Raw genomic sequence first — 144,179 nt, 5'->3', positions numbered from 1 at the left:
TTTTTGAGAATTCTTTATCGTGTGTCATTTTTGGAGGAAGTGGCTTCTTTCCCTTATAGGAACAAAAGGCTGCAGGGGTGGGGAAATAGCACGGAGAGGGGTATTGAGCCTATGATGGAGGATTGGATATTCAGACCTCTTTGAGACTTTGAATCAGTGAAGCATGGGTATGAGGACAGTTACAAGTTGACAAAATGTTACTGCTGCAAGACCTTCGCAGCAGTAACAACGTGCTTCCCGACCATCGAGAGCAACTTGCTTCCTGACCCTGGAGATCAACTTGGTTCCTATTCTTTGTCCAAGTTGGGGGACCCAGCTTTCCAGGAATTCTCTAAGCTCTTCCAATAAATTCCATTTTGCCAGAGTTGCTTTTTGTTGTTTGCAAGAAAAAAAAAAATCCAGATTCTATTGCCCAAAATGCTCCAGGGTACCAACTCCACAGTGCTCTCTGAAGTGGCCGAGTGGATCATGAGTCACTCTGGATACTTCAGGGACATGTTTAATATTTCTAAATGACTTTCTATATTTAAAGTGAAAATTTAGAAAATTCAGAAAAAAATTTAGAAAGAATAAAAAAAGTTCTCACCAGCTAAATGAAACTACTGAAAATTATTTGCAAAGTTATCTCAAAATCAGGGACTTCCTTGGTGGTCCAGTGGCTAAGACTCTGCGCTCCCAATGCAGGGGGCCAGGGTTTGATCCCTGGTCAGGAAACTAGATCCCACATGCCGCAACTAAGAGTTTGAATGCCACAACTAAAAGATTCCGCGTGCTGCCACTAAGACCCAGCACAGCTAAATAAATAAATAAATTTAAAAAAATAATAAAAGTTATCTAAAAATCAGAAAAGCATTAAGCACATACTTCTATTTATCTATGTATTTAAATATGAATCAGGTAGAAATTCTTTCACTTTTCTTCTTTGCTATTTGGCCTTTCTCTATCTGTAGTCAGTTGTGTACACAACAGATCTTCATCAACGTTGGAGTCTTGTCATTCAACCACAGAAATTTCTATGACATTTCTGCTAAAGACTGGTATTTTGTCTGGTTTGTTCAGTTTGCAGGAAAATAAAGTTATGAATACGTTCAGGCCATATTGTCTTTTACGTCTCATTCACAATGGATAATAAACACCTAAATGGCCCAGTGTGATATGAGGACTTTGAAGCTAAACAGTCCTGGGTTCACACACATGCCTTGCATTTACTAGCTGTGTGATCTGAGGCATATTATGGGATCTTTATGCTTCTTAGTTTTGCTACTGAAAGCTCAGCCTCTCTGCACACGGGTGCAGAGTCAAATCTCGGAGACAGGGTTTGGCGTGAAGCAGAAAGGAACAGCTTTATTACTTTGCCAGGATTTGATGAGGGTCTTTGTAACCATGACTCAGGGTGGGAAGTGTGCAGGGCGTGCGCTCCCTTGACCTCATCTCAGGTGGACGAGCTTCTCTGGCCCCTTCAGTCTTGCCTCAGGTGGTTTCCTGGCTGCTCCCCCCTGATTAGCAACTGTTCCATAATCTGCCCTTTGGAACTCAGGGGAGGTCATGGAGGCTGGAGTCTTGCCTACAAGAAACGGGGGGCATTGGGTCTCGGTGCCTGGGAACCTCACAGGGCCCCGCTCAGCTTCAGTTTCCCTATTTGCACAAAGGGGATGAGAATATCTGCCTTCGAGGTGAATGTGAAGATTAAAGGTAGCATATGAAAAATGCCTGGTGTAACAACTAGCCATCCACTGTGCGTGGAACCTCTACTGTCCATGTGTCTTCTACCCTAAGTAGGCAGTAAACTGTAGGCAGTATTAAATTTAAAAGAAAGGATAGCAGCCAATTCCACAGTTTTCTCCCCTTACCTATTGCCTTAAATCAGTAATTCTTTACTTTTTTTTGAGCACCCCTTTGAGACCAAAGAAAGAGATGGATCCTCTTCCTAGGAAAATAAACATCACAACACAAGTCCAGATTTTTGTGTAAAATCTCATGGGACTCTCAGACCCCTTAAAGCCATTCCATGGACTTGATATTAAGAATCCTGGCTTTAAATCAAGTAGCTTCCTTGTAAGTTGCTTGTTGTGAGAGAGTGTTGTAAGTACCTGTGTTCCCCTGCAGCTGGGATGGGGCTACAGAAACAGTGCTGGCCAAGGACTCTGGGGGGAGGACACATGACTCTTTCAGTCCAGAACCATTATGGGCAGGTGTGAGTTCTCCGTCTTCTCTTTCCCATCAGTAGAGCTGGAAGTAAAGGACTTTAAGACGGCAGAGTTGTGAAATGTAAGCACCCCACGTCCCAGAATTGTAGGAGAGCCGCCAAAGAGGCCCTCCTGACTCGCACTGGATTAGGATGATGGAGGAGTACATCTGTGTTGTGCTAATTCCCTGAGAGGTCACAGCGCCTGCGAAGGCAGCTAGTATGGCTTAACCCAACTGATACATCCCCTCGGTTGGCACATGAAGCCTCAGAGAACTTGGATCAATCTGGACCATAACCATGTTAAATCAAATCTGTATACTAATCGTAACAGGCTTATAAAACGCTTGTTCAACAGTCTTTCACACATCTAGGAGGGCAGGGATTATCATATCTCTTTTATAGATAGAGCGAACTAAAACTCAAAAACTTAAGTGCCTTGTCCAAACACACTAGTGGAGACCAATGCTCTTTTACTATGCTATCTATTTTTACAGAAATATGTCTTAGAATGCTCCTGGAACTTTAAAAAATCTAATCTAGCCACTCATTCATTCTAGGTTTGTTCTACTAAAGACGTGAGGTGGTTATCTTTCAACTACATCCTATTTATTAAAGGGTTTGGCTAAAGTGGATGTTATATAGAGAAAGTCTGATAATTTTCTGGGATTATCCTTAGTTAAACTACTGGATGGTTTCAATGAAGATACCCCACATATTTGATAAAAATTGTTAATCAAAGCAATACATTTTTATTGGGAAATTTGCTGACAATAATATGAATTTTATATTTTACATTTTTGCGTCAAAAACAAAGTATTTGTGGGACTTCCCTGGTGGCCCAGTGGCTAAGACTCTGTGCTTCCAATGCAGGGGCCCCAGGTTCAATCCCTGGTCAGGGAACTAGATCCCACATGCAGGCTGCAACCAAGAGTTCTTATGCGACAACTAAAAAGATCCTGTGTGCCACAGCTAAGACGCGGTGTGGCCAAAACAAATATTAAACAAAACAAAACACTTGCTTCAAAACGAGTGAAAGGTGCATTTTTAAAAGGAATCACAAAATTCACGTCTTTCATCCTTTATTATTATGAAATATATAACACAGAACAGTACATAAACATAGGTACAGTTTAATGGACAAATATAAAGCAAATATGTAAGCAGCCACCATCTAGGTCGAGAAATAAGTTAGCAGCACTCTAGAGGCAACCATCCTCAGTGCAGAATGCACTTACTATTAATTTAACATTAATCTTTTGAATTCATTGGAACATACATTTTCCACAATTGCTTTAGACACAGGAATTGAAAACGAATAGTTTGTTTTTTAGCAGATTTAAAGTAGCAAGGTATTTGCTTTAGATAACCAACTTCCACTTGTCAGAACATGTTATTCTTTCAAAGGAAGTGAACATCACAGTGAAGGTACTGACACCCTCAGAGAGAGAAATCAAAGTGAGCTTGTATTGTTATTAATTTTTTTTACTACGGGGACATCATTCAGATTTGAATTCCTTCATCAAATGGAGACGCCGCCATCAGCCTCAATTAAACAACTTAGAGCACATGATGCTAGATTCTCAAAAGAAGATCATTTCTTTCCATATTCGAGAGCTGAGTTAGACGTAGCTATGAGCAACAAGGAACCCAAAATTACAGTGGCTTACCAAAATAGCAGAGTACGTTCTCTCCCGTGTGGAAATCCGGCGGTAGTCTCTCCTGGGCTGACATGCCTGTCCACGGTGCCAAAGAACCAGGCTGCTGCCTTTTGCTCTGTCGTCCGTAGCACGTGGCTTCCACTTCGTAGTTCAAGAGGGCTAGTCAAGCTCCGGCCACCACACTCACGTTGCGCCAGAGGAAGGAGAGAGGGAGAAGAGCCCCCTCTCTTTAAGGACTTCCGGTAAGTTCCGTGCACGGCTTCTGCTTATTTCCTATTGGACAGACCTTGGTCACATGACCACATCAAGCTACAGGGAAGTGAGGAAATACAGTCTCCTGGACAGAGATGGGTCCCACTACAAACCAAGGGTTCTACTAAGAAAGAAAAGGAGAAAAGATACTGGCAGAAAGCCTCTTTGCCACAGAGGGCTATTGTATTTGTAGGGTTCCATAGGTAAATCTATTCACTATAGAAACAGGTCAATATTCCTTCGAACAGGAAAGTAGCTTTCATGTAGAAAACATCCAAAATCTGTTTTAGAATTTTGCAAACAAAATTTAATCTTTTTAGATGTTGATTTAAGGCGGCCTGTCTTTTTTGATATAGCTGATGAATATTCCTTTTTCTAGAAGTATACTTTTGTGATGCAAGAAAGGATGAAAGCCAGATGGGAAAACAACACTCTAAAAGGAGAGAATTTGGTGCCATACCACCTGGCAAGCAGTCAACCCTGATACAAGTTTGGAGCCGTGCTGATGGAGTCATATGTCCCTCCCGGGCTGGGCTGCAAGGACAGAGACCCGCTCGTGTGTGCCAAGGGTGCTCCCTGCTGCCGTGTGTTTACTGCGGTGGCCTAAATGCACATAACACAGGTCCACGGTGAGCTTAAAAGGATATTCCTACAGAAGTCATACAGCCATGAAATGAAGCTTGATTCATTAGGAAATACTGGACATTGACATGAGTGATATCATCATAACATTTCCTTAAACACTGCATGAAAAGCTGGGTACCATGTTAACTCTATCCTAAATTGGATTACACTGTATGCCTGTGACTCCCTTAATCTAGCAATATCCCAGGAATTCAAATTCTGAACAAAATACCTGTATATGCATATTTGGAAGGTTTTGCAGAAGGTTTTGCAGAAGTGATGTCCTGTCGGGAGAGTGTTGACAGGGGTGGTGCTTGCTAGCTGCAGGATCTGGAGAAACCCTACTTTAACAAGAAATCATTGCAAAATCTATCAGAGGCCTCTAGAGTTCACCAGTGTCTTATAAGCAAATCTTGCTTTACTAAAGACCTCGAAATGGTGTAATCGCTCTAAAATTTAAGAGACTAAAAGGGCCCCAAGAAACCACTTTTAGACTTTCCCTCTGCTTTGTTTCAAAGGCAGGTAATAACTGAAGGACAAAACAGAAGCCTTAGGGGCAGTGATAAGCTCTTTTTTTGGAGAAATGTTGCTAGTTTATGTAGTTCCTAACATTAAAAAAAAATAAAAAATAAATACCATTTGTTCATAAGAAAAGAGTAACTGGTAAAAAATAGATAAAATGATGAACATTTTTCAAAATATGAATCAGCTCTCTCTTAAGGTTTTATATTGTTTTGCAAAAAGAAGCTGGCGAAGTTTGCACTGCAAAACGATCTGGATAAACCAGGGATCTGAACAGGTAAGGCCTGAGCACTGTCACCACCGTACTTTCACTCCCTCACCAAGAGGTGTTGCCGCATATACTGGTTGGATAACTAACTGTTTGCTTCCGTGTTGGGGTAACTCCCCGGTAAGGAGTGCTTCCTTTTTGGATCCAGCCTGCTTTACTGTAATCTTACCAGGGCTGCGGAAGAAAAGTAAAGTCTAAAATGTGAACCCAGAAGCAATGTTCCGTCAGACTCCAACTTTAGTCTGTGAGTAAATGGGCTTACATACGAGTAGACGATGCCATGCAAATTACATTGAATATTGTGGTTTTGTGAGCAGGGATCGGTTGGTATCTTGGGGGTCACCTGTGCCATATGTCTGATTATCCATTTCACATGAGATGTATAGTATTATGATTCAGATTGTACTTTAAGTTCTGTGGGTAATAATTCCTCACATTGTGTTTTTTAAAGATTGTGGTGAAATAAGCATAGCATAAATTTTCCCGTTCAAACCATTTTAAAGTGTACAATTCTGTGGCATTAAGTAAATTCACGTTGTTGCACAAGCAGCACCACCATCCACCTCCAGAAGTTTTTCATCGTCCCCTACTGAAAGTCGGTACCCATAAAAACACAGCTCTCCCTTACCCCCTCTCCTCAGCACAGGTATCCTCTATTCTACCTTCTGTCACTATGAATTTGACTACAATAGCTGTCTCATCTAACTGGAATCATACAACATTTGTCCTTTTGTGACTGCCTTATTTCCCTTAGCATAATGTCTTCAAGGTCCATCCATGTTGTAGTGTGTCAGAAGTGCCTTCCTTTTTAAGTGCCTTCCTGTGTGTATGTGTGTGTATACTTTTTAAAAATCCATATATATGAATAGACACTGGGTTGCTTCCATCTTTTGCCTTTGCAGACATTGTTTCTGTGAATATTGGTGAACAAATATCTGTCTGAGTTCCTGCTTTCGTTGGGGCATAAACCCAGAAGTGGAACGGCTGGATCATATGGTAATTCTATTTTTAATTTTTTGCAGAATCTCCATAGTGGCTGCACGATTTTACATTCCCACAAGCAGGGCATAAGGGCTCCAGTTTCTCCATATCCTCATCAATGCTTTTGATTTTCTGCTTTTTTGTTGTTTTATAATTTTTTAATAATAGACATCCTGCAGGGTGTGAGATAGTATCTTGCTGTTGTTTTGACTTGCATTTCCTAATGCTTAGTCATGCTGCGTACCTTTTCATGTGCTTATTGGCAGTGTGTGTATTTCCTTCAAGTCCTTAATCCATTTTAAAATCAGATTTCTTTGCTGTTGAGTTGTAGAAAACTCCCTATATATTCTGGATATCAATCCTTATCAGATATGATATCACGTGGCGCTTTAAGGGGTAATTAAGTCTGCACCATGGCTGAGTAGCGTAGACTCAGGGGAGGAACACAAGCTTTGTGTAAGTGAAAGAAACATACTGATAAGCAGGTGTCGTTGGGGGAAGGAATAACTAGAGGCTAGAAATCCCCCACAAACGCCAAAGTAAAGGGCTTTGATCTTTCACTCTTAGCGCAGAGCTCTCCTCCTTCTGTATCTCCCCTAGAGTGCGGGTGTGAAGGTACCTCAAGTCTTGCCCTATTTTGCTCAGATCCCAACAACCATCTAAAGACCCACTCCAGACAGATCAGTGATTCGTTTTAGACCAGCGTTTCTCAAACTTCCCTCACTTAACAAATTTTGCCATATTCACAGAATATCTAATTTTTCTTTACTGTCACATTCACATAATGTATGACATTTTTTCTAACACTTTTCTTTAAATCAACTCAGTTTTTAAACTTAAGTTGATCTCAAAAGGAAACTTTAAAACTCAGTATTGTAAACGGAGACGCAGAGTCAGGTGCCTTTCTGGCCACAGCAGATTACAAACGGCAGTTACCCCCTTGTCACCCTGGGCTTGCCCCGTGGCGCACGGGCCCTAGAGCAGCGTGCGCTCTGCCTACGGGCCTCACCTGCTAGCACCCTGGGGGCTAGTTATTGAACAGAGGGGGCCGTACAGATTCGTGCCCAGGGAGTAGAAATGGGCTGACGGTGGGATAGTAGCACCTCAAGTAACTTTCTGTGCGTGCATGTCGGAAAACACTGCTCTAGTCTAGAAAAGAGTTCTCAAGATTTTAGTCTTGAGGGAGAAGCCACAGATTCCCCCACGGAATCTCTTCTGTTTAAGTGAGGAACACAGAAAGGGGGATGGAGGCCCAAGTGATATGACTGTCTCTTGTCTGAAAGTAATTCTTTTTAATTAATTAATTTTTATTTATCTATTTAATTTTTGGCTGCGTTGGGTCTTTGTTGCTGCACGTGGGCTTTCTCTAGTTGCGGCGAGCGGGGGCTACTCTTCGTTGCAGTGTGCAGGCTTCTCATTGTGGTGGCTTCTCTTGCTGTGGAGCACGAGCTCTAGGCATGCGGGTTTCAGTAGTTGTGGCATGTGGGCTCAGTGGTTGTGGCTCGTGGGCTTAGTTGCTCTGTGGCATGTGGGATCTTCCCAGACCAGGGCTTGAACCTGTGTCCGTCCCCTGCATTGGCAGGCGGGTTCTTAACCACTGCACCACCAGGGAAGTCCCTGAAAGTAATTCTTTAATTTGGTAGTTCTCAAACTTTGTGGTCTCAGGACTCCTTTACATCCTTAAAAATTATTGAGGACTCCAAAGAACTTTCGTTTATGTGGGTTTTATCTCCTGATATTTACCAGGTTAGAAATTAAAACTAAGAACATTCTAAAATGTTTATTAATTCATTTAAAATAATAAACTACATCTTAACATAAATATTTTTAGGAAAATAACTATTTTTCAAAACACAGAGTGGCTTTGTCTACATCTTTGTGAGTCTCATTAATATCTGCCTTCGTGGAACTCAGCTGTATTCTCACATCTGCTTTGCACTCAGTCTTTTGCAATAACACTTGTCATGTAGCCTCAGGAAAACCGTGCTGTACACTCAGAAAAGAGAGTGAAAAAGTCAAATAATGCTTTATTAGTATGAAAAGTTTTGACTTCAGAGATTTTTTGAAAGGGTCTTGACTACTCCCAGCTCACACTTGAAAATTCTGCCTTAATTCATTTAGAGGTGGCATGGTGTAGTGGATGAGAGGGTATTTTCTAGGGCCCAAATGCCACAGTCCTCCTGCTTTTATTATCTCTGTGACTTTAGCCAACTATTTGCCCTAGATTTCTTTCTTTCTTTTTTTTAAATAAATTTATTTATTTTATTTATTTTTGGTCGCGTTGGGTCTTCATTGCTGCACATGGGCTTTCTCTAGTTGCAGTGAATGGGGGCTACTCTTCGTTGCAGTGTGCGGGCTTCTCACTGTGGTGGCTTCTCTTGTTGTGGAGCACGGGCTCTAGGCATGCGGGCTTCAGTAGTTGTGGCTCACGGGCTCAATAGTTGTGGCTCACGGGCTCTAGAGCGCAGGCTCAGTAGTTGTGGCGCACGGACTTAGTTGCTCCGAGGCATGTGGGATCTCCCTGGACCAGGGCTCGAACTCGTGTCCCCTGCATTGGCAGGCGGATTCTTAACCACTGTGCCACCAGGGAAGTCCCTGTACTTTAATTTTTAATATTTAGAGATGTAATACACTAAGAATTCATTTTGGAGCATGATACCAAGAGAGGAGCTAATTTTCTTTCTTTCAGAATGGGTAACTAATCGTCTCAACATTTCTTGAATATTCCATCACTTTACAACTGACTTCCAATTTCTCCTTTATAATACAGTGATTTGTTATAACCACATGGATCTATTTTTGGCCATTTCATTCCGTTTGTATTTGTCTCTTCCAGTATCCATAACATGCAATCTAAATTACTTTTGCTTTATAGTCAATTTTAATGTATGGTATGAAAAGCTCCCCCTCGTCATTCTCCTTTCTCCTAATTTTGAATTTTTAATGAGTTCATTTCTCAAGATAAATTTTGGTATGAATTTGCCAAAACAACATTCACTTCCCCCAAGTTGTGATTGTGATTGGAACTGCATTACATCTATGCATTTATTTGGAAGCACTGTCCACCTATGCAATATTAAGTTATCCCACCTAGGAAATTAAATGGCTTTCAATTTACTCAAATTGTTTTACATCCTTCTGTAAATCCTTAAGATGTTCTCAATATAGGTCTTGGTACTTCCTTTAAACTTATTCTTAGGTACTAAATAAACTAAATAAACAGGATATTAAATAAACAGGTACTAAATAAACAGGATATTCTATGAGGATCTGACTGTGATTACCAACCTCAATCAGGATAATAACCTCTAAGACAGATGTAAGCCTATGATTGTGAATCTTCTTCTGTACAATATTTTTATCTTGCCTCATCTTAACAAACAGAAGGTACTCAAAGTTTACATGCATGAAGAATTAAAGGTATTTTGTATTGGTTAACATAGATGATAAACTTAGCTGATCCATTAAATCTGTCTCCCTAAGCAAGACAAAGTATTTGAGTCAAAAGTAGACTCTATTCCTCTTCCTGGATCTGGGAAGGAGACAAGCCAGTAAGAAATAAATTCCCTGATTCTAATATATTGAACCTCAGTCATGTGCATCAGAATCACCTGGAGGCTTATTAGAACAGAATCTGCCTTCTGACAAGTTCCCAGTGGTGCTGGTGCTTTGGCCCAATGATTGCGCTTTGAGAACCGCTGTTCTAATGCAGTAACCTTGGGAGAGGAAGTCCAGTAGCTAGGCTGAGATGGATATAACAGGTGAGGGTAGACAGCCCAAGTCGGATCTCTGATCACAGTAAGAATTTGTATATTTGGCATTATATTCCTTTAAAGCTACGATTTTTTCCTCTGTGTTTAAGTTTTATTCGTATCTCATGTATTTTCGTATAAACTGTTCTAGTTTTTCCATTTGTATAAGATTTGTAATTGCAGCTATGATTTAATAATTGTGTAGTAGATTGTTTGGAGAGTTAGTAAGTTAAGTTTTTTTAAAACTTTGTTTGTTCATTTATTCATCGAATGTTTATTGAGCATCAGCTATGAGCTATATGCTTGGGACACATCAGTGAGCAACAGAGACAAAGACTCCGGAGGTTACATTAGTGGGCAGGAGGTAGGCAATAAACAATAAACATAGTAAGTAAATTACACAGCATGCTAGGGCATGGTAGACGCTACAGGTGAAAAAAACAGAGCAGAGAAAGGTGAATCATAAGGGCAGGAAGGGGGCTGCAATTTCAAATATGTTGATCAAATTAGGCCTCTTTGAGAAGGCAAAATTAGAGCAAGAACTTAAAGGAGGCAAAGGAGTTACCCAGGTGCACATACCGCAGAAGGATGCAAGCAGCTTGTGCAAAAGCCCTTACGCAGCAGGACTCCAGAGTACTTGAAGACTAAGGAGGCCACTGGAGCAGGTAAGGGCACAGAACTGGGGATGAGGGCAGAGAGGCAAGAGGGACCAGTTTACGTAGGGCCTTTGGAGGCCATTGTTACGACTTTAGGTCTCAGTATTGATGAAATGAGGAACTATGGCAGAATCCTGAGCAGATGAGTGCCACAATAAGATTTATATTTCTAAAGCATCACTGGCTGTTATATGGTGCACAAACTATGGAGCAAGGGTAGAAACAGAGAGATCATGGAGTAGGCAGCTGAGCAGTGACCCAGCGAGGGACGACAGCAGCTTGGATCAGGGTGGTGGCAGTGGAGGAACAGAGAAGGAATTAGACTCTGGTTCTAGCCCAAAGGCAAAGCCAACAGAATTTCCTGATGGAATGGATGTGTGGTGTAAAACAGGGAAATCAAGAATGACTCTAAAGTTTTTAGCCTCAAAAACATGAAGGATAGAATTTAGCATCAGTGAAACGAGGATGACTACTAAATAGGTTTAGCGTTGAAGATCAGGCCATTGGTTCTGCATGTTAAGTTTTAGATGTTCGTTTGACTTGCAAATGGAGATGTTGAGTAGGCAGTTAGATACAGGAAACTAGATTTCAGAAGTCAAGGCTACTTTTAAATTTGGGAGTTGCCAGCAAATAGGTGGTTTTGAAAGCCATGAAATGAGATGTACAGATGGAGAATGGACTGAGCCCTCAGTCCCTCTAATGTGAGACCAGGGAGAAGCACCAGACCAGTAAAGGAGACACCAGTACTGTAGGGAGAAAGCAGAGCATGGTGTTCTGGGAATCAAGCGAAGAAAGTGTATCAAGCAGGAGGAAGTGAACCACTTTGTCAGATGTTGCTGTTAGGTCAACTAATATTAGGATTGAAGATTAACCATTGGAATTAGCATATGGCGGGTATTAGTGACCTTGACAGGAGCAGTTTTGGTGATAGTGAAAGCTTAGTTGGGAGTAGATTCGAGTGAGAATTAGAAGGAAGAAATGTGAGACAAGTTACAGACTGTTATTGCAAGACGCTGTGTTGCAGAGGGGAGCAAAGAAATGGGACAGTAACAAGTGAGGGAAGGGAGATCAAGTTTTGTACTTTTTTTAAATGAGAGGAATAACAGAATGCTTGAACGATGGTGGAAATAATCCAGTATGGAGGCAAACACTTGTTAATGTAAGGGAGAAAAGGGAGAATTGTTGAATCAAGATCATTGGGTAGGTGAGTGAGGATGGGATTTAGTATAGGAACCAGAAAACTTTTTCTGTAAAGAGCTAGACAGTAAATAATTTAGGGCCACTCATGGTCTCTGTTGTATAGTCTTTTTTCCCCCCAACCATCAAAAAATGTAAAAACCATTCTTGCTTCATGGGCTGTATAAAAACAAAGACCAGTGTTTGGCCTACAGGCTGCAGTTTGCTGATCCCCGATCTAGTACACAAGCAGAGATGCTGATTTTAGATAAGAACATGGAGAACAGGGATGGTTTTCATACGGTAATGGGCCGGAACGCAGAGTCCATGAGTTCAAACGCTGATAGGCAGATAGATATAGTGGCAGGAGCCCTCCTCTGATTGTTTCATTTTTCTCCAGGAAGTATGAAAAGTTATCACTGAGGGTAAGACTGGGAGTAGAAAGTAGTAAATATTTGAAGAACTGTATCAAATAGTTGTGTAAGAAAAGGGGAGAGGGATTGCCTGGCAGCACTTTGAGATCAGTTGAGGTTTGTGTTCATAAATTTAAAGTGAGACCTCTTACCATGCTTTCATTTTTCTTCCAGTCATGTTCAGTTACCTGGGAGCCAGGTATGAGTTATGGTTTTGCCAGGAGAGTATGAGGAATCAAGAGAAGAAATCAAGGGCATATCTAAGGGAGTGATCAATGATTGACTATGGAATTTAAACAGGGTAAAGAGGGAACTAAGGGTAAGGGGCAGTGAAACACTGATAGGATCGATAACTGGAATTCTCAGTGACTTTGAAGAATTGTCGAGACCAGATACCTAGAGGGGTGAGCTGGAAAACAGGAGGCTGGTCAGAGAAGGGGATGCATGAAATGGAGAACATGGAGGGCTTGCAGTTACTGCTATAAGAAGCTCCAACTAGAGAGTGATCAAGGGAATGACTCAGGCAGAGTGAAAAGGAGAGCTGTTCAAGCAGATGGGAGCCAAGGTATCAGAGCATTGATATGCACACTAAAATCACCAACAAGGAAGGCGGGAGTGTTGGAGATACTGACGATGAACCAGAAGTTAAAAATCAAGAAATAGGGGACTTCCCTTGCGGTCCAGTGGTTAAGACTTTGCCTTCCAGTGCAGGGGGTGAGGGTTCGATCCCTGGTCGGGGAACTAAGATCCCACATACCTTGTGGCCAGAAAACCAAAACCAAAACATAAAACAGAAACAATGTTGTAACAAATTCAATAAAGGCTTAAAAAAAACGAAGGTCCATGTCAAAAAAAAAAAAAATCTAAAAAAAAAATCAAGAAATAAAGGTAAACTTTGTTGACTTCAAGTTTTACTGCACTGAGATCTTAAGAGTAGCTTTTAAGATTACTAGCTTTTGAAATTCAGTAAGGATTTCTATGTGGCCAAATTTGATTAATATTTGTAAATGCTCCATGGGCATAAGACAATATGAATTCCCTACTTGGAAGATACAAAATTGTAATTATTTTTCATTAGGTTGTTCTCACTAGACATGGAGTGGTCAGTTAGGAAGCCACTGTATAGACAAAAGATAGTGGTTTGGATGAGGCTGGTGGTAGTAGAGATAAAAGGAACTGGATAGAGTGAGAGATATTTAGGCAATCAAGTCAATAGGACCTAATGATGAATTGGCTATGGCGTGTAAAGGAGAGAAATGACAAGGATGACTTGTAGGTTTCTATAAAAAGGTAGATGATGGTCCAGCAATATTAAGAACATAGACTTTGAGAAGCCAGGATGGGACTTCCCTGGTGGAGCAGTGGTTAAGAATCTGCCTGCCAATGCAGGGGACACAGGTTCAATCCCCGGTCCTGGAAGATCCCACATGCCACAGAGCAACTAAGCTTGTGCGCCACGCTACTGAGCCTATGCTCTAGAGCCTGCAAGCCACAACTACTGAGCCCGCGTGCCACAACTACTGAAGCCTGAGTGCCTAGAGCCCGAGCTCCATGACGAGAAGCCACCGCAATGAGAAGCCCGTGCACCACAACGAAAAATAGCCCCCGCTCGCCACAACTAGAGAAAGGCCGCATGCAGCAGTGAAAACCCAACACGGCAAAAAAAAAAAAAAAAAAAAAAAAAAAAAAATTAATTAAAAAGAGAAGTCAGGATGCCTTTGCTCAAAGTTAGCTTTACTTGCATGGTGTGTTATATCCTCAAGTTATTTGACCTCTCAATTTTCTCTGTGCGAAAAGCAGATAATATATGAGGTTCTTATGAGGACTGAATGAACTGATGGATGTAAAGCACTTATTTCAGCCCTAACACGAGGTGAACCCTCAATGAGTGTGAACTATTTTTAACCTTAACTGATAGGGAACATTCAAAGATGACCCAGTTTGAAAGGCCAGGGAATGATCTCGGTTTTCTACATTTCAAAGATGCATTTGAAGCTTTCATGTGGCGGTGTTAGGTAAGTAAGTAGTTGGATATTCAGGCCTGGAACTTAGAAAAAAGATCTGAGCTAGTGATTCAAATTAGTGAGCCATCTGTGTATAGGTGGTAACTGTACACAGAGGCCATGGGAGTAGACAGGGTGCTTGGAAGCAAATAGAGAGGGGAGGCACTGATGCTTTGCTTTTTCCTTGTAAATTGAGGTAAAATTTACAACACAAAGTTCACCATTGTAACGTACAATTCAGTGACTTCCAGTACATTCACATCTGAAACCATCAGCACTGTCTAAATTTGGACATTTCATCACTCAACAAAGAAACTCCACATCAAGCAGTCACTCCCCAGTCCTATGTCTCCCTAGTCCCTGGCGACCACTCATCTATCTCCATGGATTTGCTTATTCTAGACATTTCACACCAATGGAATCAGAATCTTACGTGTTTTTTTGTGTGTGTCTGGCTTCTTTCACTTGGCAGGTTTTTCAAGGTTGATCCATGTTGTACCCTGTATCAGTACATCACTCCTACTTATGGCTGAATAATATTCCGTTGTGTGTATATACCACAATGTATCCATTCATATGTTGTGGACACTTTGGATGTTTCCACTTTTGGTCATTATTTGGCTACATTCAGGTACAAGCTTTTGTTTGAATACCTGTTTTCATTTCTCTGGAGTATATATTTATGAGTAGAAACTGCTGAGTCATAAAGTAATCCTATGTTTAAACTTCTGAAGAACCACCAAACAGTTTTCCATAGTGGCTGCACCATTTTACTTTCCCACTAGCAATTTATGAGGGTTCCAATTTCTCCACATCCTTGTCAACACCGGTTTGATTTTTAATTACAGTCATTCTAGTGGGTGTGATGTGGTATCTCATTGTGGTTTTTTTTTTAATTAATTATTTATTTAGGGCTGTGTTGGGTCTTCGTTTCTGTGCGAGGGCTTTCTCTAGTTGTGGCAAGTGGGGGCCACTCTTCATCGCGGTGCGCAGGCCTCTCACTATCGCGGCCTCTCTTGTTGCGGAGCACAGGCTCCAGACGTGCAGGCTCAGTAGTTGTGGCTCATGGGCCTAGTTGCTCCGCGGCATGTGGGATCTTCCCAGACCAGGGCTCGAACCCGTGTCCCCTGCATTAGCAGGCAGATTCTCAACCACTGTGCCACCAGGGAAGGCCTCATTGTGGTTTTGATTTGTATTAATATTTCCTTAATGGCATGATATTGAGCATCTTTTCATGTGCTGTTGGCCATTAAAATATCTTCCTTGGAGAAATGTCTATTCAAGTGCTTTGACCATTTTAAAGTTGGGTTGTTTTTTATTGATGAATTTATGAGAGTTATTTATATATTTAGGATAATAGACTCTCATCACGTGTATGACTTGCAAATATTTCTCCCACTCAGTGGGCTTTTTCTTGATAGTGTCATTTGATGCACAGAAGTTTTAAATTTTGATGAAATCCATTTATCTACTTTTCATTTTGTTATTCGTGCTTCTGATGTCATATCTAAGAATAACATTGCCAAATCCAAAGTCATGTAGATTTACCCCCAATATATTAAGACTTGTATAGTTGCCCTCTTACATTTTGAGTTAGTGTTTTTATATGGTGTGCGGTAAGGGTTCAAACGAATTAATTTGCATGTGGATATACAATTTTCTTAGCAGCATTTACTGAAAATACTAGTCTTCCACCAGTGATGTTTTGATATCTTTGTCAAATATCAATTTAACATACATGTATTGGTTTAGTTCTGGGCTCTCAATTCTATTATACTGACTTATCAATCTAACCTTCCGCCAATACCACACTATGCTGATGACTGTAGCTTTGTAGTAAGCTTTGAAATCAGAAAGTATGAGTCCTCCAACTTTCTTCTTTTTGAAGATTGTTTTGGGGTCCCTTGTAACTCTATACAAATTTTAGGATCAACTTGTCAATTTCTGCAAAAAAACATAGTTGGAATTTTGATAGGGACTGCAATGAATCTATAGATCAGTTTGCCATCCAAACAATATTAAGTCTTCCAAAATATGAACAGGGAATGTCTTTCCATTAATTAGGTCTTTAGTATTTTGTAAATAGTTTTCAATGTTATGTAGCTTTCAATGTAGTTTATGTCTCATTTAAACTTATTTCATAGTATTTTATTCGATGCTATTGTAAATGGAATTGTGTTCTTATTTTTTGGAATGTTCATTGCAAGTGTATAGAAAGAAAACTGGTTTTTGTTGATCCTGTACCTTGTGACTTTGCTAAATTTATTAGCACTAATAATTTTGTGGATTCCAGTCGGTCATGGTATGTAATCATTTAAACATGCTGCTGGGTTACTTTTGTTGAGGATTTTTGTATTTATATCTATTAGGGACACTTTGTATCTATATTCATTAGGGACTATGTTGGTAGTTTTATTTTCTTGTGATGTCTTCATCTGGCTTTGTTATCAGGGTAATGCTGGCCTAGAGGAAGAGGTCCTCTCTTCCTCTATTTTTTGTAAGAGTTTGAGGACTGGTGGTGTTTTTTCAAATGTTTGATAGAAGTCACCAGTGAAGCCGTATGATTCTGGGCTTTTCTTTGTTGGAAGTTTTTTGATTACTCAATCAATATTCTTACTTGTAACGTTAAGTCTGTTCTATTTCTTCTTGAGTCAGTTTTGGTACTTTGTTTCTGGGAATCTGTACACTTCATCTAGGTCATCAAATTGGTTGGCATACAAATGTTAATAGTATTTTCTTGTAATTCTTTTTATTTCTATATGGTTGGTAATAATATCCCCATTTTCCCCTAATTTTAGTAATTTGGATCTTTTTTTCTTGGTCATTCTATTTAAAGGTTTGTTAATTTTACTGATCTTTTCAAAGAACCAACTTCTGGTTTCATTGATTGTACTATTTTCTATTGTCTATATAATTTCTCTCTCCTCTAACCTTCATTGTTTCCTTCCTTCTGCTATCACTGGATTTACTTTTCTCTTCTTGTTCTAGTTCCTTAAAGTGGAAGGCTGGAAAGCATATGTGAAGGAAATGGCCTTAGAGATGAGGCTTAACTCCTGTTTTGAAACAGTGTCCTTTGGACAATGCAGTAGCATCCTAACTAGTTTCTCTGCATACTTTCTTGTCATAAAGACTATTCTCAACACAGTAGCCAGTGTCACTTCTCTGCTCAACTCCCCAATGGCTTCTCATCTGTCTCAGAATAAAAGCCAGCCTTCTTATAATGGCTTTTTGATCCTTCATCACCTACTCCCCCATCCCTTCCTTTAAACTATTTGACCTCATTTCCTCATACTTTCCCCCTCCGTCAATACGTTTTACCTACACAACTTTCCTTATTTCTCTTGAACACGCCAGACACACTCCTGCCTCAGGACATTTGCTCACACCATTCCCTTTTCCAGGAACACTCCTCTCTCTCATCACCTTTAAGTCTTTGCTTAAATGTCACCTCAATGACCACTCTGTTTAAAATATTATTCCTAATCTAGTTCTCCCTATCATTCTCCACTCTTCTCCATAGCACTTACTATTATCCAAATTACCATATCAGTTATTTATGTTTGTTTTTTCCCACTCGAATATAAGCCCCAGGAGAGTAGAGATTTTTGTCTGTATTGTTCATTGATGTATTCCCAGCACTAGTGGGTTCTCAGTAAATTGTTGAGTAAGTAGAAGGAAGGATAAGATGCGTGTAGGTAAATTTGGCTATTTTGAGGCAGGAAGAAATTTCCATTTGGGGGCTTTGGTTTAGGAGGAAGGAGGTGCTATCTTCTGAAAGTGAAGGGGAGGCAGCACAGTGAGAGGAGAGTGGAAGTTAGAGGAACTTTTTGGAGTAGATGAGGGGGTTGAAGAGAGAAATGTCTAAGACTGCCTGGCTGTACTGAGGGTCCGTCTATTTGGTGATCATGAGACTTTAGAGGAATCAGTCTATTCAGAAGTTCACTCAACAGCCTTCAGCAGCATGCAACTGCTTTCAGGTACTGAGAAAGTGAACAGTTGGGTTAATCGAGGCTGAAGTTTTCCCAGAGGCAAAGGGTGTAGGTATAGTTCTCAATCTTGGCTGCACTTTGTTATCTATCACTGGGAGAAACTTTAAAAAACCGGCAAGTTGTAAATCCAGCACTTAGCTCAACTGTGAATACATGAGTCAACAAGGATCCTGGGGGTGTGTGGGGAGGGTGGGAATCCCAGGACCTGCTGATTCCATTATTTACACTATTACCCCAGCTTAGAAGGATATACCATATACTGATATGATGCTGTCCTGGAAGTTTTTACTCCCCTTTTCTAAATCATAATTTTTGTTGCGTTTTTGCTAATTTTCAACATAGTTGAATGAAAGCCTCACATCACAAACCTAAGAACACAAAGGGTCTCCTCTTAGTTATGTACTGCACTTAGTTAAAACATAAACTCCATAGGAGCAGAGACCAAGTGAATTTGCTTAATACTATGTTCCCAAGACGTGATACACAGAAACTCAGTAACGCTTTTTTTTGAATGAATGAATGATATCCACCAGCAGTGGAGTTATGTATGTGCCACGTGCTGCTAAATTATTTACGGAAGTTCATTAACTTTTTACAAACAGCCCTATACCCTATCAAGTCAATTTTAGGGATAAGGAAGCATAACCTCTGGGACTCTGGCAATTTGCCCAACGTTACACTGCTCGTCCGTCAATAATGTAGCCAGAGCTCCACATTATGTCACTCTGATTCCAAAACCCATGCTCTTAAACACTAAACTGTGCCAAGTTGAGAGAAGGGCAAGGACAGAGAAAAAAGATAGAAAGGAAAAGTGCTTGGTAAAAATTTCAGAGGATGTATCCTTATTTTGTGACCCTTTAAAAATTTGAGCAAACCTTTTAAAGTCTCTTTTACAACTAGAGGCCTGATGACGTGACTTTCTGATTCTTCCTCCACCAATAGGGCCACACTAACGTCAGGGTCACCCATGGCCTTTTGGCTGATAGATCTCCCCCATAATGGTTGATATGTGTTCATTTATTGGCTGAAATATGGATCTCTGCTCATTCACAAACTTGAGATCTCTCATTCACAAATTTGAGATCTCTCATTCAACAGAAACGCAAGTGGTCTGCATAAGATTTGCTACATATGCAAATTCATATAAATTTTCAAATGTTACCTTTTACAATATTTTATGAGTATTAGGAATAATCCAGCTTTACTCCCATTTAATGTGACAGCAGGACTCAATTTATAATTCTGTTCTTTAAGAAAGCAAGCAGAAATAAACCCATGTTATCTTTTTCTTCGTGAGAATTATAATATTTTGCTGTTTTCTTTGTATATATTTTTGTAGGTAAATATTCTTTCACTCACCAAATATTTATCTGATTATGTCACACAGAACCTTCATTCTAGTGGGAGACAACCAATAAACAAAATACACAACATATTACGTGGCAAGAGGCACAGGAAAAACAGAGCAAGGTAAGGGAGAGAGATGGTGGTGGGGTGCTGCTTACATAGTTCTCAGAGTTCAGCTCTTTCTGATGAGAGATTTGAGCAGAGACCTGAAGAAGTGACAGTGTGAGCAAGTGGGTACCAAGGAGAAGAGCACTCAGGCAGGAGGATACTAGTGCAGAGGCCCTGAGACAGACATGCTCGGTATAGTGGAGGAAAGTGGAGGATGGAGTGGTGGGAAAAGACTGAGCACGCAGAAATGTCATATTGGATGTGAAACCAGAGGTAATGTGGGCGGGAGCGGTTTACGCAGGGCCCTGCAGACCACGGTAAGAATGGAAGACCACGGCTTTTGTTCTGAGTGAGATGGGAAGCCATCAGTGGGCTTTAAGATAGGAATGTTGTTGACTTTCAAAGGGATCACACTGACAGCTGCCGTGAGTGAGTAGATGACGTGGAAGCAAGTGTAGAAGTGGGAGACCAGCCCGGTGGCCTTTGCTATTGTCCAGGTGTAAGAAGACGGCGGCTTGGATCAGAGTGGCTGTGATGGAGGTGGTGAGCTGAGATCAGATTCTGGGTATATTTTTAAGATAGCGCTGGTGGGATTTGCTGATGGAGTGGATGTGAGGTGTGGAAGAATCAAGGATGACTCCAAAGTTTTTAGTCTGGAAGAATGGAGTTGCCATTTCATGAAATAGGGAACACTAAATCACAGTTCTTTGGTGGGGTGGGAGGGGGGTTAACAGTCTGGTTTAGACTATATTAAGTCTACCACACCTATCAGACATTCAAGCAGTGCTGTAAAGTAGGCAGTTAAGTGCGAGTCTAGTGTTTAGGGGAAAGGCGTGGGCTGGAGATTCAAACGTGGGTTTCATTTGGCCAGAGATCTGGATGGGGCTGCTGAGGGAGAAAGAACAGAGAGGAGAAGCAGTCCAAGTTGTGAGATCTGAATCCTGGGCTACTCCAGCATTTAGAGGCTGGAAAAAGAGGGCAACCAGCAAGGGGACTAAGTAACAGTCATTTAGGAAGCAAGAGAGAAATACAAAATGGAATTCTGGCAGGCAAGCAAAGGGGCTTCAGGAGGAAGAGAGTAAGTCATCAGCTGTGTCAAATGCTGCTGACAGGTGGAGTGACATGAAGACTGAGAAACGAAAGTGGGATTTGAGAGCGTGGAGGCTCCCAGGATCCGGAGCCTTAGTTTCAGTGGAGTCTGGGGGTCAAGTCTGACTTGTGGGTTCGAGAGAGAGTAGCAGATGCGCAAATGAAGTCCTTCTGTATAGGAGACCAGGTCAGAGCAATGGGGTAGTATTTGCAGGGAGATATGATCAATATTTTAGCTATTAAAATCTTTACAAGTTGACAAAAACAATCAAGTTGAGCGGGGAAAATCTGCTAAGGAAAGAGGACAATTCCAAGAGTAAAATGGAACTCAATGCAAAAGTGGCAGTTTGGGTCTTGGACAGGAATTTGGACCATCCATCCAGTTATGGAGGCTAGCAGTGTATTCAGATGGAGGAAGGCTGGTAGATGCAAGGTGGGCGTGGGCCAAAGCTGTTACAGATTTCTGATTCCATCTATCATCTCAAGAAGCAACACAGCAAGGACTGGGGATGTACCGTCAGGTTTAGAAGAGGTGAAACAGCTGTTGAAGAGGGCAGGGTAGACAGATCAGGGAAGTTAGTGGGAGGGGGGTGAGGAACCCAGGGAGCTCTTTTCAGAGTTAGTAAGGTGTTATGTTTTCCTCACGCATGCAGGGAATTGAGCAGGGCTGTGGGTTAGATATGTAAAGTGGAGGGAGAAGGCAAGGATGGAAGGTATTTCCAAAGGAGGACTCACAACAACAGATAATGGAATCTAAAGTAGGCGACGAGATGAGATTTTTAAAAATGCGGGTAACATTTGGACGTGTCCTTTAGTAACAGTCGATTCTCATTATCTGAGAGAGCTGTGTTCTATAAAGTCACCGGGAACGCTAAACTTCTCCTGGAGGAGCAAAGGGTTAGGTTCCTAAGATCCTGCGGTCACATTTCGTCAACTGACTGGTACCTAACTTTGTTTATGTGAGTTCCTGTTTAGACATCTTATTTAATGTACTGTTGATTTACCAGCACTGACCTCATCATGGCCAAGAGCACTAATGATAACCCTAAACGAACAGGATGCAGGACACACGTTTTCTCCACAAAGAACACAGCCTTCTTCTGCTTAGGAATACTAGATAGCAGCTCAGCACTACGCCTGGGGTGGGGGTGTGGAGGCACTTAAAACACGAAAGCCACCAGTAAAAAGCACAAAAAATTTGCTAAAAACATGACACCGTATGTACTGTGAAAAGCACATCTGTTTACAGCGCAAGAGCTGATGTAACAAGGCTGAGTGTCGTCTCCTTTAACCTCAGTAGTGCCTGTCAGGCAAGTCACATTTTTCACTGTGCACGTCCACGAAACCTTGGATACTGATTCGGGGATTACAAATACATTGCAGTGAGCAGGTGAATTCGCAGACATGGAATGTGCGAATAACGAGAACCGACTGTACACTGCCTAGAGCTGTTTGCTGCGTGTCTCAGCCCGGTTTGCTGCTTTTGATCAAACGGTATATAACAAGTTCAGCAGACGTCTAATCATCAAACAAGAAATTAGTAATAAATTTTGCTGCCAGCTTTCAAAAAGTTTCTGCATGAGATTTATGTATTACTTTCTGTACTCTTCCAATCTGACGTCTTTCGTCTTCAGAGCAGTTGTCACAAAAGTGTTTAGAAACCACACTTAAAAGACTCCGGTTTTTCTTTTCTTTTTTTCCTCATTTCAGTCACTGGCAGTTTTGTTCTTAGTTACTGACACCTTCGGTGGGCCTTAAGTGGACTTTACTAATCCTCCCAAACAGCAATAATCTTGGCTTTTGGCAGGTAGATGTGACAAATAAGGCTACGTAATTATTTTTTTTTTCTTTTTCCATCAGCTGTGATTTCTGGGCCTTCTTCCCCGCATCATTCCACCTCTTCATTAGGTCAGCCATAATTAACTGGTTGGATACCAATTAAATCAGTTCTTCGGAAGGACCTTGTTTCTTCTGATTTGTTTCCTACCTCACCTCTTTCTTCCATGTAATCTGTTGTATGTTTAGTGTATGTTTATTACACTTCATTCAGTGTTGCCTTACAAGATGTTTAGAACAGAAGGAGAAATAAAACCACCTGGATACCACCGCCGTCCAGGAAAGCCTAGCTGGGGTGACAGAGTTGATTTTCTCCCTCCCAACGTGCCAACGCCGCTACTGTGCCTGGAGCGCGCTAACAAATTCCCTTGACAGCAATTTCCTTAGCACTCCCCAGGCCTCCATTCACATGCAGAACCTCCAAACGACCGCACGTGAGCAAAGAGGAACCAGAAGAGAGAAAAATGGGAAACGAAGAAAGGAGACGGAGGGGAGGGCGCGGCTAGGGGTGGAAAACAGGAAACACCACTTTTTCCAAGGTCCCCCCCTCCCCCACGCGTGCAGGCGCATCGCGCGTTTCCAATCAGCGGCCCAGGCGGCGCTCGCTCTTCCCCCACGGACCGCCCCCCCCACCCGGGGGGCGCAGGCCCACGGGCTCCGGGCGCTCCGCGCAGTGACCCGGAACGCACGCCGCCCTCGCCCCGCGCTTCCGGCGGTGACTTACTTCTAAGACGCCGACGGCCCAGGGGCGCGCCCTGCCCACCCCAGGCCGCCGCGCGGGCCTCCGGGGCAGCTCGCGTCCCCGCGCGCGGAGCGGGCGCCTGGGCCAGCGTCCGCCCGCCGCCCAACCAGGGGCTTCCCGGTCGGAGCCCGCAGGGGCGGGGGCGGCGGCCCGCGCGCTCCTGCGGGACGCCTCCCCGCCCCGCGCCGCCGGGCGCACGCGCAGCAGCGCAGCCGCCCTTATTAAGTCCGCGATGGCTCCTCGCGCGCCCCACCGGCCTCCTCCCGAAGGCGCCGCCAGCCCCGCGCGCCCCGGGGCCCCCGGGACCAGCCTCGGGCGGCTCCCCGAGCCGGACTACCCCTAAAGTGGAAGGGCGGCGGCCGGACGCGCGTGTGCGAGCCCGCAGCGGCGACCGGAAAGAGCGGACGGGTCGCGAGGAGGCGAGCCAGGCCGCGGAGGAAGAGGAGGGCCGCGGCGAGCCGAGGTTTGCCGAAGGCGGCGTTCCGGAGCGCGCGAGGGTGGGAGAGGAGGAGCGCGGCGGAAAGTGCCGAGGGTTTCCGAAGGCCGCAGCGGCCGAGTTGCCCGGATGTAGTTGGTGGAGCGGCAGCGGCGGCACCAGCGGCGGCGGCGGCAGGAGGAGGAGGCGGCGGCGGAGGAGGAGGACCCGGCGGCGGCGGCGGCGGGGGGAGGAGGGGTAGCGGCGGCGGAGCGGGAGGAGGCAAAGGCGGAGGAGGCAGTCGCTGCGCGCGGGGCCGAGCCGGACGCATCTTGGTGCCCCCTCCCCCGGTTCGCCGCTGCCCGGCCTGAGCCGATCCGAGCTGAGCGTGAGCGTGGTGCGGACGGAGGGGATGGCCCGGGAGCGCCGGCGCCAGTGACGGGGAGGTGCTGAGCGTCGCCGAGGGCGCGCCGGGCCCTGCGCCGCCCGCCGCCTGCGCGCCCGCCCGCCGCCCGGTCCGCGGCCGCTCCCCGTCCCCGACACACGCTCACAGGCCGGGCATTGATGGTAATGTATGCGAGGAAACAGCAGAGACTCAGTGATGGGTAAATCGTCTTTTCGTTTCGGGGCAGCGGGGCGGGCGGCGGGGGGGCGGCTGCTCCTTATCTGGGCCGGCCTCGCCGCCATTTTTGTTGTTAACCCTGATCCGGAGCAGCCGGGAGGGGGAGCGGCCGCGCGGGCGGCGGGCGGCGGCGGGCGCGAGTGTGCGTGTGCGCGCGGGCGGGCTCCGGGGGCTCCGCGGGGGGGGCGCCGGGGCCCCGGCCTCAGGCCGCTTCTCTTCCTGTTTTCCAGCTGTCACGACCGGCGGGGGGACGCGCAGCCTTACCAGGTACCCGCGGGCCGGGCGCGGGCCGGAGGGGCCGGCGGGGCCGGCGGGGCGGCGGGGCCGGCGGGGAGGGAGGAGCCGCTACTCGAGCGCAGGCTTCGCGAGCCGCTGCAGGCCCTTCGGGGCCACGGCTCCGCGGCGCCCGCAGCCTGCGCTCGGCCCCCGCGGCGCTCGCCGTCGAGGTGTGGGCGCTCATCTTGACAGGTGACTGGAGGAAGCGCAGCTCCGCGTGGCGAGCGGAGCCCTTCTCGGCCGGGCGGGGCCGGACTCGGGCCTCTGGGCGGGAGGGACTCGGTGGGGCGAGGCGCGGGGGCCTCTGGAGCCACGCTCCTTTGTAGCGGGGCGACGAGAAGTTGCCGGAAAGGTGTCCAGAGTAGACGCGAGGCTGGGGCGAGGCTGCCGACGGGTTTGCGACTCCTGGGCGCGCGGTGGAGCGCTCTCCCTTCGCAGTTTGTTTTCGGGGCGGCTAAGTGCATTGCTAGTGGAAGATGGCGCTTTTGTTCCTGCCGGAGTTGAGGTCTTTGGGTGCTGGGGCAGCCGCTCTAAGTAAGGAAGGTGCTTCTAGTGTGTGCCTGCGGCGGCTGCACGTAAACCTGTAATTTAAAAAAAAAAAAGTCCTGGTAGAAGTGGCCCCTGGTTCCGGCGGTGGGGCGGGTCTCAGACATGGTTGGCAGCGCTCAGATGACACCAGAACGAAATACTTTCTGCGTCTGATCCCTTACCGGGGAGGAGAGCAGGTTTCTAAGCTGACGGTAGTGTTACTGGCCAGCATGATTTGTTAAAAGCCCAAGTTAAAAACCCTAGGCCCCCTGATGTGCAAAACAGTGTTCATTAGTTTGCATAAGTCAGAGGTCAAACCCTGTTGAGCCGGGCCCTCCAAAGCATAATTGATGATGCGGTTTGAAAGACTGCCATGTCGTGGTTGTCTCAGATACGTTATTGCGAGGGAGTTCCATTAAGTTCCGCCGTGATAGGTCAGAAGTATCAGCCAGCGTTTCTTTCTGCCTCTTAAAATTATTTCCCGCACCTGCAAGAGCAGTGAAGTCAGGTCCCAAATGCTTTACATGGGTGAGTCCAAGCATTGGAGAAAGTGACGCTTTTGTGTTGTTGGATTGCAGAAACCTGTGCATGCTTGCTTATATCTTGTGTCTAGCGTAGCAGTTGCAGAGCAAAAACGGGATGACGGTAGTACTCTCCTTTAGATTAAACTTTCTAATTCCCAGAAAAATTTATTGAGGAGTTAATTTACCAAAGTGTCTGATTTCTTGTATTTACAAGATAATTAGTGGAGTGGATCTTTTTTTTTTTGAATGTGGTATTTTGATTTGTATGAGGAGCCTTACAGTAACTTAGTCATTTAGGTCTTGTTTGAATAACTTAAAAACAGACTTGGAAAAGGAAATTTTAATTTTCTTGATACAAATTCATAAAACTGAATGAAGTTAATATGCCAAGTTTTACAGTAGAACTAACCCAGAAAGTTGAGTTCAATGTTTTAATTCTCTTATTTTTGGGGGGGTGATGTTTTACAGGCACTTAAGTATTCATCGAAGAGTCACCCCAGTAGCGGTGATCACAGACATGAAAAAATGCGAGACGCCGCAGATCCTTCACCACCAAATAAAATGTTGCGGAGATCTGATAGTCCTGAAAACAAATATAGTGACAGCACAGGTCACAGTAAGGCCAAAAATGTGCATATTCACAGAGTTAGAGAGAGGGATGGTGGTGAGTAGCTTTTTGGTTGAAACTTTCACATGTTGGTTTTTCATGATAATTCTGTATAAAACAAAAGGTGTCAGTCATGTTTCCAGCTTGCAGACGTTACTGTATGGTTATGTCATCAGAATATTTTATTTTTATTTATGTGATTCCCAAACAAGTGATGTAGAGATAACAGATGCTGACCTGAGGATGCAAAACTGGACTCCAGTAGCTGATAGAGAATGCATTTATGAATGTAGCCTACCAGTACTTTATTAATGGTGAGGGAAAAATGCAGGACGTTTTTCCAAGAAAGGAACTTTCACCTCTTCAAGTAAAGATTTCAGTTTATTTGGCTTGGTTTATTTTGAGATCCTTGTTTCTGCTTGAATTTTTTTTTTTAAGGAGTTCAGCCGTGTCTCCTAATGGTGAAGTGCGAATTTAAAAATTTAGTAGGTATTTTGAGACAGTTCACAGGTTAAAAAAATCATTTGTGATTCAGAAAATTTTTCTTAACTTTTTGCTGTGAACATTTAAATGAGATTTTTCCTGTTCCCTAGGATCTTATTAATGTAACTTGTATATTTCTTCACATATTCACCTTGTTAAAAGCCTCAGTGGTATAAGGGTAACTTCAGCTGTTCCTTTGCCTCAAGTTCTTTGTGGTAGGTGGAAGGCCAAGAAAAAAAGTTAAACTCTTAACTGTTTTCAGACTTAATGTGGCCAAAATTTACCAAAATAATCAGATTTCATGTCTAAAGAATGCATTGAGGGATAAACCAATTTCCCTGAGGCAATTAATCTCTATTTTTCCCTGTTATAAGATCTTAAATTGCTTAATAGATAACGTGTTCGAAATAAATATACCCTATTGATTGTGCCTTTATAAACTTCTAAGGAAACTCGGTAGTCTCACATGGTTTTCTGTCTGATTTTCAACTAGCTTCTCAATATTTTGCTTTTACTTCAAAAAAAAAAAAAAATCCTGCATCTTCTGGTTCTCTTTTTTGCCTCCTAGGGTAGAAGTCAGCTATACTCAGTATGATGAGATATTGAGAAACATCGGTCTCCTCTGTATATAATTACTGGGTTGAGGAAATTAATAATGATCAGAAGATTGCATTGAGATGGAACATTTGGATGGTTATTGAATGGGAGGGGAATATAGTTCTCCATTAAATATAGTATAGTTTTGTGCTACTTACACAGATAATCTGTATATTTGTTTGTAAGTAACAGCAGATGGGTTTGGTTATTTAGCGTTACAAGTTCTTGGACAGAATTACTTAAACTATTAACGTTTTTAATTTTGTAGGTAAGTTTTCATAGTGTATGTGTAGTCAAGATGATTCTATTACCAACCACTCTTCTGTAGTGGATTTCATTTCAAATGTTAGCTCTTAGAAAGCAGTATTGTTTGCACTGTATTTTGCTTTATCTTTAAAATTTTGGTGACTGTGACTAAATAGGATGTGGCACCTCATCTCCTTATGGATAAGTATCCCAGGTTCTCTTTTAGTGATTCTGATCTGGTTAATCTATCATGTATCCCCAAATCCAGGAAGGAGGTCATTTTAAGTACTCTAGGAAACTTCTGTAAATGCTTTCATACATTTACAGTGAATCACGCCTGGTAAATTCTTTTACAGGTGAAATAATCCCAAGAACATTTTGTTGCTCATTCATTCAGCAAACATTGGGCATCTGCTATGTGTCAGCAGTTGTGTGGTATTCCTGGAAGTAATGCTAAGATGTGATCCTGGCCTTGAAGCTATTCTTAAAGGCGCTGACTCTGGAGAGTCACCACCACTCTGGTGGTGGTCGAGCTGCTTGCTTTTTCTCTGTACTTTTTCTTTCTTCATTTTGATTTTAGTTTTCCTTTCTATGTGTAGTCCAGATATTTCTTGTTTGCTTTTAGTTTCCTTTTTATTTGCATCTGCTTGCTGATGGTTCTTTAGCTCCATTTGTAAAGAAACTTATTTTTCTGATCTAGTCCCTTGCTCAGTTAAAACCCCACTTTCTGATTTGCTTTTTTAGCTGTTTGCTTTTCTTTCTCTGGAGCCTTTTAACTAATACTAACTTCATCCCTGACTGTATCGTCTCTCATATACCTGGCTACCATATTACTTTACACTAGGTAGGAATAATAATGAATACCATAAAATCAAATCTACATTCTTGAGCTCAGAGTGCATCTTTGATGTTAATTCTGTGTTTTAAAGATGTGAAGTGGTGATTCTTCCCTCAGTTAATACTGATATATTTAGTCATTATACTTTGACTCCAGGTATTTTTTTGTTTTTTCCTTGCTAATGAGAGTTTGAAACAGATTTAAAGGGAATATGTAATTTTATTACAGGCATTTTTATTCCCTGAGATTTTTATCTTTAAATAAATATGAATTCAGGGCTTCCCTGGTGGCGCAGTGGTTAAGAGTCCGCCTGCCGATGCAGGGGACGCGGGTTCGTGCCCCGGTCCAGGAGGATCTCACGTGCCGCGGAGCGGCTGGGCCGTGAGCCATGGCCACTGAGCCTGTGCGTCCGGAGCCTGTGCTCCGCAGTGGGAGAGGCCACAACAGTGAGAGGCCCCCGTATCGCAAAAAAAAACAAAGAAAAAAAATATATATACATATTTTAGATAAATGTCCACATAACAGTCAAAACCATTATCCAAAGTGAAGTGCAAGTGAGTTGGATTATCTGTGCACTCAGCATTTGTAAGTAACAATTTAATGTAAGAACAGGTTACTATATTTATTGAACTAATTTCAAATTGATATTTAGGATTTAAAAAAAATCTCATAATTTTAATAAGTACCTAATTTAAGGATGTGTGTACACCCCCCCACCCCCCCACCCCCCGCCAAATGGGGCTTTACTGGCATCTGTCCACATCACAGCATATTTTTTTTCAGTAATTCACTAGATTTCTTCCATGGCACCTTGGATTTCCTTGAAAAGTGCCAATTCAGAGTAATATATAAAATGACTTTAAGGTATATCATAAGTCAGAAAGCAGGGATTGAGGAGGATCGTCACTCGCAGAAATCTGCAGCTAAAAAGGATTTATTCCAGCTTTGTATGTGCAGTTAAAAGAATTGGAGGTTTTTATCCTGTAGGATTTATGAAAGGGAATGTAGATTATCTGTCGTAATTAAGGGAAATTATGTGACATTACAGCTTACCTAGAAGGTTGTTTAACTTGGTGGAATAAGTTATTTTTATATATTTCCTGATCTATCTGCAAAATATCTTTTGTTTAAAAATAACCAAAAACAAGAATCTTAAGGTACACTGGATTTGGTTTTGTAGCTTAGACATGTTTTTAAAGGTGCAGCTTACATCCCCCCACTTCAGAAGTATGACAGTACAATACTGGTTGAACTTGTACTTCTGTGGAATTTTAAAACTCTTTCCATTTCGTTAAAGTATGTTTTTCTTTAACGAAAGTAGTCCTGAGGATAATTTTACCAAGTAACTTTAAGAATGTTGATAGTACAAATGAGTTGAGGAACGAGGGATGTCTTTACAAGGGTTCTGTAAAGCTGTCCCACAGAACTTCAGCCTCTTGGGGGTTGTCCCATTTTTCTCATCATCCTTCTAAGAATTAACTGGCAGAAACATACTTGTTAGAAACATCTTTTGGGGGGAGATAGCTCCATTGGTTAATTGAAAAATATTCTGTATCGGCTCCCTGATTGGTGGGACTTAACAGTGATTTTGCATAGCTTTTGAGTTAGCATTCATATACCTTTGAGTACAAAGGAAAAATTCCCCTTAGTGGTTACATTTCTAAAGATGTTAAAGTTTGTAGCTGCATAATGAAAGCTTTTATTTTTTTTGTCATTTAGCTATATCTGGAGAAATTTGGAAATGTATTTAATACAGTTGTCAAATGACAGTTACTGTAACATTTGAAGGAATTGTTCAGTAGGGAGTATTTGGGGATAATTGGTGTTTTTACAGTTTTTAAAGTATGATTTAGTAATGTTTTAGTATTTTCACATTAAATAATAGACTGATAATTGCACAGTATGGTCTTACGGTTATTCATATAACTTTACATTTGGAATAAAACGAAATATGCTGTGCATTTGTAATGTTAGAAAGTACTATAAAAATGAACAGTCTCATTTGATCCTCATTGACCTTGGAAGGTAGATAGTACAGATAGTATCCCTGTATTACAGTTTATAGATGAGGGAATATTTACTTTTATGAAAGGAACCCATAGTGACAGATTAGTCTAGAAATTAGTCCTCTCTACTCTGGTAACTTGTGTACACTGTTGGAGATGAAACATTCAGGCATATTTGAACTTTATTTGGTGGGTGTTTACTATATTACAAATTAGTATAAAGATGACTTGATTTGTATCTTAATGCTCCGGATACATCTTAATGAATTATAGTAGGTGTGCGTGTGTGTGTGTGTGTGTGTGTGTGTGTGTGTGTGTGTGTGTGGTTGTGGTTGTGTGGTGTGTGTGTGTAGTTCTAGACCAGATAATCATGTTAGTGTACTTTTAAAAATAAGTTTTAATGGGAAAGCTTGCCAATTTTACTAGGAAGAAGCCATTTTTCTCAAGTTAAGCCCTCGTATACAGAGGCTTGTTTTCAAAGCAACTTGGAAATTTCATACAGAATCTAAAATTCACTGATACTTGAATTAAGTGTTTTCTTGTCTAGTGAAAATAGATAAGTATTACCTATTTTTATTGGTCCAGTGTATATATAGTAAGGTAATAAACTAGGCAGATAGGTTTGCATTGGGTTTCCATAGGAAATAGGTATTCCATTTCAAGAGGAACAGAATAAGGTTGGTGGATAAACAGTTTTAATCTTTCAACTCTTCAGTATTCCTTAATTTTAGGAAATACTTGCTCTAAAGATTTGTGCGTGTGTTTGAACACATACCATGTCATTTGTCTTGTAGTCATCACATTTTAACCTATTTGTTATTCTTAAAAAGGTGGTTATTATGTATTTATGATACAATGGATTTCAATTTCACAATCAAAAATATTTTGGAATGGTTTAAGGCAGTCTCAGTTGAACTTTGATCTTTTAAGGCAGTCTCAGTTGAACTGTTTTAGTTGTGCAAGATGTATTTAAAGTTCTTGGTGTAACATACTTAGAATTTCTGGTCCATAATTCACAGAAAATTTATATATTCTAGGTTGTCTTCCTGGTGAGGCTCTGTTTGTCTTATTTTGTTGTGCAGAATGGTTTTGATTTATGTAGGGAACCATTTTGTTGATGCTGGAAAGAGTGGAGCTAGCAGTGAGCTGGGGTATCTTGGTAGAGACTCTGTACCTGGGACCACATCTGTACCTGGACTCTGCTTCTGCGACCCTGTGCTAAGAACTGGAGATACTGTTCGTCAGTCATTTCAAAACCAGGTATTTAGGGCTTGAAAATATATCCTATGAAGACTCTCCTTTTTATGATTTATATGATGCTTCATAATCTCGAAAGCCCTTTTACATTGTTTTTCACCTGGTCCCATAACCCATTGAATTAGGCTGTTCAGGATTATTCCTGTTTTACTGATGAACATATAATCTAATTATTTAGCCTACTATTGTTGAAAGTAGAAAGCAAGTTTTTTTGCTACACATAAAACCTTATCTCTACCTTAAAGTTGTATTCCAGCTGTAACCACTTAGTACACATCTTCCTGGACTTACAGTGGGGTTACTTCTCGATAAACCCATCAAAAGTTGAAAATATCGTAAGCTGGAAATGCATTTAATACATGTAACCTACCTTAAATGTGCTCAGAACACTTACACGAGCAAAAGCATTTTGGGTAAAATCATCTAACACAAAGCCTGCTTTACAGTAAAGTGTTGAACGTCGCGTGTAACTTACTGACTGCTGTACTGAGGGTGAAAAGTAGAATGGCTGTAAGTGTAGGGGTGGTTCGCCTTCTGGTCACGTGGTTGACTGGGAGCTCCGATCCTGAGGGCGTATCCTACTGCATATCCCTCGCCTGGGAGAAGAGCAGAATTCAAAATTACAAGTATGGTTCCCACCGCCTGCCTGTTGGCTTCCACATCATTGTAAGGTCAACAAATCCTAAGTCGAACCGTGGTAAGTCTGGGACCGTGTGTACTTAAAGTAAAACTGTTGTCCCCTCCTCCTCTTGCCTGGACTCTGCAGGAGCCTCTTGAATGGTGTCTCACATCTTTTATGCTTCACACAGCACGTAGCCAGAGTAGTCCAGTTAAAATGACAGCTTACATCGCTGTCATGCTCGAGACCCTCCCTTGACTGTGTTACTTACCGAGGCCTGTAATGAGCCCTGTGTAACCTGCTGTCTGGGTACTTCTGTGGCCTATTCTCCTTGTTGGTGCCGCTCTGTCCGCACTGGCCCCGCAGCAGGTTTGTTCATCTTTCTGTATGTCCCCCTGGTGCCGTCTCTCCAGTAGGGTGTCCGCTGAAGTACCACCCTCTCCCAGAGGCCTTACCTGCCGTTGCAGGCACTCAGCCGTCCTGTCATCGCCTGTCCTTCCCACTGCTTTGTTCCTTCTTTGTACTTAGGTGACCTGATGTTACCGCTTTCTTGTCATTGTGTTACAGCACGTGTTCCTGGAAGTTGCCGTGCACAGTGCACCCCAGGGTTTATGGGGGGGGATGTGGGTGGGGCACAGGACTCCAAGAACACTGTTGGCGGCATGTTAGGAAGGGGGCGGCCTTGCGAAGAGCTTGCACAACTTTGTTAAACGGTCAAGGAGTACACTAACGACACAGTAGATGCGGCATTTTACCTTGACGAAGGCCTGAAGTTAGTAGCTTGTGGAAGGGCTGCAGTTTGTGAGTTACTGTCAAGTGATGGAAGGAGGGTTATCTGAAATAACCCTTTGAAAATCGTCACCGACTGTGGATGGATGTGACCCGTAACTCGGACGCTGAGCTGGGGTAGCTGGCAGGTATTAGAGGCGTATGTCTCTGTGCCATGAATCCCCGTGTAGCTTGGTCCAGCTGGGTGCAGCTCGTGTTTCTCCCGGGTGAAATTGCTTGTAGGTAAGTGGGGAAATCTGTGTCATGCTCAGGTAGTTTCCTGGTAAATCAGTAGTGCTCAAACAAATTTGCATTTTTCGCAAAGTGTTATAGCGGGACTGACAGTTTTGCTTGTCCTCTGGAATATACTCCACCAGAACAGGGAGTAAATTTGTTGATGATTTTATCCCCTTGTATCCCTGTTGCCTGGAACAGTGCCTAACACCTTGGCAGATTTTAGTAAATGGGTAGATGAAAGACTATTGGGATTGTCAGGATTGAAAGGGAAATGAAACTGGTTTTCTGGAATAGTGTTTCTCAGACATGCGTGTGTATGCTGAACATCTGGGGATCTTGCTAAAATGCATTTTCTAGCTCAGCAGTTCTGGGGTAGGGCCCAAGGGTCTGCCTTTTTAACAAGATCCCAGATGTTGCCATGTTGTTGGCTGCACGTGAGTGACAAGGTCTTAGAGCAGCACTGCCCAGCAGAAGCAAAGTGAGCCACAAAGGCGAGTTTTCTAGTGGCGCCGTTGCAGTAGAAGTGAGCTTTAGTGTATTTTATATGACCTGGCGTATCCAAAATATTCTCACTTCTGCATGCACTGAATGTTTTAAAAACTATTAAGATTTTTTTGGTAATCCTTTTTTTGTGCAAAGTCTTTGAAATCTGGTATTTTACGCTTACAGCATATTTCAGTTGGGACTGGCCACATTTCCTGTGCCTACTTGCCACATGTGGTTAGTGGCTACTGAATTGGACAGCACAGTTCTGGAGAATATGATCACCCTGTTGACCTATTTAGCTTAACACGTTTTCCTATTTTTCTAAAGAAATTTTTTATCCGCTTGATTTCTGAAACAGCATCTTTATGCCAGGCAGGGTTGGAGTTAATGGGCCCTTGAACTGTATAGTGCTACTTGTACTACAATTTCTGTTTGTTAGTATGAATTTATTATAGAAAAACTAGAAAATGCAGAGAAGGGGGAAAATGAAATCGCCTCAGATCCTGTCGGTAGTTTTCATAGGACTCATTCTTGTGCCATAACATATGAGAAGGATCCTATACATAGCCTTTACAGATTTTATTAAAAATGGTTTTGTATTATGGGGTTATTTGGCTCGTCATCAGTGTATTTTCACAGTGATTCAGTAGACATTTGGTGTCAGCAGTATCAGTGTGAGAGGACTGACCACACATACTTTTAGTTAGTGCTCAGAGAATGTGAGCACTTCTCTCTTACCCTTAACCAATGGGTGGAGCCATCTTTCAGTTAGATTTGTGTTTTAGTCCAGTCGCTGATAACGTGTAGCTGGGCGACTTCAGGCATGTCACTCGCTCTGTGTTTTTGTGTCCACTCCCTAGGATTGCGGTGGGGTTGAATGAAAATGACAAACCTTGGAACACTTGTGAAGCATCTAGCCAAGTGCTCAGACTGTGACATAGTACATTATGATGTTTGTTCTTATTCCTGTGACTGAGGAGGAGTTGGTGTCAGACCAGCAGCCCCAGTCTCAAGCTACCGCTTCTTTCTTCTTTCTTCCTTCTTCCTTAGGAAGGACCATCCTGGGTATTATTTTCACTTGCCAGGTGAGGGGTCTGATCGGTGAGAGTTACGTACGTGAAGGGGCTACAGGGCCATGCTAGCTTGTTACCTGCTCATCCAGAGCTCTGCAGTTGAGAGATGTTTAGGATTGTTGGAAGGGTAAACCAAAACACAAATTTAGGGTAATTACCCCAAATTTGGCTGTCTATTCAAATCACCTAGGAAGCTTTTAGAGCTACAAGTTCCTGACTCCATCTGAATTATCATCAATCAGAGCATTGGGGGGCGGGTGCGGAGGGGAGACTAGAAAACTGAATTTTTAAATAAACACTGGTTTAATTTAGATACATGCAGACTGTAGACCTAGGCAGAGTGCGCACAAGAGGAGGAACGCTGAGATGGACATGAAGGAAGGTGAATTTTCTCGTTAGGAGTCTAGAAGTCAGAGTGGTCGTTTGCCAGATCATACTGTGTGCTTTCTGGAGTTTCAGAGAACTTTGTTCTCCGTCACCTTCTTTTCTGATGCACAGATAATAGTATAATTTGTATACAGTTACGCATTAAATAGCTCAGTTAGCATCCTGTGGCATTTAATGTAATGGCCATTGCTCCAGAGTAGAACTAATGCTGGGAAGCAGAGACGTTTTTAACCGGTATCGGCAGCTGGCCAGGCCTGCAGGATATGTTTGGGTTGTATCTGAAGCTGCCGCTCTTACTTAGACCCAGTGTTTCTGGCCCCCCCCCCCCCCGTGCAGTCAGGCTTTCCTGAGACAGCCCGGTGCTACGCTTCATCTGGTCTTTGTTTCTCTGGAACACAGAGCCTTGACCCGAGTTGGCGTGCTCAGGCCGACCTCAGGTGCTAGCAGACCGTCTTCCTGCAGTTGGTCCTGAGGAGTAGAGCGGGCCGTCGAACGATGTGGGGTTAGGGTGGCAGCCAGCCCCCTCCCCCGTAGCCGTTCTGTGTATGACTTTACAGTCGAGCGTCCTTACCCGCCGTTCTGCGCTTCAGATTCAACTAACTTCAGCTCGTGTAGTGCTGTGAAATGTGTATATTGGGGAAGAAATCTGCCTGTAAGTGGACCAATGCAGTTCAAACCTGTGTTGGTCAAGGGTCAACTGTAATTGCATTTTGAAGGAAACTTAGGATGAGCGTGTTTGATGTATTTAGATAGTGCTAGTCTTTTGGTTTAATCTCTGATTACTTCTGAATTGTATGACGGTGCGCCTGAAGAGCATGGCATCGTGTTGGCATCTTCTGAAGGGTTTTGACCTGTACTGTACCCATAAAACTAGTCCTTTGTGGTAGCTAAAAAGCAATACGAGAAAAAGATGTTATTTTGGAATATTTTGGCTCAGATGAGAAGATCATGGTAAATATTTCTGCATTTAATAATGCATTTGTGAAGAATAAGTTTCCAGACTCTTCCAACTTCATAAAAGTATGTGCTGGTGGTTTATGAAAATTGAAGCCCTGGGGAAGACATGGGAGTTGGAACACAGTAAGATAGGCTGTTAGAAGTGGTGGTGTCTACTGTCCCACAGCCTTTTCTGTGACGATGTGTTCCTGCTGCCTGTTGGCTCCTTATCAGGGTTTTAAAGTATTCGTATTTAATACTCTATGCATAGAGATGAGTCTCGTTTATCATGGGACATTTAAGTTATAAAGAATATTCTTAAGGGTTAAGTCACAAGGCTGTACTGTCTAAAGCTGTAGACCAACCTCAGTTTTGTATTTTCGTGTAATTATGGTAGTTCCTTTGTAATGTAACTTATATGTCAGTGTTGATTATTTTGCAAAAGTCGACCCAAGGCACTTGGGCCCTCCAGATTTCCTTGTCAGTTTGATTTGGGATAGATTTATTTATTATTACCTTGACAAGGAGTTGGGTGAGTCCCTGATGCTGACTCTCATAATTTAGGGGTGTTCTTGATTCTTGGGAAGAACAGGTTTTAAAATGTAGCACTCATTTTAGTATTTAAATGTCAAACTTATTTTTAGTGCAGAGATAGGGAATTACTGTTTAGTGTATGTATCAGTTGATTTTCACGTTCACTAAGTAAGGTCTCCTTAGAGCAGAACTACCGGTGGGCTTCCTGCTCGCCGTTGAACCGGACTTTTGTCAGCACCATGTCGTGATTAGCCCAGGGGATGACACGCTCTTCAGGACTTCCCCTTGGGTCCTTGCACATGGGCACACTGTACAGTTAGGCTTTCAGGTTGTCCTTCTGTGTGCTGATGCGGGGCACGTTAGCCAGCCTTTGATTATATAAAGCCGTGTATCGTTAGCACTGCTTCTTGTGCTGTAGATTTGAGGTGGTGAGGGTTTGGATTCAGATGGTAGAAGTAGAATTTAAGAGGATTGCAGTTGATATGCGTATTTTGAGGGAAAAACTGATTTCTGGTGTCAAGTCTAGATAGATAGGTTTGGACGTGTATTTGTCATTGGGTGACCTCTTTGTTGCTCTTACAATCTTGTTTGGGAACCGTATCAAAATTTCACTAATAGAGAAACTTCTGGTTCCTACTTTGATAATGTAGAACGGGTTGACATGTAAATTTTCTGAACTTTGCTGCTTTGTTCATATTACATAGATTTTAATGTAGAGTTATAGAGTGATTTCATTTTGATTCAGGCCTAAAGGTGATTTCAGTTTTGATTTTTCCTTTTTTTTTTGTAAGTCCAGGAGTATTTAGAAGTGTGCCTTCAAATTTCTAAATGAATGTTGTAAATAGGTATTTTAAAAATTATTATTTGGCTTTTAGTTATTCTCATTTTATTGGCCTTTTGGAATTAAGATTTTTTTCTCGTTATCTCAGAATACTTTAATTACAGCAGATATTTTTGAGGTGTTTGAAAATAATGTATTTTTCTCTTCGATACAAAGAACTGTTTAGATCAAGTTCTTTAATTCTGTCGTACATTACTGTGTAATAGAAATCCTTTTATTCTTAATGTTTACTTGATCTGTTTTCTGACAGGTGAGAAAGTTTTCCAGTATGATAGTTGATTTCACTTCTTATTTTTTAAAAGCATTTTTTCCTTTATGTGTTCTACTTTTATGTTTACATAAAGATTCATAACTATTATTTTTTAATGGGTGGTAATCTGAGGCTTTGCTATGCCCAAACATGTCTTCATTTTGTTTCTGTACATGGAGAATGATCTTTTGGCTAGATTAAAATCATTTTTCCTTGAATCTTTTAAAATTTTATTTAATTTTTTTGAAGCTACTTCTAAATTGATTACTATTCGTAGTTGCAAATGAGAAGTCCACGTCAAACCTAATTCTTTTTTATAGGTAGCTTAACCCACTACGATGCGTATGTCTCACTTTCCTCTACTCTCCCACCCCCAGCTTGAGAGTCTTTAGGATTTCTCCTTCACCAGTCTCTCCTTAAGTGTGGTCCTTTTTTTTTTTGTACTTCTGCTTAGGGCTGTTTTAGCCGGAGGATAACCCTTAGAAAGGGTCATTCGCTCTCTCCTCCTCCTGCCACCCTCCCCCCCCCCTTTTTTTTTTTTTTTTGGCGGTACGCGGGCCTCTCACTGTTGTGGCCTCTCCCATTGTGGCTCTGGATGCGCAGGCTTAGCGGCCATGGCTCACGGGCCCAGCCGCTCCGCGGCATGTGGGATCTTCCCGGACCGGGGCACGAACCCGTGTCCCCTGCATCGGCAGGCAGACTCTCAACCACTGCGCCACCAGGGAAGCCCTCCCCCTCTTTTTTAAAAATCGTTTCTGACTCTTCTCCTTTTGGGGTTTGTGTTAGATGTGTTTTGGTTCTGTTCTTATCTCTTGCTTAGTAAAAAGGTGTTTGGATACTTTTTGAATGTGTGTACATTGTACTCTGGGGAGAGGAATCCCATGGCAGGTTCTCCTGGTGCCAGAATTATAGTGAAGGCTGTGTTCATTGTGTCCACCTGTTGAAAGTTTTATTTTGGATGATTTAATTTTTAAATAACTTATTGTAATTTGATGACTGATTCAGTAGAAATACAGTTGAGATTTTATATTCTAGTTTTTCCTGTGTCAAATATGTGTCCTCAGAAAGTTTTCTGTCTGGGTTTGGTTTATCTCTTCCATGTTACTGGTTTCCTCATACGTTTGCTGTTTGAAGTTGTCCGTTCATATTTGGGAAAGAGAGTAGGTTAGTTAGCCACTGTCCAAAAGAACGTTTGTGTAGTTGAAAAGGTTCAGTATCTGAGCTCTCCAGTATGGTAGCCACTAGCCACATGTGCCTATTGAATACTTGAAATGTGGCTAATGCAACTAAGAAGTTTTAGTGTTTTAAAATTTAAATTTAGGGCTTCCCTGGTGGCTCAGTGGTTGAGAGTCCGCCTTCCGAGGCAGGGGATGTGGGTTCGTGCCCCGGTCCGGGAAGATCCCACATGCCGTGGAGCGGCTGGGCCCGTGAGCCATGGCCGCTGAGCCTGCGCGTCCGGAGCCTGTGCTCCGCAACGGGAGAGGCCACAGCAGTGAGAGGCCCACGTACCGCAAAAAAAAACCCAAAAAACTAAAAACTTAAATTTAGCCCATTGCTGTTATGGCGTCTTCTTTCTGTAATATTGAGATTTCTCTTTTCGCGGTTGCTAAGAATCTCTTGGTTGCCAAGTCCACTGAAAACCTTCCAGTCATTCTTTTACTTGAGTCCTTTGAAGTGATTTCTCCTTCCTTATTGGTAGTTTTTTGATTTTTTCATTATGCTGTCTTTCCTTTCCATGCTGCTGTTACAAACTCTTCCTGAGCTCTGAGTCTCATTTATCTGTACTGACATGTTAGTGTTTTCTGCGTCGTTCTGTCCTTGCTGTGCACCCTCTCCTTGGATTTCTAGGTTTGCATACCTTTTTGCTCATTAGGCATGTTTCATGTGACGTTCCTAACTTGAGTATTCTCTGTCTTGGTTAATACTTGGGCAGTTATCCTTGATTCCTTTTCCTTTCCTTTCCTCCTGTGTTTAGGAGGAATCCTAGACCTTGTGGAGGCTTTAAATCTAAGCACATCACATACGAGCAACATGACTGTGCAGATGTGGGAGTTTTCCTCCCTGCTTCCTCATATGCCTACCTGGGTGGTCTTCCTGCCTGGTATACGTAGGGGACACTGAGGTGAAAAGAAACTGCTGTTATGTTCACGGTGGAAAGTTGGCATCTCAGAACATAGCTAGAAGGCTTCCCTGGTGGTGCAGTGGTTGAGAGACCGCCTGCCGATGCGGGGGACGTGGGTTCGTGCCCCAGTCCGGGAGGATCCCACATGCCGCGGAGCGGCTGGGCCCGTAAGCCATGGCCGCTGAGCCTGCGCGTCCGGAGCCTGTGCTCCGCAACAGGAGAGGCCACAACAGTGAGAGGCCCGCGTACCGCAACAACAAACCAAAAAAAACACCAAAGCTAGAAAATTTGAAGAACTGAAAATCTTCTGAGTCACCGTGGCCAAGAGTCCAAACTTTTCTCAGCTCCCCCCTCTTTTCTCTCTACACAGTCACGTAGAAACTACTTGCCCGGTCCTAGAACATTAGATACTTTTGTCCCCCTTGTATGTGTTTTTCACAACCAAAACTGTCTTCTCACTACCCCTACCCCACCTTGTTTTTCTTGGCAAACCTCTTAATCCTTCAGGATCCCAGTTCTTTTATTGTATGAAGCCTTCCTTGAACCTATTTCTCTTACAGTTCCTGTCCAGTGAATTGTAATTGTTCACATATGTGGTTTGCTTACTCTAAGCTCCTAGAAGGCAGAGGCTGTGTTTTAATTTTAATTGTATCAGGGCCTGGCATATAAATGTAGGTGCTCAGTACCGTTAAACTTAATGCCATTTTACATATCTAGTACATGTGAGAAACGGGTGAGTGGTAGTAAACCTCAGAGAGTTTGTTTTCACGTGCATTTACTATTCTAGAATTCTTAGGTTGGATTGAAGTTGCTTTTTTACTGTTTGTGAAGGAAGCAAGCAGTTATTCACATTTTCAGGAAACTATCTAAATAAACTTTTTAAAAAAATTATGTATAGTAATTGGTATGTTAATTCCAACACATTATTACCAGTTCTTTTTTTTTTTGCGGTACGTGGGCCTCTCACTGTTGTGGCCTCTCCCGTTACAGAGCACAGGCTCTGGATACGCCGGCTCAGTGGCCATGGCTCAACGGGCCCAGCCGCTCCGCGGCATGTGGGATCTTCCTGGACCGGGGCACGAACCCGCATCCCCTGCATTGGCAGGCAGACTCTCAACCACTGCGCCACCAGGGAAGCCCTACCAGTTCTTTTAAGTCACCTTGATAGTTAGACTGCTATCAGTTGCCATATGATAAACTATAATATACTATATTTAATTTGAATAATGACATTTAAAACTTCAGACTCTTTACTAATTTTTTTACTGTTCCTTTTGTAAATTGTTTCTCACATCCTTTTAAATTCATGCACCACCCACTATTTAAGGAGATCTTACGGTTGTACTTTCTATGATATATTTAGGCAGGACAATAAGGTGAGTTTTTGTTGTTTTGTAGGGCTTTTTTTTTTTGGTTGTTGGTCTTTTTTTCCCCAAATTTCCTTATATTTGAATATTCAATAAGGTTTTTCAAGCTTACTGAAATTAAGAATTTCCCAGAAATTCTCACATGTGGTGCTCCATTTCTTTCACCCTTGAGAATTACTGCTCTAATTATTTTTAATTAGTGATTCATTGTGTTGTGATTTTATTCCTAAAAGTGACTAAAATGTTAACTGAAGATCATTTTTCATCAGCAAAAAAGAGAATACAACTATAACGTGGCATACTTTGGCTCTTGACAGTAAAATTTTGACAGTAAAATTATGACTTTTAAAAGTAAACTCATTTTTAAAAAAAAAAAGAGCTACTTAGGGCTTCCCTGGTGGCGCAGTGGTTGACAGTCCGCCTGCCGATGCAGGGGACACGGGTTCGTGCCCCGGTCTGGGAAGACCCCACATGGCGCGGAGCAGCTGGGCCCGTGAGTCATGGCCGCTGAGCCTGCATGTCCGGAGCCTGTGCTCCCCAACGGAAGAGGCCACAGCAGTGAGAGGCCCGCGTACCGCAAAAAAAAAAAAAAAAAAGTAAACTCATTTAAAGAACATAGACTATTTCAGTCCAGCAGTGGCTCAGTTGAAATCTTCTGGGGTTGAATTCACATCTTGTTGAAAATCAAGAGCCATAGTAACAGATCGATCTTAATTTCTCTTAAGTCCCATTTTGTTTTTGAGCTGAAACAATATTAACCAAACAATATTAGCCAACTTTTCTCCTACCTCAGTTACCAGTATTTTCACTGAATTATTAGTTATTTTTAATAGTCAAACACATCTTCAGTGATTAAAGAATTGGCCTCAGATATTTGAGTGAATATACTCTAGACTCTCAATGGAGGAGTACTTAAGTGTGTGTAAGAGTTTTCATCATTGGAGACTCCTTAAGGTGAATGCTTTAAAGGTTCCTATCTACTTTTCTGTATGTGTGTATTCTAATGTTATCTTTTTAAAGATCATCACATAATTTATCACCTTTCCAATTTTTCTCTCAATGTTTATTCTTAAGGATATGTGTGGTTTTTAAAAAGCTGTCTTCTGGCTTAAAAGCACTAATTTATTTTTGTGATGTTGGAATAGTGTATCATCATGCTTTCTCCTCTGTCAGGTGGAGAAAATCAGGCTTGTTGGTCAGAGTGGTGCCTAAGTTGGGTTTGTTAGCCGTCTCTTCTTGGACATACTAGATATTCCCTCTCTGTAACCTTTCAGTATCACTAAGACCGCTGTCAGTGGAGGAAGGCCAGGAAGCATATGGGGACCTTCTGTGTTGTGTTCTGCAGTGTTATTTCAGAAGACGCTTATTGGGTGGCATTTGGGTTTTTAATACACATGTCAAAGCATCGTGTTAAAGAACTACTACCAAGTAAAATTTGAAACCTAAAAAAAAGAAAATGTTGAATCATAGAAGCCAGAGCTCTCTGAATATTGACTGGATTCTAGTTGTAAGAAGTTCCTTTTTTTGTGTTTGGATATACGTATCTTTTAGGATGGCATGCTGTTAAGAGAGAGAGCATTGTCAGCTTGGTGCTTTCAGATATTTGCTGGGTGTCTGTCTACCATTGCATGGTAACCAAAACTCTGTCCCTGCCAGAAGTGTAGTATGTATGGCTTCTTTTGTGTGGGGACCTTTGGAATATTTCTCTCCAGTGTTCATGTAGTATTCTCATCACTGTATATAGAGAAGGATAGAACAGCATGGTAGTTTCCTCTGCCTTCATTAAGTTTAAGTTGAGAAATAAGGCTGAGACTTTTCAAGACTCTTATAAACAGAAGCCCTGAAGTTTTCACTGTATGGTATATACTTCAAAAATCATTTTTGTTTATGTAAAAAAGTGATTTAGTTTGTGACCGTGTCAATACAGCTTCCAATTTAAGTCTTAAGTTGCCCACTAAATATAGTATTCATTTTTTTTGCTTTGTCGGGAAGTAATCATTTTGACTCAAGATGCCGAGTATTAAATATTTTAAACTTACTCTGTTGGTCAAATACCATTTTCTGGTGGATTTACTTTTAAAAAGGGAAGAAATCCTAATTTCATATTTCAGAAATTCTTGTGTATTCTTTATTCTTTGTATTTTTTGTTCTGTGTATTCTAGTGTATGTTCTTTTGAACATACAGCCTTTTCTGGTTTTTACTTAACAGATGAGATACTTACAAAGTTATAAAACAAAGGTGTCATGAAATTATATAGAGGGCCATTTAAGGTTAAGGGAAGAGTCATTACTGGTCTTTTAAGTTTAAAGTATGTAGGTAGAGTGTACATGTTAATACCTAAATTTGGCGATTTGTGTTTGGTGAAAATGAATTTTTCAAAATGAAAATAATCTAGCACGGGTATGTATGTTTTTGTAATGCTGTGTTAGGTTAACTGTGTAATGCAATAAGCATTGAGGTGTGGGTGCAATATCCTGGTTGTCCATTTAACTGCATCTTGGTTTCCTTTCCTTTGCTTCGCTCTTGACTTTCTTAATGCTGTTATCCTCCCTTTCTTACTCATTTTTTTCTAGCTGGGGTCGTGATCCCCTCTTGCCTAAATCAGAGCAGTGGTCTACTGTCCCCTCCTCTCCCCAGTTTATTATCCACACTGCAGCCAGAATCGCCTTCTAAGAAAAGCACATTTGCTCATTCTTTATGAAAAAATCTTTTGTCTCCCCAGTGCCCTCCAGGTAAAGCACAAATGTTTCAATGAACGCCTTGCTGCATCTCTCTGTGTCTAGCCCTCTTGTAGTTCTCTGAAGCTAATTGAGCTCTGTCACACATGGGTAACTTACACGTGCTGTTTCTTTCTAGAATACTGTCTCTCCTCCACTCCCCTTTGCCTCATTAATTCCTTCCTGTTTCTCAGGCTTCAATTTAGAGGTCGCTTCTCTAACCTCCCAATCTCCAGTCTAGGTTAGTTAGCACATCTGTTATCCCAGGAAGCACTTTATTAGTGTCCAACACTGAGCTGCTCATTTTCCCCCCTCAAACCTGCTTTTCCCAGTCGTCCGCATTTTGATAAGCAGAAACTATAGCCTCTCAGTTGCTCAGACCAATAATCTTGAGCCTCCGAACCGGTTTTTCTGCTTTCCTACCTTCTGACTCCAGTTTATTCTCAGGGCAGCAGACCCTCTCGAATGTCCTTGACAATGGCCCGCAGGTCCCGTGTGTGATTTGTGACTGCAGCATTGTTACCTCTCTGACATTCTGTCTCTAGACCCTCCTCTCGACTTGCTGAGCTTACAGCACTGACTTCCTTGACTCTCCTCGAGCATGTTAGGTACCTTCCTGCCTCACGGTCTGTCTGCCTTCCTACTGGGTGTCTCGGATAGCTTCACTCAACCACTTAGCTAGTTTGAAAATGATATCTAAAAATGTGCCGTTCAGAATAATTGCTAAGGAGTAATAACATTGAGTGAATTGAAATGGGACAGTCGAAAGGATGACAGTGACATCTGTGGTTCTCAGCCAGGGCAGCAACAGACTGTTCAAATGCTTGATTTCTCAGGAATCTTCTCCCCTCAGAGGACTAAATATCTAATCTTAGACTAAATCCAGTGCATTTATTTAGGTGTACAGAGGATTTTTTGAACAAAAAGTGAACATATACTATGAAATATACTGCCAGTAATTTTAAGTCTTGTCAGTTTTTCTGTGTTCTTCAGAATATACTTCAGTATGTTTCAGAGAAATTTATGTTTATCATATTTTAGAGAAGCGTTTTTGTTTTTTCTTTTTTTTCTTCCATGGTCAGAAACATGTACCATTGTTTTTCAGAGTGTGGTCCAGGGACCATTTGCCCCAGAATCACTTGGGGTGTTTAAAATGCCACTCAGTTCCACCTGAGTCAGAACCTCTGGGTGCTGAGACCTGAATGTCGGCAAATTTAACCTGCAGGTTGGTGCACATAAAAGTTGGACAGCCACTGCTCTGTGCTGTGTGAATGATGAAGCCCGATGGTGAATCCCACAGCATGCTAGTGGCAGAAGTCTGGGAGAAGCCTTAACGTGAAATCTTTGAGTACTTAAAAATGTTTTAATTTAAATATATTTAAAACTTCAAAGAACTATAAGTTGAAACTCTGATACTAAGCGAACATGAGCCCTTTAAGTCTGCGGAAGTATCTTTCATTTTCTCCTGGAAGCAAGTGTGACACACTTTGGGGCTGAATAGGATCCCGTTGGAGTCGTCAGCACTCACACGCCTTCTAATTCTTAATGACATTTTGTCTCTAGTGCTCACACTAGAGAACTTTGGAATAACCTGTGATTCAAACAGTGTGTTTGAGTCATATGTACAGTGTGTAAAGATTTTTATAAACCTCTGCTTTCTAGGCAAACGTCTCCTATCTTAGTGCTTTCGTTGCATCAGAAAACTTCAGGTATTTGTTACAGTACTTGTGGGCTGTTTGACACTAGCACTCAGCTTCGGCCTGGATGTGAGTGGGTTATTTCGGATTGTAGAAGACTGTGTTTCCTGCATGCCAGCAGTAGATTCCTTGAATGAAAACTTTGCATTTTTGTCATTAAATGTGTAACAGTTTTAAGATGGAGATTGTCCTAAACATATGAGACTGGTAATTGCATAAGTCAAGATTATTTAACTTGAAACAGTCTATTTCTAATAAAAACAGGTGGTTATCTATACCCTGAGGTGTTCAGAAATTAACTTGAGTACCTGTGTTATCAGTTAATAAACTGTTGGGTAGCGGTCCTCAACCTTTGTGGCACAGAGACTGGTTTCACGGAAGACAGTTTTTCCACGGGGCAGGGGAGTGGGGTGATGGGGAGGGCAGATGAGGCTGTGCTCCCTCACCAGCCGCCCACCTCCTGCTGTGCGGCCCGGTTCCTAACAGCAGCCCACAGACCGGTACCGGTCCATGGCCTGGGGGTTGGGGACCCCGCTCTGAGGCATAATTTAATGCATTTTCACTGCCAGTAAAAATCACATATTGAGGCAATGTAACAACAGTATTATAAAACTGTATTAATGTTATCATTATCATTACCTATATTAAGGATATGAGATTTAGCAAGCTCAGGTTTTTAGAGATGAAACTTTACTTCTGTGAAATTATTTTTCCTGCTGCCGCTTACTTTGTTCTCCAGTGTTACGCACAACAAACTACCTTGATAAATATTTATTTATTTGGCTGTGTCGGATCTTAGTTGCGGCACGTGGGATCTTCATTGCTGCACACGGGGTCTTTAGTTGTGGCATGCAGACTCTTAGTTGCAGCATGCATGTGGGATCTAGTTCCCTGACCAGGGTTCAAACCCGGGCCCCCTGCATTGGGAGTGCAGAGCCTTAGCCACTGGACCACCAGGGAAGTCCCTATAAATATAAATTGTAAGAAGTTTTATGTAAGTGAACCAGCCTAGGTAAGTTCACAGTTTTTCATTTTTCTTGGCTCATGTTACTGCACTTTACTGTGTCAAGGACTGCAGTTGCTGATAATTAGTGAAGGCAAGTAAATGAGCTTGCTTCAGAATCAGTAAAGTCTGGTGCACTCAGGGAGTTCAGGGAATCCCACGGTGGGGCTGTCCTGGGGAATAAAGACACTCTTCAAAGAGTAGAACGTAATTTTCATACACTGTAGGCTTTTTAGTTGATATAATAGGCAGGCACCTAGAAGTCAAAGGTTGATTACAAGTGAAAGGTGAGAAGATAACAGAAAACTGTAGAGTGAAGAATGTATAGTAGTACAGATCCACCAAGGTGAATTTATTGATATAACAGGTGGAATGTGTAAGGTAGAAAACCGTTGGGGGAGCATGGTATTTCCCTGAGACACTGGTAGAGTACACGGAAATTATATGAGCGCCTCCTGTGTGCCAGGCACTGTGCATATTGCAGGTAGCTAAATCTGCCCTCACGAAGCTCACGCTCTCTTGGGAGAGAGAGATAATAAACTGATCGTATATGAGTTAGAGAAAAGCGCTGCCGTGCAGAAAAATAGAGCTGAATAAGAGGAAATAAAATAATCTTGGGAAGTTGGGGCTGCTCGATGGAAATGTTGGAAGTAGGGGAGGTGGGCATATGAATATAGGATGAAGGAAGTACATTCTAGAAGGGTAAGTGTCAAGGCCTTGTGGTGAGAGCATGTTTGATGTGTTGGAAAAACAAGAGAACTGCCAGCGGATGAGAGTGGGAGGTGGCAGGAGATGGGGATGGAGGGGGCATGTCGGCTTGTGCCCTGAATAAGGTGAAGAGCCATTGGAGGACGTGGAGTCGCGTAGTCCATGCGAATTAAGAGAAGCGGGATCACTTGGAGTGCAAAGTAGAGGGTGGCCTTAGGTTGGGCATTAACAGTCCATTGGTAGTGAGTAGGGGTGTATGTATACATACTACTCTAATGTATACAGATTATTATTTACCAGTTAATTATAGCTGGAGAGAGCACTGCGGTACCATTTTTTAAGTTAAACATGGGAAGGATTAGTTTCATATAATTGTCCTCATTTTGATGTTTGTTATTCCCATGAATTTGACTGTTTTGCTTTGATTTTAATTTAATTTTTATTTGAATAAATAAAATTTAATTTTTTTGAATTTTTATTTATTTTTATACAGCAGGTTCTTATTAGTGATCTATTTTATACATATTAGTGTCTACATGTCAATCCCAATTGCCCAATTCATCATCCCCCACCACACCCCCCTGCACCCTGCTTTCCCCCCGCTGGTGTCCATACGTTTGTTCTCTACATCTTTGTCTCTGTTTCTGCCTTGTAAACCAGTTCATCTGTACCATTTTTCTAGATTCCACATATATGCATTAATATACGATATTTGCTTTTCTCTTTCTGACTGACTTCACTCTGTATGACAGTCTTTAGGTCCATCCATGTCTGTACAAATGACCCAATTTTGTTCCTTTTATGGCTGATATTCCATTGTAGATATGTGCTACATCTTCTGTATCCATTCCTCTGTGGATGGACATTTAGGTTGCTTCCATGTCCTGGCTGTTGTAAATAGAGCTGCAATGAACATTGGGGTGCATGTGTTTTTTTGAACTATGGTTTTCTCTGGGTATATGCCCAGGAGTGGGATTGCTGGGTCATGTGGTAGTTCTTAAAGTCACCTTTGTAGATTTTCCTTTGACAGAAACTACCAGAGAAGTTCACTTTTAACTGGTGTTTTTAAAAAGAATAGTTTAAAACAGTTTACATTAGGGTATGTGGACGTGTGTGTGTTTTAATGGGCTTTGACCCTAAGGGGGGGAACAGGGATCACAGAACTTTTAAAGGTTTTTCATTAGGCGGGATGGTGGGTGAGATACTATGGTTTCAGTGGAGTAAGGGTGGGCGTTAAGGGTGAGAGGGTAGGAGGGCAGAAAACCGGGAGCTGGGAACTGACTGCGATACATGATACGCTGCAGACATTTCAGATGAATTCTGTTTTCTCATAGGTTTTCTAAATGTTTTTTCCCCCAATTCCTTAAGGGCAGTGACATTAATTGAAAATCTGATGCAAATAGAGTGATCTGACCATTTCCAGCGTGCTTTTTGGTCTGTTACATGTTCTCCTTGAACACAGTAGTTGCTGAATGATAATGGTGATTTAATGAGCAGATAGTTATGGTTAATAGTTGTTTCTGAATTTGAATATAATTTAAGAATATACTTTTAGGAGATCAGAAAGGTGAGAAAAATTAATAAAATTAACAGCATTTGGGCATTTCATTCTATCCCTTATTTGAAGTGGTTAAACTAATTTAGTATCGGCTCTCCTGTACCAGCTGTCACTTCTGTAGATAGTGGAGCATGGGCGGCACTGCGAAGAAAATACTGTAAAAGGAGCATCAGGGCCAGGGGTCTGTTTGTCTTCCATGCAGTAACTCTGTAGCCTGGGGCTCATTGTTTAAAACTTCTCTCTTTTTTGAATTGTAACACAGGCATTTTTACTATCCTCTCAAAGATTTGCTTGAGGATTAAATAGAATAATATGCTTGAAATCTGTAACAATTCCTACAAAAAATGGTAATCAAAAAATGTTACTTTGTTTTTCTGTTTTATGATACTGTTTAGGCACAAAGAACCATATTCTTTCAGCATTACTCTTTTCAAGTAATCCGATTCTTCTGCCCTATGTAGGATGTTTAGTAATGCCTAATATTTCTGACGTTCCTTCATTTTGGCTTATAGCCAAACCATAGTGATTGTGCTCTAGGAGATAGGACAAGTGAGATTTTGGAGTTGAAGGAAGGGCGAAGGGTGACACTTCTTCTTTTATTGAAAGTGTTTCTTAAAGTGCTGTATTTTATAGCACTAAACAGGTTTGGGAATTTTTCAGACCTATGGCAATTTAATGATAGCAACACAAGACTTGTTTTGTTTTGTTTTGCGGTACGCGGGCCTCTCACTGCTGTGGCCTCTCCCGTTGCGGAGCACAGGCTCCGGACGCGCAGGCTCAGCGGCCATGGCTCACGGGCCCAGCCGCTCCGTGGCATGTGGGATCTTCCCGGACCGGGGCACGAACCCGTGTCCCCTGCATCGGCAGGCGGACTCCCAACCACTGCGCCACCAGGGAAGCCCAAGACTTGTATTTTTAAGGAGAATTATAGTAAAACATTATTTGAATAGAGATTTTCTTTCTGAAATGGCATCAAATCTAGAAGTGTTTAAAAAGAAAAAACTTGACAGAAAAATTAAGGAACAAGAACAGTGGGAAAGTGTTGTGTGGAGTTCATTGACATGATTGGCTGAAACTGGGGCTTCTCTAGAAGGCGAGTGATGTATCCGGAGGATGTTTTGATGTGCATGGATTCCATGGCAGTGAAATGAGACAAAAGCCATGGAGGTTAGATGAGCGAACGGGAGTGATTAAACACGCGTCGGTGGAGGTTAGGGAGTCCAGTGGGGAGAGTGCAGAGCAGTGATGGAAGGGCACCTCCAGCAAGAATGACTCTTGGGCTTCCCTGGTGGCGCAGTGGTTGAGAGTCCGCCTGCCGATGCAGGGGAAGCGGGTTCGTGCCCCTGTCCGGGAAGATCCCACATGCTGTGGAGCGGCTGGGCCTGTGAGCCATGGCCGCTAGGCCTGCGCGTCTGGAGCTTGTGCTCCGCAACGGGAGAGACCGCAACAGTGAGAGGCTGCGTACTGCAAAAACAAAAACTAAATTTAAAAAAACAAACAAAACAAGAATGACTCTTATTCCGGGCGATGAGAGCAGAACCACAGCACCTGTACTTGTTAGCAGGCAGGAGAATAGGAGCCTTCACACTTGGGTTCGCACCCCAGCTGTTTGGCTTTGGCTGTGGCTACTAAAAAAAACACAAAACTTTGCATAACTGTAGTATACTGTCATAGCCAGGAAACTGATGTTGACACCATCACTAACTGTTCAGATTTTACCAGTTTTACACGCGCTGTGTGTGTGTGTGTGCGCGCACGCATGCATGTGTGTGCATATTCCATGCAGTTGTATCACATGAGTAGATTAACGTGACTCCCGCCCAGGTCTGGATATAGAACAGTTCAGCACCGTTTCTTGTGCTATTCTTTTTGTAGCCACAGTTACCTCCTTCCTTCCATGCTTCCCTAAGCCCCAGCAACCACTAATCTGTTCTCAATCTGTATAGTTTTGTCATTTCAAGAATGTTATATAAATGGAATCACAGTAGGTAACTCTTGGGATTGAGTTCTTTTTCACTCGGCATGATTCCCTTTGAGAACCAAGGGACTGTGTGTCAATGCGTGTTTCTCTTTTATTACTGAGTAGTGTTCTGTGGTATAATGTACTTCAGTTTGTTTAACCACTCACTGTTGAAGGACATTTAGGTTGTTGCCAGTTTTTGGCTATTACCGATATAGCTGTGCATTCACGTACAGATTTTTTTTTTTTTTTTTTTGTGGGTAGGAGTTTATTAATGAATTAATTTATTTTTGCTGTGTTGCGTCTTCATTTCTGTGCGAGGGCTTTCTCTAGTTGTGGCAAGCGGGGGCCACTCTTCATCGCGGTGCGCGGGCCTCTCACTATCGCAGCCTCTCTTGTTGTGGAGCACAGGCTCCAGACACGCAGGCTCAGTAGTTGTGGCTCACGGGCCTAGTTGCTCCGCGGCATGTGGGATCTTCCCGGACCAGGGCTCGAACCCGTGTCCCCTGCATTAGCAGGCGGATTCTCAACCACTGCGCCACCAGGGAAGCCCTCACATACAGATTTTTGTGTGAAGTAACTTTTCATCTCTCTGTTACGAATGCCGGAGTATAATTGCTGCTTAACTGTTTAGTCACAGTTGCAAGTAGGAAAATCTTCACTCATTGTCATCAATTATCAAACTGTTACTGTTGCCAGAATTTAATCTTCATCTGTTGTCGTCTCTCTAATCACATTCTTCTGTAAGTCATTACACAAATAGCTGATTTTTTTTAAAGGAAAGGTGCTAATTAATGTTTAATATTTGTATCTAACACGGAGTGATAGTAAGTGTACCAGATTTGCTTTTCATTTTGCTCAGGTCATACTATAGGCAACTCTTCTGGATAACCTGTACTTTGATATTTGGTCAGTGTGTTCTGTGAAACAAATATACTTTGTTCACATTTAATTTGTTTATATTGTGTTTATTTATACTTAAGTATGTATTTAAGGTAATTTATTTTTAACTTATCAAACTCTTGAGCTGTTACATATTTTCACAGAAGTCAGTTTTGCTGTCACTGTTTTTAAGACATTTAAAAACTGTTCAAGAAGCAGTGACACAATCTAGACTCTGACATTTATAGCAAAGTATATCATGACTGTACTGCTGTTGTCAAAAAACTTAGAATAAAATACTGTCAACAGTAAGATTACTGGATGTTATTTAATCTGCCTTTGAAGATTCAGGAGACCTGGAGAGGTCGCAGTACATTTGATCCTTGAACAGCACGGGGGTTAAGTGTGACTTAGAGGTGTCCCTCCGTAGCCTCGGTTCCTCCAAGTCCTTGGACTCAACCGAACACAGACCCTGTAGGACCGTAGTATTGACTACTGAAAAATACCTGAGCATAAGTGGACCTGTGCAGTTCAAACCCGCCTTGTTCAAGGGTCAACTGTATATGTTGTAACTGTGGCAGACGTGTAGCTCCTCAACCTGGCTATCAGAGTCACCCAAGAAGTTCAAACAAACCTAAAAATCCTCAAATTATGAAAAGTGGTGAAGGGGACGAGGAATTTTAACTGTTTAAAAAGCACCTCAGTTTCTTTCAATACGTAGTTAAGTTTGGGAAGCTATGCTAAGCTTCAGGGAGGAATGGCTTCGGTCCTATTCTCTTAGTGTCTTGCATTGTCTTTGGCATATAGTAAAATATTCAGTAAATGAAACATTTGTTAAATGAGTGCTCTGTGTGTGTGTGTGTGTGTGTGTGTGTGTGTGTGTGTGTGTGTGTAATGTCATTGACGGCTTTTATAAAATTGTAACAAAGGAAAAGTTTAAAGAGTATATTTTGACAATGATTTGCTGTATAATGTCAGTCGTTTGGCACAAGGCAGGTATCAGAATACATGCTTGGTAATAATGCGTGGCTGTTGAACCCAGCTGTTAAGGAGATGCGTTTAGCTTCATTCAGTGCATGCTGCCTGTCCTGAAAGCACAGCTTCTCCACTGGCGAATGGCTGGTTTGATTTTTCTTAGGATTATCTACTAACCCCATCACCTCCCAAAATATGAGTACTTTAAGTTTTGAGTTCTTGAGTATTTGAGAATGTCCTCTTTCTGTTGTTACTCATGAATGACATCCTAGTTGGAAAAATAATTCTCTGGGTCACATCCATTTTTTTTCTCTTAGCAGAAGACATTACTTCATTGTCTTTTGGCATTTAGTGTTTTCTGTGGAGAGGTCTGCGGTGAACCCTTCTTTGTTTCATAAGTGACATGCTTCTGCTGCCTGGATGCTTTAAGAATTCTGTCTTTATGCTTACAATTCAGCAGCTTCACCAGAATGTGAGGATATGTGTCAGTTTTTATTGGTTCTCTGTTACTTTTCCCTGCTACATGGCGAGCCCCTTCGGTCTCCAGATGGAGATCTTCCTTTATTTCAGGGAAGCTTTCTTTTCTCTTGGGTGCCCTCCCTGTTTTCTCTCCTCCTTTTCAGGACCTCCAGTTCTAGATATGTTGGCTTCATCCTTCACATCTGGCATCTTACCTCTAAATGCTGTCATCTCTGTCCTTCTGTCCCATGTATTTTGTGATATTTCTCAGGTCTGTTTTCCTTGTGGTTGACATTGCTTGCAGCAGTATTGATTCTTTCATTACTTCTAAGGTGGTTTTTGTTTCTTGGATTTCATCTTTTCACTGAGTTCCTCCTCTTATTTATTCCACCCCCCTCCTTTGTATCCTTTTATCTCTTGCTTTGTTTCGTAGAATTCATGTTCTCTTTATTTCTTGAGATAAAAGAGAATTTGTTTTAAGAAGTTACTGGTTTCCTGAGATTTCTTTTGAAGTATTCTTCTGTTTAGGTTATTATATACTGCCACTTTGGTCTCTGCACAGGCTCTGTGTGGAATGGTTTCTGTGTACTTGAGTGAAGTCATTCTGTTGGGTTTTAAATATATATAGGTAAAGTGTGATTAGATTCTCTTTGTTTCTTACTCTTCTGGACACTGTCTTAATTGTAGCCTTAGAAGTTGGTGGTTCCTAAAATGAGTCCAGATAAAGGGAAGAAGGTGAGGGAGGTGTCTTTTAGGAGGAGAGTGATCATGTGGGAAAGTAGCGGTTCATACTGTTTTCTCCGAACTTCTGCCTTTTTTAAAAAATAAATAAATAATTTTATTGGTTGATGGATTTGATTTTTGGCTGTGTTGGGTCTTCGTTGCTGTGCGTGGGCTTTCTCTAGTTGCGGCGAGCGGGGGCTACTCTTCGTTACGGTGCGCGGGCTTCTCATTGTGGTGGCTTCTCTTGTTGTGGAGCACAGGCTCTAGGCATGTGGGCTTCAGTAGTTGTGGCACGTGGGCTCAGTAGTTGTGGCACGTGGGCTCAGTAGTTGTGGCATGCGAGCTCTAGAGTGCAGGCTCGGTAGTTGTGGCGCACGGGCTTAGTTGCTCTGCGGCCTTGGGATCTTCCCGGACCAGGGCTCAGTGGATTCTTAACCACTGCGCCACCAGGGAAGCCCTGAACTTCCACTGTCTTTAATTCTCTTTCCAAGAGTCAACGTCTGTGGATCCAGGCAGGGTTTTAGAGTGGCAGGGCTCTCCTCTGATTCAGGTAGTTCTCTACTCAGTTGGGCCGAGTGACCCTCTCTTCCCCCTCTTCTGTCTGCCATTTAAGTAGAAAAATACACATGTAAAGTAGTGTGATTCTGTCTTTGGGTATTAGATGTATGTGCAGAAAAAAAGCCTGTGAGGATACAGTTATCCTTCCTCATGTTTTTCTGTAGCTTCCAATTATAATATTAATACCTGTTCTTTATTTTAGAAAATCAAATAATAGTTATTGCAATTAAAAAACAGTAAAAGACTCAATCGCGGGTGTGGTTCTTGGTATTAAAAAGGTATTGCCTGGTGATAAGATGATCATTATGTAAAGATCATTCCTCATTAGACACTTTTTCATATTAAGGAGACATCCAGCTATTTCTACAGTTAGTTGTTTAATGCTTTGAAATTTATCAAATGCTCTTCATTATCTGTTGACAGCATATTTTAAGAAGTTAACATTCAATGTGTATATTCATGCAAGACTTTGAATATTCAACTGTTGCTCTGCTATTGCTCTGCAATTCTTGTTAATGTTTGCCAGGATTTTCCAGTTGGTTAATTTTATGATTGAGTCTGATTCTGGAACAGATTATATACTTTTTCCTTGAAAGTTTGAAACAGCTCCTCAATAAATCTATATAATCTAAGTCTGGCTAGAGCTGTGATTGGACAGGGAGGGGGGTGAGGAACCGGAAGATTGGGACTGAAGGGAGAGCGAAGAGATAATGAAATAATATTCTTTGTGCAAAGCGTGTTGTCATCAAATCAGTATGTAGGTTAAACATTATCAGCAAATGTCATCTATCTGTTGCAGCTTCTCTTCCCCCTTATTCTGAGCTTCTGTTTTTATTTTTAAAATACTTCATAGTGTTTTGCATATGTCACTTAAATGTTTATAAAACTGGTTTAGGTGGTATGGCAGTGTTGACTCTCCCCTTTAACAGACACCATTTCACAGTTGGAGCACACCTAGGTACACAGTGTCCAGTGTTCGTTCACCAGTACCTTATCCCAAACTGCAGGCCTGTCTTGATCCAAAGCAGGATGACTACCCAGCAAAAACAGATGGAGTAAATGCTGTTTGTTTGCATATGTCTCTGTTAAGGGACACACAAGAGCAGTATTCAAAGTGTCTTATCTGTAAGAGGAAACTTACTGTTTTCCTTGAGGTAACTCTGCTGGAATATGCTGCCTTTTTTCTTTCATATACCTTAAAATTTTGGGAAAAGCGCTTTTCCAGTTTATATTATGTTGTACAGGTAATAGAATGGAGGGTAAGTTTTTTTTTTTTTTTTAAGCCTAAGGCTCTGTTTCAGTGATCTTAGTTTATTTTTTTGGCTGCATTGAGTCTTCGTTGCTGTGCTTTCTCTAGTTGCGGTGAGCGGGGGCTACTCCTCGTTGCGGGGTGCGGGCTTCTCGTTGCGGTGGCTCCTCTTGTTGCAGAACATGGGCTCTAGGCGCGCAGGCTTCAGTAGTTGTGGCTCACGGGCTCAGTAGTTGTGGCTCGTGGGCTCTAGAGCGCAGGCTCAGTAGCTGTGGCACACGGGCTTAGCTGCTCCGTGGCATGTGGGATCTTCCCAGACCAGGGCTCGAACTGGTGTCCCCTGCATTGGCAGGCGGGTTCTTAACCACTGTGCCACCAGGGAAGTCGAGAGTAATTTTCAATTTCAGTGGGTGTTTCAGGTCATGAGTGTCTTGTTAGAACTCTTTGCTGTGTCATGTTATTTATATTTAACAGGTGAAGTTTATATACCTGCTTATGATACATAGAACTTGTTACTACTACCTAGCCTTTCGACAGCTAATCTCTGGAGATTATCTATGTCATTTCTTTTTTCTTTTCTTTTTTTTTTTTTTGCGGTACGCGGGCCCCTTACTGTTGTGGCCTCTCCTGATGCAGAGCACAGGCTCCGGACGCACAGGCTCAGCGGCCATGGCTCACGGGCCCAGCCGCTCCGCGGCATGTGGGATCTTCCCAGACCGGGGCACGAACCCGTGTCCCCTGCATCGGCAGGCGGACTCTCAACCCCTGCGCCACCAGGGAAGCCCTGTTATTTCTTTTTAAATGATACTGTATGGAGCCCAGAGGTTCCAAGAATGTGACTGGGCTAATTATTGTCCTTAATCCCCCACTACCACCATTGCAGGAAGAGCGGCTCCTGTTGTGGTATTGGGCTTCCATTCATGTGTCTATTTTAGAGTCTGTTGAGAAACTCAAGCACCGTTGTAACTACATGCAGGGTTTATAGCGTGGCATGACAGGCAAGGTTCCCTGTGCTCGGGGAGCTTCCCTCCTAGGGGAAGAGACATGATCTAAGGTAGATGAACAGGATGATCTCATACTGAGATGTGTGCTGTAAAGGAAATGAATTACGATTTGAAAATGGTAGTGTCAGGAGAGAGGGAGGCAGGTGTAGGAGGTGGTCAGGGAAGGGCTTTTTTAGGGGCAGCTTGTGAATTGACACCTGAAGGATGAGCAGCCAGCCATGTAAGCAAGAAATTTTGTGGCTTGAAGTTGGGGGGAGAATATTAGATAACCATTTCTCTAGAAAGAATCCTCTTAAACCTCTTTTTTAGTCTTTTATGTTACCCTTAGAGATGCCTACTTTTAATCTGCTTTTTTCATGATGCACCCAGTACTGTTCAAAAGCACCCAAAAAAAAAAGAACCTCAAAAGCAAAAAATAGGTTTTTAATTATTTATTTTGACAGTCCTTTGTCCAGAAGATAAAAATCTGTTTGTTTTCTTTTTTTTTTTCCCTTACTTTGATTTCCAAGGCCCTTGATGTCTTTAGCTTAAGTTAGCTTTATTCCCTTTTATCTCATTTGGGAACCGCATGTTCCTGTCAAACTAGTTTTACTCATTGCCCTCTGAACCCTTGCCATTCTGTGTTTACCTCTTTTTATGCCAGTTGCTCCTATTGTTTTCCGTGACTGAAGTTTATTCTCCATTTCATTGTACCCAGTTAAATCTCTTAGATCTGTGTAGTTTCTCACTATCTTAGTGTAACTGAGAGTTTTAAGTGTATGAAACATTTAGGACATGGCACATACTTGAAGATTCCTTTGGTCATTTTTCATCCTTTCATAGATGGAGTGAGGGGTTACCATGACCATGAGGTTTCCAAGGTTGAACTCTGCCACTTCTTGCTCAGTTGATTAGTCAGGAGGTGAAAATACTTGGAGAGAGACCTTGAGGCATGCCAGCACCTGCGCCTCTTTCTCTGTCTCTAAAGGCATCAGCTTGGGAGGATGCTTAGTTTTTCAGTTGCAGTTTCCTACTCTCCCTTTTAGAATCTTAGGATAATTTCATAAATTAACTAAAAGTGCTCGTTTTCCATACTAACTTATGTTTTTCTCTCAAAGGAATGCATTCTGTCCTTAGGCTAGCCAGTCAGCTAATTAAAAAATGAGAAAACATAGGGAGCAATGTGAGATGTAGTCTTGATTACACTGCATAAGAATAGCTGTTAAGGACAGTGTGTGCTGTGATGGGGGCTTGTTTTTAGATTGAGGGATCAGGGAGGGCTTTTCTAAGGATTTGGCATTTAAGATGAAACCTAAGGATGACCTGAAGAAATAGGCAGACGGAGTGGGAGGTAAGCAGTGAGGGGGTAGAATGTATGAAGGATCTAGGGTAGGAAAGAACTGGGCATATATTCAAAGAACTGAAAGAGGCCAGTGTAGCCAGAGTGTAGTGAATGGCTTCCTTCTGTACTCATGAAAATTCAAAACACATGTCATGATCTGAGGTACATGTTTAAAAGATTACTTTGACTATTCTGTAGAGAGTGTTTTGAAATGGAGATAAGAATGATAGTGGGAGAGCAGTTAGAATATTATGGTGAGCCCAGCGAATTTCTGCTGGAGTCAGTAAAGAGGAGGAGATCGCTAGTCCAGGATTAAGTCTGCATAGCCCTGTGGTGCTCACTGCCTGTGTGCTGTGTGTGTTAGCAAAGCAAGTGCCTGAGATCGCTGAAGAGTTGAGAGTTGATAATTTTTTTAGGCAAGTAGAAGTATAAGGCGCTGAATCTTAAGGGCATAGGCAGTTTGAAGGCTGTAGACTTTTATTGTTACTTTGTTAATACAGCCCTCCTGAAGAGCTAACAGAAAGGAGGATAAAAATCTTACTCTAAAATCTTCATTAATCCCATAGTGAAAAGTCAGATGGCGGAGGTCAAAAGAGGTTGTTAATGTTGCTAAGTATGGCATTTCAGATTTAGTTGTGACTTTTTTGCAGCCCTGCACACTGTAAACCAGTACCTTATTTGACAAGTGGAGGTAACTGTAGAAGTTCGATGACCTCTTCAGTTTTTAGTAAAGTAGAGGCAAAATCTTGACTGAAGCCCAGGTTGCCTGATTGCGGCCTGATTGAGTACCCTTCACTAAATGAGTGGTTCTCAACTTGGTTAGACCCAACCTCCCCATCCTGTAAAAAAGCAAAATATTTTAAACGTTATTTTTAAAAATTAAAATATAATTCACATACCATGCAATTAATCCCTGCCACCCCTCCCCCCCCAGAAAAAACCTCCTGTACCTGTTAGCGGACATTCTCCATTTTCTTCCCCTCCCTGCCCGCGCCCAGACCACTCGTCTACTTTCTGTCTTGATAGATTGTCCTGTTATGGACATTTCATAGAAATGGATTCTATGCGGTCTTCTGTGATTGGCTTTTTTCACCTAGCATGGTGTTTTTGAGGTTTGTTCACGTTGTATCATGTACTTAATTCCCTCCCCCCTCCCCCAGGTTAAAGTTTATTCACTAACGATAATTCTCAGAGCCTTTAAAGCACATTTAAGTTTTCCGTAAAACAGGACCATATACGGCTTTTTCCAGGTTCGCGTGACCATGCAAGATTGTTTATTGAAAACATCTCATAGGATTAGAATTTGAGAAATGATGACGGACTTCTGTATAAGCTAGACAAGTAGAAGTCACATGTAAGGTACGGTGGACTTTTTTGGTAACATTTTATTGGTGTGTAATTCGCGTCCCGTGCAGTTGGCCCATTACAGCGGACTGTGCGGGAGCTCAGTTGTGCAGCCACCACCACAGCCACTTTTGGAACGTTTTTGTCATCCAAACAGAAACCCTGTGGCTCTTGCTGTTCCCGTCTCCCACGCGCCCGCGGCCCTAGGCGACCATTCATCTCCCTTCTGTCTCTGTAGTTGGCCTATTTTTTTTTTTTTGGCGGTACGCGGGCCTCTCACTGTTGTGGCCTCTCCCGTTGCGGAGCACAGGCTCCGGACGCGCAGGCGTCTTGTTGTAGTCTTGTTACTGGCTTATTTCACTTAGCGTACTATTTTCAAGGTTCATCATGTTATAACATGCAGCAGTACTTGTTCCTTTTTGTTGAATAATACTCCATAGTATAGATATACCATGTTTTATTCATTTGTTAATCATTTGTGGGACACTTGGTTTGTTTCCGTGTCTTGGCTGTTTCGAATAGTGTGCAATGAACATTTGTGGACACATGCTTTCATTTCTGTTAGACATGTACCTAGAGGTAGAATTGCTGGGTTATATGATAACTCTATGTATAACCTTTTCAGGAACTGCCAGACTGTTTTCCAAAGCAGCTGAGTGCTTAGATTCACAGCAGCAGTGTGTAGGAGGGTTCCAGTTTCTCTACATCCTCATCAACACTTGTTAAGCCTGTCTGTTTCTGGTTTTTTTTTTTTTTTTGGGGGGGGATGCGGGCCTCTCACTGCTGCGGCCTCTCCCATTGCGGAGCACAGGCTCTGGACGCTCAGGCTCAGCGGCCACGGCTCACGGGCCCAGCCTATCCGCGGCACGTGGGATTCTCCCGGACCAGGGCATGAACCCGCGTCCCCTGCATCGGCAGGCGGACTCTCAACCACTGCGTCACCAGGGAAGCCCAAGTCTGTCTTTTTGATGGTAGCTATCCTGATGGTGTGAAGTTGTATCTCATTGCAGGTTTAATTTGCATTTCCCCAACGGCTAATGTTGTTGAGCATTTTTTCATGTGCCTTTTGGCCATTTGTGCGTCTTTGGGGAAAGTTGGGATGTTTCACTCTTTTTTTTTGGCTGCACCATGTGGCATGTGGAACTCCCCTGACCAGGGATCGAACCTGCGCCACCTGCGTGTGGAAGCGCGAGGTCTTACCCACTGGACCACCAAGAAAGCCTGTTTCACTCTTCTGAAGTCTGGTTTTTCTTTTTTATTGAGTTGTGAGAGTTCCTACTGGTAGAACCAGATAAAAGCCCTTTGCATAAGATTTGCAAGTGGGTTCTCCCATTCTGTGGATTGTCTTCTTATTGACACAGAGTTTGAAGCACAGAGTTGTTAATTTTGACAAAGTCTAATTTGTTTTTCTTTTCGCTTGTTTTTTTGGCAGTATTTTACACCTGTATTTTAAGAGTTTTACAGTTTTTGCTCTTACATTAATTTCTGTGATTCATTTTGAATATTTGTGTATGATGTGAGGAAGGGAGCCAACTCAGTGTTCTTTGTTGCATGTGCACCTTCTCAAGTATTTTGTAAGTGTCCCGTTTCTAGCCTGTAGACAAGCATGAATAATACATGCTACCTGCACATGTAAGAATAGGAAAGATATGGGCAGCTTCAAAGGAAATAATGTTAAATGTAGTTTTCACAAAGTAGTTTGTATCACCTTGCTGAAAATATTTAGCATGTTCATTTGGGATAAACATACAGGATAGCAGTACTATTTTTTTAAATAAATTTATTTATTTTATTTATCTTTGGCTGCGTTGGGTCTTCGTTGCTGCGCGCGGGCTTTCTCTAGCTGCGGTGAGCGGGGGCTACTCCTCGTTGCAGTGCGTGGGCTTCTCATTGAGGCGGCTTCTCTTGTTGTGGAGCACGGGCTCTAGGCAGGTGGGCTCAGTAGTTGTGGCGCACGGGCTTAGTTGCTCCACGGCATGTGGGATCTTCCTGGACCACGACTCGAACCCGTGTCCCCTGCGTTGGCAGGTGGATTCTTAACCACTGCGTCACCAGGGAAGCCCAGCAGTACTATTTTTAAAATAGTCTTTATTAATGAAAGTCATTGAGAGCTGTTATCTTTCATTTATCTCTACTAGTTTAATTATTTTTGGTCCTAACGCTCTTAACAAGGGTGTCTTCTTGATACCATTTCTTTGTAATAAATACCAGTGCAGGTGTATTGTATGGCATTATTGGTGATGAAATTTTTCTGAGTGGTGAACATTTTGGTAAAAGTTCAAAACAAAACTAAGTATAATACAATTTGTGCAACAGTTACATTCCTACAAAATTCAGCAGGTTGTATTAAGCAGAATCAGGCTCTGGGCTCAGCTGATTAGAAACTGATTTTTCAGATATGCAACAGTTCTTTGAGAAATGTCCTGTGCACAGTAGTCATCCCTGGCCGCCTCTCACTAAGTGTCAGTGGGCATCTTCGTCTAGAGCAGTGCTGTCCAGCAAGCCACGCATGCAATTTTAAATTTTCTAGTAGCCAATGTCTGGAATTAATTTTACTAATACACTATTTAACCCAATATATTACGTAATATAAAAGTATTAATGTGCTATTTTACACTTTTTTGGTACTAAGTCTCTGAATCCATTGTGTATTTACACATAACGGCAAATCTCAGTTTAGAGGAGCTGCACGTCATGTGCTCACTAGCTGTGTGTCGGCCAGTGGCTGTCATTTGGATGGTGCAGGTCTGTAGGGAGTAACTCACCTACCGGGGACTGTCAGGTTGCCAGCCCATTGTTGACACGTCATCTTATCTGTTTCCCCTCTCCCCAGGAGAAAGTCTGGTTAGCTACAACTTTTGCTTTTCACCACCAGTTAGCTCATATGCAGTTGGTGAATGGCATCAGTGTAAACTGAAGTTGTGTGTTGGTTCATACATGAAATTTTTTTTTTCTAGGCAGTGCAAATCAAAATAGTAGGAGTTAAGGTTATAACCTTCAAATAGAAAGAAAAAGCCCTCAACTAGCTGTACAGGCAGGACCCCTAAAGAACATTTCAAGTCTGCTCCCCTCGTCTTGCATGGCTCCCTCTCTGTGGCAAGTTGCACTTTTCTTCTGTATTTGGATTGTAGCCTCAATGCTCAGAATTTCATTTCCATGTTCTCAACCCCAGCAATTTAATATCCCCTGAAGCAGTCTGCAACCATGCTGAGCTGCTTGCCTGTGCTGTTCAGGTTTTTGTTAGTGCTCTGGTTGTGGTAAAGTTACATAGTTTCGAGTGATTTGCTTCTACCCTATTTTTCCCATAAAACTTTTAGTGTGCAATTTTGCAGAGTTTAAGGTTTTTCAGGAAAACATTTATTATGTTATGGCAGAAATACCCATTACAGATACATGACATCCTTTGTGAAATCCCTTTATTTTTAAATATTTGTGGTCTCTGGTTTGAAGTGATGAGAGGAGGACACTTGGAATAAAGTGCAGTCTGCATACGGACCACCAAAACCATTTTGACAGAGGGAGTGCCTATTACTAATTCAGGTCTTGAGGTCCCGTCTCATATAGTGTGAATCACAATCTCTGTGAAATTCAACTTTGAATTCGACATTTTTTAATAGACTGAAGTTGGAGGTCCACTACTGAACCTTAGTCATGCCTGCTACCTGCTTGTGTTAGTTTGAATAGCAGTTCGGGGTGGTGGATGTACTTGAAATCTTTCATTATCATTATAGGTGTACCTTACGTGTTCTTTCCAGTTTCTTGGAGAAGGCATTAAGACTTAATTTCTAAGTCTGAGGATGTAGTAGGGAATTCCAGTGGTTGTCTTGTTCTGAATAAGGACACAAATGCCATAGTGTTTTGCCCCTGAGTAGAGTGGAAACTAGTTTCACCTTTAAAAAAGCTGCTTGCATTTCCCAGCCTTGTTTGTTTATATAGAATTGTATATACTTCCCACTTGCCACCTAATATCCAACTTCCCTTTTTCTAAATGCGAGGGCAATCTAATTGCTTAACACCCATTTCTTGCTGAGTTAGGTGAGTTTTGCTACATTTTTTGGGTCCATTTCCCATAGTACTCTCTTAGGGCTCCATCTTTCTCAGACTGTAGGTTATATCCTTCTCACCCTTAAGATCTACCTTCTGAAGTTTAGAGAGTGACAAGTAGGAGGGATTATTCTGCCTTTTAAATAGTGAAAATTCTGTCAGGGAAGAAGTCAGCATCTTACATTGTTATGTTAACTATCTGTCTTAGATGAATATTGTCCAGTCCAGGAGTCAGCAAACTTCTTTTATTTTTATTTATTTATTTATTTTTTGTTAGTTTCTGCTTTATAACAAAGTGTATCAGTTATACATATACATATGTTCCCATATCTCTTCCCTCTTGCGTCTCCCTCCCTCCCACCCTCCCTATCCCACCCCTCCAGGTGGTCACAAAGCACCGAGCTGATCTCCCTGTGCTATGCGGCTGCTTCCCACTAGCTATCTACCTTACGTTTGGTAGTGTATATATGTCCATGCCACTCTCTCACTTTGTCCCAGCTTACCCTTCCGCCTCCCCATATCCTCAAATCCATTCTCTAGTAGGTCTGTGTCTTTATTCCTGTCTTACCCCTATGTTCTTCATGACATTTTTTTTCTTAAATTCCATATATATGTGTTAGCATACGGTATTTGTCTTTCTCTTTCTGACCTACTTCACTCTGTATGACAGACGCTAGGTCTATCCACCTCATTACAAATAGCTCAATTTCGTTTCCTTTTATGGCTGAGTAATAGTCCATTGCATATATGTGCCACATCTTCTTTATCCATTCATCCGATGATGGACACTTAGGTTGTTTCCATCTCCAGGCTATTGTAAATAGAGCTGCAATGAACATTTTGGTACATGACTCTTTTTGAATTATGGTTTTCTCAGGGTATATGCCCAGTAGTGGGATTGCTGGGTCGTATGGTAGTTCTATTTGTAGTTTTTTAAGGAACCTCCCTACTGTTCTCCATAGTGGCTGTACGAATTCACATTCCCACCAGCAGTGCAAGAGGGTTCCCTTTTCTCCACACCCTCTCCAGCATTTATTGTTTCTAGATTTTTTGATGATGGCTATTCTGACTGGTGTGAGATGATATCTCATTGTAGTTTTGATCTGCATTTCTCTGATGATTAGTGAAGTGAGCGTTCTTTCACGTGAGCAAACTCTTTCTTAAAGGGCTGGATAGTAAAAATTCTAGTCTTCCAGTCCACATAGTCATTGCCACAGTGAAAAGAGCAAAAGTAGCCGTAGACAGTACTTAAGTGGCTGTGGCTGCACCACACACCCAGCAGGTTGGATCCTTGTGTTCTCGTGTGATACTAGCATCCAGTCATGTTGCCACCTCTCCTTTTCACGTCTGCCTTGGGTTGGAGCTCGGGACAGGAGAACTTTGCCCACTCCTGTAGGTCGATCAAGTTGCAAGGATAAACATAAAACGCCCCCCCGCCCCGCCTTTTGCCCCCCTCCCAAAAGCAAGACCCCAAGTAACTCTCAGTAGTATCCCTTTCTTAGAAGTCTTGAATACTTGCTCTATCAGTCTTAACTTTAATTTTTTAAGGTTGGTTTAAATGTGTATTGCTTAAAACCAATTTTATCCCACTTAGCCACAATTTCTACTTTTCTCAAGGAGATAATTTCTGTTTCTTTCAAGTAGCAAGCCTTTTTCTTGGTAATGTAAAGAAAGCATAATTTTTTTTAGGGCACCAGACATACAAACAGTTTTTGCTTCCATTACTTTGTTGGGCCAAACAGCATCTATGAGATGATCTCTCACCAGCATGTATGTATGTAAATCTCTGGATTTAGCATTGAAAATCTGAGTTCCGGTTTTATGCATGGCTCTGCTTTTCTTTGGATATGTTACCATCCTCAAATCACTTATTCTTTCTCTCAGCTTTAGACTCTACATTCTACTACTACTACTACTACTACTACTACTACTTAAAAAAAAAAAAACCCTTCTGTTCTTATCCTGAAACATACAAATCCATCCATCATGGGATAGGATATAACAGTTTGTGTGAGTTTTTAAGATAAAATAGGAGTTTTCAAAGAAACACTGTTCTGTAGCACTTTAAGGTACGGCTGTAGGAAACCATAACCGTAATCATTGCTCTGACCTTGTTTTCCTGCTTGCATGTTACTTCATGTTGGGAAGAACTACATGGAGAAATTAAAAGCCTCAGTGCTTTTAATGCCTCCCTTCCCCCCCAGTGCTTTGGAAGATAATATAAACTGTAGCTTTTTAAATGGAGAGTTACCTTTGTTCAGCTTATCCTGGTCCTGATCCTCAGAGGCAGAGCTGCCCTGCCATCAGTTCTAAGTGCATGTTTCTGGCGCTGATCCACAGCTCTGTTGCCGGCTCTATCATGCTTCCTGTAACACCTTTCACTTAGTTTGGTTCCTTAGGAATGTGAGTTTATCCCTAGTCTTGCAGTAAAATATCTGTATCTCACTCTTGCCCCTCACTTCTTTTTTCTTTTCCTTTTGTTTTGGCCACACCTCGTGGCTTCTGGGATCTCAGTTCCCCGACCAGGGATAGAACCCGCGCCTTCAGCAGTGAAGGCACCGAGTCCTAACGACTGGACCGCCAGGGAAGGAAGTCCTCCTCACTTCTTTCTTAAGTTAACAGTTGTTAGTTCTGCGAAGCGTTCTAGATAAATCTGTTTCGTAGAATGTGGAGTCTAGTCCCCATTCAGAAAGCTCCTGTTTCTGCAAATGACTTTCCTCTCAACAGCTGATGCCGTTTTTCTCTCGATTATGAAGTCTTATGCTGGTGTGCCTTGGTGCTTATGGTTTCTACTTGTTACGTCATGCCCTCTGAAAGCACTGAGAGTAGACCTGAGAACTGTCCCATAACGTCTATCAGGCTGGTGGAAGACAGGTCACTTCTTCAGAGGTTAAGAGCTTAATTGGGTGCTTGTCAATTTTTTGAATTTCCATGGATATGAAGACTAACACTAAAGTGAATTCCTGTATCTTAACCTCATGAGAGATCAATAGATTTCATTTCTAATCAATCTTAGGCTTATAGAGTACTATCCCTATCATGTCTTCTAAGAAACCTTTTGTGTGGCACTTTAATCTCATAGACTTACATCTTGCTCAAGAACGTATGCAAATAAATGTCAGGGCATCTAACTCAGGCTTCTCAGTGAACTACTCTGGGGATCATTTCAGTCAGTAATATCGGCCTTTTCTTCAACATTGCCGACATATTTATGGAAATTTCCGTGGAAATCTCAACTCGTCGTGTATATAAGTATGGTGTTGTAGTAGTCCATATTACTGTTTCTTTTTTATTTGCATGCAGCTGTAAAGCTTGATTTTAAAAAAAAAGAAATTCATCAGTTACAGCTGAAAAGTGCAAATTTTGCCATAGAGCAGAGATTTTCTTTAAAGTCTAATTTGGAGTATTGAGTTTTCTTTGAATGTGATGGGGTCCTCATACCACCCCCCAGGTTTGATGATCCTCTTAAGAGGAGTCATAGGACCTTGATAACATGGCTATGACTTACGAACCATGAAAGAATACAAAATGTAGTCGGCAAAGGGAAAAGGCATCTGGGGCAAAACCTGGAAGACACCAGGTGCAAAAAGCTTCTAAGAATCTTGCCCCAGTGGAGTCACACAAGCAGACGCTTCATTCCTCCAGCAACGAATTGTGACAACACTGGTGAAATGTTGTCCACCAGGAAAGCTTATTAGAGATTTAGTACCCAAGGTTTCTATTGGATTTGGGGTTCTTAGGTAGGCATCTCTGCCTAGTTTTCACCAGAAGTCTGGATTCTCAGTAGGAAAGCAGGTGTTCAGCATAAACCACATCGTCTGCACAACAGCTTAGCCACAGTCAGCCACTCTTGGCAGTTACTGTTGTGGCAGCTCTTCCTCCTGAAGAGCCACTGTGCCAGCCAGGGACCAACTCTGCAAGCAGGCTTTTCTGAGGACCGCAGTCTCAGGTTCCGTGCTAACCGTCCTGTATGCGTGAGCTTATTCTTGACTGATTTCTTCTTTCAGTCGTGTTCATTCTTACAGTGTTTATTGAAGAATTCATCGACTACTGTATTAAAAAAAAGTTTAGGGTGTTTTACATAAATACATACCATCCAGCAAGACAAATTTAGAAGTAAGTAGATGATGAAGAAACTGTCGGGCATCTCAAGCAGCGGTCTTGCCGGGAAATTTCCTCTCTTGTATCAGCTACATTTTGCTGGGCACTTAACCCCCTTTTGTCTTTAGTCATATCACTCGCTTTTTTGGATCTGAAGCTGCTTCTAGTTTCCCCAGTAACTTGGGTCCTATCCAGGATTAAATCTTGGTCATTGCCTTTTCTCTCGCCATGCCGTTACTTCATTCTGAGCTCATAGTGCTTGTTCATTATATTCTGTGTGCGTCCCCTAACTTTCATCTTTTTAAAAAAATTTAATTTATTTATTTTTGGCTGTGTTGGATCTTTGTCACTGCGCGCAGGCTTTCTCTAGTTGGCGGAGAGCAGGGGCTACTCTTTGTTGCCGTGCGTGGGCTTCTCATTGCGGAGCACGGGCTCTAGGTGCATAGGCTTCGGTAGCTGCGGCACGCGGGCTCAGTAGTTGTGGCACATGGGCTTAGTTGCTCCGCAGCATGTGGGATCCTCCCGGAGCAGGGATCGAACCCGTGTCCCCTGCATTGGCAGGCGGATTCTTAACCACGGCGCCACCAGGGAAGTCCCCATCTTTTTAATGGAAGAGACTTCTTGATCCACTTCTAAATTCCTTTTCCTCCTCATTTCTTTTTTTTTAAGTTACAGTTGTTAGTTTTGCTAAGTGTTCTAGATAAATCTGTTTCATAGAATGTGAAATCTAGTCCCTATTCAAAAAGCCCCTGGCAGAAGACCTAAATAGACATTTCTCCAAAGAAGATATACAGATTGCCCACAAACACATGAAAGGATGCTCAGCATCACTAATCATTAGAGAAATGCAAGTCAAAACTACAGTGAGGTATCCCCTCACACCTGTCAGAATGGCCATCATCAAAAAATCTGCAAACAGTAAATGCTGGAGAGGGTGTGGAGAAAAGGGAACCCTCCTGCACTGTTGGTGGGAAGGTAAATTGGTACAGCCACTATGGAGAACAGTATGGAGGTTCCTTACAAAACTACAAATAGAACTACCATACGACCCAGCAATCCCACTACTGGGCATATATACCCTGAGAAAACCGTAATTCCAAAAGAGTCATGTACCACAGTGTTCACTGCAGCACTATTTACAATAGCCAGGACATGGAAGCAACCTAAGTGTCCATCGACAGATGAATGGATAAGGAAGATGTGGCACATATATACAGTGGAATATTACTCAGCCATGAAAAGAAATGAAATTGAGTTGTTTGTAGTGAGGTGGGTGGACCTAGAGTCTGTCATACAGAGTGAAGTAAGAAAGAGAAAAACAAATTCTGTATGCTAACACATATATATGGAATCTTAAAAAAAAAAAAAAAAACATGGTTCTGAAGGACCTAGGGGCGGGACAGGAATAAAGATGCAGACGTAGAGAATGGACTTGAGGACACAGGGAGCGGGAAGGGTAAGCTGGGACGAAGTGAGAGAGTGGCATGGACATACATACACTACCAAATGTAAAACAGATAGCTAGTGGGAAGCAGCCGCATAGCACAGCGAGCTCAGCTCGGTGCTTTGTGACCACCTAGAGGGGTGGGATAGGGAGGGTGGGAGGGAGACGCAAGAGGGAAGAGATATGGGAACATATGTATATGTATAACTGATTCACTTTGTTATAAAGCAGAAACTAACACACCATTGTAGAGCAATTATACTCCCATAAAGATGTTAAAACAAACAAAAAAAACCCTGTTTCTGAAAATTGGAATCCATGATCTCAAACCCTGCTGCTGCTTTATCAACTAAGTTTACTGAGTATTCTGAATCCTTTGTTGTCATTTCAAACAATTTTCACAGCATCTTCACGAGGAGTAGATTCCATCTCAAGAAACCACTTTTTTCGCTTATCCATGAGAAGCAGTTCCTCATCCATTCAGGTTTTATCATGAGATTGCAGTAATTCAGTCACATCTTCAGCTCCACTTCTAGTTCTCTTGCTGTTTCCACCATGTCTGCAGTTCCTTCCTCCACAGAAGTCTTGAACCCCTCAAAGTCATCCGTGAGGGTTGGAATCAGCTTCTTCCAAACTCCTGTGAATGTTGATATTTTGACCTCTTACCGTGAATCATGAATGTTCTTAACGGCATCTACAATGGTGAATCCTTCCCAGAGGGTTTTCAATTCACTTTACCTAGATCAGTCAGAAGACTCACTGTCTGTGGCAACTATAGCCTTATGAAATGTATTTCTCAAAAAAGAACGGGAAGTTGAAGTGAGCCTTGATCCATGGGCTGCAGAATAGATGTTGTGTTAACAGGCGTGGAAACAACACGAATCTTGTCCATCTCCATCAGAGTTCTTGGGTGACCAGGTGCATTGTCAGTGAGCTGTAATATTTTGGGAGGAATCTTTTTTTCTTAGCAGTAGGTCTCAGCAGTGGGCTGAACATATTCAGTAAACCATGTTATAAACTGATGGGCTGTCATCCAGGCTTTGCTGTTCCTTTTACAGAGCACAGGCAGAGTAGATAGATTTAGCACAGAGTTCTTAAGGGCCCTGGGATTTTCAGATGGTAGATGAGCATTGGCTTCAGCTTCAAGTCACCAGCTGCCTTAGCCCCTGAGAGAGTCAGCCTGTCCTTTGAAGCTTTGATGCCAGCCATTGACTTCTCTCTATGAAACAGAAGGCTCTTTCATCTACATTGGAGATCTGTTGAGTGTAGGTACCTTCATGAATGATCTTAGCTAGATCTCCTGGGTGACTTGCTGCAGCTTCTACATCAGCACTTGTGGCTTCACCTTGCACTTCGATGTTATGGAGACCGTTTCTTTCCTTCAGCCTCATGAGCCAACCTCTGCTAGCTTCCTCACCTCTCTCAGCCTTCGTAGAATTGAAGAGAGTTGGGGCCTTGCTCTGGACTAGGCTTTGGCCTAGGGGAATGTTGTGGCTGGTTTGATCTTCTGTCCAGCTCACTAAAACTTTCTCCACAGGAGCAGTTAAGGCTGTTGCTCTTTCTTCCTTGTGTTCACTGGAGCAGCACTTCTAATTCTCCTTCTAGAACTTTTCTCTCGCATTCACAGCTTGGCTAACTGTTTGGTGCAAGAGGCCCAGCTTGCTTCCCGTCTTGGCTTTCGACCAGCCTTCCTCACTGAGCTTCACCATGTCTGGCTTTTCACTCGGAGTGAGAGACGTGTGACTCTTTGTGTCACTGAGCACTGAGAGGCCATTGCAGGGTTATTAACTGGCCTCATTTCAGCATTGCTGTGTCTCAGGGAAGAGCGTGGCCCGAGGTGGGTCAGTGGAGGTGGTTGGTGGTGCTTCAGAACAGTTACAGTCGCAACTCAAAGGTCACTCACCACGGATCGCTATAACAAATAGAGTAACACGAACAAGTTGGAAATACCGCGAGAATTACCAAACTGCGACACAGAGACGCGGGGTGAGCCAGTGCTGTTGGAAAAATGGTGCTGATAGATGTAAGATTGCCGCAGACCTTCGATTTGTAAGAAACCCAGTAACTGAAGCGCAATAAAGCAAAGCCCAGTAAAACAGAGGTAGGCCTGTAGTTGTTCCTGTTGATTGAAATGGTTAATTCTTACTCATTTCTTCTCGTAACAGCTCTGGTTCTGACTGCTAATTAATTTCCAGGACCACTGGACCATCTAAATTGCTCTTCCCACTTGCAGTTTTTGTTCGTTGTCTTGTAGCCTCCATACCACTTGCTAGCTCATTTTTGGGTGTGGGGAGTTGAATTATGTTACCTTGATGCTGAAAAATAAAGACATGGAATGAAATTGAAGTACTAACAGTTAGATTTTTGTAGTGGACCTTTTTGTATCATGAATCAAGTGTGGGTATTTATATCTTGGTTTTTCTTAAGACAATAGAAACCATCATCCCTGATGGTCTCTGAGATGTGTAGATTATTCATAAAACTCATGAATTACTTTTAAGCAGTTTTTAGGAAGAGTTGGTCCGGTAGTGAGGAGATATGATGCCATCTTCATCATCTTGAAAGCAGGCACCTTTCCTGAAACTTAACTTTTTGAAAACTTCATACTGTTTTAGTTGAAATTTGGCAAAACTTAAAAGAGCAAGTGTGGAAACTGTTTAAGAAGTTGAAAAATAATTGCAAAAACGTACTGGATAATTGTGACTTCTAGTTCTCTGTCAGTTGAACTTTTTTGCCTTTTCTCTATGTACGTTGTGTCTTTATTAGAACTTTTATTTTATAAAAAGCTACAAGTTGCTAGAAATGATAAAAATGAGGTTTTGCAATGATGAGTTAGTGATACACAGTGATCTGTAGTATGATAGAAACCAGTGCAAACATCAAATATGACTTATAATTCACTTTGCTTTTTATTTTTTAAGGGACCAGTTACTCTCCCCAAGAAAATTCACACAACCACAGTGCTCTTCATAGTTCAAATTCACATTCTTCTAATCCAAGCAGTAATCCAAGCAAAACTTCAGATGCAGTAAGTATATAAACATGCCCAATTTTGTGTTTTTGGAATTCATTGCAAAAAAATTGTTTTTAAATCAAAGTTGATCTTTTCTTAACGCATTTGAACTAATGAGCTGGCCTTATTATTCGAACTGAGCGTGGTCCAAATATGCCATCTTGGTACTGTTTCACCAAGAAATAATATTGTTTGCCTTCCTCTGTGGAGCAGAATTTACCATTGTGATACTTGAGATACACAGAACTCTAGATTGTGAAACTTGTGGCTTAACTTGAGCTGCTTCTTTTCATAATCTATAAACTTCTGTTACACAAAAATTCTATAAATTTATTGAGTGTCTACTTGTATTACATACTCTACAAGACACTAGTGACATAGAGGTCCCTCTCCTGAAAGGCATGAAACCCAGTGAGGAATTGTAGGTATTTCTAAAAGTGAAGTAATTGTTAATGAAGTTAACTATTACTCAGGTTGAACTTTTTAGAGTCAAGGTTCAAACAAAAGTTTTAATACATTCATTCAAAAATAAGGTTTCAATTTCCCAGGCATATGCTAGGTTGTTGATGTAAAGAACTGAGAAAATGTAGCCCATCTTAAAGGAACTTTTGGACCTATGGTGGAGACTGAAAAGTAAACCATTAAAATGATGCATGTTAATGTTGCTGGGGAGCCCTCAAGAGGGGGGCTGCAGCCTGGAAGAGGAAGGTGTGCTGGCCAACAGACTGACTGTAACCCACGCAGTGGAAGAGGTTGGAATTTGTGTAGCATGAAAAGGAACAGCACCTACAAAGACGTAGAAGTATGAAATAACACCACATGTTTGCAGAACACGGATTTCGATGGTGTGGAGGAATGGCAGGGGCTCAGGTTACAGAGAGAAATGGGGCCGGATTACAAAGCATTCTCTGCCTTTCCAGGGAATATGAACTATATGTAAAGGCAGTGGAGAGCTACTAAAGGGTATAATCAGTGAAGTACCATGTTTGCAATTTTAAAAACATGTTAGGAAAATACATTATAGGAAGGAAGAACAACTAGAAGGCTGTAGAAGTGTAGGCTGAATCCGGCAGACATTGCCTTTGTTACTCAGGTGATCATCATACCTGAATCGGTACTGAAAACCCTTGGGGTTTATTATTATTTGTCTCTTGTTGAATCAGTGGATAGTACATTTCCATAGAAAATTGAGACATCAGCGATTTTCATAAAAATTTTAGAGTCGTTTTTAGGGTCCAATTAGGAAAACAGGACTCATACCGGTTATTTTAGCATAGAGAATTTCAAATACAGGAAAGGAAAAGGAACATATAGTGATTACCCCTGACGGCTGGGAGCAAAAGGAAGAGGTTGGGGTTATCAGAACCCAGTTGCTCAGAGGAAGAGCCTTGCACAGTTGGTGATGGTACCTCTGCGAGGTACGACGAAGCTGGTTCTGATTCTGGGTTGAGAGCTGGAAAATGGAACCCGCTGCACTGCAAGGCTTCTTCCTCCTGCCTTTCATCCCTCCTCTAGTGCCTGGTATTGGCAGAATCTAAGAGGAAGCCAGCTGGCTAAACGGAATGTAATTGGCGTTATCCCAGCCTTAGCATCACAGAATAGAGAAAGGGTGGTATCGAGACTGAGACGACAGCTTGATGAACCTTCACAGGTGTTGTCATCACACTGCTTGTGCTGAATCACTTTCACTAAGACATATACTCAGCATTTTGCAATGCGTGTCTCTATTTTTGTGAAAAATGGCCCCATTAAATTAACAGGCTAGCACTAACCTAATGTTTCCTTTATTACTGACAGTTTAGATTTGGTATTTGCTATTAGGACAGAGGCGGGCCATGTGGACATCGTTTTGGTGGAAAAAATTCCTTATTCAGGGAAAACAGTTTCTGATTATTTTGATTTTCAAGAAATGGATTGACATAATGAAATCAGAAAGAATAAATAATGGGCATCAGATAAGTTTGAAAGATCCAAATTCTAAAGGGTGTCAGGGGACTGCGCTGTGTGAATGGAAACTGAAGACAGATTAAATGTCATGTGTTTTCAGAGTCAGGGTTCCCCTTTCTGTAGATTTCAACTCTGGGTATATAATTAACCTCAAGTAGTGGTCTTTTTCACCATAATGTACCCAGGGGGAATGACATTTTTGCAAACTATAATTTAATGTTACCTGAGAGCCTGGGTTTTGAACATCTCTGAAGGTTACTTGTAAACTGACTTTGTCCTAAAATCACTTCCAGTGGAAGGTTTTTGAGTAGTAAAGTAAAACATAAGGTCGCCTTTCATTAATACTTTCATAATGAAAGAAGAGATGAACAGAAGAATATCAGGTAACCCAGGTCAACACATTATTTTAACCCAGGTTAAAATACGGAATAGCTTTTTTTTAAAGTGGGTTTTTATTTTGTGCTTTCTGAGCTTTAAATATGTCTTTGAAAATCAGTAGCAGTATTATTTGGAGTTATGCACGCAGATATGTTTGTATGGGTGATTTATATTTATCAAGTTAACTGTTGGAAGTCGAGTTGCAGTTACCTTGTTTTTTAGTATGAAGATATTCACAGGTAGGCCTCGTTGAATTTAAATATGTAGCCTGTTGAACGCCTCCTGCTTCCTAATGTAAATCATGGTAGGATTTACAGACATCATGTAGGCTGCCTTAGATTATGTTATGCATATTCCTGATTTTTTTAAAGAGATCTCTTTATTCAGAAAATCTGTTTATTTAGGAAGAGAAATTTATTTCCCTTTAAAGACATTATAATTGGAATCTTCCCTTAAGTATCGTTTACCAATTTTGATTTGCTGGAAGTGCTTTAAATTCAGTCCTAGGTTACTTTGCATTTATACTCCAGCTCCCCTTGTTATGAATTAAATATCTTCTGGAGGTTTTAAGTTGGAGGTTCTTCTTCACATGTATTCTCTGTAACCAGTCTTGACTGAAGATATTCTACTTAACCATAAAACTCTTAGGACTCCATGAAATTCTTTGTTACAGTGAGTGCCATCTTTGATGTTATTTAATGAACTGTTCTTTATTAACAGTGCGTAATTAAATTCCGAGATTAACACTTTATTTTCCATAGTTTAACTTTGAGGAGAAGTGGTGGAACTCTGTATTTTGGAGAGAGTAAATAGGGAGATGCTTTTTTATTTAAGAAGAGAAAAGCAGCGTTGATATAAGTTCTAAAAGTCATTTTGAACTGAAGAGTAGACGGGTGCTACAGGAACTATTGAGTGCCATTCTTAGAGAGCAGCCATTCATGCTTCATAGTCTCAGGGCCTCTATATTCATGAAAATTGAGAGCTTCTGTTTATGTGGACTCCGTCGTGAGTAACCATATTAAAAATTAAAATTGATAAATTTGAAAGATAATTTAAAAATTGTAAAGCTATTACATGTCAACACATTTAATATATTTTTTTGAAAAATAACTTTCTATTTTTTTGAAAAATAGACATTGAGCATCTCTTTAAATGCCTGAGTAGGGAGAAGAAACATAGAATTTCATAGTTGTTCTACCTTCAGTCTTTTGTGATATCAGATCTCCCATAAAGCCTCTGAGAAAACTCCCCTGTGTTCTTGTGATAGAATGAGGAGGAAAAAGACAAAATTATCTGAGTATTATTTATGAAACTATTTATGAAAATAGTTGTGATTTTGTGAATGATCTCGGGGTTCCTCAAGGGTTCCTGGGCAGCACTTGGCAACTACAGCAAGCCTAATTTAGAAAACTTGAAATGTTTGCAAAACTTTTGTTTAATTCTTAATTTTAGATACCTTTTTTTAATCAAGGAACTTGAGAATCTAATATATAACGTGATGACTATAGTTGGTGATGCTGTATTGTGTCATGGAAATTTGCTAAGAGAGTAGAGCGTCAGTGTTCTAACCAGAAGAAGCGCCTGTGAGTGAGGTGACGAGACAGACGTGGTAGTTAACTAGACGAGCAAACCCTTCCCAGTGAACGTGGGCGTCCAGTCGTTACTGTGTGCGCTTTAAATGTCTTACAATTTTATTTGTCAGTTATACCTTAGTAAGGCTGAAAAAAATACGAGGGGGGTGGGGAATTTAACACCTCCTGTTGCATATCAGCATTTAAAAACATTAAAAACCCTGTTACTTAAAGGTTTTTTCCTTAGCCTTTTTTTGAGGATAGAAGTAGGGTGGAGAAGATGAGCTTAAGTTACTAGTATGTGATTGCAGTGCTGTACCTGGAGCACGTTCTGTTAAGTAAGACATTAACTCGTACCAGCCTAGGGTTTGGTGAAGCCATGCTCTTCAAGGTTCTGGTCTGTGAACGTCGAACCGTCCTGGAGGCTGTGTCAGAGTGCAGACGGACTGCCGTCAAGCGCACTGCCCAGGCGAGCGGCGGCGGCGTCCGTCCCGGAAGCGGGCCTTTGGCTCGGGAGCAGTGCGTCAGCGTGCGCAGGGCGTCAGCGTGCGCTGGGCGTCAGCGTGCGCAGTGCGTCAGCGTGCGCTGGGCGTCAGCGTGCGCTGTGCCGCGGGCTCCTCCCCTCTCCAGACAGGCCACAGCCGGCACAGGCACCGCTGTGAGGGGCGCGGGCTTAGACCCTCTGCTCCACTCTGGTGGCCTCTGTTCCCCTGCCTCAAATCTCCTTCTGCCTCTCCAGACCAAGCTAGTAACCCCACGTGGCCACTTGCCCAGCACACCAAATCTTGCAGATACCTCCGCAGAGGGGCTCAGCTGGCATATACTAATGTAGGTGTAGGGAGTGGTAGGTGGTGGAAAAGAGCCTTTTGAATTCCGCCTTCTGTGGTTGGGTTTCCTGCAGCCTGGCAAAGCCTCCTGGGAGCTAGGGGGCTTGAGAGTTCACTCTCCACTGGTCTTTAGAGGTTTGGAAGCACAGGGCTGATTTCCAGCAGCTTCATGATTTTGAACACCAGCCTGAGAGCATAATCTGCATCGTTTCTTCAACTGTCCTCAGAATTCTTACGACATTTCCAAAATTGGTATTGACTTAGTGGAAATAATAGATGTCCAGAAACCTGAGTTTTGATCCTTTCTTCTGCCACTGATTACTTTTGTGACCTGTGGACAACTTGTAAGTTCTTTCAGCTTGTTCCTGTGTGGTAGATTAAAGAAAGCTGGGTAGGCAGTACATAAGAGTCCCTTTCCTTAAGCTTTAAAATTGTGTTCCTCTGCACTGTGGTGAGCCCAGAAGAAGGATGGGCTGCCAGAGTATAACCTTATTTCATTTTAGCCTCAAAGCTCCTTTGAAAACAGTTAAATTCATGTACAGGTGTACTTGGGGTTCTACCAGATTTCCTGGAGCTGCTGCAGGCACTTAAACATTACTTTTGCTGAGATTCATTCCATGAGAACTGGGCCTTTCAGATATTTCTAACGTCATTATAATTTTACAGTGCCTGTGAAATTACTAGCAAGAGACTGTATCTGAGAACTTTCGGAAGACAGACCAGTTTTAGTTATGGGAAAATGAGCAACGCTGCCGACACTGTATACTGTGTGAGACAAGGTTTAGTTAATACTTGACCCATCTCATGGATTTTGAAGTTGAAACAAATCCGTAGCTTTTAATTAGCTTTGTGTTTACATTAAAGTTTTTTTGTGTGTGCTTTTTTCCCACTGAGTAACAGTGAATACAGGCAGGCTGTTCTCTGTCACACTATTTGTGATTACTTTGTGCCTTAGAGTGTTTAGAACTGATGTACTCTCATGCCATCAGATCAGTCAGTTGAGAGTGGCTTCTCCATGTGACTAGATTTCAGCAATTAAAACTGTGGTAATGGGGGGCTTTGTAATGCTTTTCTGAAGTCACTATGATGTTAGTTTCGTGTCATTCTTCCTGTGTCTAATGAACCTGCTGATCTGTTTAATTTGATATTTTATAGAGTTTTCCATTGTTCCCCTTGAAGGTTTTCATAGACTAGGGTCTCCTAAGATATATATGCAGATAATTACATCTTAGACGTCTTAGAGCAGGGGACTTTTATCTCAAGTCTTTTTCCATATGTATGCCTTGAAAACCATTGACATTCTTGATATTTCGTACCAAGTGATTAAATTGTATTAACGTGTGCTAATTTTCTAAAATGTGTTTTTAAGCCTTATGATTCTGCCGATGACTGGTCTGAGCATATTAGCTCCTCTGGGAAAAAATACTACTACAATTGTCGAACAGAAGTTTCACAGTGGGAGAAACCAAAGGAGTGGCTTGAAAGGTATTTGCTCATTTAAGTGAACAGTATCTCTCATTGTTGATCCTACCGGCTAACGTCTTAGGGTGCTAATCGTTCTGAACAGTATTTCTCACTGCTGATCCTGCCGGCGAACGTCTTAGGTGCTAATCGTTCTGAGCTTAGGTTTCTTAGTGTGATGCTCGTCACTCCTTAACTGCAGTGGTTGGCACATCGTCTGTGTTTTCCATAATTTCTCTTTACCTTAAAAAGCAAAACCAGAAAAACTAGGACAGACGAGCAGCTGTCCACAAGGGCCTTGTGAACAGTCAGTGTATTTATGTAATTTAAAATTTTATATTAATCTGTTATCTATCATACATCTTCCCTGTAATTTGTATTAGAAAACTTTATCATTCTTGTAGGACAATAATATGTTTCCTTCATATATGGAGAGTTATCATTACAGAGTTTTGGTTGTAGGGTTAATGGCATGTGAATAATTGGTATAATATTGCCATCAGTGAGAAACATTAATGTTGTTTGCTATATCCCATGTCCCACACCAGTTGAATGATACTACTGCCTTGTTCTTTTACGTTCCACGTACAGTTTCGTTGAGCATTTGACCAGAAGTGTTAAATGTGGATTCATTGTATGTCTTGTAATTTTGTGGGTGTGTCTTTTATTTTTAGAGAACAGAGACAAAAGGAAGCAAACAAGATGGCAGTTAATAGCTTCCCAAAAGATAGGGATTACAGAAGAGAGGTGATGCAAGCAACAGCCACTAGTGGGTTTGCCGGTGGAAGTAAGTATTAAGTTCTTTCTTGGAACCAATAGAATGTTTGATTCATTCCTGTAGTTTGTTTACTTTACAGATTTATGTGCATAGCCGTTTATATAGGTAAACTAAAAGAAACAGACACATAAAAGGTTTTCTGTGTTGGGTCTGTCCTCGTAACGGGCATCATTTTGTTCTTGAAACGGTGCACGTGGAGGTGTCCATCACTACCCGTGATGGCTCTAATGCCGTTGAGTTGGTGAAGAAGTAAGATTTCATGCTGTGGATTGACAAGAGACCCCACCCCCGTTTACACTGGTCACTGAGAGACCCGCTGGGTTTCAGTCCAGTAACTGAACGATAGCTGCACACAGAGAGTGACGTGAAGTGACTGTCTTCGTCTGTGTTATCAGCGAGACGCTTGTTCATCCTTGTATATGGAAATGGTTTCACCACGATTGTAGATCTGTGTGCCGTCTCCATACTGTGGGCACCTTCAGGTTCTTTTGAGGTCAGATTTTGTCCGAGTTGGACAGTATGGGTAACATACATTTATTTTTAAGTTCAAGTAAAATTTGAATTTGAAGATTTCACTAAATATATTCTATTCCCAGTGGCTGGTCTTGCCCAGAATAAAATTTAAATGCCACATAGAATTCTTAGGCCCTTCATCGAATTTTGAAGTTCTGAGAATTTTTAGATGTGTTTTGGGAATTCTTAGACTTAAGCGTTTGCATTCTCCTTCTGTAACTCAAGACAAAAAGTAGGGTTATATTTGGTCCCAGTGGGGGATATTGAATTTTTGATGGGAGAAATTACTTAAGATGAAACAAATAATACAGTTCTGTAGGGCTGATGTTTAAAGTATGTTCCCTGGAACATTTAACTTTTTATATTAGTGAAATTGTACTTAATTCTTAGAAAATAACAATGGTTTAAAGCACTGAAGTTAGGGAATTTAAGAATATTGTATATTGAGACAGAAGACCTGGGTTGTAATCCCATTTCACTTAATATCTTAAGTAACTGTGACTTTCCGGCAAATAACTAAAAATGAGAGGTTTTCCTTTTTTCCAGGCTAAAAAAAATATAGTGCCCAGCTTGTGGTCCTCCTGAACAAATTGTGGGCGTCCAGGAAGACTCGCTAGATGAGTGTAAAAATAACGTTTTTTAGTTACTGGGCCAGGCCTCTCCACGTAGTGGCTGATGGTTCCCAGAGAAGAAAAGATCACAGCCTAGTATGTTTGTTCTTTCCAAAATTACCTAGTCACTCGTCCTCTCTCGGGGTAATTAGAGGTCTGATAGAAAAGTTGGTGGAAGTGAAAATAGTACTTTTGGCTGCTTAATAAAAATCTTTAAGGAAATAAAATCAGAATTGTGGTTTCAAATTATCTGTGTGCATCTTTTTCTTTCAAAAGGGAAATCAGTTTTTTCTTCTTTAAGATTTCAGAAGTTAGGCATGTTTGTTATTAAAAGTAGAGAGAGGGAAAGTATTTTAATCTCACGACTCAGGAACGCTTGGAGACATACACTTTTTTCTAGCTGCATGTGAAAGTATATAAAAATTACATATGCATGTATTTTACACCAAAAATAGGCTTGTATGTTACTGTTCTTAACCTGTTTCTTCTGTTCAATAATGTTTCAAGGATATGGAACTTCCCTGGCGATCCAGTGGTTAAGACTCTTGTGCTTCTACTGCACGGAGCGCGGGTTCGATCCCTGGTTGAGGAACTAAGATCCCGCGTGCCGCGCGGCGCGGCCAAAAAAAAATTAAGAAAAAAGTGTTTTCCAAGGATTTGTTTCCTTTTGCCATTTTATAGTTCAACGTATGTTAACTGCATGGTGTTCCGGTTTTGGACGTGCCCCCATTCATAAATAATCCTCTCTCCGTGGATACCCGCGTGGTTTTCAGCTTCTTCCTGCAGTAAACAATGCTGTTGTTCGTATTTCTGCCCACTTCCCTGATTACTTCTTTAGCTAAATTCCTAGAAGTGCAGATGAGGAGTCGGTGGGTCTTTGTGCTGAAATGGACTCCTTTATCACACTTCTTGAGTTTTAAGTAATGTTTGAGAAAGGGCTGCAGCTGTATTGCTGCTACTTTTTTTTTAATTGGTCAACTGACTGTACTTGGCGTGATGGTAATAATGGTTCCTAGGCACTGAAGTGCTTAACTTTGTCTATCCAAAAAATGCTGGCAGAGTGTCCCATATGTCTGGTACGTTGGTGTTCATGTAGGGTAGGGCCTAAAGCTCTGTTGTCCCCAGCAGCCAGCTAAAGAGGTGTGCGTGTGGTGGAGGGGACAGGGAGGGTTGGGAACGTTTCCTACGTAAAGAGGTAAAGGTAGGAAAAAAGATTCTTCAAGAGTGTTTTTGTGTTTCGGGAGTTTTGGCAATGTAGCAAATAATACCCACAGTTTGACGGTGAAGTTGTAGGGGTAGAATTTTAAATTTGGTATTACTGCTGCTGTAATTGTACTGGTGTAGTTGTATTGTTGATTATTTTTATTACCTTTAATCGGTGCCTCACAGACTGATTGCTCTGTGGTTAGAGAAACTTTAACTTGGGTTCTTCAGCAGTGGCACGGATGGCGCTTGGGGTCAGGGAATGCGTATGGATTCTGTCCTGTGTTGTAGGATGTAGAGCGTTACACCTGGCCTCTCCGTGCCAGCCCCGGTAGCACACCTCTCCTCGCCCAGTGGTGGCACCCAGAAGTGTCTGCAGATGTTTGCCGAGTGTTCCTGTCGTGGGGCTGTGCGGATGGATGGAGTCTCTGCTGAACGGCGTCATGTCTCGAGCCGTGAGCAGGAGAAAGCTGTTGGCGCCATAGCGCCCACGTGTGCTGTAATGCTCTGCAGTGTCTCTGCTGCAGGTGTGCGTTGACAACTTGAAAACTGCTTTGCGGTTTAAGCCTACTTCCTTCTTTGTGCTGTCATGCTCTCTAGACTTGGAGGAACCATGAACTGGAAAAAACGACACAGTATTCAACAGGGAGGGCATCCTTTGGTAATATCATTACATATCATGTGCTTGAGTCTTAAGGTGTTTTTCTCCTTGGAAGTTGCTTTAATCCTTCAGTTACTGATGAGACTTGTAATTTAGGCTGGAGGTTTTTTTTGACAAATACAAATTTTGTTGCCGTGATTGTTGAAATTTTCCTTCTTTTGTACTCTTTTTGCGGAAGCAGAAGTACTTTTGAGTTTAAAATATTTTTGTGGCTTTAAATTGGAAGAGGATCTGTTCTTAACATGACGGATAATACCAAGTGTATTTTTCTGACTTTGCTGCAGATGTAGGGCTCCTGTTGTCAGATAGCATTATCTATAACTTGATTTTATAACTAACTCTGGTATTTGTTAGCATCATTAAAAATATGAATTGATTTACTTACCGAATGCAGAGTTCTTTATAAAATTCAGCCATCCCAAAATGAGGTCATCTAGCCCTAGTACCAGCTGCTTTAGAGCCCACTAATCAGCCACTTCAGTATTCAGAAAAATCAGGCTAACAGCAAAGTAGTATTCCTCTGTAGTTGAACCCCTGTGGATAAGTCAGTCAGTTATTAGAACCAAGGTCCGTATTTTAAAAGAATGGACCGTTTACCTTTTCTATTTTAAAAATATTTTTTTTTATTTGAGTAAAAAATGTTATACCTCTCCATACATTTTGATCTTTTAAAACATCAATGTTTTGATGTTTTAAACAAAACAGCTCATGTTTTGTTTGAGCTTATGGTGTGGCTCTAAAGAGTCCCCAAACTAGCAGCCGCTTGAAATCTCAGCGTAGATGAAGCACTTACAGTTGAGCTAAAACTCCTCTTCCAGCATTTGAATATCTATATGCTAGTGGTAAAACTGCAGACGCTAACTGGGCTCGCAGTTTTATAGAAAGATGTTAAATACAGGTATGTTGCTAAATTAGCTGATGTTAAAGACAGGATTCTAACGTAATCTTTTTTCTTCCCCTTCCATCATTTCCAACATCTCTTTTTCCGAACTCTGAACTAAAGTGGAAGACAAGCATTCCAGTGATGCCAGTAGTTTGCTCCCACAGAATATTTTGTCTCAGACAAGCAGACACAATGACAGAGACTACAGACTGCCAAGAGCAGAGACTCACAGTAGTTCTACGCCAGTACAGCACCCCATCAAACCAGTGGTTCATCCAACTGCTGCCCCAAGCACTGTTCCTTCTAGTCCATTTACGCTACAGTCCGATCACCAGCCAAAGAAATCATTTGATGCTAATGGAGCATCCACTTTATCAAAACTGCCTACACCCACATCTTCTGTCCCTGCACAGAAAGCAGAGAGAAAAGGTATGCCATTACTACTAGATGCTGCACGTTGAACTGTAGTTTCTTGAGTTTCTGATTATATTACATTATTTCCGTTAGCTAAATAAGACGCTTAATTATGAATTCTTTTAAAAAGTCTTCTAGAATGTTACTGCATAGATTTAGATCTAGAGTTAGCCATATTTAGCTTTTTTCTTTTTCTTTTTAATTATGAAGCCTCAGAACTGTTTTTTGCCTCTGACACTTTGAAGTCAAGTGCTTAATTTATAACAGTTAGTAATGGATAAAATAACTTTTCACAGCTAAAATGACTGTCCCATCATACTTGTATAAAGTAATTTTTGGTTTTTGTGATAATTGTCTTCATGATATAGTTTAGAAATGGTCTCAATTTTCTATTAAAATTTAATATGAATAGAGACATTTAAAAACTTGTCATTTCCACATACATGCAACTATTGGTTTCAGTTTGTGAATTAGAAAACTGAGTTGTGGGCCATAAGATAAGGAGTCTTAATGTCTGAATTATGAGTTAAGTCTGAAGAGTAGAAGTTGAACTTTACAACCCAAATTGTGTTTATCTGACTCGGTGCTAGTAACCATAGAAGGTTCAGAAAAACTGTGGCAACCACCACTTGGGGGGTGATGCATAATGGAAGAAGCAGGGTGGTGGGATAAGCCTATTTCGTAGACCAGCCACAGTCCCAGACTTAACCCAGGTTTAAGGAACTAAGGAAATTTGAAAAGCATTAAGTAAATAAATCACCTTGGGTAGACCCCGTAGCAGATGAATTAGCAGATAAGCATCAGTAAACGTTGAGGAATTTTTATGTCCTTTGGGTTTAGAAGATGCTGTGTGGACCTAATGAGTCTTTAAGCTTTTACTCTATTGTCAGACTCATTATTTCACACTGATTTGATGTGTTGACAAAGGATTTAAGTAATTGGGTTTCTTTTGCTTCTAGTTTGCTCTCCTTTTATGTATGTAGTTTGAATTTCCCCTGTAGCAGTTGTTACACATTACGAAACATACTTTCATCATAGAGTGCATCATACATAAACAGGTTATTCCAAATGTTGTCAGATTCCCCAAAGATGGCTTGTACCAAAATTCATATGTACAAATCATATTTGCCCTGATGCAGAATTAAATTTACAAGAGAGAATTCCTGAGAGAGAGTCTGAATTAACGCATTAATTGTTAGTGTGGTAATACTTTCTAAAGGGTGTTTGGGTTTTTCAGTTTTGCCGCTTTTAGTTTGGTTACAGAAAGAGTTTATTTAAAAAACATTTCTCAGTTTGAAAAAACGACCTTTGGCCTTCAGAAAGGTCTTTGGTCTTTCTCCCACTTTACCTGTTGTTAGCTGTCACCTCCTCTTTGGAGAGTTTTTCTTCCCTGACTTCTGGGACGCTGCGCTCCTCAGCTTCCTGCCCTCTCCTCTTCTTGCTCCTGAAATAGCATCAGAGCCCAGTCTTCACTGTGGTTTGTTCTTTTTTTTTTTTTTTTTTGGCGGTACGCAGACCTCTCACTGCTGTGGCCTCTCCCGTTGCGGAGCACAGGCTCTGGACGCGCAGGCTCAGCGGCCATGGCTCACGGGCCCAGCCGCTCCGCAGCATGTAGGATCTTCCCGGACCTGGGCACGAACCCGCGTCCCCTGCATCGGCAGGCGGACTCCCAACCACTGCGCCACCAGGGAAGCCCTTGTTCTTTTTTCCTGCCCAACATGTCCTCTTTTGCTGGGTAGCAATTCTCGTGACTACCTTGTCTACATAAGTGACTCCCAAATCTTTATTTCTAACTCACACACGTCTGCTTCCTTCTCCAAGCAGTTGGTATTTGTTAACATCTCCCCAGAATATAGTGTGTCCTAAATTCCTCCCTTTTCCCACAGTTTCTAGGTTCTCGGTGACAACACTATCCTCCCAACCATTCCATGTTCTTCAACATTCTTGCCCATTCATCCATCAGCAAATCTTGGATTCTTCCTCCTGTGTCTTACTGGTGTGTATTGTTTCTCTCTCTTGTTATTGCCACTGCCATTATTGAGCCTCAGGTCATTGCTCTTGAAGTAACCTTCTGATAACTGCTGTGCTTCCTTCTACGCACTCTATCCACTTACAGTGACATCATTAGAAAATTTAGATTGGATTGTGTTATTTCCTTGCTTAAAATTTTCTAATGGTTTTATCCAAAGGAGAAGTCCATACTTCTCAGTAAGATGATAGCAAGTCCTTGACAGTCTGGTTGCAGCCTGTCTTACTAGCTTGATCTCCAGTATTTCACTCTTAAACATTCCCTGTATAATTCATCTGCTGCAAACTTGTACAGTTTTTTAGATCGTGTTATGCTCTTTCATGTTTTGATCCTTTGCTGAAAAGGACGTATTCTTCCCTCCATTTCCGTTCTGTTGGACTCAGTTCCTTCTCTAAGGGCCAGCGGTGGTGTCCTTGGGTTCTCAGTGTCAGTTAACCTCTCAAACACTTTGTTTTTCTATTACTGCACTCACCACTTTACGATTTTAGTTCCTTCAATTAGACTATCCTGTGTAGGGTCAGACGTTATGATTTATTGCATTTTGTACTTTTTTCACTCCCTAACCTCTCCCTCGAAGCTTCAAGCACCATTCCTGACAAACTTAACGTAATTAAAGATTAACTGTGTACCAGGTTTGGTGCTAAATGTTTTGTACATATTTTAGGTTATTCCTTAAAACAACATTGTGAGGGAAAGAATTGTCTTCTTAGATATGAAGAGCCTGCACATTGCTGAAGTTGAAACATACGGTGTAAGAGGTGCTTCTCCAAAGTCCACGTTCTTTCCATAAAACTGTGCGTAATGAAAGACATCACCAGTCTATATTAGTTTGGACTCCAGTAATTCACAACTCCTCACAAATCTTAGGTGATTCATGTTTAAATTCTACAAAGTGTGTTTGCTGATCACGAACTTATTTTAAACTTACAGGAAGAAACTTGATTATCTTGGAATTGCCTAGGTGTGGTGTATAGGGAAGATAGTACAGTCTTACCAAGTATTTCCCCTTGCATGTGAATTGAAGACAGTACTGTTTCCTTAAATAAATTGTATAACAATTTGGATCTTTTCAGATTGTTTTCCAGTTAGTCTAAGTTTGTGAAAGGTCCATTAATTTGCGGTATATTTTTTTCCTCAGTGGAGACATCCATGTTATTTAAGTTAAGCTTCCTATTGACTGTTGTCGTCAACATAGTGATTTCCTTGTTTGGATTTTCCTTAACAAATAATTTATATTAAGAGGTTGATGGTTCAAATAAGATAGGTCTCTTGGTCTTAAGTGCTACTAGTATAGCTAAACTGTATTTAAGGATGACAGCAATAGAATGCTCTAATAAATAACAGAAGAGCAGGAACTTTGTCCTAACCACTGCTGTATCCTTAGTACTTGACAGGTAATAGGCAGTCAGTTCAGTATTTGTGGTATATGGATAAATAACTGAAAGAATGGTAATGCATGTGTTGAGAGTTGGGGAAGCACCTACATTGGTCATGGTTTAAAAAATGTATTTGGAGAAAAAGAAGAATGTTATATGTGTTGTGCGTCTAATTAAAGAAATAGATTTAGATCTGTTTAATGCCGGTGTGTCTTTCGATAAAAAGAACCTTAGATAAATCAGTCTGTGCTTGCTTGAGGGACAGAAGTGTGGAGGAGCTGTGAAGCTCTTCAGTTCTGCAGAGAATAATCCTAGTGTTAGGTAGGGTAAAACAAGGGCATCAGGTACCTCCTTTTAGATTTATATCTGTTTCTTATGGTAACATTTGAACATCTCTTGGCAAGACTCCTTTATTGGACAGCCATATAACAAAGTACAGAGAAACTCTGATGTGCTTAAAAAAAAAAAAGTCTAAAACCGAATTTTATAGGCTTGCAACCCATTGACCATTCTAAACTGGTCCTGACCCCAGCCTCTTTTGCAGATTTGTGAAATGACAAAATAGGCAGGAGACGTGGGTCCTTGTTTTTTGATTTCGCCACATAAGTGCCAGGGTCAGAAGAGTTTAATGACTTTTAAGTTTCTTATTTAATAATTTAGAGTTACAGTTTATTAACAGAGATAAGTTTGAAAAGTAAACAGAGCAGCCACAGAAGCAGACCTATTCAGTGACCTCAAGGCAGCTCTCAGAAAATTAGCCTGTCCAAAGAGTCACGTAGTTACATGCTGTTCTGTAGTCGGAATCTAATGGAAGGGGATTAGTCGTTCTTTAATGTGAGATGTGAGTTAGTCACTTGGAATAAACTTCCTTTTTGTGTTTTGATGATATTTGTAGACTGGGTGAAGTTAAAATGAACCTGAAGACTTTTCCCAGTGTGTTAACAGCAGTAATCTTTTATAGCCCACATAGGAGGTCATAGCTGGCTGAAAGTGGGACACACTTCCTTGCTTTGCTTTAAACTACTCTTCCTTGCTTTGCTTTAAACTACTTTTCAAACTACTTTTAGGATTACTAAATGTTCATGTAAAATTAGACCAATTGGCCATAGAAGTACTTAAGTATTTGTTGAATAACTGAGGACGTTAACCGGGGGCGGGGGGGGGGATTGGTGTTAGTCTGATTTAGTCAGTAAGTTTCACTAAAATTACATTATGTAATAAAGATGGCATTTTGAGCAGTGGGGCAGGGGAATACCTGTGATGAAAGAATGTTAGAAAATACTGTTTTTAACTTGAGGGGCAAGGAAGACCTTTTAAATGAGGACCCAAAACACATTTGCCTTAAAAAGTTGGTAAATTTGGCTACATAAGACATTTAAAACTTCTCTGTGACAGAGATACAATAAACAAAGGTTGAAAAAAAAAACAAAATTGGGAGACAATATTTGCAACAAATATGAATAACGGTACATTAAGGCTACATTAAGAACTCATCAAAGCAGTATGAAAACCAACAATCCAATGGAAAGATGAGCAAAGTATCTGAACAGGCAGTTACAGGAGAGGAAGTTTAAATGGCCAGTCTTGCTCTACAACAGTTAGAAAAATTAGCTCAAAACGGAACAAGGACCTTAACTTAGGAGCTAAAAACTATAAAACTGTAAGAAAGCGAGGGAAAACCTTTATGACACAGGATTGGGTAGTGATTTCTTGGATATGACACCAAAAGCGTTGGCAACAGAAGAAAAAAATAGATACATTGGACCTCATCAAAATGAAAAACTTTTGTGCATCAAAGGACACTCTAGAGTGAAAAGACTGAACCCATGGAATGGGAGGAAATATTTATAAGTCATGTCTGATAAGGGATTAATAGCCAGAATATATGAATACAAAGTCCTGGAACTCAACAGTAAAATGAAACAGCTCAGTCCAAAAATGGGCAACGGAGTTGATGCGACATTTTTCCAAAGAACATAGTCTAATGGCCAGTAAGCACATAAAAAGGTGTTCGGCATCATTGGTCAACAGGGACAGAAAATCAAACCACAGTGAAATATCACTTCACACCCATTAGGATGACTACTGTATATATATTAAAAAAACAGTAGAAGACAACAAGTGTTTTTGAGGCCGTGGAGATTGAAACCCTTGTGTATTGCTGGTTGGAACGTAAAATAACACAGCTGCTGTGGAATACAGTTTGGCGGTTCCTCAAAAAGTGAAACATAAAATTACCATAGGATCCAGTGATTCCATGCCTAAGTATGTAATCAAAAGAATTGAAAACCAAGGAATCAAACGGGTATTTATACACGAGTGTTCGCAGTAGCACTATTCACAACAGCCAAATGGTGGAAACAACCCTAGTGTCCACCAGCAGATAAAGGATAAACAAAATGTGATATATATGTGTGTGTGTGTGTGTGTGTGTGTATATACACACACACACACATATATATACACACACATGCAGTATTAGCCTTAGAAAGGAGTGAAATTACGATAAACGCTGCAACATGGATGAACTGTGAAAACCTTATGCTAAGTGACACAAAAGGACAAGTATTGTGTGATTCCACTTCTGGGGTACCTCGAATGGGCAAATTCATAGAGAGACAAACTAGAATAGTGCTCAACTTTGGTCTTGTGAGATGGGGAGCTGTGGTTTAATTGGGTAGAAAGTTTCTGTTTGGAAAGATGAAAAAGTTCTGGAGGTGAATTGTGGTGATGGTTGCATGACAGTGTGAATGTACTTAATGCTAATGAATTGTAAACCAGAAATGGTTAAAATGGTAAATTGTATGTTGTATATTTTACCAGCGTAAAAGAATTCAACAGAAAGATTACCAATACAATATTGGAAATTAAAATGAGATTTTTCACTCTTAAAGTTGGTGACAATTAACAGTTGAATGTAGGGAAACAAAACTGGTAGGAGTGTAGAAGGTGGTTATTATGGAGGTCACTTAAGTAAAATCTGTTAAAAGTTTTAAAATAGGCTTATCCTTTGTATGTATTAGCATAAAGATTTTCTCGGTTGAATAGAAGAGCAAGTTGCAAAAACATAATTGTTATAAAACATCAATTAATGCCATACTTATTTTTATGTACATTTTAAATGCATAGAAAAGTTCTGGACAGACACATTTAAAATTATGAATTATAGAGTAAAAAATAAATTAAAATGAAAGTCACAGATTATATACCCGGTGTTGTCACCTAGTTATTTTGCGGTTTTTTCTACTACACTTGTATACTTTGTTTTCCCTTATGATTCCTCCATGTTGTAACACCATTACTACACAATGGAACAAGCAGGCTGCCCTGTTGCATCAGTAGTTTGAGCTTTACAGCCATATCCTGTTTAGTATTATGACGGCAACTGTCAGAACATTGTGGGAAATTAATGTTTAGAAATGCAGTCAGTACCTTTTACTCTTTACGTGCAGTATCTCGTTAGACCTTACTGCAGATTGAGGAGGAGTTATTTAGCATACCAGAAAAATGTAGGTCAGAAAATTCTGACTTTGGTCTGTGTTGTCTTGGGTATTTTGAAAGGGTGCCTATAATTAAAAGAGGTGAGTGGTTATTACCTTAAGCCTTAAAAAGTTAGGTTATAGTACATTTCTCTGTGAAGTCTAGTCTTTGGTAGGTTACTCCCCCTACTGGTAAAAATTGGAAGTATAAATGAATAATTCATAATTACAAGCATAAAGGGAGAGAAAAAGGTTTTATCAAAGTTTATATACACAATTTAAATTAAAATCAAAGAGTAACATTTATTTCATGGCTTACGATAAGAATTGGTTAGAGAACTACAAATGATAGAAAAACATCAGGTAGGAAAGTGACCTTAAAGCTCATTTTAAGTTTAAAATACCATAGGACAACATCACCACATATCCTTAAAAAAATCATAGGCACACGCGTGCACACACACACACACACACATACACACGCACACACACAAAATAAAAAAATAAACATGGTAGAGCTAAAATTGGATACCGTTGTTTTGCCAAAAGCTGAAAAAATAGGCTTAAAGCAACCTAGGTTTCTTCAATGCTTGGAAAAGTTTGCATTTAAAGAATGAGACTAGAGGCTGATGTTAAAAAGCAGAAGAGCCTTTTGAAATGGCTTTGTAACGTAAAACACTACATTAATTTTCTTAAGTTCATTATTTGTCTTTATTTTCAAAGATCCAGATTTTTAATTTTAGTTTGATACAAAACTGTTTAAACATGAAGTATGTTAACCTAACATTGTAACAGATTCCGGATTAAAAAGACAAATAGAAATGTTAATTAAAATTAAATATCTGTGTAGAAAAAGCACACTTAGTGACTGTGTATTTGTTCTGAATAGTTGCTTGTTGCCTTTGAGTGTTTAAAAAAGAAGGGAGTTGAGGATTTTATGATTATTAAAATAAATCTAAATAAATTGTTTGTCTCTAAGACTATGTAGTATTACTTAGCTTTATGAAAAAATAGCATAAAGTGAGCTGTTCATTGCCTGCTCAATGAATTATTTTTGGGGACCTTAGGCTTTTCCTCCCCATTATAAGTTTTGAACGTAGAGCTTAAGAAGAACAGCACAGACACAGGCACCTGAGCCTTTCTTGCCTAATCAGGCGTCCCGTCAACAAGTACGTGCTGAGGCCATCTTGGTGCCAGACGCCATTTTGCACCAGAGCTACAGAGAAATACAACAAAATTCTTCTCCTGAAAGAGTTCATTTTCTGATACAAGAGAGAGAGATCATAAGCTGTATGTATAATAGGAGATGCTGGGTAATGTCTGTGGTAGGGCGCTCTGAACACAGAGGAGTGGCACCCAACCAATAGCTTTCGTTTATATATATATATATATATTTTTTTTTTTTTTTTTTTTTGCGGTACGCAGGCCTCTCACTGTTGTGGCCTCTCGAGACTGTTGCGGAGCGCAGGCTCAGCGGCCATGTCTTACAGGCCCAGCCGCTCCGCGGCATGTGGGATCTTCCCAAACCGGGGCACGAACCTGTGTCCCCTGCATCGGCAGGCGGACTCTCAAGCACTGCGCCACCAGGGAAACGCCTTTTGTTTATATTTTCATGATGAAACCAAGACTGCCTTTCAGGGTAGCATTTTATATTTTTATCACAATTGTTTTTCTCAATTATACTACTAGATGGAGGCAAGTAGTATTAGAAACGTTTAAGGTGTAACACACTTCCGGAGGGCATTTGCGTGGGTGTGTCCTTTAGGAAGAAGGGGGTGAGTGGAGCTGTTTTTAAAAATAAATAACTGGTGTGCAAATAGCATGCTGAAGACCCGCCTGGAAAAGCAGCTTCGCGTTGCTGTCTTTGACCTTGCCCTTTCTCCACTAGTTCTCTGTGTTTGTGCTAGAGTTTTAAACCTTGTGGTTTGGTTTTGTTTCCTTTCGGTTTTAAGGTTAAGAGGGGTCTGGGAGGGCCTCCCTTTTCTCGTGACCACCAGGGTGCGCCAGAGCCACCGTGGAGCCGGAAGCTCGCCGCCCGCTCGGCAGAGCTGGGCTGGGGCCCTGGTGTCTGGTTTTGTTTTTAAACTTGGGTAAGTCCTATCACAGTCAGACCTTCTAAAAAGAGAAATTCTGGCCTTCAGAGATGCTGCTTGCTCAAGGTTCCCGTAAGTATTGAGTAGTAGTAACTGGTTTCCATACTGTTCATGAATAATCTCTCACAAAACTGCAAACGAAATTCCTCCTCGGGATACATATACGTATTTACATTGTTACCTTATTTCTTTGTAGTGATATGTATCTTCTGTTTTGGAGTGTTTTCCTTTTCCTGGATTGAATGGCAACACTGAAGAATTTTCAAGCCTTTGTTAAGTTTTCAAATCCGTGGATAGATTTAGCAGCATTGAAACAAATTTGGAAACAACTTACACCTTCTCCAACTCCTATCATTAAAGGCAGAGGAAAACCATAGTAAACGTAACAAAAGGGTCATTTCAGAGGGATATAAGTACTAATTTAATTGTTCATGCAGGAAGTAAAAACAGAGAACTTGTTTCATTCTAAACATCATTAAGATGCCCCTAAACTGTTTATTCCTTAAGCTGAACCTTAAGGTATATGATCTGGAGAGAACTGCTGCTATAGTCTATAATTGCCTCATAAAATGTAGTAACTGACACAAGGAAGTAATAAACTTTTCACAAGGAAGATCTTATTTCCTTCGTTTCTTTTTTTTTTCTTCCTTTCTTTCTTTCTTTCTTTTTTTTTTTTTTTTGGTGGTACCCGGGCCTCTCACTGGTGTGCCCTCTCCCACTGCGGAGCACAGTCTCCGGACGCGCAGGCTCAGCGGCCATGGCTCACGGGCCCAGCCGCTCCGTGGCATGTGGGATCTTCCCGGACCGGGGTACGAACCCGTGTCCCCTGCATCGGCAGGCGGACTCTCAACCACTGCACCACCAGGGATGCCTACCTTCAAGTTTCTTTATACTTGTTTATGATTCCAAAACAGCAAAGCTGAACACGGTAGGCAATCTGCTAGACTTAGAGACTACCTCCTTTAAAATGTGTGCCTTTTAAAATGAAAATATCTGCCTTACAAAAATGAATATGTCTTAGACCTTCTGAGTGGATCATGCGAGATCAACACATCTGTGAAATCTACTGAAAGCAGCTATTGTCCCTATAGGTGTTTTGACCATTACAGTAGTGTAAAAAGGCCGTAGAGGAGGTTTTTTTTTTTTTCTTTCTTTTTTTTTTGGCAGTAAACTTGCTATTCAGTAGTAATTCCTGGCTTCTTTGGGGCCATGATGATTAATTAATGTTTAGTTCCTAAATTGGGAGTGAAGATTTATACTTGTTAGGTAGCAATGTAATATTCAAATGTAGTGTTCCTGAAACTTTTATACATTATAGTAGCAGTCTTAATTCAGTTATATAATGTATATATGAGCTTGAAAATCTCCAAGAAATGGGTATATATGGGAAATTCAAGAGCCTTTCAGCCAAGATTTTAAGAGACTGTATGAATATCTTGAATACTCTAGTTCTAATGTCGTTACCTATGGGACCTTGGTTTCTAATTGTTTCCTCCATTACAGTGACTGTATTAGTAAAATTTCATGGTATAAAAATACCAGTTTATGTTCTTCTTCCTGTTGGTGGACATGTGTTTTGTTTCTAGTTTTGTGCTAAAATAAAAAGAGAAGCATAACGCTGTTATGAGAATTGTTGAATATTTCTCCAAATTGATGTACATTAGAGTTTCTCTAAGGGTGTATTCCTAAGGGGAATTACTGGGTCGTGAAGTGCACGTAGCTCCAATTTTTCTAGATAATGTCAAGTTGTTTTCCAGTGTGGTTATATGAGTTTAGTCTCCACCTGAGATGTTAGGTGTTTCCATTACTACTTGAGAACATTCGGTATTGTTAGACTTTGGACATTTTTGTCAGTCTGATGAACGTAAAAGAATATTCTGTTGCTTTTTAATTTGCGTTTTTCTGATTATCAATGAAGTTGAGCATCCTTTGTGTTTTTTAAGCCATTCATGATTCTTCTGTGAATTGTCTCCTTGTCTTCTGTTCACCTTTCTGTTGTTTAGTCTGTCTGCTTTGATTTATAGGAGTTCCTTAAAGTAGTTTGGTCACCAGTACTTTGGGTGTAATTGTTTTGCTCTTTGTTATTTTCTGCATCCTCACATCAAAGTTATCTTCCTGTGTTTTCATCTACTAGTTCTAAAGACTTAAATATATATACAGAAGTCTAACCTGCCTTAAATTGGTTTTGTTTTAAATCTTAAAGTTTTTATGTCTGGCAAGGCATGTTAGTAGCTGTGTTCTTTTTTTTTTTTTTTTGCGGTACGCGGGCCTCTCACTGCTGTGGCCTCTCCCGTTGCGGAGCACAGGCTCTGGACGCACAGGCTCAGCGGCCATGGCTCACGGGCCCAGCCGCTCCGTAGCATTTGGGATCTTCCCAGACCGGGGCACGAACCCACGTCCCCTCATTGGCAGGCGGACTCTCAACCAGTGCGCCACCAGGGAAGCCTGCTGTGTTCTTTCTTTAAAGAATTTTGTGGCTCTTACTAGCCCATACGTCTTCAAAATACGTTATAGAATTGGCTTGTCAAATGCTACGAAAATGCTGTTGGGCTTTTAATTTCAGTTACGTTGAATCTATGTAAGTAATTTGCAAGGATGGCTTTCGAAGGATAATTTTTTATGCATGTTTAATACTTTTTAAACACTGAGGGGGTCTTGTGGGAGTTTCTTGCTTTTAAAAGTATCTTTTTTAGTGCTAATAATCATTAAGTGATACAAATAGAGGTAGTTCATTACTTTATATTTTTAAATCCGAAAGATTTAAAAGTATGTAATTCTAAAACTCAGTTGTAAGGACGAAAGTTCAAAGTAGGAGTCTCCTCTTAGGCATCACATCCTTAGTCCATTCTGGGGTTGCTCACCACCGTGACTATCCTGATTGATATTAAGGCTGTTGTCACGTTTAAGTAGACTGTTTTTGTGCTCATAAGCATTTTCACCTTATTTTATGATGCATAGAAATTAAGTCTTGGAGAATTGTATTGTCCCTTTATATCCTAATGGAAGCTTATTTGAAAGTGTAGTTAATACAGGACAATACCATGGAGATATTGTGGGTTCAGTTCCAGACCACCACAGTGAAGCAGGTCTCACAATAAAACAAGTCAAACAATTTTTTTGGTTTCCCAGTATAATATAAAAGTTGTAATTTACACTATACTGTAGTCTGTTAAGTGTGCCATAGCATTATATCTAAAAAACAAAGTATACCTTAATTTAAAAAGAATGCTGTTGGGAAAATGGCACGGAGAGACTTGCCCAATACAGGGTTGCTGCAGCACCTTCAATTTGTTGGCCGGGGCGGGGGTGGGGGGGAAGAAAAAGGCAGCAACTGCAAAATGCAGTAAAGGCAGAATGCAGTACAAGAAGGTGTGCTTGTGCATGTGTTTGAGACAGCATTACTAATAGAGTGTGGTACCGTGAGACTCAGACATGGGTATGGTAGAGTCACTGCCTTGCCAGGTTTTGTGACTTCAAGCAAGTTATGTAATCTTTTTCAGTTTTCTCATCTATGAAATGTCTGCCTCATATCTAGTCAGCTAGATATTTACTGAGCCCCCTCTGTGCTACCTTGTAAATACTAAATGAGCTTACTTGAGTTAGGTGCCTGCCACGTGGGTGTTGCTTGTTTGATGTTGGTTCCAGTTTCCTCTACTGAAGTAATGTTTTTCAGCTTTATTATCTCCTTTTTATTTAGAATCTACATCAGGAGACAAATCGGTGTCACACTCTTGCACAACTCCTTCCACGTCTTCTGCCTCTGGACTGAACCCCACGCCTGCCCCTCCAGCCTCTGCTTCAGCAATGCCTGTCTCTCCTGTCCCACAGTCACCAATACCTCCATTACTGCAGGACCCAAATCTGCTCAGACAGTTGCTTCCTGCTTTGCAAGCCACGCTGCAACTCAATAATTCTAATGTGGACATATCCAAGATAAATGAAGGTAAATTCTCATTGTGATAATTTCTACAAAGTTCGCTGCGTTGTGCAAAATTATGTGATTAGTAAAATCCCCAGTATAGGAATGGTCTTGTTTTGTTTTGAAATTCACATTTGAACTTCATGCTTTGGAGTTTATATCCCCCATAGCTTAATTTGTTACTATAATTGAATTAGCAATACTTGGATTTTCTGTGTATTTTTCAAGACTTGCTGCGTACCTGGTAGTTACTGGAGATAACTGTTCCATCAGCTTAATATATATGGCGAATGTTTTTTTTCTTTTTAAGTGAAAACAGAAAAAAGAATATTTGCTAAAACTGATATGGAAACACCTGGTTTCTAACATAGTTCAAGCAATCTCATGTACATCGGTAAATGATTATTTGGAATATTTAAAATATGCTAATTACTAAGAATAGGAATTCAGGTAGTTCTTAAACTACTTACACACTTTTGAGAAGGGAAGTAATGGATAACATTATGCTATTTTTCCTAGTTAATTGCATTGTTAATTCCAACTTGGCTTTTCAGTGTACCACTAAAGTATTTGGGCAGCCACCTCAAAGAAGTCTGAATAAAAGTGGATGTAGTTTTTAATCCATAAACCATTCAGATTGAAACATTAAGCCTTATGAACATTATAAAATTTTCTGTGTGTGTACACTTCCACATAAGTGGTTAAGTTCTTCCTTTACCCTAAAAATGGAGCTATCTTAGGCTAGTTGGTCATTAATCTTCCATTCTTATTCTCTTCAGCATTTCTGTATTTGTTGTTTGATAGGTAAACATTTTACTGGGCAAAGTGGGGCTTTTAAACATTTTGAAGAAATGATAGCCTAAGCAAATGTCAATAATAAAAGATCTTATGCTTCAGAAATACATGGTATTCCAAAGTACCCAGCTTTTAATATCCATTTTGAAAGCTTGTTGTGGGTGGGTGTTGATGTAGGGTTTGAGTGCTCAGCTGGTGTAACGATGCATTCGGATGAAATAACTGCTGTTTACCTAGTTAATTCCAAGTAATGTACTAAGTACGGTGCCTGTGTACAGATAGGTTTCTGGTATAATCAGAAGTTCCGGTGAATACTCTTTGCTGTTTTAAAAGTCTCATAGAGGAGTTTCCTTTAACTGGACACCTAAACTTTACTGTAAAGGAAACTCTACTGTTTTATTATATAAACCCACTAAACTTCTTTGCCTTTGCCTCAGATCATTTCACATCTCTAGGCTCATTGTATTACTCCTATCTTCTAGACTTTTATTTTGGGAATTCTAGTATGGAAACACTCCAGATTTTTTCTGGGTTCCTTTTGAGTTTTCAAGTTGTAACTAATACCACATATGCCACTGTGTTTTTATTTGAATTTAAGATGTAATATGTTTATAGTTCTTACAGCAGCTGTGACCCAAGCCTCATTGCAGTCTATCATTCATAAGTTTCTCACTGCTGGACCATCTGCTTTCAACATGACTTCTCTGATCTCTCAAGCTGCTCAGCTCTCTACACAAGGTACTTATACTCTTAGATGCCTCTAGAATTGTGTCTTGGTGGGGGCAGGTGGGATTCGTAGCAGATTTTTCTTTAGTCTTTGAAGAGAGCGTAGCTATGATATTGATTTTATTTTGATTTTTTAACACTGCTGTATACAAGTAGTATTTTTCTTTACCTTTCTAGATGAAACAAGCTTTTGACATATATCTTGCACTGTTGTCATCGTATCTGCAATATAATCTATATTTAATTCAGCATTTAAGTCGTTAGTGAGATATTTTACTCCAAAGCTAAAGTAAACTATGATATAGCCTCAATTTTTGCGAATCGCTGGATCTGTTTTAAGAGTTGAAGTTTGCTTCAAGTTGGTGTTAGATGGGTTTTGACCAGAGGATGCAGAAACGCGCAAGCCCTGCCTTGAGTTAGCCAGCCCTCTTCCCCGTGCAGGAGCCAACGGGGCACGAAGGAGCACGTGGGGAATGGAAGGGTTGCCTGGCTTGCCCCCAGCCCCGGTGCCGAAAGCCGCCGAAGCAGCCCGAGTGTCTGGCCTACTGGTGCAGCGCATGAGGGCCACCAGCCCTTGGGCGGCCTCGAGGGGCGGGGGCCTGAGGGGACGGCCAGGCCTCCTCGTAGCGGGAGGAGGAGGCAGCGAGGGCGAGGTGAGGCCTTCTGGTGAGGGTGTTCTCAGACGCAGTGGGGGCCGCACTGGGTGTGCCGGTCTCGCTCAGCAGCTCATTTGGTCAGTGTGACCCCAGCGAGTGCTTAGATGCTGACTTCTTCAGATAGCTGTTCTCTCTGGGGCTGTGGGGCGCGTGGAGAGACGTGTAGATCTCCTGCACATGCACTACAGCGGCTTTTGGTTTACTTCACCCTTCACAGCCCAGCCGTCTAATCAGTCTCCGATGTCTTTGACGTCTGACGCGTCATCCCCGAGATCCTATGTGTCTCCGAGAATAAGCACACCTCAGACGAACGCAGTCCCTGTCAAGCCTTTGGCTAGTACTCCTCCTGTTTCATCACAGCCCAAGGTATGTCGCCCTTGAGGGAAACTGGGAAAGACACCGCTTCTGGTTAAAGCAAGTTTCATAATGTTTTAGAATATTGGAGAAAAAGCTCTCTTTTGGGAATGAGGTAGTGGTGGGATGAATGACAGGTGAGTGAGAATAGGTTCAGGTTAGACTCTCAGTTGATGGCTTGGAGGAGGGAATTGCATCGTGCCACTTCTATACACTGGTTCTCTTCTCTTCATTGGCTTTGTGGATAAAGAAGGTATACTAATTGAGTCTTAATATTTGTAGAATTTTTAGACTGAGATATCAGAACATGTTTTCCAGTGATTTTCTCCATACTTTTTTTTTTTTTAACATCTTTATGGGAGTGTAATTGCTTCACAGTGGTGTGTTAGTTTCTGCTTTATAACAAAGTGAATCAGCTTTATGTACACATATATCCCCATATCCCCTCCCTCTTGTGTCTCCCTCCCACCCTCCCTATCCCACCCCTCTAGGTGGTCACAGAGCACCGAGCTGATCTCCCTGTGCTATGCGGCTGCTTCCCACTAGCTATCTGTTTTACGTTTGGTAGTGTATATACGTCCATGCCACTCTCACTTCATCCCAGCTTACCCTTCCCCCTCGCCGTGTCCTCAAGTCCATTCTCTACGTCTGTGTCTTTATTCCTGTCCTGCCCCTAGGTTTTTCAGAACCATTTTTTTTTTTTTTAGAGTACGTATATATGCATTAGCATATGGTATTTGTCTTTCTCTTTCTGACTGACTTCACTCTGTATGACAGACTCTAGGTGCATCCATCTGTCTACAAATTATAGAAATGAGTCAGTTTCTGTGCTGAGAGCTTTATATATATTATATTAATTTTCACATCAACTACTATTTGCTTCATTTAATAGAAAATGAAATCTTTCGTTAAGTCTGATGTTTGTGGTCAAGTCAGATTTTGAGACCTAGGCCTTTCTGAGCACAGAACCCATTTCATTAATACTAAGCTACACTGCCTGGTTTTCCCAGCGAAATCGCGTATGGCTGGCTCCTCAGAGCACGGTTAGAAAGTTGCTGGTTTCTATTCTTACTGGACTGTGAACAGGACCTTACCATGCTACTGCCAATTTTATGTTACATCCTTTGAGTCGTACGCACAAATTCATAAGCGGTTCCCAGTCACACTCATTCTTTGCTTTGTAGCATACCACCAGTAAAACTTGAGCTGTTTGGAAGTTGGAATGTACAGGTTTAATTTTTTTTTTTTTATTAACTCTTACTGGTAACTATAGGAGGAAATTCTTTTTAGTTGTAAAACAGTGGGCTGTTTGAAACTTTCATGCCAAAGAACTCTTTATTCAAATAAAATCATAAGGGCTTCCCTGGCAGCGCAGTGGTTGAGAGTCCGCCTGCCGATGCAGGGGACACGGGTTCGTGCCCCGGTCCGGGAAGATCCCACATGCCGCGGAGCGGCTGGGCCTGTGAGCCATGGCCGCTGAGCCTGCGCGTCCAGAGCCTGTGCTCCGCAACGGGAGAGGCCACAACAGTGAGAGGCCCGCGTACCGCAAAAAAATAAAATCATAAGCAGAAGCTTGAAAATAAAAATGTATTGAAACAGCTTGAAATCGATGGTGGGCCGGCTCTCAGGTCTTCTATTCTATTGGCTCATCTTCCCTACATTCCCTACATCAGCCATTTGTCTGTGTGTGTTTTGGAGTCAGTCTAGATTAAGTTTTTAAATTTTGAGTTACAATTGTTAGTTTTTTGTGCAGTTCTTGTTTGCCTGTATTTTGATGGGAGAAGAATTAAAAGGTGAGTTTTAGCAAAAGAGACCTTATTCTTAGAGCTTACAGCTCATCTTGCGGTGGTGTTCTAGGAGTACGTGGCATGAGTGGCGGTGTTGGGTTTACCGTTGGTCCTAACATTGTCACTTCAAATCCTTTTAAGCAGGTGGCTCTGAGTTTTTGCATTAAAAACTTACAAGTTGTTTTTAAAAGTAAGTGGACATTTGATCTCACAAAAAAATTCTTTATAAAAGAACATACTCTTCTATATTCAGAAGTAGCAGTGCTAACCAGAGTTGTTTGGGGCGATATTAATTATCCCCCCCCCCATAACAGCCTCTGCTGCTGAACGGTGTGACTTAATCACAGGTGCCTCCGTCTGCCTTCGTGCCTTAATTTCGGGCTTCCAGTTTTGACTCCTTGTTTTCTCCCTGTCGTATCTGAACGTGAATCATACTAGGTTGGCCAAAGAGTTCGTTCGGGTTTTTCATAACATCTTACAGAAAAACCCAAATGAACTTTTTGGCCACCCTAATATATGTGTCCCCACTGTAGTCATGGACCTCTTGGTCTGCCTGTATAGGGTGACGTCTCTTTGAAGCCCACTCCAGTTGAATTGTGTATGGGCCGTAGCTCATTCTCTGATAGACCGGTGTATACATTCTCTTCGTATGTGGTTGAAATTTGAGCAGCTGTATTTGTATGATGTGGTAACATATTTATTTTTATTGATACAGGAATAACAGTAAATCAAAAGAGGTATTATAGTGTACTGGAAAGAAAACTGGGCTCAAAATCAGGAGAACTAGTTTCTTATGCTGGTTTGCTAAGTAATTTTTTGGCCCAGGGCTGTTTTATGAAATTAGATCTAAGTCTCAGAACTTGACTTTCTTCTAACTACATGACCTTTGGAAACTCATTTGATTCTACTTCTTTAAGCCTCTAGATTATATAAAGTGTTTAAGATTACTAACTAGACTTAGAGGAGTATGTGGATTTCGGCCCTGAATGACAGTAGTTTAACACAGTGAATGTGTCTGTATCACTTACACTGATCTGTTAGGCAAGGACAGCTAGGACTGCTCTTGCTACCTTAAAAATCACTGAATAGAAATAATTGGGAAGATAGTAGAATAATAATGGAATCATTTCATTGGTAGAACTTTTCGTTCTTATCTAGTTTTCATGCTTTTTGTCTCTGTGGCAAAGCCTTGTCTCACCAGACTTTGACGTTTCAGGTTAGTACTCCGGTAGTTAAGCAAGGACCAGTTTCCCAATCAGCCACGCAGCAGCCTGCGCCTGCTGACAAGCAGCAGGGCCATGAACCTGCCTCTCCTCGAAGTCTTCAGCGCTCACAGTAAGTTGATGCGGCGTGTTGAGGCCACGTTGTTTTTTCCTTGATATGGCATATTGCCATACTGTTTGGATGTTATTTTATATATATGTGTGTAGTAGAACTTGATCTTGGAAGAATCCGTGAATAGCTTAACCATAGTTTTGTGGATTACGAAATTTACAAAGGCAAATCTTACTACAATAAGTAGATTGTCTCTAGTAATGAATCCTGGGTTAATTTGAAGAAAGTGGCTCTTTCTTTAGAATTTTACTTGGTGAACTGTGATGGGGGGGGTAGTAATATGTGACACTTGCAGAGGGCACGTGATTTTATACTACTTCATTAGTTGGAAATGATACCATTTTTAACCTCCTGATAGCAGTTTTAGATTTGAATGTATTGATAAAGCCAAATATCTCACATCTAAAAGTTGGGCCAGTATTTTACAACTGGTGTGTGTGTGTGTGTGTGTGTGTGTGTGTGTGTGTGTGTGTGTGTGTGTGTGTGTGTGTGTGTGTGTGTGTGTGTGTGTGTGTGTGTGTGTGTGTGTGTGTGTGTGTGTGTGTGTGTGTGTGTGTGTGTGTGTCCGTGCGCGTGTGTCTTTCCTAATAATAGCCTCAACTCTGACCCTGTACGGATTGCTTGTCAGATACAGAGCTGTATTGTGTTGTCGGTTTTCTTTGTTAATTAACTTTAAATGATTTTAATTTGATTGATTTTCCTATTTTTATTTCTTGTTATGAGGTGGCAACATAATTCAACTGTTGTTTTTATTGTTGTTTTCTAAACAAGCATTTCAGAGCATATACATCCACATGAGAGTTGTTCCCTTCAAAATGATCACTTTGGGAAGCTATCTACTGCCGCAGTGTTGCCATTGCTCAGAACATTTGGGGGAAATTCTTTTTCTAAATTGGCATTAGAGGCTGCAGTATAATTGTAAATATCCTCAGTGGTGAAAACGCTTCATCCTTTGGGAGACTTAGTTTTTGGAAATAACTGATGTGAAGCAGGTAGGAAATCAACTTGGGTGATTATTTATATCCCGGAATCCTAGCCCAAGCCATATAGTTTCAGAAGAAGATAAGCAACCTCAGAGTGTTGCTTTTTTTGGTCTCATTTTGCCACTAAACTCATTCATTGTTTTGCAGTTAAAAGTTTTTTGCTTCACATTATTTCACCTTCTGATTCAGCACTTTATTCTGATATTAAACAGTCAGAGGCAGTGTACTTTTTCCCCCCTCCATATCTTCATGTACTTAAGATAGAATAATGTGCCTTATATCTACAACTGTTCAAATGTGACCATTGCTTAGTTACATTCTCGTTAGTGTTTGTAGTATACAAAGTCAACAGGTTCTGCTGTCAAATTTGGGAGACTACTGATAACTCTGACGTTAATGTTAAAGGGGCTCTTTTAACCCCCCAAAAGTGTATTAGGAATACACGATATAAGTATACTTAGGATTTTAAGTTCTATTTATTTGATGTTAAAATAATAAATTTTTGTTAGGAATTTGTGTACCTTTAAATTAATGAAAGGTATTGACAGACAGTGTCTAGGATACCCAGAGACCACTTGTAAACATACTACACATTCAACAGTGTTTTCTCTTCTAGTAGCCAGAGAAGTCCGTCACCTGGTCCAAATCATACTTCTAGTAGTAACGCATCAAATGCAACAGCTGTACCACAGAATTCATCTGCCCGTCCTGCGTGTTCATTAACACCTACGCTAGCAGCACACTTCAATGAAAGTCTCATCAAACATGTTCAAGGCTGGCCTGCAGATCATGCTGAGAAGCAGGTATGTCACGTGATCCAGCAGGTGTTTCACCTGCGGGTGACTGGCAGCTTAATTCTACCTGGAGAAAATCCAATCTGGACCAGTGGATTCAAGCTGTATTTAAAGCAACGAATTTCCAGTTAGATGGTCTGTGGTCCCTCTATAAAATGTTCCAGTTAGATTGTCTGTGGTCCCTCTATAAAATGTTCCAGTTAGATTGTCTGTGGTCCCTCTATAAAATGTTCCAGTTAGGGCTTCCCTGGTGGCGCAGTGGTTGAGAGTCCGCCTGCCGATGCAGGGGACACGGGTTCGTGCCCCGGTCCGGGAAGATCCCACATGCCGCGGAGCGGCAGGGCCCCTGAGTCATGGCCGCTGGGCCTGCGCGTCCGGAGCCTGTACTCCGCAACGGGAGAGGCCACAACAGTGAGAGGCCCGTGTACTGCAAAAAAAAAAAAAAAAAAAAATGTTCCAGTTAGATGGTCTGTGTGGTCCCTCTATAAAATGTTCCAGTTAGATGGTCTGTGGTCCCTCTATAAAATGTTCCAGTTAGATGGTCTGTGGTCCCTCTATAAAATGTTCCAGTTAGATGGTCTGTGGTCCCTCTATAAAATGTTCCAGTTAGATGGTCTGTGGTCCCTCTATAAAATATTTGATGTGGATGTTTGTGAGGTAACTTTTTGTGCTTTCACATAAAATATTTTAATTATCAGTATAGCCCCCATTATCAAGTGCTCAGCATTTAGCTCTGTGCTAAGTGCTTTATGTTTGTTTTCTCCACTTTCTAAGACTACTAAGCAGTGCAGATAATGAGTTTTCCATTTTACTAATGAGGCCTTTAAGACCAAGTAGATTTATACTAGGGTCACGCAGTTACTTCAGTGTTATGACTCAGAGCCGTTGTGCTTTTTCTACTCAGCCGGCTACTCTGATAGTTTTAGAACCTGTTAGTGCAGTTGACCCTTGAACAACTCAGGGGCTGGGAGGCCAGCCCTCCACGTAGTCGAAAATCCGAGTATGGTTTATAGTCAGCCCTCCGTATCCGGAGTCCGTCATCCGCAGGTTCAGACAAGCGTGGATCGTGTAGTACCGTGGTGTTTATTGAAGAAAGTCCACGTGTAAGTGGACCTGCACAGTTCAGATCTGTTGCTCAAGGTTCAGCTGTCTGTCCCTCCGGACTAGCTACTGGAGTTAGGAAACACTTCTGCTTTGGGATGAGGGACCTTAGGACATTGCAGTCACTGCCGTTGGCTTTTCCCTTTTATCACATGACTAACCATCTGAAATGTTCTGTAAGTTCACGGAAATGCATTGTGTATCTCTTGATACAGGGATACAGTAGGCCCTTTTATTAGCGTTAATACCTGAACTTCACTTTGGCTGATCCAGCATCTTTATTTAACCACAAATCATGAGTCCTTCTGTCCCAGCACTGAACTACTGTGAGATGGGAAATACTATCCTCCCAAGGAAACCTGAAGGGGAAATCTTAAAATGAACACCTTCCACCATTAGAGACAGTTCTTTAAAACAGAATCGTTTTCCCCCTTAGATTCATGAGCATTTTTGTGGATTTAAAGGAAAAGATTTATTTTGTAATCTTGGTATAAAGTTACACTCAAATTTAATGTTTTATTTTTTGTATGTGAATATGACTTATATTTCATGAGATTTTCATTTCTTTAATTATAGGCATCGAGATTGCGAGAGGAAGCCCATAACATGGGAAGCGTTCATATGTCGGAAATCTGTACTGAATTAAAAAATTTAAGATCTTTAGTCCGAGTATGTGAAATTCAAGCAACTTTGCGAGAGCAAAGGTAAGCCTTTCACTGAAATGAATTTTTTTCTGTTTTTTTTAGGTAATGCTAAAAATTATATATCTTAAAATAATTAGATCTTAAATTGGACTAAAGAACGTAAGTCGAATTTCATTTCTGAAATTTAAAGTTCTTTGATATATCACATTCCGTGATACTGTAAACTGTGTTTTCATAATTTAATAGTATTCCTGGCGAATGGTAGTGGCATCTAGATTTTATTTCTCTTAACCCATGGTAAATGCTTCATTATTGGACTTTTTCTCTTGCGTTATGACAGTATACGGTACCAGTAATGTTTCATTTGAAAAGCGGGGTGTTGACAGCAGCGAGTTACCAGGAGCCCCCTGTTCGACTGAGGGCAGCGCTCTCTTGCTGAGGGTACATACTTCAGTTGAAATTCAAATCGCTGTTGACATTGTCCTCGCAGCATCGATAGATCCCTTGGCAATTACATGAAGAATTTAGTTGTCCAGGAAGTTTAATGATATATATCTGCTTTCTTTAATTGTTTTCACTTAAACTCTGTCTCATATTTCTTAATCTAGTATCTTACTCAAGTAGGATTTCTATATCGTGTTAAATAGTATAGATATTTTTTTTAATGCCTATTACAAAATCGAGGACTTAACTTTCATTGGCTTCACTTCCTGTCTATATTGAGTGACTGGGTCAATAAGTAGAGTTAATCTTGTCATGAAATCACAAAAATTTAATAAATGCCAAGTTGGGATTTATAGTAAACTTGGAAAAGTGAGTTTTTATCTAACCTTTCAACTACTGAAATGTCTGGAGGTACTTGTTGAATATCAGTTGGGAATTTTCTACTCTAGGATTGCTCTGAAAGTAGTTCTGACGTACATAAAACTTAACTTTATTTTGGCTTGCTAGGCAGGCGATACTCGTTAGAGCAGCTTACTGAAGCAGTCAGGTATTGTATCAGTCACGTGTCATGTATCATGTTTGACTGTACACAGATACCATGCTATATCAAGCAGTAATCGTCATAGTTCACAGAAGAAAGGGGTCAGAGAGGAACAGTGTTAACAAAGTTCATGGAAATCGAGTCAGCTGTGGAATTGGTGTTTTAGTTTTTGTTTTAGATATGCATGTCAGTTGGACTTTGCTCCATTTTTATGAACCTACATTTATGTTGAGAATTGTTCTTCAGAAACGATTAGCCTCTTGCCGCTCGTTAATTCTAGGCTTACTATATTGTGGTCCAGAAAACATGCAGTGTAAGTTTATCTCATGTTATCTGCTGCCTTTTGTGTCTGGTGATGATACAGTGAACAGTTACCTTTTAAGTCAGTCATTATATTCAAACTAATTATTGAGAACGGGTTTTAGAAAACTAGGAAACCTTCTAACTTTTGTCATCCTGATACTTTAATATATGTAATGTTTTCAAATGGTGATTTTGTCCTAACTAGACTAACCAGTTTTAAATTACTTCATCTTAACTAGTAGTTACTCATTTTCTTTGTAAAGCTATCTTTATAGTTGAAAGCCTGGTTTTTCTGTAGCGTTTATAGTGACCACGTGGGTTCTAACGCCCTCTCTTATTTTTCAGGATACTATTTTTGAGACAACAAATTAAGGAACTCGAAAAGCTAAAAAATCAGAATTCCTTCATGGTGTGAAGATGTGAATAATTGCACATGGTGTTGAGAACAGAACTGTAAATCTGTTGCCCAGTCTTAACATTTTTGAGCTGCATTTAAGTAGACTTTGGACCGTTAAGCTGGGCAAAGGAGATGACAAGGGGTGGGGGTCTGTGAGATTCAATTCAGGGGAAAGATACAAGATGGATTTGTAAAACCCTTGAAATGTAGATTTCTTGTAGATGTATTCTTCACGTTGTAAATATGTTTTGTAGAGTGAAGCCATGGGAAGCCATGTGTAACAGAGCTTAGACATCCAAAACTAATCAGTGCTGAGGTGGCTGAATACCTAGCCTTTTACATGTAAACCTGTCTGCAAAATTAGCTTTTTTAAAGAAAAATTTGGGGGGTTAATTTATCATTCAGAAATCTTGCATTTTCAAAAGATTCAGTGCAAGCGCCAGGCGATCTGTGTCTGAGGATACAATTTTGAACCATATGGGCAGAGTACAAAATACTATGAAGCAGCGGTTTCCACACTTGCCCCTGATCAAGAGCAGTGCTTCGCCGTTTGTTTTGCAGAGAAATGTTTTCATTTCCCGTGTGCTCCATCTCCCTCTGGAATCCTTCACCTGATTTTATCCACTTTTTAAGGCTCCTCTTCCTCTCCTTTCTTAAGGCACTGTTGCCATGGCACTTTTCTGTACCCTTTGCATTCCTGTGTACAGTAGCGTAAAACTGCAGTGATTGAGCATAACCCACTTGTTTGTGTAAATTATTAAATCCATTTGCACCCTGTAAGAATGGACTTAAAAGTACTGCTGGGCATGTGTGCTGAAAGTACATTGATGGCTCAAATATAAGGAAATGGCCCAATGAACATGGTCGTGGGGGAAGAGGAAACAGCTAGTCAGATGTGAATTGTATCTGTTATAATAAACATGTTAAAACAAACACAAATTGTTATTTTTCTTTACCTTCGGTCAATGCATATTAGAATTTGAACTACCTGGGGATTCTTTGTCAGAACTATTCTTGTTGAACATTTATACTTAATTGAAGTAATTCCTTAAGGGAGGTTTTGTTTAAAGCGATTAACAGGAAATTGTGTATAAGAATATTTAATGAAACATGAAATTCAACAAGAATGATGAAGTCACTTCCCAAGTGGTTGTCATTTGTTAACCCCTGGTTTACCTGTCTTGCTGTTGATGCCGTTTCATTTGGAGGGTGTCTGTGCTGTAGCTCACTGTTCCGGTCTGGTGCTGACTGCTGTTCTCAGCATCACAACACGCTACATTTGTGTAATCAGAGCTTCCTGCTGTTACCTGGGAATGGCGGGAAGGCTCAGCTTTGTATATTGTTTCCTAAAGTATATTAAAATAAAAAAAGAAACTATTGCTACTATAAAATTACCTTGGCTTTTTTTTTTTCTTTGCTAAAATATTGGTCACATGGCCTTAGCAAGACACTGCCAGTATTAAATCAGATCACAAGGGTTTCTTTATGCTGAAAATCCTCCTAATTTCAAAATCTTAACTTACCCAATTTAGAGGCCTTTTTTTCCTCTTGGGCAGATGTGTTCACGTGCTCTCAGAACCGCCAGCACCAAGGGCTTCTTTTGTGACGTTAGCCATTGTCACTGCATTCTGGGATGCCGCAATTCCACGTTGCTCCTGCGCTTTAAGCATATTAAAGCATGGAAGGTAATGCTCGGCGTTCTCAGTAAATTTCAGAGCGGTAAACTCTAAGCAATAGTATGGATGATACTTTCTAAAATACAAAAACGTTCCAGTGTAATTAAGAATTAAAGTCATACTGGAAACTGATTTTTTTTTTATTGTAAGTTGAGGATACTTTTAAAATGTAAGAAAAAACAAATGTTATAAATTATATCGCCATAAAGTGTTAATACCTGTGAGATTGTTGATTTGCTGGACTTGATTAGTGCATGTAAATGAAACTCGGGAGAACTGTGTTCAGTTAGAACCCTTACTGATGTAGGCCTGTACCTTTTCTGGAGAGATGATGTAGTAGGCAGATGTTTCCCAGTCAGATGGCAACTTGTGATTTAAGCTAACTTTGAACTTGATTTGCCAGTTGTCTATTGATCTATGTCACCTTATTGTTTTGACTTTTAAAAATGTTTATATCCCTAAAGGAACTGCTCACATACACATATGTGATGCCTAATTTGAAATTTTCCCGGTGAATTTTTAAACAATTAAAAATTTTGTGGAAATATTTTTATAATGTTTGATTCACTTATTCTGTAGTGAATTAATTTAAATACTGCACTTTAATACACACATGGTGTCCAGCTACTAACCTTCTTGAGGTAACCAGGGAATATTTATTAAAATAGGCATAGTATCCCAGAATATTCTCTATCTAGTTGTCCTGTTGCCATGGCTTTGAGCATGTATCTCATTTTGGTGGACACCTTGGTTCAGATAGTTTGCGAATAGAAATACGAATAGCCCCTGGGAAACCTCAGGGTTTTTATTTTTCTGTTTTAAAAGGGACCTGAGTGGTGGTACATTCAAACCTTAAAAACTGATGTTGTAATAAAATGTATTTTGTGAAGGTGGGTCTGTTAGAGTCTTATCCCCAGGAGCCAGCCTCCCTACCTTTTCCCCTTTGTTTTCTGTTTAACTAGTTTGACTAACTTTTCATTTTAAACCTTGGGCTATATCTCCAGATTTTAAGCACACTGAAAACTCTGTCAGCCCTTTTTAAAGACATTGTGCTGCTTTTAATAGCCCAAATGAGTGGTTTTATCTTCCAGATTTTATGTATCTGCTTCACAGTTGTAAAATCTTGGAAAGGAGGTGCTTAAAAGTTTTCAAAGAATTAATTGTGAACCCATTTCAGAAACAATCTATTGTTGTCTTTAAACACAACCTTAACTTCGAGGGATTATTTCAACGGGGGGGGGGGGGCGGGGGGGGAGGGGGCAGGGCGTGAAGTAATTCACTGCAAACCAGAACTATTGTAGTTCAGGACTTAAAGCTACTGTGTTTAGATGTGGGGTTTGAATATACGGATTTCTTTTCAATACCTGTAAATATGGCTATATTCTTGTATTTGTACTGGAGTGTACAAAATGACACTGAAAAGTAATAAATATGTTTTGACTACATTGTGCAGTTATTTCAGAACAGTCTGTTTTGAAAGAGTGCATAATTTTATGCGTTTGAAGAAGAAAACTTAAGATACCAGGTTACTACAGAATTTTTGAAGAGTGGTGTTCCAGTCGTGTTTCATATAATGTCTTAACTGCACTGTTTTAGTGAAAAACTTGGCGTTGGGATTCTTTAGATGCCGTTATGACCTGCTGTACCCTTTGCCCCCGATGCCGAGCTTTGGGAGTGCCCTAAAAGTGCATCCTGCCGAGGTGAGCGCGTCCAGGCCCTTGGCTTTAAGAATCCCACTCTTAGGTCGGTTTCACCCAGGTTATCTGCAGCCCTGGTCTCTTCCTTGAGCTCCCCACAAGTTAGTTTAACACTTGCCTTACCACGCATGGCAAATTCTCTTAAGAAAAAGAGGAGCTCTTGCGCTTAAGACTTTTATCCTCCCCTGTTCCCCGTCTTCAGGGGCCGACACCGCGGTTCCCCCAGTTGCTCGAGACCCAGACGTTTTTGTTCTCACACGTGCTCTGCCTTCACGATGTGCTTTGGGCCTGAGAGCCCCTGCCCACGTTTGCCCCTCCAGCCCAGCCCTCGGTCCTCTTGAAGGCCTCCTGCCTTCCTGTCCGCGCGCGCGCACGCACGTGCACAGCCTGCTCTCCGTGTTGTCACGCTCAGAACAAAACCCAGAGCTCCCCCGTGGCTTTTGTGTTCAAGGCCCGAATGTCAGCGCTGTCTCATGTCTGGTTCCTCCCTTGCTTGCTGCAGTCAGTCCCCCAGGGTCCTCTGTTCTCTTGCGTGGAAAGCCCTGTTCCCAGAGGCCTGCACAGCTATAGCTGGCCGCCCATTCAGTCTCTTCCCAGAGGTCTTCCCCGACCTCCCATCCAGATCAGAGCACCGCTCTCTACACCTGCATGCTGGTATTCTTCAGAAGATAGTTACTGAATGAATGATGAGTGTTAAAGGGCTACGGACAGAATCAATTTAAGAGGATTGATTGACAAAGATTACGGAGCTTTTTCTTCAAGTTGTAATTTTGGTCCTCTCACCTTGGGAGATAGGAACGGAACAGCAGCTAGTTTTGTATGTTTTCCTTTTAAGAAATGACAGTTGGTTACCAAAACCGAACTCCAAACCCATTTTAATTGCTAGCATTGTGAAATGTGCCCTCTCTCTCTCTCTCAGGCAAGGTTAGTCAGCTTGAACACATTTTAAGATTCAATAAGCCACTGAGAAGCAAGATGCTACTTCTGATGGGAGAAGCCTGGGCATGGCCGGGTGAGGGGGGTTGGAGACTGGGTCCAGGATTCACAGGGAGGGAAGGTTTGCTAGGCCCATGTCTTCGGTTCAGGTGATGCCTTGACATCCAACCAGATGCTGCTTTCAGGACGGGTGTTCTAGGCAGAAAGCACACACTGCGCTCTGAGATGTGTCACTGGTGGAGGAGCGTCTTTATTACACACATCCACCCTAGAGGAGAACAGCTGGGGTGGGAGAATTCCCTGCTTTTGCGACTGGGTGCACTGCATCAACAGGTGTCTCTCTCTTTTTTTCGTGTGCCTACTGTTTAATTGCCCAGTTTGACCAGCCTGTGTGGGTGTGTTGTGGCCTCACGTTTTCTCATCCTGTTGAGGTAGTCCCAGGGTTATTACCTCGGATGAAAAAGGCAGACTGCAAGGACAATGATGTTTGTTTCTTTACTGTATTGTGTATTCCCATCACCTAGAAAAGTCAGCACCTAGTGCATGCTCAGATATTTTTGCATGAATGAGTGAAGTAAACATTTTAGCTATGTGCTTTGTAGGATTGGTCAAATTTGTATTTAATATTTAAATGTAATACGTTCAAACATTTTAATTAAAATTCATGATTAAAGAGGAGAGCTTGAACGGAGTCATTGTGAAATATCAACAGGCCACTTCTTTAAATTTCACTTTTTTTTTTCCATTCTGATACCTTGACATTTTATCATCTTTTTGAGCTAAAACTGTTAAAAGTGATAAGCAGAAGATAGTTCCATGGTTGGAGAAACTCTGATTTTTAAAATGCCAATGCAGAATCTCAGGCTCCATCTCTCTTTACCTGTTTGACAAGCACAAGGGTTGCAAAGATATTATGTAAAATACTGATGATGGAATTACAGCATAAGATAGCTGATGAAATATCCCCCAACGCTTAACAAAACAATAGCATTTGAAGAGCCAGAATATTCCTCCACAAACCTCAACACAATGAAAAAAGTACAAACCTGTCCTATAATCTGTGAAAGGTGACAGCTGGTTAGAGAAAAGCGGATAGAAAATTTTGGTGGAGTTTAGCACATCCAGTCACCCCTGACTTAGGGCCCAGCCAGAAGGTAGAAGTCACCCTGGGTATTTCCAAAGGAGGGAAATTGGAGCTGGCGGAGGGTAAACCAAGGCAGGCCTGACTGGAGGGAACAGCGGGGCAGCGGGCGACCTGGAGGGCAGACAGAGGGGCAGCCCCGCCCGGGGAGCCGGGTCCAAGGCAAAGGCGAGCCCGCTGAGGAAGATGCCAGCTATGCAGAGAGGGAGAAGGCCCACTTCGGCAGAGCTTACCCAGGAGCAGGGTGGCAAGAGAGCCCGGCACATGCTCTGCAGCCCTGAGACAGGAGGAAACGGGAGGAAAACGGACCTGAGCGAGCAAGCAGATAACCGGCTCGAGCAGAACAAGGGACGAGAGAAAGCGCCGGTTTCAGCAACGCTTCCTGGCAGGGCGTGATGCAGCACCGTCTGCGAAGTTCTAACAGGTGTCTGAGAAACTGTATTGTGACCCAGATGTTACAGTTAGGAAGTTGTTCAAATATAAAGACAGCAGACACTCCCAAACATAAAAGGGTCAGAGACCTTGAAGAAAGCAAAACTGACAAAATCTAACCAAGAGATGGAGGGAGAAGGTAGTGAAGCACCATTGGCGACGTGGAAGCAACCTAGCCCTGCGACCCCGGAAGACGGGGCTCGAGGCTCGTGATGTAGGAAAGCGCGGCAACGTTGGGATAAGGAAATGGGAGGAGATTCAGGTGCAGTCATTGGCTTCTCAGCAGGGAGAAGACAGGAGCTGATCGATAGAAAGATCTCTGTACGGGCAGGTCAAGCGCTTGCTCCAGCCAAGGCAAAACAATCATAATCTGAAAACGTAAATGCACAAAAAGTTCAGCGTTCACTACAAAATGCCTAATACAGAAATAGCTGCTGTGAAGAAAACAAACACGGTAATAGATTAGAGACCCACAAGGGAGGGAGCCTGGAAGAGCCTCGCCTAAGACGTGACCTTGGGGCTGAGCCCCGAGGAGGGAGCAGAGGCAGCATGTCAAGCTCCACGTCACGTGAGGCTCAGCGGCGCGGCACGGGAAGCTGTCCCGGACAACCGCGTGAACAGATACACGCTGTTATCACCTCTGTTACTTCCAATACTCTCCGGGAAATACTACTGTGGTTTTCAGTGGTGCGAGGAAGCCAAGCTCAGGGGCGCTGGCTGTGCAACTGTGCGCGTTTAATTCCCAATTCTGTGTTTAATGACTGCACGTTGGCAGCTCGAAATTGGCCGCGGTGGTAATATGGACACCATGGAAATGGACTAACCCTCAAACCAGGCTTTACCCCACCCCCGGGGCCTGTTGTTAAGTATTCACCAGCACACTTCTGCATATCTGACTAGCATTACCGCCCTACCAAATGTCTAGTTAATAAAAACGTGGACAAGTCCCCAGGCCAGTCTCCCCCGCCCCGGGCGCGACTAGAAGGAAAGGCAGTGGGCAGGCCGCTGGGCCAGACCCTCTCTCGGCCAGGACCGGCCCCCTGCGCCCTGTCAGTTAGCACTTTCACGGGCTCTGTCCATGACCTCAGTTAGGGGAACCGTGCACCGCAGGCCTGGAGGGAAAGGATGGTGATCCGGGCATGAAGCTCGCTTGCAAAGGGCCTTCTCCCTGCCTCTGTGTCCCCCCTCGGCGGTGCTTCCACTTACGCGAAGAAGTGGCGCACTTTTTTAACGCTTTACTTCAGCTCGGGGTTTGTCCACAGCAAGAGTGTTTGGGTGACGGGTGCGGTTAACTTACCTCTGGCTCACGTGGTCCCATCGGGAGCCTGCAGGGTTCTCCTCTCCCACACACGCTGTGTCCTCTGCCCCAAACCCCACCGGAGAAGGGTCAGCCTACCCTTCGGGGCCCTTCCCCGAGTCCCTTCAACTATTGTCACTTGCCATTTTGTTTCTGACTCCTCTCCTGCTTTGGTGTAGAAATAGAAAAGGAATGTCAGCTGATCAAGAACGGAAAGTGAGCATCTACAAGGAAAACTGTCCAGCATTGAGAGGGGATGGAGCGGCGCCTGTGTACCAACCGGGAGAGAGAGAAACTGAGCTCAAGAGACAGTCAAGTCTGAGACCTCCCTGGTGGCCCAGTGGTAAAGAATCCGCCTTCCAGTGCGGGGGAAGCGGGTTTAATCCCCGGTCAGGGAACTAGGATCCCACATGCCGCGGGTCAACTAAGCCCGCGCGCCACAACTACTGAGCTCACGCGCCTCAACTACTGAGCTCACGCGCCTCAACTACAGAGCCCACGCGCCACAACTACAGAGCCCACGCGCCACAACTACAGAGCCCACGCGCCACAACTACAGAGCCCACGCGCCACAACTACAGAGCCCACGCGCCACAACTACAGAGCCCACGTGCCACAACTACAGAGCCCACGCGCCACAACTACTGAGCCCACGCGCCACAACTACAGAGCCCACGCGCCACAACTACAGAGCCCACGCGCCACAACTACAGAGCCCACGTGCCACAACTACAGAGCCCACGCGCCACAACTACTGAGCCCACGCGCCACAACTACAGAGCCCACGCGCCTCAACTAGAGGAGAGAAAACTGGCATGCCACAGCTGGAGAGAAGCCCGTGTGCCTCCACGAAGACCCTGAGTGCTGCAACTAAGACCCAGCGCAGCCAAATATAAATAAATAATAAATCTTAAAAAAAAAAAAAGAGCCAACTCAAGCCAGCGCCTGTGCTGCAGGCCAGCGGGAGACCCTCTCCCTGCAACCTCTCTGCTTCCAGTCAGTCAGTCATGTCCATCATCTTCTGTCTAATGTCGTGCAGGGTTGACCATGTTTTGTTTGGTTGGCTCCACCGAGCTTATCAAGCAGGCAAAGCCACTGATCTCTAAGAAGGTGCGAGGCTGCCCTTGAGGCTGTTGGCTGGAATCCAGTCCCCCAGGGTCCGATTTGCCCATAAGCAGCACACAGGCCCCAAGGAGCCCCACGCAAGGGCACACACGGTCCCCATTCCCGAATCTGGATACTGACATTGGGAACATGCTTGGCCTCTCTCCTCGCCTGTCCCAGTGACGCTTGTGACTTTTTATTTTGCAAAATGCTAGACATATGAGGCGTGAAGAGAACTGGCCAACGGACACCTGTGTGCTACCATCCGGAATCGGTCACATTGTCATAGCCCCGTTCCCTCCCTTCCCCCCAGACCATCTGGAAGTCAGTTGTAGACATTGTAGCACTTACCCTCCACACTCCAGCGTGACTCTCCCACAGGTAAGGATAGCACCTCACATAACCAGTAACACTGTATCCCAAGAACAGATACCATTTGGTGGGGTTTGGGAGTTAAGGAAAATTAGAGAAACATCCATATGGAGGTCAAATCAGGGCTGCTTTTGCTTTCCACTGTGTAACTTGGCTTTTAGAGTCATTCTCTACAAGCATACCTGAAAGTTTTACAATAAGCATCTTCTTTTGCAGTCAGGAAAAAAACAAAGGGTTTGAAGCGGCATCAGGACCCGCAGATCTCAGCACGGGGCGGGCTGGGCTGTCCCGCTGGTGACACTAGGTGGCGGTGTTGGGCTGCTTTCAGGAAGGAAGGTCCCCCAGACACTTTAGGGCTGGGGCGGGAGAGGAGGACGGAGACGCTTTCAGAGAACCTGCTAGAACTGCAAGCAGACCCTGAAGAGACAGGAAGGGGGAAACGGCGGAGAACTTACTGTAATGAACACACTTCTTTTGCGGGGATATTGAGTCAGCACCGTCTCCGAGTCTGACCTACTGAAGTCAAATCCAGGCTCTGCCATAGACTCAAGGAGGCTCGCTGTTGCTGAGCGTGTGTGGGACCTGCTGCGCGGGACAAACGTGACGATGCTGGGAAAGCCCTTAGCGCGTGCCCGACACAAAGCCCGAGCCGCGCCCTGCGGCCGTGGTCATTCATTGCCCCCCAACATCGAGTCCCTGTTGGTTTTATCCTCCTGAAAACCTCGCTGCCTCTGCTCTAGCCCACCTGTTTTCCAGAGCTCCCTGTGTGTCGGGCGGACAGTGGACTCCGCTTCAGGTTAGGGAGGTGGACAGCAGCCTCGTGTTCCGAGCAGGACTGCACATCCTCATGAGGTTTAGTCGTTATAGATTTGTGGCTTCTCTCCCGCCACTTGAGGAGCAAACCCCACAAAGGCAGGGCCTGTATGTGTCTTGTTTGTTTCCGGCAGTGTCCCCAGCGCCTAGAATAGAATAGGGCCTGGCACGTAAGTGCTTAATAAAGGTCTGTTGAATGAGTAAACCCCCTACCCCTTAACTGGAGGCAATCACACCCTCTGCTAAGTTCTCTCCCCCTTCATCCGAACTCTCACCGTCGCGTCGGATCCGTTGGTTCTGGAGCTGTTGGGATGGTAAGCAGTGCCCACGAGAGTAGCTCAGGTTTGCATCCGATGAGATGCCTGCCTTGGGCACAGCAGTTCCTTGGTTGTTTTTGGCTATTTCTTTGGCTGTAGGTTTACTGTTTGGTGTTTAAATCACAGAGTTGGAGTTTTCAGAGCTGGAAAACATCCTCGAGGGCAGTATTCTGATGTCCCTATGGACAAGACACTTAGTTGTCTATGTGGAGGTGTGCAGTCTAGGGCAGTGCCTGGGACAGAGGGAAGGAACCCAGGAGGAAGTCATCTGAGCAACGCGGAACCTGCAGGAAGGACGTGCTGGGCTGTTGCAGGAAGCCGTCTGCCTACCCGCTTCTATCCACCCTGGAAAATCCGAAGGCTTTGGCTGGCGGGGTTCTACTCACCACCCACTCTCATCACGCGAGGGGGCTTGAGTGCCACATGAGCCAGGACGCCGTGCTGGCCACTGGGTTGGAGGAGGAGCAAACCGGGCTAGTTGGGAACAGGAGACAGGGAAGTGGGCCATTTGACGAGAGCGCCGGCAGGTGGATGGGGCGGCCAGGAGTCCAGCCAGGGGATGATATTAGGGACGCGCTGAGAATCAGCTGGTACCTGGTGCCTGGCTTTCCTTACCTGCTAGGTTTACAGCCCAGGGTGAGATGCGACTAATCTCCGCTGGGAACACCGAATGGTCAGCCAGGACAGCCAGTGCAGAGGAATTCAGATAGACCTGAGTTCACATCTCAACCCTGCGGATTTCTAGCTCCGAGACCTTGTGAAAACCAGCTCTGGGAAGTGTGATCTTCCTCGCGGGTAACACGGGGATTGTGTGACCTGCCTTGAAGGGTGATTGTGACAATTAAATGAGAGACGATGGACGTAACGGAAGGTGCTAAATCGATGGTACTTATTGTCCATCTAATTTGGGGGAAAGCAGGCATTAGTGTTAGTGGGCTTTGTATCTCTTAGGAGTTGGCAAGAATTTAAAAGGGGGGGAAATAAAAAAATAAAAGGGGGGGAAGTTACCTCAGTAGGCAGGTGATGGGTTAGACCGGCTTCGATCTGATCTTTGCTTTTCTGCTCAGATCCCAGGGGGAACGGAAGGAAGCAGAACCCAGCCAGGAGAAGCCAAATCTACAGAATGAGACAGATTCCTCTCTTTCCCAAAGAGAGAGGCCAGGGAGGGACGGGGTCCAGTATTTGCGGACCTGTGAGCAGTACCGTGGTGGCTCTAGAAACAGAGCTTGGGACTTTCTCTACCTGAAGAGGAAGGAAGTGGAAAAATCTTCCCGAAGGGGAAGAGAATATGAGTTTGATGTAGCAGTTACCACCTGTGGATGTTTCATTTTAACCAGGAACGCGTATATTTGCTTCACCCTCCATCGGGCCTTCAGTTATACTGCCCTGTGGCGAGAAGCCATGAAGGGGATTTTTAGCAAATTGAACTACTTGGTTGCTTTTGTGTAGTGACTGCTCCATGCACTGCACTTCTCTGATCGTTCAGCTTTCCATTCCAGGCCAGTGCATGTACGAAGCCAGGATGTTTGTTACTTTTGTGGGGTAGCTACCAGCCGAGCCGGTGGTGCCCGGACAGCAGTGGTGAGCCTCAGAGATACCGGACCAATGTGCGAGGCAAACGCAGCCATGCTGCTTGGGCTACAAAGGCAGCCACTGCGTTCAGTCATCGATCAAGTCCCTGCTACAGATTGGGTTGTCGCACAAGATCATCTCCGTAGCCGCTGTAACGACCCTGCGGGGCGCTTGTCCTCTACCCGCCCAGGTAGCGGTGGAGTGGCTGGGAGTTAGGCCAGGTCTGTGAACCGGACCAAGCCACCTCCCCACCCTCTGCTTCTCTGACAGGGAGCTGCACGAGGGGGGGCTCTCCTGCCCTTTCTCGTGCAGTATGGCCCCTGCATACGAGCCTTCAAGTCGCGAGCTCTCAAAGATGCGAACGTGCGTTCGCGTGCCCAGTCACGTGAGTTAGTTCACGTGTCTGGCGTACGTTGTCACGTGCGTGCATCCTCTGCAAGTGGTCGTGCTTTTGTGTACTTTACAGGACTGTGTAGACCACAGTAGTGCAGCATCTTTATTTCAAGCCCAGGATGTCCGGAAGCGAGCGTGAAAGCAGTGGTATATAGCCGACTGTGTTAGTTGGATACCTAGGCTAACTTTGTTGGACTTACAAACAAATCAGACTTACAAATGCGCTCTTGGAATGGAACTCGCTAGGATGTAGGGGACTTACTGTATTTTCTTCCGTACCTGGCTTAAACCGGTGATGCCGGTTTAATCCCAGTTGTGCAGTCACCGCCGAGGCGCAGACACACCTACGAGCTAGCAGGAAGCGGGGTTCGCACCATGGGCTCTGGGGGTCCCGGCAGCACTGGCAGGGCAGCTTCAGGGCCCAGTACGAGCTGCAACGTCTGTTGGTAAAGGGTGACATTCTTTTGGCCCATTCACGCGGCAAACATTAATTGAGCGCCTTCTCGTGCGCCAGGAAATTTCCCCGGTGCTTGGGCCCCGTCACTGAACCGAAACCCCCCTGCCCGCTGGAACGCGCACGCTTCCACGGGAAAACAGACAACAAATGGTGAACATCACACTTAAGTAGATTACGTGGTGAGTTAGAAGGTGATAGGTGATATGAATACAGCACAAGAAGCGCAGGGTAAGAAAATCCAGATGCGTGAGTGGTGCGGGAACAGACCCGTTTTATTTCATTTTTAAAATTATTTTGTCTTTTGATTTTTTTGGCTGCACCCCACGGCACGCGGGATCCGAGCTCCCCGACCAGGGATCGAACCCGTGCCCCCAGCAGTGGGAGCGCAGAGTGCTAACCACTGGACTGCTGGGGAGCCCCATGTTGCCACTTTAAATAGCGTGTTGGGGGGTCAGCATGGTCGAGCGGTGACACGGAGCCAAGACTTGGGGCAAAGGCCCACCGGCTAGAGCAGGCCTGGCGTGGGGCGGGCGGAGCGATCGGCAGGGGCACCGGCAGGAGATGAGCTTGGATGGGTGGAGGGTCCAGATCACGTGGGGCCCTGGAGGCATGTGAGGAGTGAGCCGAGTCCGTTGGAAGGTTTTGGTTGGAGCAGATTACGCTTACGTCTTAGAGGGCTGTGTGCCGAGAAGAGACCGAACGGGGGTGCAGTGAGGGGAAAAGCAAGGCCCTTAGGACTACTGCAGCGGTCCGGGCGCGAGGTGCTGGGGGCTGGGCGGTGGCGGGCGCAGGATGCCGTGAGCGCTGGGAAGGCGGCCGACCTCGCTGCTCGGTGCGCTAGATGCTGGGGGATGGGGGTGACCCCGCGGCTCCGGGAAGAGTGAAGGAGGGAGGTGGGCGGTGGCCCCGGTTGCTCCCAGGACACGGCTGCGGACGGCGCAGGGCCGCTTGGGCACCTGCAGCGCTGGCACGGCGGGACGTGGCCTCCACGAGGGGCCCGGGATCGGGTGGAAGGACCGCATCTTCACCGCTCAGTCCCTGCGGCCCTCGAGGGGCGCAGGGGGGCACGATGCTGGCGGGTGAGGTGGGTCCGCTGGGGAATGTGGTGTGTGTGTGTGTGTGTGTGTGTGCGCGCGCGCGCGTGGGCTGCGTGTGCGTGCGTGCATGTGTGCGTGCGTGCGTGTGCTGCGCTGCATGTGCGCATGCGTGCGTACGTGTGTGTGCGTGTGCTGCGTGTGTGCATCTGCACGTGCGTGCGTGCGTACGTGTGTGTGCGTGTGTGCATCTGCACGTGCGTGCGTGCGTACGTGTGTGTGCGTGCGTGTGCCAGGGAAGGGTCCTGCCTTGGGCGGGGGGGGCAGGGGCGTGACCACGCGGCGCTGCCTCGCCAGGGCCCCAGGCCCTCGGGGCGGCAGGGACCCCGTGCACCTGCCCACCAGGCCCAGCGAGGTTTGTTACGCCAGAGGGAGTAAAAGCCCACCTTGGCGCTGTGGGCCCTGCTGGGCCCTGGCTGCGGGACCTCAGCGTCCGGCCGGGCTGGCGGCTCGGGGCAGCAGCGGGAGTCAGCGCCCTTCCCTGCGCCGAGGACCGAGGCTCGCCCGCGGCAGCGCGGCTCAGCTCCGCCGCGGGCGCCTCCGGGGGCCGCGACCTTCCCTCTCGGAACCGCCCCCGTGTGGGTGACGGGCTGAGGGGCCGCCAGCCCGACGCTGCCTGAGCCAGGCGCCCCGCCGGCCGAGCAGACGCCCCCGCCGCCCGCAAGGAGAGCCGAACGAAGCGGGGCTCAGGGCTCGCTGACGAGGTCGAGGCCTGTTTGTCCACGGCGTCCGCAGCCGCTTAGCAGAGTCCGAGCAGCCGAGTGCCTCCCGCCGTGAACCCAGCCCGCCCTTCCGGAAGGGTCGGGGCCCGAGGGAAAGGAAGGCCTCTTCTGGGGGGTCCTGGACGCGGGGCATGCGCACGGAGGCCTCCAGAAGACCACCAGAAAGGCAGGCAGGGGGACTGCCCTGGGGGCCTGGTGGCTAAGGGTCCGCGCTGCCAGGGCAGGGGCCCGGGTTCCATCCGCGGCCGGGGAGCTGGATCCCACTCGCCGCAACTAAAGGTCCCACACGCTGCAACTAAGACACGGTGCAGCCCAACAGACAAACAAATAAATACTATTTAAAGTCAAATGGAATAAAATAAAAAGGCCGGAAGGTAGGAGGGGAGTGAAGAAGCAAACGAGGCGTCCCCGCCCGCGCGGCCGGGCCCCCGGCGTGAATAAGCCTCTGTCCCCGCGGAGGGGGACGTTGCCGCCGCGCACGTGGGCGAGAGACCTGACCGCACTCTCATAACCCAGGTTTGCAGGACGTGCGGGAAACTCCTGGACCCTCCGCGCTAGCTGTTCTGCCAGGTGCCAGGTAAGCATTTGGGAGGGACGCTTTCCCCTCCGGGGCCAGGTGGCCCTCAGGGAGGCTGGCAGAGGCGGGCCTGGTCACAGGCTCCGGCCCTCCTGCCCCGGGGTCACGAGCGCCCTGCACGCGCCACGGGGCGCCTGGGGTCGTGGCCTCTGCAGCCGGGGAGCTGCCCGCTCACCCGTCCTGCGGGCAGGACAGCGGCCCCTGGGCGGCCGGGGGCCGTGCGCGGGAGTTCAGGCCTGGGCGGCGGCTACTGCTAGAGGCACGAGGCAGCCAGCGAGGCCTCTCCCCGCCGGGGCGCCCGGGAGTGACGGCAGCGGATTCGTGTGGTCCGTCACACGGAGACCCCCGCCGCCGCCGCCGCCGCCCCCTGCCACGTCTGCCCCCAGCTCTGCGACCAGGGCCGGGCCAGGCCGGGAGGGCGGACGGGCGGGGGGGGGGGGGGCGGCGCTGCTGAGGGGGAGCGGGGCCGCGGTCTAGCTGAGGCTGCCGTGTCCCGTCCCTGCCACACCCTCTCCAGCCCGCGTGGTGCCCAGCCCTGGGCTCTGCAAGCCGGGGCCCTGCCCGGCAGGACTCAGCTGCAGAGACCTGGAACGGGTCACGTCCGGGGACGTTCGGGCCGTGACGTCCAGTGGTCCCCAGACAGGTGAAGCGGCGTCCCCGCAGGGATGGTGCCTCCGCTGAGGACGCTCCGAGGGGACGTGTGATGTTTAAAATCCTGTCAAGTTTGTAGGTCTGGCAAAGCAAGACTTTCCAGGCAGGAGGGTCTCTAAACCCCAGGAGGGCTGCAGAAAGAGGTAGAGGGCCAGCTGGGGCAGCCCGAGGGGCCAGACGGGTGTGAGTGTGGAGGCCTCTTCCAGCCTGGGGATGCGCTGGGATCTGAGTTAACGAAGAGATGGGTTCAGGGAGAAGAGCCTGTACAGACCAGCAGGCAGCTGAGAGACGGGCGTGTGCACGATGTGCGAGGTGTGCACAGGGGCGGCAGGAAACCCAGTGCTGATGCTTTCTCATTCAAAGGAGGAGTGAGAAGTATGAGTTTTGTGACCATACTGTAACTAGACACTGTCTGTGCCTGGCCGGCATTGTCACCGGTGCCACTTGAGCAGACCTGGTGACGGGGCCTGGTCTTCCTCCCAGAGGCTCGTGGGCGCCTCATTAAACACGAGCTCCGGCCTCAGTGGTGAAGCCCTGCTCTGGACGCCTTCTGCTGACGCCAGACCAGTGCTGCTCGAGCAAAGCTGCAGGATCAGGGCTGGGGAGGGTTTGTTTATCTAGAAAACTGAATCAGCCTTGGACCTAAAACCAGAAACTGTGACGTATCTAGACCAGAGCTGGGAAAACATCCTCACAGTGTTCCGAGCCTTCTGGTGGCATCTCCTCATTTACAGTTTATTTGGGATGGTGATGTTTAACGTTCTTGGACTTTGCAGAAACTTACTGTATTTCATGGCCTTCATTCACCAACCTCCCAGAAATCTGTATCAAAGCAAAAGCCTGTACTTACGGTGTTGGGGGGTTGCCTTCTGCTCTGAGTTCTCCTGTAGCCCAAGCATCTTGCTTGGAGACACTTGGGCTTTTGGGAGTTGGGGGTAGGACCCTGTGATAAGCGTGCAGACCTTCAGTCACTCAGTGAGAGCTTCTCCCTTGTTGAGGCAGGATTAAAAGGTCAGCAGCACTCAAAATATAGAATGGGGTGACCTGTGCTGGACTTCTCGATTCTAAATGAAAAGACTGCAGTCTGTATATTCCTCTTTAAGTATTCTCTGGCTGCCTTCCACAAATTATGACATGTTGTAGTTTTATTATCCTTCCACTGGAAAACTTCTTTGTTTTGTTTTGTTTGCTTTCATTTTTATTTTATGTTTTTATTGAAGTTTAGTTGATTTACAGTGTTGTATTAGTGTCAGCTGTACAGCAAAGTGATTGTTATATATATATATGTTATATATAAATATATTAAGTTACATATATCTATTCTTTTTCAGATCCTTTTCCACTATAGTTTATTACAAGATACTGAATATAGTTCCCTGTGCTATACAGTAGGTCCTTGTTGCTTGTCTGTTTTATATATAGTAGTGTGTATCTGTTCATCCCAAACTCCCCTTCCCCTTTGGTAACCATAAGTTTGTTTTCTGTGTCTGTTGAAACCTTTTCTAATTTCCCTTTTGACTTCTTCAATCTGTGGGTTGTTCAGAAGTGTGTTGTTTAATTTTCAAATATTTGGGGTTTTCCTAGTTATATTTTTATTATTGATTTCTAATTTAATTTCACTCTAGTCAGAGAGCATACTTTATATGATTTCAATATTTTAAAGTTTATAGAGACTTTTTTATAGCCCAGCATATAGTTTATGCTGGTAGAGGTACCATGAGTACTTGAAAAGAACGCTGTTCTGCCCTTGTCAGGTACCTAAAAACGTAGGTGGTAGTGTTCAGATCTTCTTGTTTTTCTTGATTTTTGCCTGGTTATTCTATTAGCAATCTTGTCAATTGCTGAGAGGGCGCTGTTAAAATCTCGCACTAGAATTGTGGAGACATCTCCCTTTCCCTTTAATTATAGCAATATTTGCTTCATGTGTTTTGAATCTCTGTCGTTAGACACACACACATTTATGGTTGTTATGACTTTGGATGAGCTGATCATTTTATTGCAATGAAATGTCCCCTTTCATCTCTGGAAGTACTTCCTGTCTTTTTTTTTTTTTTTTTGGTGGTGGTACGCGGGCCTCTCACTGCTGTGGCCTCTCCCGCTGCGGAGCACAGGCTCCGGACGCGCAGGCTCAGCGGCCATGGCTCACGGGCCCAGCTGCTCCGCGGCATGTGGGATCTTCCCGGACCGGGACATGAACCCGTGTCCCCTGCATCGGCAGGCGGACTCTCAACCACTGTGCCACCAGGGAAGCCAGTACTTCCTGTCTTAAAGTCTCTTTCCTCTGCAGTAATGCAGCCCCTGGGCCGTCTCATGCCTGCTCTTTGCTGCATGTATCCTTCTCCATCCACTTACTTGCAGCTTACATGTGTTGTTGTATTTAACCTGCACTTCTTCTGGACGGTGCATATATAGAGAATCTCTATTCTGACAGTCTCTGCCTTTCAGCTGGAGTGTTTAATCCATCAATCTTTAACGTAATTACTGACATACTTGCGTTTTGATCCACCACTGAGTTTGTCTTCTCTTTGTCTACTCTCTTTTTGTTCCTTTTTCTTCCCCGCCTCACAGCCTTCTTGATCTCACCGCCAGGCCTCACGGACCAGATTTGTATCTGCAGCCTGGGCCCCTCCCCTGGACCCCAGACTTCGAGATTCAACTCTCTCCTCAGCGTCTGTCTTTGGGCACCTAGTAGGCGTCTCACACCCACACCAGGCCCAGCCTCCCGACGGCCTTTCCTGCTCCTCTCTCAGTGGTCCCCTCGAACACGGTGGCGATTCTTCCTGGTGCTTCTTCCGCATCCCCCTTCTCCTGGTCAGCATTCGCCCCGTCCTTCCCGGCCTTCCAGCCAAAACTTGGAGTCGTGCTCGACTCTTCTCTTTCTTTCACCCTCACATTCAATCCATGCGTCTCCCGTCTGTCTCATCTTCGACAGACACAGAACCCACTGCTTCCCACCACCTCACCTGGACATCCTAGACGGAGCACCCTCACCGGTCACCTGGGCCACAGCGCCCACCCGCGGTGGTCATCCCGCAGTCTGCTCTCAGCGCAGCAGCCAGAGGGATTCTTTGAAAAGCTAAGTCGCACCTCTCCTCTGTGATGCAGCGCCTCTCATTGTAAAAGTCAGAGGGTTTACAGTGACCTATCAGACCGTTTCCCGCATCTGCTCCGTCCTCTTCTCCTCCTCTTGATCACCCCATTCTAGCCAGCCCAGCCCCTTTACTGTCCCTCAAACTCTGTTTCTTGACTTTTTTTCGTTACTGCCTCCGGCGGGAGCAGAAGGGAAGTGCTGTTTAGATGTTTTTTTCCTAATGACCCTCTTACATCACCCCATGAGATCTTAGCGCCTTAAATATACTGCATTTGATTGTCTACCGTCTCTGTGTCTGTGCTTTACGCCAGTGGCCCCCAACCCATCTGGCACCAGGGACCGGATTCGTGGAGGACAGTTTTTCCAGGGACGGGTTGGGGGTGTTGGTCGAGGCGGTCATGCGAGCCACGGGCAGCGGCAGATGAAGCTTCACTCGCTCGCCCACCACTGACCTCCTGCTCTGCGGCCTGGTTCCTAACAGGCCGCGGACCAGTACCAGTCCATGGCCTGGAGGTTGGGGACCCCTGCTTTACACATTAAAAGAGTAAGCTTTTCTCGTCCTCCAAGAGTGAATTTCCTGCCCCTCTGGATGATGTCCCCCTGTTGAGAATGCGTGCTTTCACTCTTTGCATGTAGTTCTACCTCAGGGCCTTTGCACCTACTGTACCGTCTGTGCACAACGCTCTTCCCCCATCGAGCGGTCAAGCTCACTCCCTCACCTCCCCCAGGACTTACTAAGACGGTCACTTTTCAGAGAGGCATCGCTCGGTCACTCTGTGGGAAGAGTGACTCCGTGACTCAAGCTCCCCACTCCCTTCCTGGCTCTGTCCTTTCACCTGAGCACTTGTTACCAACTGGCATCTCCACATGTTACTCACCTATTTTTTGTTGTCCCTCTGCCTTCACGAGAGTGCAAATTCCAGGAGATATTTGCGTTCATCGATGGCTCCCGGATCCGGCCCATTTCCTGGCGCACAGAACATGCCCTATTGAACGCTTGTTGAGTGCACGCATGCCGTGCTCACCTGTGCGCACCTGCCTCCACTGCGTGGCCCCGTGCACCAGCTCATCCTCCTTTCTCCTTTTCATCTACCAAGTCCTGTCTTTGCTTTAAAGCCCAAGTCAGCACCAACTTCTCCCTGATCCCTTTCCTGGTTTTATGTCCTCAAGAATATTATAAAGTTTTGGACTTCCCTGTGGTTAAAAATCTGTCTTGCAATGCAGGGGACACCGGTTCGGTCCCTGACTGGGAAATTAAGGTCCCACATGCCGCGGGGCAACTAAGCCCATGCGCCATAACCGCTAAACACCACAACTAGAGAGAAGCCCGTGCACCACACTGAAGAGCCCCGTGCTGCAACGAAAGATCCTGCATGCCACAACTAAGACCCGAGGCAGCCAAAATAAATAAAAAGTAATTATTAAAAAGAAAGAAAAGAATATTATAAAGTTCTTATACCCCGCACTCCTGGCAGGAGTTATAGAATTAGAATTAACTATTGAAGGCTGAACTTCTTTTCTTCTTGGTCTAATATGCCTCAAAACTATTCAGTGACACTACCTTTTAGCTCCAAGAGACGCTGGGTTATTCCTGAAACTGTGAACGTTTATATACCATCAAAAGACTGAGTGGAATGGGGGGCGGGCTTCTGAGTTGAATGTGTGGACATAAAGAAAGGAGAGAAAACCTTCATCTCTAGGCTGATTAACACGGTTGAAGTGTGCTTGGGTGGATTCAGTCGGCCTGGTGCTACTGGAAGTCAGGAATATATTTTCTTGCTGGTTTTCATTGCATCAGATCATGTTGTTTTAACCCAAGGGCCTCAGGAAGTGCAGAGTAAATTGGAATGCTCAATCAAATAAAAGAAGTCTGCTTAAACGGAGTAATGGTTGGTTGTGCCGCAAATGCTGAAGTTCAAGTTGACATTCCAGCCTGAGCTCGTAATGTTATTACTGAGGACCCTGTAGCAGGGGGAAGGGGAGAGGGTATCAGACTTCGACACACTGGCTGGGACTTTTGTTACTTTAGAAGAGAATGAACCTTGTGATAACCTAACTCTTTTGTGGTTATTCGTTTTCTCATGTGTTCAAAGGTCAGTCTGGGCAGGCCAGCAAGTGTCAGTATACTTTGCCATTTGCTTGGTGGGCCTTGGCTGGTGGAACAGAAGTGCCTTGGGGAAATTGCAGTCCACGCCGTCCTGGCCATCCCATCTCTCCAGTGCTGGCGGGCTGGGGAGGGAAGGGCGATCCTGCAGCAGGAGTGAGGGAGGCGCTCTGTAGCCCACGGCCCTGCATTCCGGAGGCCGTGGCTCCCGGCGTCATCTGCGTGCTGTTGACCCAGGAATAGATCGGTGAGTCTGGAACTTCTCAGTCGAAAGAGTAAGTGATGGTAAACTGTTTGCCTCTGGCGCAAGCCCGCTCGTTGCAGCAGCACAACCGTATTTGGGGAGCTGGATTTCTCAGAGACAGCTGGGGTAGCCTTTGGGCGTGACTGAGGGCGGGAGAAGTCTGTATTCAGTGTCTTGCTGGTTCTTCCTTCTTCGTCCTCATTCTCCTGGTCACGGTCCCTCCTCACATATCAGCCCCTTAGAATACTAGGAACCGGTCTTTACAGCTGAGGAGACAGTCCCTCCCGTAGTATTTTAGTTAGTCCTCACGATGTTCCCAGGCGGCAGGAATTGTCTTCGGGACCTCCACCTGGTCAACGAGAAAGTGGAGGGAGACACTGAAGCAGGAAACACATTTTGGCATCACCTCTCACATCACATAACCTGTGCAGCACACAGCTCCCGGCCAGAACCTCGGAGCCCTAGGGCCGCCCTCACCAGATAATCACGTAACGAGGAAGCACGTCCTCCATGGTGGGCGTTGTGCTACGTGCGTTGTACGTAATGCCTTATTTTTCCTCCCAGTAACCTTATGAAATGGTTATTTTATTCCCATTTTTAAAATGAAAAAATAAAGGCTTAGGAAGACGTGAAGACTGCCACCAAGTATGACAAACACACAGCTCCATTAAATCCATCTTTATTAAGAAAAATAAAAGACTGGAGGAATCACAGACCTCGTCACGGTGTTGCCAGGGTGCAGGTGGCGTTTGGGGTCCAACTGTGCCTTCCTTATCCCAGTCCACTGCCCCCTAAACCCCGGGGGAGAAACACTTAGGGTGTGTGAGGCCAGGGAGGTTTACAGGCAGAAAAGCATCCTCGTTGAACCGTTAACTCAGAAGCCAGTGCTTTGTATCCTAATCCAAGAAAATAGTTGAAGAGGCGTAACTGCTACCAAGTTTAGGTTGAGTTTGTAAAACCCAGGCTAGGAAGACGTCAGGGAGAGACCAGCTGGCATCTCTGGGTGGCTCTCAGCCAGTTTGCTAGAAATCCTTTTGCCGAAACGCCTTTAATAAGCTTTTACTGAACACTTACTTTACTAATTGTTTTGCTCCTTTCCCTGTGGCCAGCACTGTTCACACCCCAGTCCACGCGTCACCCCAGCCTTTGCCCTCCTCTGCTCGGCCCCTGCCGTTCGCCCAGGCCCATCTCTTTCCGACTGGTGCTCGGACACTCTCCAACTTTCATGTTGGCCAGGAGGCCAACGATGTTTGTCCTTCCCTCTCTGCTCAGAATCTTGTCTCAGGGCCTCAGGCTTGCTTGGACAGGGATTTGATTGTAAGAAAGAAAGCTCAACTCTCTCGGTAACGAGTGACTTGGGAGATCCCACTGGTCAGAGCCTGTGCTCCACCCAGCCTTGCCGCATTGCCAATGAGGGATGCAGGACCCTGTGACGGGGTGAGAATCTCAGGAAGGAGCAAGGTTTTTAATCTCTCTTGCAAAAGCTCTATCCCGGGTCAATGTTTCATAACACAACAAGCACAGTCAAGTCCTTGTAAGACAGTCCATTTGTCCTCAAGTAGAAACATTTAAGATGATGGGTGATTTTTTGGTGTGGTTCCTTTATCCTAAAAACTAGGTCCACATTCCCTGTGGCTACACTGGAGCTGTCAGCATGAGAGACTCATCACAGGCAGCGCTCCCCGAAGGGATGACGGACGTGCTTGGGAAGTTCATTGCCATTGATGGTGAAGGGTGTGTACAGGGGAGGGTGCCTTCATTCCCTCCAGTTGCAGCCATCGCTTTATACCACCTGTCTGCCAACTGTCTCCGAGGACTTGCTGTTAACCAAGTTAGGTGAACACAGAAAGGAATCCAGAAAGAGCTAAGAGATTTTAAAAATCAAATCTGAGAACTAAGTATCAAATTTTCCTCTGGCAATCTTATCCGGGGAGCCCTTCTCTAGCACATGGGGCAACGCAGAAAAACTATTTGATACTAATGATAATTGAAATATGATCTAAATTAATTTACTATTTCACTAGAGTGGCTGACCTTCTAATGCAAGAGTACGGCTTCTCGCTCGGGTTTCTACTGGGTTATGACAGTTGGGCCAGAGAAAAGGGCTTTCTGAATAATATGGCTTTGCCCGTGTTAAGGTGATACCAAGTTAGCACCTCAAAGAAATAATTATTTGGTTAGAAATAGTGCCCCAGTTACCCAGAAGAGTATCTGGAAGGGTGGCTTGGTAAAGTGACTCTAAAGCCTCGGGTGGTCCTGGGTCCCTGCTCCGTGGCCTTTTAGCTTTGTGATGCAGATCAAGGACAGGACCACTAGGAACTGCAGTCTCCTCTTCTGAAAATGGGGATAATAGTACCTCCCCTCTCTGTATCATAGGATTGTCAGGACGAACAAATGAGGTAAAGCAGAACTCCTCAGAGACCGTAAAGCGTTACATAAATATTAGTTGTCACTACATGCTTTTCCGGAGGCTAACGCCAGGAGACAGGTCATAGGGTATCTGGCAACCTGGCAGCAGGTGTAGGTCTCAGTGTCCATCTGGAGGAGCCTCCGTCTTGCTGGTGGAGCAGGTGTACAATCCCTCAACCGTCTCTCACCGCGTCTTCTGGGGCTGGGGGCTGGGGGGTGGTACTTGGTGTCTCCTGTGAAGCTCAGGGCGAAGGTTCTCCAAGTGTGGCAGCATGAGGAGCATATCAGCAACACCCGGGAACTTACTAGGAATGCAAGTTCTCAGGCCCAGCTTCCGATCTGCCAAATCAGAAACCCTGGGCTTGGGGCCCATCGATCTGGGTTTTTTTTAATTAAAAAAAATAAATTTATTTATGGCTGTATTGGGTCTTCGTTGCTGTGCGCGGGCTTTCTCTAGTTGCGGCGAGCAGGGGCTACTTTGTGTTGCGGTGTGCGGGCTTCTCATTGCGGTGGCTTCTCTCGTTGCGGAGCACGGGCTCTAGGCGCACGGGCTTCAGCAGTTGTGGCTCACAGGCTCCAGAGTGCAGGAGTTGTGGCGCACGGGCTTAGTTGCTCTGCGGCATGTGGGATCTTCCCGAACCGGGGATCGAACCCGCAGTCCCCTTCCTTGGCAGGCGGATTCTTAACCGCTGCGCCACCAGGGGAGTCCCCCATCAGTCTGTTTTAACAAGCCCTCCAGATGATTCCGACACTTGCTCACGTTTGAGAACCGTGCACTAGGTCTTGGAGCCTTTGCAGAAACCAAGAACAAGGGCCCCGCTTATTTTTAATTTTATTGAAGTCTAGTTGATTTACAATGTTGTGTTAGTTTCAGGTGTACAGCAGAGTGATTCACTTATACATACAGATACATCCACTCTTTTTAGATTCTTTTCTCATATAGGTCATCACAGATGACTGAGTAGAGTTCCCTGTGCTCTACAGCTGGTCCTTGTTGGTTATCTATCTTATGCATAGTGGTGTGTGCATGTTCATCCCAAGCTCCCATCTATCCCTCCCGCCAAGTTTCCCCTTTGGTAACTGTAAGTCTGTTTTCAAAATCGTGAGTCTGTTTCTGTCTTGTAAGTAAGCTCACTTGTATCATTTTTCAATTTTACTCCACGCTCGAGCACCACCCCGTGACACCTGTCTTTCTCCACCTGAAGGACCCCACCTTGCCGCCTGTTACTAACCCTCCGCCACGCGGGCGGGCATCACAAGGGAGGCTCTGGGTTCCAGAGCCTCAAGGGACTCGAGAAGCCGGTTTTCGGGTTGACTCGTTTTGTAGCTGAGGGTTCTGCAGCCCCCAGGGGCTCCGTGAGAGCTGGTCCAAACCCAGAGCTGGGGTCAAGGTGGCGCTCGGCCCGGGGCTCTTCTCCCACTGTCTTTCTTGCATCCCGATCGCAAAGTTCCAAGTACTTGCTCCTCAGAGGAGGAAGGACCCCGCGGAGCAGCAAGGTCAGGTGGGAAGCTGGGCCCCCCGAGGGCAGGGCCCCAGGGGAGGTCGCGGCTACCTTCCTGGTGGCCTGGAAGAGACGTCATCTCCAGGAGTGATTGGGGGGGCTCCCACCACCCTCCTCAGGAGGTAAATCAGGTATGGACCTCAGTCAGGAGCCCTGAGGGGTCCCTTCCCTGGAAACCACTTCCCTGGTGGGCGTGGGCATCCTGGCTGCTGTGAAGGCCTTGATTCTCGTTGCTTTGCTTTACGTACCTAAAGACGCCGAGGTCAGGGTCAGGGTCAGGGTCAGGGAACATTTTCTGCAGGAAAAGGCCAAGGTCGGAGCAGAGGGAGATCGCAAATTGAATAAGCATCAGGAAGAACGGTCACTGACAGCTACCTAGGCAGGCTGGTTCCTGCAGCGAAAGCTGAAATCCAAGGACGACCCCAAACCCATTCCCAGAAATCCTCACTTCAGGCTCGTAGGAGGTGAGTGAGGTCTGGGTGTGACAGTGATTCAATCACCTTGTAAACAGCTCTACTCTGAGCAGCAAAAGTTCTCTCTTCTCCTTTTCCCCTCTCCCTCAAATTGCTCCTTTTGTCAAGAGGTAATTTGGCCTTTCAGTATCACCAAAATGTTGCTGTGGACTTTCAGAAACGCTCGCAATTTCTACCCATACCCTGGTTCAAAGAGAAACGGACAGTGAATGTGGTGGCCCGTCACAGCTTCTCCCTTCGAGACAGGCCGGACGGTGATGCCCTGAGCCTAGAGTCTCCGTGGGAGGCTCAGCTGCTGTGACCCCCGGGGTGGAGGGTGTACCTCCGCTCGACTTCCTCAGCTCTAAAGTCAGAGACAGACGTGATCATTTCCGTGATTTAATTTAAAAGAGGCTGACGTGGCCTCACGTAGCTCTTACTCAGTACCAGAGGAACGGTTTGATTAATTTGATCGGTCTAGACGGGCAAGTCATGTGGGATTGGAGCCTGAATTACCCTGTTAGCCTCTTGGCTTTGATCTCGACCCGAATGAGAGTCAGGTTCTCAGGTCACGTGAGGGCGGGCTGTGGGGCCCCAGGCCGCGTCCGCAGCGCGCTGCCACCCTCAGTGCCGGGGAATGTCAGTCACCTTCCTTCGGTGTTGCTTGGATCAGGAGAGGAGGGGATCTCTGTTTTACTCATGTGTTTGGAGGTTTTCTGTTTGCTTTTGAAGGTTGAAGTTGGCCAGAAGAGTTTGTGGGTTTGTAGGAACAATGCACACATTTAGGACTCAGAGGTTTAGGGCAATGCCTCCCGGGGGTTCTGTTCAGTAAACGCAATTCCACCAAAAATACAAAAAAACCAAAGAATGAACCAGGGTGGCCCAGAATATGACCTCCTCCTTGGGAGGCGCCCTGGACTGCCGGCGGGTGACACAGGCCCCTCACAGGGAAGGGCGCTCTGTTCAGAACGGCGGTCACAGCCGTGGCCCACAGGACCTGCTGCCACCAGCTTCCCCGGCCTCATGCCCAGAGGAGATTGTTTGTTACTGTCCGAGGCCCTGGGAAGGTTCTGGGAACAGGGCTCACAGCCCTCTTACTGAGGTCACCGCATGACACTGAGACACGTTCGTTGAAACACCGAGTCTCAGTTTCCCCAGAAGGACCTCGCTTTCTGTGTCAACCGCAAAGGGCAGCCGCCTGTCCTCCCAGGTGGGTGCTGCCTCCCTCCGGTCACTAGAGGGCGAGAAAGACCCAAGCCCAGGCCGGCCCCCTCTGGCCGGAGGGTGTGTCCCCTCCAAGAGGAGTAAGCTCTGGGCTGCAGAGACAGTGCGTCTTTATTCTCTGGAAAACAAAACTGCTAACGGCTGTGTCTGTTCCACTGTTGGCTGAGGAATAAGGGGTTACCTTGGTGGGTTCTCCACTTCCTTGTTCATTTTTAAACAGTTTTTACGTTCTCTAGAGAGTAAACACAATTAAGTAACTTGAATGATGCAGTTAAGAACCCAAACGTGTGAGAAAAGAGCAGGTGGTGGTTTGGGGCAGAGGCCCTGCTCCCGGCGCTGCTGCTCTGGCCTCAGAGGCTGTGACGCACGGGGAGGACGCTGGGAGGTCAGAGCTTTCAGCAGCAGGAAGGGCACAGCCTGGGCTTGGCGGTTCTGTTCCCGGTTCTGCAGGGCCCGGTCCCAGGAGCATCTCAAGGCAGACTTACCAAGAATTTAAAATAACATGTTCCAAATGAACCTGTCTAGGGAACGTAATCAGACTCACAGACACAGAGGACAGACTTGTGGCTGCCAAGGGGGAGGGTGAGTGGGGGAGGGATGGAGCGGGAGTGTGGGATTAGCAGATGCAAACGAGTATATAGAGAGAATGGATAAACAGCAAGGTCCTACTGTAGAGCCCGGGGAACTATAGCCAATATCTTGTGATAAACCATCATGGAAAAGAATATAAAAAAGAATGTATGTATGTGTATAAGTGAATCACTGTGCTCTACAGCAGAAATTAGCACAACACTGTAAATTAACTCTACTTCAATTTAAAAAAAAGAATGGAAAAAAAATAACGTGTTAGCAAAAGCTGGGAAAACAAACTACAGCACCACCGTGAAGAAAGCTGTGGGCTCCCCAGCTCACCTCCCCTTCCCCCGTCTCTCCTTCCACCCTCCTCTGCTCACCTCCCTTCCCCCGTCTCTCCTTCCAGCCTCCTCTGCTCACCTCCCTTCCCCCGTCTCTCCTTCCACCCTCCTCTGCCTTTTTTTTTGGGGGGGGGTCTCAAATTATGCTATGGATATGAAATGATTTTGGAGAAAGCGTGTTAAGGTCTGCTGAGTCTTTATCCCCATAGAAAGTTAAATCTGTCCACTTGTCAAGTGAAAGAAGATGGACTCTGTCAGGACAGAGAGAAAGGAAGTGCTTTTCGGTAACACAATGCAGGTTTGGGAGAACGTCTATGAGTTTGAAACGGTTTTGAGATTTTCTCTTTGGTCTTGTGTGGATCGCAAACTCGACTCAACAGCCCAGTTATCAGCTGTCTTCCTGTGGTCCATCTCCCCTTTGCAGCCTGCGCTATGATTACCTGCCAATGAACTAGACCTGCCAGGTTAGTAAGGGCTGGGTCGTACTATGTTTTTTTTGTGAATTAGAAAAAGGCACCTCCTCTCAGGCAGTCAGGGCAAACCCCAGGGTGCGCGGTGGTTCTGGGGATGGGAGCTGAGCCTCAGCCCTCGCTCATCCCCGCAGCGGGAAGTCCTGACCCTCAGCCCTCGCTCATCCCCGCAGCGGGAAGTCCGGGGTCCGGAGCAGCTTGGCACAGTCTGCGTTGACTCTTCAGTCCTTAGTCCTTCATGAGTTCCAGGGCCCAGCATTTTCCCTACTTCTGGAAAGTGACACAGCGTTTCATCTATAACCAGAACCTGTGGCTGTAACTCTAGCATCTTAGTGTTAAAAGAGATTTTAAAGGGTCTCTTGCTCCAACCACTGGTTCACACGTCCTTCACCCGACTTCCTCTAGTGCTGGGGAACCACCGCCCCTCCCGGCTCCCAGGAGCAATCATGCCAGCAAGGTCTTCCTTACTTTTAAGTGTTCCTGACAGCTTAAGCAAGTCTCCTTTTTTATCCTTGAAAGTTTTCCCTTCGCATGTATTGTTAAGCGTGGCACTGAGTGCCTTTACCAATTTGGTCACTTCTCAAAGACCTTTTAAGGTGCTCCGTCTGCATTAAGCTCACGTTCTAGAATGGTCTGATCAGTGCAGTTTCCAGTAGGACAGTCGTCATTTGGCGGTGGACTTCTTTCGACTGGCATTGGCACCAAGTTGCCTTGTCAAACACCTGTGCTGTTACCTGCACCTGTTTTTAAGGGACAGAGCTCCTAAGTGATAGATAGGGTCAAGTGGCTGCTTTTGGAGGCCTTCGTAAGGCCTTTCTTGGAAGGTAGTAATCGCACTTTATTTGACTTGATAGAGAAGGTGGTGCTCGCTGTTTTGGACCCTGATTTCACTTTTGAGGCTCTTCCACAGAATCTGGAGATGATCTTAGAGATCACTCTACTGGTCATACCTGATGCATGACAAAACAGGCCTGGGGAGGTCTGTCCATGTTTGGCCCAAACCACACACTGCTGGCCGGAGCCCTACGTACGCAGAGCCCCAGGAGCAGGGAACACCTCCCTCCTCTTCTCTGAGTTGGGAGCTCCTGAGGGACATGGACCAGGGACAGTGCCCCGCCACCTGCCCTGGCCACAGAAGTTTCACACTTCTTTTCTGTGTTTTCCAAGTTTCCTTCAATGATGCATAACTTTTGCAATCAGGAAAAAATATATATTTTATAACTATATTTATATAAAACCGTGGTTTTTCCAAACACACGTAAACTCCCCTGGCCTCGCCTCTACAGCTGCAGGGTGCCACTCAGGAATGTCTATTCCATCATCCTCGACTGCTTTGCAATAATTAAATGATTCCCGGAGCCCATTTTTACCAAGAGCTAGACAACAGTACAGCCCTTTCCCATCCCATCCACCACCGTCCTCACTCCCCCGCTGCCCCGGGCTTGTTCTGAAGACCCACATCTGTTCCCTGCGTTAAAGGGGACAGGGAAGGAGGTTTTGGTGCGGACGGGACTGAGAACTCCAGCCTGATGGGGCGCGATGGCACAAGGGTCGCATCGCCAATCCCTGCAGACTCTAGCCTGGGGGGATCTGTGCAGACCAGGAGAGTCTGCCCGCCTCTTGTTTACCAGGGGCGGCAGAGGACAGCTGGCCGGAGCCGGCAGGCGAGCGGCCGCGGGGGCGCAGGGGCGCTGACCTCGAGGCCGCGGGAGGAGCGGCGCTGCTGCGGTGCGCCGGGTCCCTGCAGAGTCGCGCGAAGCGGCGGAGCTGCTTGTGGCCTCGGCGCCCGTACCTTCGATGAGGATGCGGGGCTCTCCGCGTTCGCTTCCCCCAGGGATCTCGGGCCCTCCCCGGGCCCCCCCCCCGCAGCCTCGGCCTCCCCTCGTCCATCTTTTCTTGTCCGATCCCTGCGGCCCGAGGCCTCCCTAGAACAGACACTAGAGTCCCACCGACGGGCCCACACGGCGATGCTGCTGCTACTTTTTTCTACTTGCAACGGAAACTCAGAGGAACCTGCGTTAGCATTTATTTTCTGCTCACGCTAATATCTCCAGGTACTCCTCTGCTTCCAGTAAACCGGAAACCAGTACAAATGTGCAGAGCCTGGGGTTAACGCTCCCGAAACTTCCCGGGTCTGTCAAGATGGAAGATGCCCCCCGCCCCCTTATCTCCCTTGTCTTGCTGGACTCCTGGCTCCGTGATAGAAACGAAAAGATTTTAGACCTGGAAGGGCTTTGATTACACCTCGAGACAAAAATATGAAAACAGGGCTTCCCTGGTGGCGCAGTGGTTGAGAGTCCGCCTGCCGATGCAGGGGGGACGCGGGTTCATGCCCCGGCCAGGGAGGATCCCACATGCCGCGGAGCGGCTGGGCCCGTGAGCCATGGCCGCTGAGCCTGCGCGACCGGAGCCTGTGCTCCGCAACGGGAGAGGCCACAACAGTGAGAGGCCCGCGTAATGCAAAAAAAAAAAAAAAAAAATGAAAACATAGGTTCTTTTCTCTGCATTATCTGCGTCTATCAAGGGCCTGAACTCACCTATTTCCAGAAACGTTGCAGGGCTTCCGGGGAAGACTTGAAGGATTAGGGAAAAAGTAACGTCAGCATGTCAGCACCCCTCTCCTCGCCCCCCGCCCCAGTTTCTTCAAACATTTGTTAGACGGTCACCTAAAAGAAGGACGGCAGGGTTGAAAGCGTTTTGAGGACAGGAGGCCCTTCAGTAATCTTATTGATCATCCATAAAAAAGAGCGTGGTTCATGAGTAGCTCGTGGCAAGTACATCCGTAATCAGTCAGGGTTTTACTGGGAAATGCTTTCTTCTGACAGTGCGTTAAGCAGCATCAGACTTTTTTGAAAAATGCTGTTGAACTGGAGACGGGCGATCCAAGGGAGTCCTATGCTGAGGTGGAAGATTCTTGTCTTTCCCAGGACACCAGAGGCATGAATCATGGCTCCTGGGAGCAGCTCTGTGTCTTGTGTAATGATAAGATAGCCACCAAGTTGTCTCAGCTGATTCTTGGACTACCTACATTCATGGGAGGTAAACTCTGTTGGCAAGAGTCTTGCTGTGTTTAGAGAGACATCACCCTGCCAGCCTGGCTTGGCTGTGGCATCGTTTGTACCTCTGACCCTCAGCTCCAGGGAGAAGAGAATCCTAAAACCAGCTGGAAAGGCCTGAAGCAATCATCAGTGTATCCAGATGACTAAAAAATGGATCTGAATAAAGCCTTTGATTTTAAGGAAAATCATGTAACATCTCTATAGGGTTTCACACTTAAAACTTCATGAGATGGTCTCCTGTTCCTCTTGCAGGAATATCAGAGGCAGCTAGGCCACGCACCACTGCTGTCCCTTACGGGAAGGGGGAGGTGGGGCACGAAGGGGACAGTTCATTTCCTGGGATCACACACTGAATGATGGCGCCTAGGTGCAAGTTCAGGTCTTCAGTCTCCTGGCTAGCGATGTTTCCTCATCTACAAAGTTCCATCCTTTCCACTGGAAATGCGCTCACTGGCGTCTGCTTCTTAAAAATAAGATGTATTCAGGACCACACTGTGAAAGGCATCGAAGGGAATAAAGGAGTGATAAATGGGTTTTCTGGTCTTTCAGGGTTTATAAACCTCTTAAGGAGCCAGATGGAAAAGGAAAATTGAGTAACGATGAAAACAATGCTGCTTCTTTAGAGCCTGTCTTCATACTCCTGTGATTTTATGAGGAACAGCTAAGTGGTATGGGGTGGGGCAGAGCGGGTGGAACTCTAAGGAAGCAAGTGACTGCTTTGGCTTTTTGGTTGTAAAGTCGAAGGGTTTGGCTCACGTGTTACATACAGACTGGAAGGCACCTTGGCCTCCGGTATCCAAACTACATGTGTGGAGAAAGCCAGATGATTATTTACCCCAAATACCCATCTCTCTCAGGAAACTAATAAAAAAGCTCTTTTAGTTGCCGCAGTCAACTGAAAAGACAGGATATTCAAGATGGTTGTCTATTAAAAATAATCCAAGTTCAAAGTGGTTTTTCAGTCCTGGATTCTGGAAATGTTCTGAGTCTTTAGTCCACGTAAGATGGGCCACCTTCATCTGGTTGCATTAGGTTTTTTAATTTTAAAATTTGGACGTTTTTCAGCTTTCATTTCTTTAAATATTTTCTCTGAGCCCCTCTCCCGGAATTTCAATTACATGTGTGTTAGACCACTTGACAGTAGCCACAGGGGCACTGAGGCTCTGTTCTTTTTTCTTCTGGCCGTGCCGGGCAGCACGCGGGATCTTTGTTCCCTGACAAGGGATCGAACCCATGCCCCCTGCAGTGGCAGTGCAGAGTCTTAACCACTGGACTGACAGGGAAGTCCCTTAAGTTTATTTTTGATGAGGGAATTCCCTGGTGGTCCAGCGGTTAGGACTCAGTGCTTTCACTGCTGGGGCCCGGGTTCAGCCCCTGGTCAGGGAACTGAAATCCTGATGACAGCAAACACTCAAGTGATAAACTCACACTAAATTAAGAATTTAAAGGAATGATCTTAATTCCACTCACTAATACTTTTCTTATTAAAAAGGCGAGTTAACGATGAGGGGAAAGTTTCTCTTTATAGAAGTGTTCCAGTTAATAAATGAACATAAAATAATAGAATATCACGGTTTTGCATTCCCCACTGAAATAGTGGACGTAGGCAATGATTATCTATAACTTCACATCACACAAATAGAGGCCAAGAGACAGAATGAACTTCTGAGAGAGGTACAATCATCATCTGGGAGGTAGTCTTACCAACTGAGTCTGAATCTGATGGAGACTTTTGATCTAACAACCAATTCACAGGAAATAATAGCAGGAAGGAGGAACGTGTTAAGTGACACCATGGAGATGCAATCAGCAAACTTTAGACCACAGAAAACCCTATAGGATAAATGATCGGATTGTTTCCATAAGTAACCAGCAGAGCAAAAAGAAAAGACAGAGGGGAGGTGGAACCGATAAATGTAACGAGCCATAAGGACATATCAATCATTACAACGTGTGAATCTTTATTTCAAGCCTAATTCTAACAACAACAAAAAATAAAAAATAAAAAGGCGAGTTAAATGATAACCTTGTTTTTATGTGTGTATCATATATATGCCATATATATATATATATATATATATATATATATATATATATATATATAAATGCCTTATGGTGCTGGCCTGCCCACACTTTCCGGTCTTCCTGGTCCACGACCTTGATGACGGGCAGCAGTCGTGTTTTATATCAGCCAGGACCCTGCCCTAGCTGATCGGACCATAAACTGAGCATTTTGAGATGACCTCTCCCTAAGCTGAACAGCAACCTGTGTAACAGGGGCTTATGATTGTGTAAAAGCAAGCAGGAGTTATGAAGAGCAAACACTAGAAGTAGGGAAAGTGTACCAGCTGTTTGGTAGGGACGTGAGAAGCAAAGAGAACCCTGGGAAAATGAGACCCAAGTGTTCTAGTTTCCGGTTTCAGGGATACTGGCTTCTCGGGAAGATAAGTAATGCTTGTAAGTTACCAACTGGCTGTATCCTGACAATAAGGCTATTGTATCCTCCCAAGAAACCCCTCCTAAATTAAGTCATCTCAAGTGGGTCTCTCATTCTTTTAATTAAACAAGTTTGACTGAGCTATAAATGTGCATATTTGAAATGATATCTTTGAAATGATAGGCTAAAAATATAGGTAAGTGACACCAAACTATGAATGGGCCAGTGAAGGGTTACTTGTGTTTAAACAAATTCACAGCAGAATAAGAGCTTATGTGTTAGGTGACCAAATGGAACAAAGGAAGATTATCGAATATGGGGGAAAATGCACTGTAAGTTCTTCCCTTAAGATCAAGGATAAAAACAAGAATTGTTCAGTGATGATCTCAGTGCAACCCTGCAGCTCTGTTCATGACTTCTGCCCACAGGAAACATTTCACTGAAATGCATTAAATATTAGAAGATATGCTCATTTGGATGGCATTTCATTTCATGGGTTGAACACATACATCAAATTTCATGTGCATCTTGATACTTTGTAAACGGCAAAACAAATACTGTGTAGCTAATTATTTCCTCAGACACTGTTGCGAAATAAAAACAGAGGCAGGGACAGAAACATGATGGCAAATACCAGTAATTACAAAGTTCCACTGCAAAGACCTCATTCTGTTCTGTTAATGAGATTTCAGTTTGGAAGATCCAGTGTTAGAATAGAATGGAATGAGGAGCAGTCGTTACAGCAGTCCCCCCTTTTCTGCAATTCTGATATCCGAGGTTTCAGTTACCTGATGAATTGTCCAAAAATATTAAATGGAAAATTCCAGAAATAAACAATTCATGAGTTTTACATCGCATGCCATTCTGAGCAGTGTGCTGAAATCTCGTGGTGTCCAGCGCCGTCCCGCCCGGGATGTGAATCATCCCCTGTTCCCTGCGTCCTATTCCTTAGTTACTCAGTAGCCCTCTCAGTTATCAGATGGGCTGTTGCGGCCGCAGTGTTGTGTTCAAGTGACCCTTATTTTACTTAATAACGGCCCCAAAGGGCAACAAGAGGGATGCTGGCAATTCGGATATTCTCTTACTGTGCCTAAATTATACATTAAAGCTTTATGTAGGTATGTATGAATAGGAAGAAAACCCATAGAATATATTGGGTTTAGTGCTATCTGAGGTTTCGGGCATTCACTGAAGGTCTTGGAACATAGACCCCCCCCGGGTAAGCCTGGATAAAGGTGGAGCAGTGGGAACACAGGCCGGTTTTGGGCGGTGGGCCAGGATGCAAGGTTTCAGCCAACGTCAAGCGAGAGCCTAAATGTTTGATTGTCTAATGAAAATATCAGAGCTTTTAATTTTAATGGTTTGTACATGAACATTAAAAAAAGAATCCAAAAAAAGACAAGTATTGCCAGCTAAGGAGATAGAACGCCAAATACTGTCCGTTGCTTGAATCTGAACAGCATTCTGGGTCAAGGATGTTCCGTTAAGCAGGAATTTAAGGTAATTTCTCTGCTTTAAAAGATTAATTTACCATTTTAGTTAAAAGAACAAAAGGAATCAACCTCGTTATTTGACATCAGATAGGCAAAACTAGCAGAAATTATTGAATAATTTCTAAAAGTTCTACTGGCTTAATTGGAGATTACATTCACATAAGTCAATAGAACAAAGGCTATATCAAGGATCACACAGAATATACTTGATACTATTTGATTATAAATAATGTCCATTGTTAAGTTCATGATGTTCTTTTACTCCGTTTCTTACTGTATTCTAAAGTTAGTTGCTTTAAAAATTCTCAACACAACAGATACTCTGTGGTATTTGTAAAACTCAATAGCATTTTTGCTAGTCTGTAGGAGGATGGGCATTTGGGAATGTGGGCTTCAGTCTTCCCCTTTTTTTCTAGGTCCTATCACACTGTGTCCTGGACTCTGCACTCTGTCCTTTATCTCCTTTTCCATTTTGGAGGAAAAAAGAAAAGAAAAAACTTCACTAGACACTCATTCCTTTGGGCTGGGCTAATCTCTCACCTTTGACCATATTCCAAAGAAAGTAAATTTTAGCTCTGCACTCCTAACTCCTGAGAACAAATGACTTTAAAAAAACAAAAACAAAAAACAAAACTGCTCCTGGGAATTCAAAGTGTTATCTAACCTCTGTGGATTGTTGGTTGGTAGAAGATTTGTATGACAGGGAGAAATGTTAGAGTCTATCTCTAGACTGCAATAGTTTGTATGCTAGCCGGGAACTCGAACACAACTGCTTCTGAACAAAATGTACCGAGTTATTTTTCATCTGTATCGTGGAGAGAGGAATTGCTGAAATGGTGTATCACATATAATTTGGGGGAACAATGGCATTATTTGGGTAAGCAGAGATTGCTAGAGTATCTACAGCTTTGTTAACAAAATGACTTGGGACATAAAAACCCTTGAGGTATTTGTTTTCCTATTTATAAGAAAAATAAAATTTAGAGTTTTTCTGTGTATAGGACAACCATGGAAATGCATCATAGTGGCATGTTGTGATTATATAGTATATATACGTTTGTATATATCATATCTAGAACACTGTTCAAAGGTAATAAAATAAAACTCTTATAATGTTTAATTATTTCGGGTTTTAGGTCTAAAATCAGCTTTCTGTTCTTGGGTATAGATAGCTGGTTCCCAGCTTATATTTTCACAATTTCCTTCATAAGAGTAAAAAGAAATTGTTCATTGATTTCATTTGTTGATTTAAATTAAAAAAAAATCCCACTAGATATTACTATTTTCCCCTCTACTTATCAACCTACCTGTGGGAAAGTAATAACCAAATTACATACAAAATACAAGTAAAATTCTGTAGAGAAGCAATTTTCCTTGAGCCTTAAATTGAATTAAAATGGTTGCTTATTCTTTCAACTATTGATACGGCCTCATAGTTGACATATTATCCCTAAACAAAGTTTGATTTTCCATATTGATTCAAACACTCTTGTTCATTTAGTTGAAAAGTCCATGTCTGCTCCAAAACCCTTAGATAAAGTGCAGATTTGTTTCTCTTAAAAGGAATTTTTAGCCATTTAAAAAGCCTGCCCATTAAACTAATAATGAAAATAAAAGAGGCAGAATCACTGTCTGATCACGATGTTCTTATTCTGAATTGTATTTGGAACAAAAAAAGTACACATCCTGGAATAACAGCAACTGATGTTAATTCAGTAAAAGGTAAGTATCAGAGCATGAACCCTCTGGGTTGAAAGTAAAAGAACCTTAAGTAACGAGAGGACCTTATCGAGGAGCCTGAGTTAACCCTGACGTGGAATTTAAGGACCGGAAGTTAGGCCAAGGACTGGGAATCCATCTGGACTTACGTCTTTGCCACCCTGCACATCTCTGTCCGTTTTCTCTTGCTTTGCAGACAGGTGGACTCTGAATTTGTTTGTCTCTCGTGAAGTGACCTCTAGAGACTGACCAGCACCTCAGTCTAAAGACCCCGAAGAGAGAACCTAATTGGTCCAACTGGGGTCGTGTGACTAGTTATGGCCAGAGGGGCACAGTGCCCTAGGGGACGTGCCTAGGGGACGAAAGGGGACGTTCTCTGAAGGGGGCTGGGAAGGCATTCAAAGTGTTTACTACAATACGACT

General features: G+C 43.5%; 1 protein-coding gene across 8 annotated transcripts; it reads left to right on the top strand.

Annotated features, from left to right (window-relative positions):
• Positions 1 to 23,865: 23,865 nt before the first annotated feature.
• On the top strand, positions 23,866 to 108,778 carry WAC (WW domain containing adaptor with coiled-coil). Of its 8 annotated transcripts, none has more exons than XM_060163496.1 (14): positions 23,866 to 24,067; positions 24,872 to 24,908; positions 26,438 to 26,633; positions 72,293 to 72,399; positions 78,477 to 78,592; positions 79,243 to 79,355; positions 83,338 to 83,646; positions 96,282 to 96,551; positions 97,938 to 98,060; positions 98,922 to 99,070; positions 102,062 to 102,180; positions 103,780 to 103,966; positions 105,635 to 105,762; positions 107,336 to 108,778. In XM_060163496.1, the coding sequence occupies exons 3-14, from the start codon at positions 26,495 to 26,497 to the stop codon at positions 107,403 to 107,405; spliced, it is 1,830 nt and encodes a 609-aa protein (XP_060019479.1). In that variant the 5' UTR covers positions 23,866 to 24,067; positions 24,872 to 24,908; positions 26,438 to 26,494; the 3' UTR covers positions 107,406 to 108,778. The 8 variants fall into 8 exon arrangements, with proteins under 8 accessions (XP_060019479.1, XP_060019495.1, XP_060019464.1 ...); XM_060163481.1 differs by lacking the exon at positions 23,866 to 24,067 and adding an exon at positions 24,284 to 24,624 and having other exon boundaries at positions 103,783 to 103,966; XM_060163472.1 differs by lacking the exon at positions 23,866 to 24,067 and adding an exon at positions 24,286 to 24,624.
• The last annotated feature ends 35,401 nt before the right edge of the window (positions 108,779 to 144,179 follow it).

The sequence above is a fragment of the Lagenorhynchus albirostris genome, chromosome 1, assembly GCF_949774975.1.
Source record: "Lagenorhynchus albirostris chromosome 1, mLagAlb1.1, whole genome shotgun sequence".
NCBI lineage: Eukaryota > Metazoa > Chordata > Mammalia > Artiodactyla > Delphinidae > Lagenorhynchus > Lagenorhynchus albirostris.
This window is presented reverse-complemented; position numbering and strand designations above follow the sequence as displayed.

What these genes read in the sequence shown, in the direction of transcription:
- WAC (XM_060163472.1), top strand. Translation starts at nt 24,584, where the DNA reads ATGGTAATGTATGCGAGGAAACAGCAGAGACTCAGTGATGG. An exon ending in AGTTAGAGAGAGGGATGGTG is followed by an intron (nt 26,634 to 72,292) that starts GTGAGTAGCTTT and finishes TTATTTTTTAAG; the next exon opens with GGACCAGTTACTCTCCCCAA. An exon ending in TAGTGGGTTTGCCGGTGGAA is followed by an intron (nt 79,356 to 83,337) that starts GTAAGTATTAAG and finishes TCTGAACTAAAG; the next exon opens with TGGAAGACAAGCATTCCAGT.